The sequence below is a fragment of the Thunnus thynnus genome, chromosome 15 (assembly GCF_963924715.1).
Source record: "Thunnus thynnus chromosome 15, fThuThy2.1, whole genome shotgun sequence".
In the NCBI taxonomy this organism is placed as follows: Eukaryota; Metazoa; Chordata; class Actinopteri; order Scombriformes; family Scombridae; genus Thunnus; species Thunnus thynnus.
Genome location: NC_089531.1, coordinates 16468516 through 16612694, shown reverse-complemented (window position 1 = coordinate 16612694; position 144179 = coordinate 16468516). Strand labels below are relative to the sequence as shown.

Here is a 144179-nt window from a genome sequence, read left to right as displayed (position 1 = left end):
CGAACCGTGCTCGTCCACAACCTCTTCACACATATAAAACTGACCACAGTAACTTATTTAAAGCCACCAGAGACCAGAACAGCCAGACCCTCTAAATGTTTGGGAGAACAGAGTGATTGCATTCAGACACATGGGGGAATTTCTCAAGCGAGGAAATTCAGAGAAGGATGCTGAAGGAAAAGAAGCAGCTCTGGGAGCGAGGGACAGTCACACTTTGAAATGACACAAAACAGAGAAAAAGAGATAAAAAGAGAGGAGGGAGGTGAGGAGAGGAAAAGAAAAGAAGAGTTTGTGGAGGTCTCAGATGTCAGTTATCCAAACCCATCATTTTCTGCCTCTGAGGATAAGTGTGAACGTGGTCATGGTGAGAAGAGAGATACGATAGAGTGCACAGGAAACCGTTCTGGGATCCTGTTAAACTAAACTCACGCACAGCTACTACAGTATTATTGATCAAGACGAGTAAAATGCTGCAACAAAGCTGCTTTTGATAAATGTTGACATACTTAGTCATGATTTTGTCAGAAGTATACATAATGTAGACTTACATCCTGGACATTTGAAGGCATTCATGGTGTTGCACTCAGTTGTACATGTGAATATGCAAATATTTTCCAGTGTATGTGCGCTGGAGGTTTCAAATGTACACAGGTTGGACAAGTTGGACAACAATTGGCTCCAAATTAGTTGTGATGTCACAAATTATGCTTGTAGGTGCAAGCCTTGAAGTCCGATTTTCGGAGAACACAGAGATACTTTCTGTTTTCAGTAGATGAATATGAAAACAGCCTCCTAGTGTCAAACTCTGCACATACATTGTTCTGCACAGTTAAGCTCAAACATTCAGGTGAAGTAACAAGAAGAAAATCACATATTTGAGTGGAGGTGGGACTTAAAAATCTTGCCTACTTTCCCACCAGCTGCATTAAGTCGGTATCAGATTGTCAGTTTCAAAAAGTTAAGTATGTTCCAAATAAAGTGCTTGTTGGGAGGTCAAACAGCATCTGAAACAACATTTCTTTACATCCAACAACTTCTGTAACTTTCTCAAATGTTGAATGAAATAAGAACTAGTTGGTTTCAAGTATACAACAGCCTTTACAAAAAGGAAATGTGTGTGTGAGGAGGGGATTTCAGATGCTATAACACCATCTGACAAGCACTTTGTCTCAAGCATACTGACAAGCAATGGAGCCTTTGCAGTTAACATATTTTTCTATTACCAAGACTTCCGAGGCCGCAAAGTGAATCACGTAGAATACAGAAATGTCCGTTTGGATTTGAACATGTGCCAGAACTCAAACTGGATTTGCTGTTTATCAGCTGATCAACATGATGATGAAGAATGATAATCAACGTTTGTTTCTCCTCACTGGATGGCTGGCAGAAGCTGGCAGCATTTTTTCTGACTTGCAGCTTAAGTGTGAACTCAGACAGGAAGAAATAGACTGTGTTTCATTACCTGTCCTTTAAATACAAGATGAACACAGACATTACCTTCAAGGGAGACCCATGTATGACACACACACACACACACACACACACACACACACACACACACACACAAACCGTACATGAAATCTTGTTGGGCACTTGTACACTGGTGAGTCATCATCACAAATGAACCGAGCACACCAGGGGCATGCCTGGATTCTGAGTGCAGACCCAGACTCATCAAGTACTGCATGCACTCACACACACACACACACACACGCCTAAGGTTTAATCATCAAGCGTCCACTCTTCGAGAGAGAGCCACTGGGTGAGGGTTCATTATCAGTGCATTTATTAAACATGCTCACCACATTACGGTTGTATTCTAATTGCATGCAACTTGTGGATAAATCTTACTATGTCTTATTTGAACTAAAGACCAAGTAGGAGTAAGCACAATCTACTCCTTAATGGCATCCATAACTTGCTTTGATTCTGTTTATACAATCAGAGGTATGACTTACCCTATTAAAAGAATCAGTGGGGCTAACAATAAATAGCTTTCAACTAACGACACAGCAGGTGAAACAACTTATGTTAAACCTGCATCCATTGATTTGAGTTGTGAACACACAATCTGACATATTAGCAAATATACTGAACATGTCAACAAGCAGTTGCCTGTTTAGGCCTGTCTGATGTTTGCTGCTTTGCATGTAGCGTACAGTGTTTTTACACAGTAGAAACAAAGCTGATGAGAGCAGTGTGAGTGAAGCAATACAGTTCAGTTATGTGGCATTAAAACAAAACAAATCAGCTGAAAGATGCTGAAGCGCTCTGTAGAAATGACAGAGACTGAGTTTGTGTTAATCTGTTGATTCATCACATTTAATATCACCTTTCGCATTACACGTAATCATTTTATCCATTGCTAATACTGAATTATTCATTAGAGAAGCTTTAAATTCATTATCTGTTACTTTATGGTGCAATCAAGCTATTGTTTGTGCCTATCTACCACTGGCCTCAGTGTGATAACATACACTGCATTCAGTACCTAAAAAATAAAGAATATCTTTGTATTCAGTCGTGTTATGTTGGCCTCTGTGTTTTATTTGTCTTCTAACAATCCCTTTTATTTTGCTTCCTCCACTTTGCCTAGATTTCCCTATAGGAAGTGGATCTACATTATAAATAATGAGAGGTGGTCTTATCAAATGCAGGATGAGAATCTGTGTTATTGCACAGCACCTCGGATAAAAGCATCATTTAAGCCTACAGTGGGATGTAAATTGGTGTGTGTGGTTTGGACAATACTGTTATACTAGCTGTGAGTACTGTAATTATGGGTGCCATTGTATAATACATTTTGTTCATGTTTTAAAGTCTAATTGTTTGTGTGTGTGTGTGTGTGTGAAAAGGACCAGAGAGATTTGCTCTTACTTCTCTTGGCGAGTCTGCTCGGCCGTGGTTTCCATGGCGCACTCCAGCGAGCTTTGAAGGGAATGAAGCTGATTGGTTGTCTCCTTCAGCAGGAAACGGGTCACAAACTGCTCCAGGTGGGTGGACTCCTGATATTCCTGTCAATCAAGAGGAGGAGAAGGAGGAGGAGGAAGAGGAGGAGGAAGAGGAGGAGGAGGAGGAGGAGGAGGAGGTGGTGGTGGTGGTGGTGGAGGAGGAGGAGGAGGAGGAGGAGGAGGAGGAGGAGGAGGTGGTGGTGGTGTTAGAGTAGGAGGAAACAGAAAAGAACTCAGTGTCCAGACTTCCCCTGCTAATTAAAACATGCCTACAAGATCATTAATTTAAAAAAAATATTATATAAAAGAGCTGCAGAAGAGGAGAAGAAAGGAGAAAAGAACTTGTCAGAGCTTTGGTCTTAACACATTACATCTCTTATCTGCCAAAATCCGCCCTCTAAACTGTGTTAAATCAATCACAGTCTGCAATTTGCCAACTGACTTCCTTAAATGTACAACAGGAACACATCAGGACAATACAAGTTAGCTAGAGAAATTAATAAGAACTCTGAATGCTTGTTTTCTGCCAAACATATCAATACATGCTGCATAGAGAGCTTTAAAACACTAAATGAGTACAGTTTAATAACAGGGGCATTCATCCATTCCATTATACTAACTCAAAACTCACTCATTCATTAATATAAACAAATTAGACATGTATCTGTGTGTCAAACTTGCTGATATTTTCAAACAAGACTGGTTTGACACTTCTTATTGTGTTAGATTATGTTTAAACTGCACTGAATAGGCTAATTTGAGTGCTATTAACATAGTATCACACAGTAGAATTTGGAGTCTTAAAGCAGTAATAATTTATTCATTTTTGCCACTCGGGGTCAGTAGAACAAGCTTATCATCACCTTATAAAGTTGTTGTTGCCTATTTATTTATCCAGCCGATACGGCCCAACAGTATTATTCATTTGAAGTCCACCTGACCTGGAAGTCCAATATTCACTCTTTTTAGCTCTTTTTTTTAAACTCTAACTATTCACATTCTTTAACTCTAAATATCTGATTATTTAGCTGCTAATTGTCCCACTATGTTCACCAGCTAGTGGCTAATTTTGGCTGTTTAGTTAGGTGGAGTCGGTTTATCAGAGGTTTTTCACTGAAAACTGCCGCCTGGAAACGGGGTCGATGAGAGCTGAGAGAGTGAACTAAGCAGTAAAGTTGCAGGCTGTAAAAACAAAACAATAAACTGAAAGACGATAAAAAGGTCCGTAAACTTGAGAGAAACTGCAGAATCTTGTGATAATAATCTGTGGGTTTATTATTATGACCTACATATTTTATACTGCACATAGTCATTTTATCCATTGTTACTAAAAATATTGATTAGTGCAGCTTTAAAGAAATAATTCTGACATCATCATTCTGACGTCATTTTTGACTTTCTAGCTGTGAAAATATTAAATTATACCACTAAAGTTCTTGACTCTTGATGATGCATCTTGTTTCTGATTGGCCCAACAGGTGTCTGTATCATTTTGGGTTTACATGTTCTATGATGTTGAACAGCATTTTAAAAATAACATTAAAAATGTACAACAATCACCCCCACCTTTAATCAAAGTCAGCTCTTAGAAATACATTTCCTCCACACCAAGTATTCCAGCCTCAGCCTGGTAATATTTTTAATGGTCATTTTCTGAGTCAGGGGTACATTTATTTTTTCATAGACAGCTGAGGGGAAAAAAAACATCCAACTGAGTGACATTTTTGAGAGGCATCATTTGCTATGCCTGGACCAGAGCAGCACGGCTCAGTGTTGTTTTAGATCTAATCAAAGGGGAGTGAGTGATGCATGGCGAGTTCGCTGTTTGCACACCGCACCTGCTCCCACATTTCTGAGCTCTGCGACTGTTTGTACACTCGACTAACAATGAAGGGTTTGAAGGGAAATGCTAATGCAAGTTGGATTGGAGAATGACTAATGCATCAATAGAGATTTGTGTGCATGTGTGTTAGTGTGTTTGTGACAGAAAGATAAAGAGGGAGATAGACAGGAAACATGGATGTGGAAGTATTTTTTGGGGGAGGCTGGGGGGTGTAATGATAATTATCTTCAAAAGTACATTAAGGATGGTTTGATTTTAAAAAGCTGTGTCTTTATCGATGGCCTTTTGGAAGTGCTCACACACACACACAAACACACACAGACACTAATTACAGTATGCTGAGCAGGAGTCTCCCGTGAGAAAGCAGAGCTGTCACCAGCTTGTCTAGAATACAGAACAGGTCATTAGAGTCAAGCTTTTCTTCTCGGTCATATCTAACAATATACCTGATCACCAAACTGTCCTGAGATGTGGAAGTAAAAAACTTAAACTCATTTTTCCACAAGAACAAAATACACAAAATATCTTTCTGCAGTGCAGCAGGTCGTCTTTTAACAAGACTAAAAGCCTGCAGCCATGATGACAATGCAAACTTGCTAATCAGGTATAATGTTAATCATACCGTTGTAGCTTAGTGTGTTAGCATACTAACATTTACTACTTAAAATTAAACACAAAGTACAGCTGGAGCTGATGGGAATGTCATCACCTTTGGTTTTTGGTTTTTGGTCTTAAATCATAGACTGTATATTTATATACAGTCAATGGATGACGAACATCTTTACCAAATTAAGTGAGAACGTTGACCTGCTGGTGATTTCCTTGAGCCACGCTGCTAGTGTCGCTAAAACCCACAGTCGGTCATAGTTTTATCCCTTGATAAAGCACACACATACACATGCACATAGATGCACATTCACTCTGAGAGTGAGTCACAACAAAACTGCTAAAGGTCAGTCTCCTGTCTGCCATCTGAGCATAGATTACCTCCTGTGATGTGTGTGTGTGTGTGTGTGTGTGTGTGGCCATTTTAAACAACCGAAGGTCCGCCTGATTTTTTTTGTTTCGTTTGATCTCTCATTTTCAGTTGTACCAAAGGTTAAATGAGTGCTTTGTTGATGGCAGTGGCTCTTAGTTTCTACATTTTTCTACTTCAGACTTTAAACTGTAAAATCAGACTATTTTAGCTTTATAGTGACGCACCCCCCACCCATCTCCCGCAATCATACCTACCCTGCTTCTGCCAAATGTCTTTACCTCAGTATTTAAAAATCCTGATTGCAATGATTGAAATACTTTACAACTTTGATGTGATTTGCCAGAACTTGAGAAATGGGATTGGTTTGCACCAGATATTCCTTAAAATATTAGTGAGTAAAGTCCTTCCTAAATTCTTAGTAACTACTAACTAGTTTTAAAATAGTGATTTACTAAATTAGGTTATTGCATCATCAAAACTCAGGAATGTCTTTTAGCTAAGCGAGGACTAGAAAACACTGTCCAATCCAAAGCAATCAACTACATTAACAGAAGGTCACTGCAGCATCACAAGCTGTGACATTGGTGGGCAAAAATATTAAAATTAACTATTGATTCTTTGTAAATGTAAGTATCACTTATTTATGTGAGCATACATGGAGAAATTGGCAGTATTCAAAAAGTTTATTTGAGTGGGAAAGACTTGATTACCATATGCTTACTGGGTGTAAATATTCAGTAATCTAAGTAAGAACTGGTTTCTGTGGTGCAATGTAATGATGCCTAAATTTCCACTTAGTAAGATTAAGTAACACATAAGTTTTAATTAGGCTAAGTTTGAATTTATGAACAGCTGGTGCAGCTGGTTCTTGGTGCAGATTAAGATGAATTAAGATAAAGAGAACATACGTATCTTTTATTTGCTTTAGGTTTCCATGCCAAACACAGAGTTTTTTGTGATTATTTTACTTTATTTCCATGAATGAAAACCTCATTCTTGGTGCTCTTAATACTACAGCAGTGTTAAGTGTGAGAGCACAGCAGCTTCCACCAGCTGCAGATGAGAAACACCTGATGTCTGTCAGGGAAGCTTGGAAGTCAAATATGAAGGTGGTTGTGTATGGGAAGGCCGTAAATAGCGTTGGCAGGAATATCTGTGCACAATGAAACCCTGTGTGTCTCCAAACAGATTTGTATACATATCTGGCTCCGTTTTAGATGCACGATCTTGATCCAGCTCCTACGCACATCTGCATGGATGTTTGATGCGGGCACACAAAAGCAGACTGATACGCACACATACATGAGCGTGTGCATACATGAGCTCACATAAAAATACACACTAACAATTCCAATGCAAGACACCTCACAAATTAATACGCATGCAGTCTGCCCCCTCACACACATCCACGGCCAGACCACCCACTCAGATACACACGGTTCAACAGAGACGACCGAGCTTTAGTCTGTGACTAATGCAGCATCTGTTCTCCTCCTTGCTCAGCCAATACTTGCTCACAGACAGTGAAATACAGCACGTCATACTTTACTTTGGTCTCTTTCTTGTGCTGCTTTCTCATTGCAAGGTCACAGAAATCTTTAATGGTGTCACACACACTTTGTAGAGGAGAGAACTATGAATTAAGCTTCAAGTAGTAAACACTAACCGCTTCTGGTGTCTGGGGAGACATCAGCAGTGTGAAATCCTCTCTCTCTTTCATAATCCAGAAAATAAATTAAATTTTAAAGCTATTGCTTTGGTTATTAAATCATGACTTCTGTTCAATTGCTGCAGAGTAATGTGCTTTCATTTGATCTCAAATATTGATGGTGTGTGTTTGTGAGGGAACAACTGTGATGAATGTATGGAAATAAACTGATTTGTGAGATTAATTTAGGTGGTTTTCCTGAGAGCTGACTTAAGGCTCAGCAAGTACAGGTGAGTCATTCCTTTTCGCGTGGCATGACCTTGAAATGTGTCCATACTGCCTGCGCTGTCTCTCCTGCTGTCTCACTTCCTGCTTGCCTGAATGCAGACTGTTCTCTTTTGGTACAGAAAATGATTTGAGGTGCTATTTGATTTTCACACCTCATCACAACTTTGAAAGATTGCAAAGGGATTGCAAAAGTATCTGTATGTTTCATTTCCTTTGCAGAAATAAAGGCTGAATTTCAGACTCATATAAATCACTGCTGTGCTCCTTCAAGTCCTGACTTTTTGAAACCTTTTTCAGGAAAAATGTCATTTTCTTGGAGTGAAAAATGTCTTTCAAGGGTCTAAATTGGTTTTCTGCAACTTCATTTATTTACGCTCTAAGCTGTTTTATAATCTCCCCACATTGCTCTCTTTTTAGCCATGCAGCAGTGTGGCCCTAGGGATGGTGCACCACTTTGGTCCAGATCAAAATATCTCAACCACTGAATGGATTGTCATGAAATTTTGTACATTCATGAACCCAAAATGATGAAACGTACTGACTTTAACTCTACCAATACAGGCTGACTGACATTTATGGCTTTTATTGAAATATATTAATAATTATTAGATGGATTACTATGAAATTTGGTACAAATATTCATGGTGCCCAAAGGTTGACTTCTGATGACTTTGGTGATTCCCTGACTTTTCGTCTAGTGCCACCAGAAGGTCAACGTTTTCGCTCATCCTGTAACATCCACCAGATGGACTGGTACAGAACGTTGTATAAATATTCAGGGTTCCTTGATGATGTAGCCTAAAGACTTTGGTAATCCTCCTCTATAGCACTAGCATTAGGTTCAAATTTGTGGATTTGACTGAAATGTCCGAACAGCTTTTGGATGGATTTCAGTGATGGATTTTGGATTGATTTCTTTACTGTCCAATACTTTCATTCATGACTAAATATGTGCAAAACTAATGACATTCCTTTCAGCCTCAGCTGTTTGTGTTTAGTGCCAATTGGCAAATGTTATGCTAATAAGCTAAATTAAGATTGTGAGCATGTTAAACTTTACACAGTACCTGCTTAATATCAGCATGTTAGTATTGTCACTGCGAGCATGTTAGCATGCTGACATTAGCGATTAGCTCAATGCACTGTTATGTGTACAGCCTCGGGAGACCATCAACAGACAACTACGGCCTGCAGGGAGGGAATTGCGTGACTGACGGAGTTTAATAGGCTAGTTTTCTGTAGCTGTGCTTGCTTGTCTAGCTGTACTGTGACATGAGGTAAACAGTGAAGAAGAACAAAACACAACTATCTGTGGAAAATGAATAAAACTCTACAGCAAAGAGAAAAAGACCAACCTGTCATATTTCTTTATTCTTTCATGTCTATTTGGTTTGGATAAATGGTGATTGGAACAATGCAAAACTTTTACAAATGTTTAAATGATGAGAAACAAACTAAACACTTATGCCAGACATATTCATAGTGAATATTCATGCAAACATGACGTCAAATGAAATCAGATTTTAAAAATGACATTTACAGATCTATAGCAAAGGACGGCTCCCACACCAGGTCTCAAACCCCAGACCATGAACAACTGTGCTAACCACTAAGCAATAGGGTCAACTTGCTAGCTAAGAGCCAATGTGTTTCTCTCTTGAGGGCATGGGCCTGCACCGTGACAAGATCCCCTCAGTATTATTTTCCAACCTCATAGTTTTATCAACAGAAGTTGTAATTCTTTAATGTGTGGATCTGTCGTGCAGCAAAAGACTTCCATAAACTCTGATCAGAATGTCTGTTCAGAGAAATATCAGATATTAAAGAGGATGCAGTTATATGCCAGTGCAGAAGAAAACAACAAACCTCAGATTAGCTCGTTGGAAAAAATGTTTGCTCGGCTATCTGCGTTGGTCACATGATCATCTCCTTACAGGTCATAGTTGTCGAGAGTCTCCTGTACAGCCTCAGATCTGCTATCATGGCTGTAGACTATTGATGTCCAAACACTGGCTAAACCGTTATCTGCAGTTGCCATGTATCTTTCATTCATTATTTGTTCCTCTCATGGTAATGCACAGATCCAGAAAAGAAATAAAAAACAATTCACGATCAAAACACAACTCAATTTACATATTCTATGACCGAAAAACAGCAGGGAGAAGAAAATCTCATTTTGCCTGCCCCTTACTCAAGACATAAATAAACAATAGAAATAGATGGTCTGTCAATTATGTTTACTGAACAACCAATACATACAGTAACACAAGAAAAAAAGAATCAAAAGCCATACACAATAGTTCACCATCAACTAAGGAAACCCATTACCTGACAACTTTATATAGTCTAATTATTCTTTCTTTATACATGTTCTTGAACTGAAAGATATTTATACAATCCTTTAAATCATTCTGTAGAGAATACCACAGTTTGATGCCAACAACTGAAATACACATCTGCTTTAAAGTAGTCAGCACATACTGATGCTTAAAATTATATGTCCTTCTATGGTCCTCGTCCTCTGAACTAAAAACAAACAACTTCTGTAAATTTTCTGGGTATATTCTGCTTTTTGTCCTGAACATAACTAATAATGTCTGTAACTCAACTAAATCTTTAAGTTGTTGTTGTGTTTTTTTGAATCTACCTTATGAATCATTCTGCTCTTTTCTGTAATATAAACAAAGGCTTTATGTTGCTCACGTACGTGTTGCCCAACACGTCCACACAGTAACTAAAATATATATGTATCTTTGTCACTGTAGTTTAAAGGTGTTGAAGTTGGATGTCATTATGTGTTACCTCATCCTGTACTAATAAAAACTGCTGCTGACAAATGAACGGTTTGACTCCCACACTCTGCTTCTGAAGGAGTCACAAAGAGTCGTGTGTGCTTCAGTGCAGATCTGAGGGGCAATTTAAGCTTCACAACATGTGTCATACAGTATGTGCCAGATGAGATAGGACACAGACAAAAAAGAGAGAGTGGTGGAAAGAAAATGAGGCTCTTCCTGCAGATTTAATAAGCCACATCTAATCCTCACGTCCTCTTCCCATCTTTCTTCATTATTTGTCCTTTCTCTTTTCTTCTATCATCTCTGATTTACCTTCATCTGTCTGTTCAACTTGCCCTCCCTCACCATTCTCATCCTTCTATTTCTCCTCCCTCTGATAATGTGAAAGATACTTTGCCATAGCTGCAGCTCTACAGTAAGATCAAGAGGAAATAAAGCTTTTTTCAATGTATGATCAAAAGCAATATTTGTTTGTTAAAACAACCACAGCCCATTTAATTCCCCATCAATATTGGCTACAATTCCAAAAAGAATTCATAACATGTTTTGTTCTGGGGGATAATTAGTAGTATGAATAAGCCTGGTTCGTTCTTTTTGGCTCTGTAATGGAAATCTGACTAATGGGAGATCTGACGAAGCCGGCTGGACAGCAGAGGAGCATGCTGGGAGAGATTTGCAGCTAGAAGCTCAGGCCCTACTGTGAGTAAATCAAACATTTCCTATTATTACCGTTACATGTACGGCATGAGATGTCAGTTTGATGCATAGCGTGTGGAGGAGTAGGTGGGTGTGTGAGTGTGTCACAGGGATGTAAACAAATAAGAACACATCATTCAGGGAAAAACTGGATTTTTTATTTGAATCTTAAGTGATTCTTTTCTATGTATTTATTTTGTTTGGAGAACTTTGTTTTATATATTTCTGTGGTAGAGCTGACAGAATGGATTTTAGGTTATAACTGAGTGGAAAATCTTACCTTCCTTAACAGTATAATAGCTTTGCGTGAGTCAAGGTCATGGATCATGAGGACCTCTATGACTTTAAAGGACAATCATGGACATAAAAGACCTACAGGCTTTGATTCTGTAATGTATCACATTTTCTTTCCATTTCCTGTCTTTTACATGATGTTAAGCATTTTACTTTATCTATGATGACCATTTTCCTTTAGTTTCTTTGTTCTGTTTTTGTCAAAAATAATAGATACAAACAGCATTCAAATTTAAACTGATTTTTTTCACATCTCTTGATTTGGCACAATTTGCCACAAATGTTCTTTTCAGAGACATAACTCAAATCAAAACACACAGACATCATACATACAAGGCTAACTCCTTCTTCACATGGGTGTCAAGATCCCAAGAAAGATAAATGTTGAGAAATCTATTCAGAAATGTATATGATGACCTTTCTTCATCAGATTCAGACTTTTCCTTCAGTATCAAAGTAATCCAGGTGATATTTGTCTGTACAGTGCAAACAGGAACAGCTAGTAGCTAAAGCGGCATGACTTTCAATGATGCAGATTAACTAAAATGTAAACAAACAGGCTCTACAAACATGAAGGTGTAGATAGAGATTAGATATTCAGACACTTGGTGAGGTTCATTCTGAATAACTTTTCATCACAGGTGTTATTTTTAACTCATGAAGCCTGTAAACCTGTTTGACTTGACAGTAAAGGAAACTGACGAGCTGAAGTTAGGGAAAATGAAGCAGCCTTCATCTACAACCTTGAATATATAACTACAGATACTCGCTTTGTGCTGACCCCTTGTATGTCCTGTTGAGAAAAGCAGGTTTATCTTCCAAATGACGTTTTCATTTTTATCTTACCTTCTTTGTTTTGTCCATCGCCTTCAGTATGGACATATTCAGGTCTTCTAAGGCAGCCAGAACATTCTCATATTCACCGAGGTGCTGGGAGAAATACTCTTCACGGGAGAAAGACCAAAAAAGAAAGAAAGAAATGTTTGGTGAGTTAAGCAACTACGACAAGGCTGCAGGTGTTTGAAACAGCGTTAGTGTGACACTTCAGTGACATAGCCTCCAAGCGTTTGGGTCAGAGAGGATGTGACAACGTCTACATGGTTCTTTACTTGTGCTGGGAAATGTCAAATAGCATTTGAGTCTCTTGTTAAGCTAGTAGCATACCAGCACCAGCTTTACGTTACTCTCATAAATAACTTACCACAGAGTTCATCAGTGTCCACGTTGCTGCAAAACAAAAAAAGAGAGAGATATATTTAAAATAAATCAGAGCAGTACAATCAAGAATTCCTCAAAAACAGAAGTTTCCAAGGTTACAGCAGGTTTTATCCCTACAAAAACTCTCCCTTGACTCACTATAATTTGGTGAATCATTGTGTGATGACAAATAGGAACAAGCAAAGTATGTTATGAATAATTGAATAATTTAGTTGTTTTTTCCCCAAGGTGCTGCATGAGAGACCAGCAGGTTAGTGAGTGAATTCATCAACAGAAAGCCTGGAGGAAATTTGATGAATGTCCATATATGAATGTGTTTTAGGGAGGTCTGATTGTACGTGTGTGTGTGTGTGTGTGTGTGTGTGTGTGTGTGTGTAAAAGACACAAAAACAGAGAGAGACAGAAAAGAAGAATAAAAGATAAAAAGTAAAGGTTAAGAGGGGACACAAGTGGACACATTATATCCCCTGTACACCAAGCTTCAAGTCACACAAAGGAAACATTTTCATCCTTGTTATAGTGAAGGACGCTGGGGAATTACACTGGATTTTAACTCTATTCCACACAAATTGTAGCTGTCATTCACAAGGGAAAAGTGCCGCAGCAATCAATCAGTCCAAACAGGAGAAAACACTTAGAGCCACAGAGGACGATTGAGAGCAGAGGAGGTAAATCAGAGGTTAGACATTAAACTGGGTAACAAACTGAAAAGCTCTTACTTGTGTGGCTCAAAACTTGGCTGTTTTGACATTTTAAGGTACATTATGTACTAATGGACTACACACAAGTGAAGCACTGAATAATGTTGTAAACAGTATACAAAACATGATGGATGGTAATCAGGACAGAAAGCAGATGTTCTACATTAGCAGAATCTAAATGTATGCTATACTTTTACTGACCAAACAGAAATATGATTAATGCCACTAATTATGCACGTTTCTTGATTACTCACATGTAAGAAGTATCATATATTAACTGTCAGTGTTCGACATCAGACTGAGTGGTTCAGCCAGCCTGTCAGACACACCTTACAGCTTGATGACTCATTCTTTAATCAATACAGGATTCGATTTAAGACTTCCAAATTACTTCTTAACAACTTTACCATCTGCCTCCCTCTGTGGTCGTCTTATAGGGACCCAGAAGTGTGCTTCATGCTGGTTTATCATCCAGTGAAGCTCCATATACATTTGTTTTTGCATCTAATTTTGCTCTTGATATATATGAAATACATCATTATAAATGGCTGACATAATTAAATTATGATACATTCATGATGAGTATACTAATGGTATCATGGATAAACATGATAAACATTATGTTGTTCATAATCATCAGAGAGATTGTTTGAGTGTCTCATCTTCCTCCCTTTGAGCATTCAATCATCCCCGAAAATCTGTTTGAAGTGAAACACCATGACTCCTTCATCATATCAGAGAAAACATAAAAGAACCCACAATTGACCCTTGAGGCACACCGTAATATATTTCTTAAACCATAAAGAAAGGAGCCATTTTCATTTGAGGACATTGTCTTTTCAACAGTAGAGAATCTCCGCAAAAACTAGAGGAAGAGCAGCCTTTTCGTTCAGAAATGGTGTTTGTATTATTGTAGCAGAATTATTTGCAAATGTGTATGGAGATTTGTGAAACTGCGCATTGTGATTGTGTACAGGAATCTACAAATGTGTATTCAGATTTGCAAGTGTACTTAGATTTGTGAATGTGTAGTCAAATCTGTAAATGTGCATTGTGTAAATTTTGTAGTTTCAAAATGCATAAACAGCACCCGTTCTTTGGAAACAGTTCTTTCTCATAATATTTGTCTTAAAAGACTAAGACAGTTGAAAAAACTGTTATATAAAGAAATCGTTCTTAAATAGTCAATCATACAAGTAAAATTTGCTTTAATTGTTTGCTTGTTTTGTGACTCTGTCTCATCTGACCTGGAGATCATCTGTCATTTTGCTGCCTCATCCTTCAAAAGATCAAGGACCACAGTGAAAATTAGCTCATTTATTCATTGTTTTTTTTACCCATTTTAAATGTATTATTTTTCATTTTACTTGTGTATGAGGACTAGATGAATGCAGTCTAGCGCGTAACTTGTAATATTCTCAAATGAAAACAAAGTATAATCTGTGACATTTATCACAGCTAATGCTTAACCAAACTTTGACCTCACTAAATGTCACTGCTGTCCTGCTGTTTGTTGGGTAATGCTGCAGATTAACAGCTTTTGGAGTTTTCTTCACAATTAGGATACTGTAAGATCATACTAACATCATAATATCAAAGTTCCCAGTAGGGTTTGTTCAAAGGATACATGCAAATCACATTAAACTTTTAAAGGTGTTTTTTTTCTTTCTGTGATGTGAAAGTGCAGCAGTGTGGCTCATTGATGTGTTTTTAGTAGTTTTGGGCACAAAGGAATACGATATATCAGGCTTTGGATACACAAAATACTTTTTTGTTTACTTCTTTTGTTTGGCTCTGCACATGAGATTTGTTGACAGTAAGAACAATATTAAAAAATCACAAGTAATCTTGCTAACTTAAGCCTGACAGAGCAGCTTGCATGACTGTAGACTTTCCTCTGCTGTTATTCACTTGAAGTTTATTGAACTGTGACAACAGCTATCCATGAGGGTGCGGATAACCTTCTATTTACCTGCAAAATAATTCGCCAACAAGTCTTCCTCCAGGATATCAGGGTATTATTTTAGTTTCAATCATTTCAGCATCACCTCAGCTCATTTCTGCCAGCCTGTGATCCCTTTCCTGCCTCCTCCGTGGTTGTTAGGAGGATTCTGCTGCTGTACTGGGAACCACAAGTATCAAAGAGAGTCTTACAAATTGCCTACAAAGCTGAACAAGGGGTGCAGTCAATGCCGTTCAATAAGCACTCTTAAACTGCAGGAGTGCGGCTGGACCCAGTCGATCCTCTGATTTATAAAACCTTGTATTCAAGACATATTGAACAGAAGCATTGATACTGTGATTTTAGACCCTTTTTGAACCTGTGGATCAGAACAACGGGATATAACACCATGACAAATACCATAAATAAGTAGGACTTATATAACTGACTAATACATTCAATAAAATACCCAGTAAGTAACAAAAACATGCAAAAACAACATTTATATTTTCCATTGCCTTTGGCTGAACTGTAAGCACACATCATCATTCACCTTGCACTTACATCTTTGCCAATTTAGTATTAATTTCTTAATTTTATGTTTTTATTTTCTTTTAAGATTGTTTCTATCTTTTCAATCTACGTTTTTTGATATATGTTTGGGGTTATTTTAAGCCTTTACTAGACAGCAACAGTAGGAAACAAAGGGAAAGAGAGATGGGGAACGACATGAAACAAATGTCTGCTGCTTGAATTTATTGTTTTAATGCATTATATTGAGCACATTGAATTGTCTTTGTATATGAAATGCGTCATACATATAAGCTTTCCCTGTCTTGCCTCACTTTGCATGAAAAGAAAGGATTTCTGAGGTCCCTCCACTACGACAGCATTGGCAGTGATGAAGTATGTGTGCATGTATTTGTAATTATGAGATAAAACTTTAAATATGTTGTTTTTTAATGTGCTGGCATGCATACATTTCTGTGTGGTTGATATGCAGTTGTTAGAATCTTACTAAGTGGTTGTTGGTTGCTATAGTAGTATCAAGTGGTTGTCTGCTGGTTGCTATGGTGTTTTGCAGAGTTTCTATGTGTGTTGCTATGTAGTGGTTGCTAGGGGATGTCTCTTATGTTAATTCTTGGTAAGTTGCTATTGTAGTAGCTTATAGGGTAGCAAATCTGGTGATGTGTTTGAGGACCCAGAAGTAGCAATAGTGACAATAGTTAAGGAGTATTGTTGTACTGCAATAATACAATACTGTACACACGTCACACCTGTCTTTAATCTTCAGATGTAAGAAATAAGAATGTGAGACAGGCGAGCAGAGAGATTGGTTTGACATGAGTCTCCTGTGTCCTGCAGAGAGAGAGAACACACAAGCTCGCTGCCTGGAGTGCTTTTCTTCACATCTTGGTTTGCTTGTCACCACTTAAACAATACTGAGCTTATGAATACATAGAAGATTCTTACCAGGGTGGCCCAAATCCTATAAATATTTCATGCCGTATGACAAGAGACACTGTCTTTTGGATGTTTCATATTATATTCTGCACAATACAATAATAAACACACCCAACAGGATTTCTTATAAAGCTTTACGGTTGGCTGAATGTGTCCAGCTTTGTTTAAAAAACATGTCAGGATCCTGTTCATGGCACATACAGTAGCGCACAGAACACAGAATATAATAGCATACTGTTCAATTTAGTCCAAAACAGATTGAGTTTGTATCCAATTCATCATCTTCTATCTGTCAAACATATCTCAATTCTGTCCAGCATGTAATAAAACAATGTATAATAATAATAAAACTTACTCTGTGTTGTGGGTATCAATAGTGTGGAAAAGCTCCTTCAATTCCTCAGCTGTCAAGACTCCGTCAGAGAAGTAGGCTTTGAACTCATCAAAGGACAGCTTCCCATCATCTGGGGGACAGAGCACAAATGTAGCTTGTCAACGCTGTGTCAAGACAGCTCAGTCAGGATTGCAACATCCTATGTATAAATCAAGGACTTGTTTTGGTCAAACGAGCTTTATGATTCGAAATGACAAAAGAATACATCTGCAGGTAAGACGGGCATAAAAAACAAGGACTCAAATCAGCAAAAAAGAGGTATTAAGTGTGTAGATTTAGTTCCCTTCCATTTAGGAAACAAAACGTAACAAAAAAACTCCACATTGTAACATTTTTCCTTTTTTTATCAGTATAAACAACACTGTGAATGTACAGGATCATTACCATTTCTTCCATTAGACTTACTTGATTGCAGTTTCAAACAATCAGTCATTTGTATGCTCTAAGGCTCTGAAATTATGAACAGAATAAAAAGGCCCAAGCTCTATGAATTATTCATGAGGTGAAACTAAACAGATTTTAAAAACGAGGAGCCCCAAACTGGCTCAACTTCAGCAAAATGAAGAAAATCAACCACATGTTTTTTTTTTCCTCACAGCTCTGGCTGCAGTGGTTTCAATTTGTGTGACATGAGGCGGTTGATCTTTAAATATTCACTGCTGACCTGCTTGGATTTTGGCTGTCATGTCACTACAGATGCTGTGAGCCTGTTTTGCAGGATGTACAAAGGCAAACGCACATGCACATAAATCAAGCACACGGTGACTCACTGTTTGTTTCAGAAATAATCTTGGAACAGACTTTGACGTATAAGTGCTGCTGTTTGAACTAAAACACTAAAAAACAAACATGTGGGATGACTTCTTATCATGCTGTACGACAAGAAGTCAAATCATTCGCAGCGTGGGATGGACATTAAATAAATAATGAAGCATGTCATGCCATGGGAGTAATGAATTCTGATTAGCTATTTTTGGTCATTTATATTGAGCATGTTCAAAATATATTTTGCAAAAGGGCAGCTGTTTCTAGAGGAAGTCATTTTTAGTGTCAGGTCTGTTAAAACATCAGATGATGCCTGATTCCTGTGTGTTTCTTGTCTGAAAACACTTCATATCTGTCAGGTTTGAGCATTGCGTGTCACACCGGAAATGTATTTGGACTGTGTGTGTGTGTCTGTGTTATATTTCACACATTAGCTCGTCACAAAAAAGATGCTGTCAGTGTTGAGTCACACAAATGAGAGCCGGTCTCATCTCAAACCAAAATCAGCACATTTCTGATTAAAATGAAAAGAGGAAACCAATTCAAATTTGGAATTCCAGTTTTCTTCATATAAAATCTTCATCACAATGCATTTGATGTTTGTGTGAAAACAAATGTGCTTGAGCGGTGTGTGTTGTTTTTAAGTGATCCATAGAGGCGTCTTGTATCCTTCCTAATAATCCTATTTGCTCTGAGCCTCCGATCATACACCTCTAAAGCCGTTAAGTGTCGACTTGCATAATGAAAGTGTCTAACTGGTTTAAAATCTTTGATGTTTTTTCTTCATTAATGCTCTGACATCGACCTGCATGGTCAGTTTCCTGTTTCCATGGAAACTGAAAGAGTATCAGCACCGAGTCATGATCAGAATTTCATTGAGAAAGTACATCTGTTTTCACACACGAGGACAGAAGGGCTGAGCTGCCGCCAAAGACAGAAAAGTGTGTTTGTGTGTGAGTCTGAAAGATATTTACCGTTTTTATCAGCTCTCCGCAGAATCTGTAATAAAAAAAGGGAAAAGGAGGGATGTCATAAAAAAGGGTTTTACACCATCAAAGTTAAAACACGTGTGTGTGTGTGTGTGTGTGTGTGGATCATCGATCACACTCTCAAAAGCAGTGTGTCATTAAATTATTGATAGCGCCGTCCCAGAGTCCAGAGGAGATGAAAGGCATGTGGCAATGACCACGTCAGCTTTAAAAGGGTCGAACCACCAACCTCAAAATAGCATTGCCCACTTTCTCTTCTCTGTACATGTGAAGAAGAATCTGAACAGACTTTGAGTGTATTTACACATCATAACAAGGTGATATCTGAATGCACAACCCAACGTGTGCAGAATCTAAATTTTTGAAACCAAAACCAGGGGAACAAAATCCTTCCATCAGTCAACCAATCAGATTTTCCCTGCAAGGAGGACTTCAGCTCTTGGCTACAAAGGGGTAAAAATACAAATAGAAAAAAAATACGCCCACCTTCCTCCAGCTCTTGGCTCTATCCTGTGTTCTGCTTTGCATAATTCTTTCAAATTTTCCTCCTAATCTGTCTTTGTCTCTTATTTTGCTGCCCCATAACTGTATAACCATCCTGCTCCTGTCTGTCTGTTACTCATCTCTAATCTCTACAATCACTTCAATTCAATACACAACTCTATTTCTCTCTGCAAGGGATAACAGCTGGGCACCCAGGTCAACAAATAAATACACAATAAATAAATAAATATTAAGTTAAAACAATCAGTTGTCACTTTTCCTTCTGACACATCCTCATAATTAAACGACCACAGAGGTTGATTGTTTCCATCACATATTGAAGAAGCCCAGTTTTCTTTTATCTAGAGCTGCAGTGATTAATCGATTAATTTATGGAGAGGAAATTAGAAGGAAACTATTTTGAGATTCAATTAAGCAAAAAATGGTGAACATCTGATAGTGTCGGCTTCTCAAATGTGAGGATTTTTTATTGTCTTATATCTTTGGTCAGGACAAGACAATTTATGATGTCACCTTGAACTTTAAAGTAATGTGATGTGAACAGGATTTTTCACAGTTTTCTGATGTTTTATAACCTAAACAATTATTCAATCACTCAAAACAATAATCAGCAGATTAAATGATGATGAAAATAATTGTTAGTTTCCTCTAGGTCTACTTCTCTTTCTTATTAACCGATGTATGACATTCAGAGTAACCCCTGTGAAAATTATTATAGTATTGAAAATCACTTTAAATTGATAGGATTGGTCACTTCATCAGTGTTTTGTAACTGGACCAATGACTGAGTTTTATCTCATCTCATACCGCAGCTCATACTAATTGATATTTCAATGAATTAAACATACGAATGTCACCCAGAAAAGAAGTCTGATGGTCCTTTTGCCTGTAATATATGGTAATAAAGTTGGAGTGCAGCATCAGTAAAAGAAAGACAGCACATCTAACATGTTCCAGGAGGAAATGACTCTGTTTTAATGACACACAGACTGAGGCTGCAGCTAATAGAGGAGATGTCAAACAACAACAGAAGCAACACTCGCCTCTGCAGACAAGCAATAGTTGAATTCCCTGTCAGTCAGCGCCTGACGAGAGAGCACCTGTTCGACATCAATGAGACATTTGATGTGTAGGATCCAGCTCCGCCACCTTTAATAACTCTCCGCTCTCATGTGTGCACCCTGTCTCCCTCAGACACCGAAGGCAGCCAACAGGTTTATGGTTAAGATATCACAAGGGAGTAGAGCATAGGAATGTGGGGAATATAATTAGATGTTATAGTGAGGCAGGATGAAGCATCATGAAACAGGAGAGAGGAGCATTTGAGGAAGATCATTAGCTGTACTGATATGTATATAACATGTGATATTAATATTTAAATCCTCATCATCTGACGAAAAGCTGCAAGTTGTGGGAAACCTGGTCTCATTAGTGGCTATTTCAAGAAACATAGATAAACATGTTGCTACCTTTTTAGACTGAAAAGGTTATAAATATCATGTATGTTTGGTTGACTTTCATCAAACCAAGTAGACTTCTAACATCCATTAACTTGGTATTTGGTTTGAAGCACTGATATATATTTTAAATCTTTACACAAATATATACAGAGCAGATAAATTAAAGGTCAGTCCTGTCAAATGAACGCCTTCTGCAGGGAACCCTCTATGAATTCAGGTGATGTACAACCTCCAGCAGATAAAATCACTGAAACTTGACTGAACAGATTTTTTCTAATCTTTTTTCCTTGTTTTTATGGTTTCATGGGCTACAGGCTATGAATTATTAACATATACAATATGCCCTCAATCAAAAAGAGTGCGAATAACTCCATTATAGCATTAAAATAAGTAAAAAAAAAAAACAACAACATTTTTTTGTACTTACATCAATAAAAATGGACATTCCCTTCTTTAGCGTCATTTGAGCGCTGGGCTGCTCGGACACAGGCTGCATCTCCTCTGAACAATCCATCACCCAAAATGTGTCTTCAGTAGTGAACAGCAGAGGAATGTGTCCGCTTCAACCTTTTATCTGATCACAGTCACTGGTCAAGAAGAGCGACTCGCTGTCAAGTCAGCCGCAATAAAGCACACGACTTCCCAACTAAAAGTGCCACAATTTAAACCTTATTAGCGACGTCATTGCTTTATCGTTGCCATAGTAACATATCAAATATGAAAGAAATGATTTAACTATACTGCAGATCATTTTGATGCTATTCTTTGCTTTAGGTCTGCGCGCACCGGCATTTTTAATGATAAACACTGAAATATATATGCTTTGTTTTGTAAGAAAAATCAGCTGCACTTCCTGTCGCGCGCTGGCTGTCTGTGTGTGACTTGACGCACGCGCTCCTCTCAGCTGCTGATCAAAAAGCTGCAGCTTGTTGCAGCGCATCTCTGTTCATGCAAGCAAGTATCTCATCCTGCACTGTGATATCGTGGTGCATAATTAACTTTATTGTAAAATAAGTCACTCTGAAAGCATCACTGAAATAAGTTAACATGTCGACAATATAACATGCAGCCAAATGAGCAGCACTAATATGCCCAGACAGGAATGCTATATATAGCCCAAGTTTTTGTTAAAAGATACAAAGGGCAGATAAAAGGTCAATTCATCTTGAATTAAATGACTCGTTCATGATGTCCTTTCTGTGCCTAGACATCTTTCTCCCTATACAGTTTTTTAAAAAATGTGATTTTGATCATTTTTGATTTTCCTAGTATTGTTGGTATTGATTTATTTCAATAAGTTGTTACATCTACAACAGTATAACCTTTTAAATTGCCTTTTGCACGCCAGCATCAATGATTGAGCCCATTTTTAACTAAAATGTCAGTTTGTAAATTAAGCAATGAAGAAATCTGGTGAGAAAACATACAAGTCTTTATTTTGTTGGCAGTCAATAAACCTGGTGGTGATTTTGCTTTGATTTTGTCATGTGTTGGATGTCTCTACATAGCTAATACAAGACAAAGTAATGAACCCTGCAAGATATCTGGAGTGGTTGTAAAACTGTGTAACAGTTCCATCTAGTGGAGTGCAGCGATGGCACATAGTGTACTCCAACATGTAAACAAAGGGCATTTATAAGCACTAATAATTTCATGTAATCTATGTCCACATCTATGACTTTCAGTGAGAAAGCTTTTGAAAAAGACTCACAGCGGAGGCAACAAGATTTTTTTTTTTTTTTTGAGAACTACCTCCTAAAGGCTTTCTGCACCCACAGCTGGTGGAGCTAGGCGGAGAGCAGTGGTAGTTGCATGAATGCACATATTGTCTGCTTCACTCCACTCATTATGAATTTATGGTAAGCATGCCAAGCAGAGAGATCCCCTTCAGGCTACTATATTATACTGTATCCTTTCAACAATACAGATGCAGAGTATAACAGTACAAGCTTTGATGCAGACATCCTGTATAAGGTAACTGTTTGTAACAAAGTTTAGCTTAATTTAAATTTATGAATTACAATTTATAAGTGTAATGTAACTTGCATAAATGAGTCAGTGGTGGAGCATAACTAAGTACATTTACTCAAGCAAGTACTGTTCTTAAGTAGCGTACAATTTTGAAGTATTGAATTGCTACTTTATATTCCACTCCACTACAATTGAGACTGAATTTTTAAAATTTAAAATATTTATTTATTCATTTTTAAAATAAGATCCACTTTAATATGAAAATTCAGCTTACATGTTAATGTGTTAATAGTGATAATCCAGAAATATAAATTATATATAGGCTCGGTACTTTTTATACTTTAAATGCATTTTGCTGATAATACTTCTGTACTTTCACTTAGAAAGTAAAATTCTGAATGCAGGACTTTTACCTGTACTTTGTACATTGTGGTATTACTACTTGTACTTGATGGAAAAAAATGAGGACTCATTCCAAAGCGGATACTTTCAGCATAGTTTATGATTAATGATGTTATAATATTCATGATGATTTTCTTCCTAACAGAGGTGGAAAGTAACTACAGTAAATACATTTACTTAAGTAAGTACAATTTTGAGGCACTGCACATTAGTATTTCTATTTTGAATAAAATACAGCAACTTTACTTTTTACTAGTTACATTGCAAATTGATATTTTTCAAACAAAACATATGTTCAAGTTATAAAATATGATGCGTTGTTACTGTTAACAGTAAAAGAAATAACAGTAATTAAGCCATTACGATGAGTTGTGCCTATATTAAAATATTAAACTAACAAACAAACTATATTAAAATGCATATTAACGCATGTGCATATAATACTCTGGAAGAGGCCATTCCACATAATGAGTTGTTTTAAATTAGGTAATTTAAGCTTATTTTGCTGATAATACTTTTATAGTTTTACATAATTTTGAATGAGGGTACTTTAACTTTTAGTTACTACTAATAGTTATACTTTTACTTAAAGATCCCCCCCCAGACATGTTTTAAAGATGTGTAAACTACTACTTTGAATCTTTGAATATAATTTGTGTCTGATATAGTTTTTTCCACAAATAAAGTTCAAATATGTTGTTAAAACCGTTAAAATGATATATACTCCTTTTCCCTCATTAAAAATTCCAGAGTTTATAAATATGCAAATATATTTCATTTCAGAAACTTAACTGCTGGACACAAAATGTCTCCTTCTTCACTGTAAAGTCCATTCTCAGTGTTTGTGCACTGCAGGCTTCAAGTTTCCACACATTTCACACTTGTGTAAATTGTAGGCCCATTCCTTAAAATTAGATTTTCAATGAGCACAGAGAAACTTTCCACATTCAGCAGATGAATGTAAAAACAGCCTCCCAGTGTGAAACTCTAAACATCCAACATTCTGCACAGTGAAACTCAAACATTCAACTATAGGAACAAAAAGAAAAACACATTTTTGAGTGAAGGAGGACTTTAAGTAAAATATGCATCTTCCACTACTGCTTTCTAACTGATAAACTGCCTCTAATCCTCATCTGTGGAGCTGGATACAAATGTACGGTTAGGTTTGGGTTAAATATTAATTTTTTTACATAATTCAAGATTAATAGTTAATCTGGAGGGGAAATAATTAACACATGATAGCTTGGTTGTGGTAGCTCATCCTGCTTATGTGGCAGCACAGTGGCTGCAGTTACTCCATGGATAATTGCTCCAAAACAAACAGAATCTGTTGTGAAATCTCGCGATAACAATTGGACGCCTCTGATTGGAGGAGAGTCTCCAAACGGTTGGTCATGTGGGTGAGGGTTACTTGGCATTCTGGGACACAAACAGTGGTCGGTATGAAAAGCTTGAACAGCGAGAAGAGAAGCAGCAGCAGCAGCAGCAGCAGCAGCAGCATCCACCGTGGAGGGAAACAACAACACCCAGCTGACAGAGAAAGAGCTAAACTGGCTCCTCACGTCGGATTTTTGCATCCTGTCTGTCGCCCTGTTATCCGCGAGGAGCTGCGCACGAGGCAGGTTGCGGCGGTTTAATCCCTGAAATGCAACGGTTGACTTTATCCACGCAGCGAGCTAGTTAGCCACCGTCGGGAGTAAGTTAGCCCTACTGTGATTTAATGCTAGTGGGTTAGCGTTAGCTGTATGGGAAATGCTGGTGGAGCCTTAAAAGTTCCTGTTTTGGTATTCTCGGTCTGAAGACGTGTTGGATAGTTTAGTCACCGTCCTCACAGCTCCCTCCATCCTCTGACTCTGACTCTGACTCTGACCTGACCTGAGCTGAGTGATGACAACTCTGAACATGGCGAGTGTTTCAAACAGAGACTACAAAACTGGCGCTTTTAAGTCATTGGACTGGCACGTTGACCAGCTAGTGTATCCAAGATAAACCTTTCTAAATCGGACAATTAATGTAATGGCCAAGGAGAGTGACAGATATTATCTTTATGTCTCATAGTTGAGTTGCAGAGCAATGGGTTACCACTGCTGAAGCCATCCAATTAAAAGTTCATTAATACTCGCCTCTGTTGAAGCTCAGCACATTCACATTGCAAGACATGGACATGTGCTGGATGTGAAGACTGTCTGGAAACCTCCAACGTCACCTCTGTCTTCAGGTTGGACAGTTCATCTGAGCCCTGCTGCTGGGCCCCAGAGCACGTTCGAGGGGGCCAACATGTCAATGTCAGGGTCCACGACCGTGCAGCTGTTCACCAAGCTTCTAAAGCATGCGGTTGGCAAGGCGCAGATCCAGCTGAACCGCTGGCTGCAGAGGACTGCCACAGAGGAGTGTGACAAAATTGACATCCTGATATGCAGCGCCTTCGACGAGAGAGGGGTCGGCATTGGGAAGTCTGATGGAGAGCCCGAGGTTACCAGTGACACAGTTGGGACGACCTTCAGCAGCAGTGGAGAGTTCAGGCACCCTTGCTGTATCACCACCTTTTGCTTCAAGAGTGCCCTGCTAGCATGCATCCTGACTGCAGTGTGCTTCTCCTCGGTTGCCCTGGTGCGGCAGTACCTCAAGGACCTCCTGCTCTGGGTGGAGAGCTTGGACAGCTTCGTCGGGGCCTTGCTGTTTATAGTGGGTTTGATTATTGTGTCGTTCCCATGTGGATGGGGATATATTGTTCTTAATGTGGCAGCTGGCTACCTCTATGGCTTTGTGCTGGGCATGGGACTTGTCATGGTGGGAGTTTTAATAGGGACCTTTGTGGCACACCTGGTGTGCAAACGACTATTGACTGACTGGGTGCTGAACAAAGTTGGGAACAGTGAACAGCTCAGTGCTGTCATACGAGTGGTGGAAGGAGGGAGTGGACTCAAAGTTGTGGCCTTAGCGAGACTCACCCCCATACCTTTTGGGCTCCAAAATGCAGTTTTCTCGGTGAGTATGAAAACACTATCACCAGCTTTCCCTTTTCACTCTAGCAGGACATTAGACAGACATGTAACATTCATTATAAACTCATATTGCTTTTAGCAGAAAGGTCACAGCAGTGGACCAGCCAGGAGCAGGGCTCATTAACCTACTGAGGGGCGCTTCAACTTGGAAAAAACCGATGATAATCAAACCTGTGACCTTTTTGATTTTTAGAAATGAAGCTCCTTCTCATTGCTGGGCCAACTGCCACACAGGGGAAATCTAATCAGAAACCAATCTTAAGGAGCAATTTTACTGTCTCGTTGTCTTCAGACCAAGTGAGACACAGTTGCAGGTGTAGATGTTGATTAAATTAGTTGAATTTAAGACATTGCATACAGGAGTTGACCTGGTATTTCACCCAGTATCTGCTTGAAATAGATTCCTACACTTCTCAAGGCAGACCACAGTCAAATAGCATAAATTAAAATACACGTCCATTCCCAAGAGAAAAGAAACCAATTTTTTTGTAGATTGAGGATGTGTCTCTTTGAGGTGGACCCCATTTTTTGTAGCCTAAGGACATCAATTATTATATCAGTTTTATGAACTATCAATATTACATTTCAAAGTCAGGTTTTTATATTTTGGGCAATGTTTTTCTGATGTATCTGGCAATGTTAACGTAACACAGACAAAATCATGGACACCTTTTTTCGTCAAGCTAAATCTGAAATCATTGGTTAAGGCAATGCCATGTGACCTACATTATAAACCTAAGTAGTATCAGGATATTGCTTTCAGCTGCACTTCTACACTTAACCTGAGGCACTTGACCTTCATACATGGCATGAATAATGTATAGTCACTGCTTACCCCTCTCGGTCAACTCATTGATACCTCCCAAATGGTAAAAGCCTTGAGGGATATGTTACTATATTGTAGAAAATCAGCTGGGAGGTCATGTGACATGAAAAATCTGATGCCAGTTGTTATTGAATGTTAAGTGAAGAATGCCGACCTAGGGGTGAACTTGATGTTATGTAGCCACTCAGGCTCGGATCTCCAGTGTAGGACAAGCCATGCTGCTGCAAAATGATCTCATCACTGTCTCCAGTTTCACCAGATTATACAATATCTGACACATGGAGCTTCAATTAGCTCACCAGTAACTCATTTCAGATTTGAACTTGCTTATACCCATTATATAGTTGTTTTACATTAGTGTTTTTCTGTTTCTTTTTTCCCTAAAAATATTCACACAGTTGTTCAAACCAAATATTGAACAAAGAGAGGAAGCAAGATTGGAGAAAAAAACAGATTAAATAGTTGGCACTGGTGTATCACTTAACGCAAAACAGAATCCAGTTTTACACAATAGAAAACTGTTTCTCAAATCTGTAAAGTTACAGTTCATTATTTGGCATGGCATGTCTACATATATGTATGTACAAACATTTTGACTTGAGCCTTTTTTTAGTAGTCTTTTTTTTTATCAACATCTATATGCAAAGATACATTTTCTGAATTAAAATGTGAGGCTGCTCAGTTATAAAATACATCAATTTAAAAAGACTAAAATATAACTGGTATAAACGCAAAGTCAGCACAAAGGACAAAGTTCAGTTTATTCTAGTTAAGTTGGCATTTAGCCTACTTAAACAACATATTTCAAAAAGCTGAATGTACCCTCTAAAACTGTTGTCAGTGCCAAAAACAGTACAGCAGAAAGCAGCTGGATTAAAGTGCAGTCAAAGCCATCGCCATATGCACAGTTTCATAGATTCTGTTTAAATCAATAGTGCCATTTCCATCCTTTCACCTTAAACTTGAGCTGCTGTGAATATTACTCTGTGCATTTCTAAAAATATCCGGCAAGAAGAGAATCAAAAGTGTTGAAGGCAGAAACCAACAGCGGCACAAACATCCAGAAGAGGATGCAAAGTGGGGAGCTTGAAAGGCATTTATAGCTTGAAGCATGAAGGAGTGTACGCACAGGCCTGAGGCAGGAAAAGGAGAAGTAAGATGATGTAAGTGTGTTTCACAAGCACAGTAATTGCATGCTGCAAAAATCAGTATGGCCTCTGCAGTGACTGATTTTATTTGGACATTTCTCAGCTGTACTGATATTAGTTATTTGGCTTTGGATTTTGTCAGATGTACAAGCACACCGATAACAGCCCTACCATAAACACTCACTGTGCACAAATCATTAAAATCCTCTTGAGATTGTGTCAGAGCTGTATTGACCCAACTCTGGTAAATTTTCAGGCCACATTGGATTCCATTATATTGGTTTACAGCCTTAAACATACATGGGGGGAGAAAAATATTAGAAACTCTTTTTAAAATAATGTAACCTAATACAACAATACCACTAAAACTTCTTCAAAAACCACCTTAGAGTTGAGTCACATACAGATTAGAAATAAAATGTTGGAGTATTTTTATTTGAGGGATGTTAGATTGGATTGCAAAGGCTCATTTAGTGTAGATCAGGCGCCTTTGATGCCTCACTAAAAATAGTGTGTTAATCATTAGCATGATGTGCTGCCTTCTCCAAAATCCTCACGTTATTATGAAGATAATAATGTGTTGAACTTGCATTATTATTATTAATTTGTTCAATGCAGTTCAGGCTAAGTTATTGTATTTTAATTCAGCATCATTACATGTTTCAATTGAGTGATAACAAGTCTTTACTTTTGCATTATTCATAATGGAATTGGATATCAGTTTTGCAGAAATGCATCTGTGCTATCACTGCTTAAAATTATACCAGCAAGCAGCTAAAGGATCCCTCTTCATGTCAGGAAATATACAAAAAATATAGAAGACACCTTTATCCAGAACAAGTTACACTGCCGCTCAGTATTCATGAGTAAGACACATTTTCAGATAAGTGAAATAGGCATTTGGCAGCAGTCAGGTGAGCTCATCCCAGGCAACAGCTGACTGTGGGTACAAGTGGCAGCGCGCCCAGTACACGTTTGTGACTGATAGGTTGGTATTTGAGAAGCATCTCAAATTCAAATGCTTAGGTTGTGACATTAGAGTTGAGCGGGAAGCTGACAGAGAGAAGGATGTTTTGGCATGAACTAGAGAAATGAGGTGGGGAGAGTCAAACCTGTTTAGGCGCTCTGTTTGAAAGTTAATTTGAATGGAAGATGAGACTATAGCGTGCATACCTCCATTGTTCAGTTGATGGTACCACAACGCTAAATATGTTTTTAATTGAAGGTTAAAGAATCTTGTTTTTCCACATTATTCTCTCAGGCTGTTATGATTGTCACACTGGAAACACTGCTGTGAATTAAATTTAGGATTAAATTTCATTTGAGTTTGTGATGCTAAAAACCGACATGATTCCTGTATTAGACTCACACTGTGGTCAGCAGTTTGCTTGTAAAACGACTATGTTGAGCAGGACATACAGTCCAAAGCTAGCAGATGGTTTTCTTTTGCCTGAATGACTTCACAGGCTCCTGTTTGTCGTCAGTTCATACTTCAGGCTCCATGGTTGGGATGTTGTATCTCTGTGTCCAAAGGTTGAAATCTCCCACAACCAGGGTAATGGATGAAGCTTTAACACTAGTCACAACATTGAACTTACTGTTCCACTCTGTAGAGGTGAAAATGAGGTGTCAAAGTCAAAGGGACAGCGTTTTAACACTGTGTTGCCCAGCTGCTGCTACTGTCACTAGCATTGTTGGCCAAGGTGATGGCCTTGTAAAACACGTCGTTTGAGCCTCCTCTGAGTCATTATCTACAAAGGAAACGAAACAAACACTTCATGATTAAAGGATGTCAACGTTGAGATAAAAAAACCACCACTGCTACAAAAGTATGTCATAAATGGCTGCAATCCAGTTGGCATTTTATACTTCTATATAGTCTGTATTTGACTTACAGATTTACAGGTTTTTTGACTAAGGCACATGCAGTTTGGGCACAAGTTTGATCTCTTTTGTGCTGGTTTAGTCACGTCATGTTGCTTTGAAATCTCACATATAATGTGCCATTTGCCAGACCTGTTTTATAGCTGACATGAGGTGTTCACATAATTTTGCTACGCCCTGTATCTAGGTTAAAGTTGATTTAACTAGAATCTAGCTAGATAGCAAAAATGGACTAGATACTGTATGTACCCATAAGATGCAATCCATTAAGTCATTGAAAGACCCTTTTCCTGTATTCATTTGCCCATGTCAACCCACCTCGTTCGCCTTTTAAATATCAGTAAAAAGGAAAGTTGAAAAATAACAACTAAACCATAATTCAAGGTTAATTCCAGGTTTAGTTAAGCTCTCGACTTCTCACACACAAACCTCACTGTGAAACTCTTTTGTTCCAGTTGGAGAAGTGAATGTCAGAGTGGAGCCTTCACCCATATTACAGTTCATACTGCTGGCAGGGCCAGTTGCCAGAAGCAGGCTAATGAGCTGAATCCCCCAATCGGCCTGCCTCCTCTGCTATGTTTTCACTTTCCAGCCCAGAGGGGTTTCAAATCCAGTTCAGCCTCTCATGTACACCTTGTAATTCATCTTACCTGGAGGCTCATCACTAAGTCTGGCTGATATTGTATCTTTATGATCTTATTCTCAACAATAAAAGGTGAGACTATCTGTGGGTGGGTACTTCTACACCTGCACTGGTTCACAGTGGAGTTATGTGTTGTCTGCTCTGCCCTTGATAAGCCCTTTCTGTGGGTGAGGCTACATTTCACCGTGCCCCCCGCTTCTTTCTGTTGAAGTAGATGATGCTACATTATAGCAGGTAACCTAAAACGGCACAAAGACTGCAGCAGTTAGCAAAACAATGGGACAGCTCAGGAAAAATTGTTGTGAATCCATTGAGGGCGAAGTGGACATATTCAGGTCCCCACATGTGTTTTATTACAACATTATAACCTTTAACACTGTTAGCTGGCCTGGCTCCATCCCTCTGCTCTCATAATGAGCTGATAAAGCAATCGGGGAATTCCTCATGTGATTTATTGAACCCTAACAACAGGCAAATATGTCCGTGCAGCTTTTAATTACGCCTTGTGCTTCACCCTTCATTACAAACCCTGTGTGTGTCCAGATAAAAAGGAAAACAGCATCACGCAGTAAAAATTCTGAAATTTACTACGCAGTCAAGATACCCTCCTACGAACACAAACTCAGACCTGCATTGCTGCTGCTCTGAATGAATCAGGTCAAGCCTAGGAAGGGCTGTTTTTTCACTTGAATTTGCAGATTATCTTGATACACAGACTCGCAGAAGCGAGGAGTAGGTTCAGTGGGAATTCTCTGTGCAGTTATAAAAATACCAGTGACTAGCCCTTCCCTGGTTGTATTTAAGACAGCTGCATACGCTAGATGCCTGGGAAGGGAGAGACTTCAGAAGACATGTGCTTCACAACTCCCGGATGATGGCTGAGAGAAAACAAGTGCATTCCTTTTCTCCTTCTGCAGCTCTCACATGCCATGTCTCAGCGATCAGCTGAAGGCGTTTTGAGTGTGTTGACACATGGTCTGGACACATCAGTGCTTTTCTTTCAAGGAGAAAGGCCTGTTACATGATTGTACTGCGGAAAATGCGCAACAAAAAATACAGATGAAGAACAGCTCGACAACATTAGCTTGATTAACCAGGTTTTGATGACATCAATGTCCTATGAAGTTTAACCCAGGCTTGGCTCTTATCATTGTGTAGTGTGATAACAGGAGAGGGTTTGGGATTTATCACTGTGTGGAGACACTTGGGCTGGCTCTAGTATAAATGTTTTCAAGGCCTGATAACATTTTGGCACAGGCAGCATGTTGCAGCAACACACCACGGCCCCTGACACACTGCTATCAGCCACAGTGTAGTCACAGTCAGGTGCCAAGGTCACATCCTTACACACCCGGCACAGACACACATCAGCTTATGTCATCATATAATCAGGGGATCAAGGGTGACAGCAACGCACAATCTTTTTTATATTTAGGTGGTTGTACTGAGATATGAAATAAGACACTGAGTTGGACGTGTGATGGCATGTCATAGTTTAAGGTAATTACACCAGATGGTACTTAAACCCTACTAATCAGTCCCATTGCAGTCTTTTTAGTGGTTATTGTGACCCAAAATCAATGAATTTGTTGCAGCTTTTATAAAAAAAAAAATTCATTCCAGCTTGTGATCTTTTTTTGTGTCAATTTTTCAAAACAAGACCAAGCCATGCTAGCAGCTCTGTAAGACTCTGCTTTGGCACAGCAATTCTTGGAGCTAAATGCTAATGCCTGCATGCTAACATGCTGGGGTATAACATTTACCATGTTCACCATCTAGTTAGCATGCTAAAATTGGCTAAATAGCAGTAAATACAAAGTACAGCTGAGGCTGATGGGAATGTCATTAGTTTTGCTGGTATTTGGTCATAAGTACTGGACAAACTACAATATTGACCAAACAATGACAGTTATTACAATTCATGCTGAGGGGAACATTAATGTTTGCACCAAATTTCATGACAACAGTTGTGGAGACATTTAATTCAAAACCATAGATGTAACCCTCATGGTGGGGATAGAAGAAAAGTCAGGGGGATCATCAAACTCTTTAGGATTCATCGCCTGGTCTGTACAAAATTTTGTGGCAATTCCTCCAATTTTTGTTGAAATATTTCATTCTGGACCAAAGTGGTGGACTAACTGACCGACAGATCGACATTGTCACTGGCGCTAAAAACAACCAAACTTGGGTTGTAAGCCTCACGTCAAGACAAGAATCATTTGGGGTCATTGAATGTATTTACAGGGAAACTGGCTTGACGACACATGAATTCATTTGATTCAACAGTTGCTCTTGATGGTTGGATGGTTATATAACAAATGGTAAACACTCTCAGTACTGGTTCACAGGTTCACTTTCTGAGTTCTGAAAAAAGCAGAAAATAAATAGATAAAATATGTTTTTGTTGGGCGTTAAATCTTCTTGAACCTTCAAGTTTTTACCCTAATCCTAAATATTAGTATTATTATTATTATTAATAGAAGAATGATGACTGAAATATTTAGTTCATTTCAACTTAAAAAACTCAAAGTGTATTTTTTCAGTGTGCTTAGATTATTTTATTTAATCAACATGTCAATTTTGTTTCTTATCATTACCTCCATTTTAAGATCACAGACGTGTCCTTGCCAAACTACCTGGTGGCCTCTTCTGTGGGTCTGTTGCCCACCCAGCTGCTGAACTCCTACCTGGGCACCACTCTTCGCACCATGGAGGACGTCATCGCTGAGCAGAGTGTCAGCGGCTACTTTGTGTTTAGCCTGCAGGTGAGGTGATAGTGGTTGTACTGCTTTGTTGTGGTTTATCGTGAAACATTTGACTATAACTTTACCTGCAGTACTGTTGTTTGGGTTAACGTAATTCTACAATGTTAGTTTAATGTGGTGTCATATAAAGTGGGGTCCAAAAGTCTGAGACCACTAGTCAAGATACTTTTATTTTGCGTTTGTTTTGAACATAATACAAATTTGTAAATTACGAATTATAATATCAGCTTAACCACTTGAGTGAAAAGTTGAATCTTTGAAAAATGTATATGAATTTCAGAATATCTTAGTATTTGGTATGTCCCCCTTTTGCTTTAATGACAGCATGCACTCGAGCTGGTATGGACTCCACAAGTTTGTGCAAAACCTAATGACCCATGTTATTCCAGCATCTCTCTATCTCTCTATATAAAGCAAGGAGTCTGTCTGTATGTATGTATGTCCCTCGCAAATCTCTTGAACTGTTCATTTGATCGGTTCCACACTTGGTGGGTGTATGGTTGGGGACCCAAGAGAGTTCAGTATCGAAATTGGTTCACTTTGGACACAGGACACAATTAATTTTAATAAACTTTCATAAACAAGCGAACAGAGAGCCACTCTGTGTACACCATCACATCATATAGGGGTGGGGCTTCTGACAGCGCTGTCAGCTGAAGAGTGGATCACACTGGACGGTAGAGGAGGAGACGGTAGAGACGCTGGTAAACGTCTGTTTAAACAGGAGTTTGTCCGACTTTGCTGCATTTAACACCAGAGCTGAGAGCACCAGAGTCAGAAACAGAGTTGCTCTGCGTCACATTGCACCCTCGGTTTTCTGCCTCTCTGTTTTATCCTTCTCAGTTTCCACCACAGTCATTTAGAGACAAGACTGTAAAAGTATATATATATATATATATATATATATATATATATATATATATATATATATATATATATATATATATATATATATATATATATATATATATATATATATAGCAGCTTTCTCTGTTCTCGAGAATAAGCAATCGGCCTGTTCCAAACAGGCACGTTTTGAATGGGTTCTGCACTTGTGATTTGACAATGTTCCAAAGAGCTTGTGATTTCACAGAATGATTGGCTTTCTCAGTCTTCCAAGTGCCCCCATAAATATTCAATGAGGTTGAGGTCAGGTGACAGTCGGGACTCCTCGGTCTTCCTTGGTCTTAAAGTAGTTCTTGCAAAGCTTTGAGGTGTGTTTGGGGTCATTATCCTGCTGCAGTATGAATCCTTCTCCACAAAGATGCAAACCAGAGAGTACAGCATGTCTCCTGAAGAATGGAGTGAATGGAGTCCCTGTTTGTTTGATACACTGCAGTATTATTCTCTCTCTTGTTCGTCTCTTTACATACATCCTTCTGTTGCTGCCATAGATCTCAAACTTCATCAGTGAATAGAATTGTTTCCAGTCATCCACTGTGAAATGCTGGTATTTCGTAGCCCACCCCGAGCGTTTGGCCTTGTTTCCCCCTCCTGAGAAGTGGTTTAGAAACTGCTATTCGTCCTGTGAGACCACTACAAGTACAAGACAGCCTTCTTTTAACACTACTTTTGCTGATTGGAGTCTTGTGTTCCTTATTTAATTAATTCTGTGATGAAGTTGCTTTTCTATCTGTCAGGGAACTAGTCCGATGTACTGCCCTTTATTCTAGCCATGATTTGATGCTGAGAAAGCCCCTCTTTGCTTAGAATAACAATTTGACTTCTGACACTTTTACTTAGTTCTGATGCCATGTTTCCCACTATCACTATGCTACTTTAGTAAGCAATGATCTTCTGGAAACTTGAGGCGCACTGAACACCGGCTGCAAGTTGAGTTACTTCAACAAGCCTCTGATGAGTAGATAAAATCCACCTCAGTGTCACCTGAACGCTTCAGTGGAAGAAATACAACTCAAGGAAATCTGACCTTTTGTACAAACAAGTTAAGTTGGTCAATGCCACAAATTTGCTTAAATTTAATTGCTGAACTAGAAATAGTGCAGAATCTTAAATATTTCTTCTTCATTTTACATGTCGTAACATCTTGTTTTCAAATGTTTCTGAATCCTCACACTTTGTGTTTATTTCCAGGTTTACGTGAAAATATTAGAGATTTTCACTTTGGTCTCAGACTTTTGAACCGTGCTGTATATATTCTACTTTCTAAAAACACATTTCAACCTTGTGGTGCACAGTAGTGCTGGCTGTATCACTTTACACGGAAGTGTTCATCTTTTTGTGAATCCTTGTTTAGTGATGTGAAATGGCAACAGGAAAAACTTGCTTTTCATCAGCACAGTCTGAACTGCTTCTCACACACAGAGACAAAAGACTCTCACTCACGGTCTGGTGGGCATTGAGCAATATGAAAATTTCATGTCACAATTATCCTGGCCAAAATAATTCACAATGTTATCCCAATAATCACCAAGATGTGCTTAAAATGGTACTAAAACATACTGGAATCATTTTACCTTACATTTTATTAAGAAACAAATATTTTTATGCATCACAGACAAGACACACATCTTTTTAGTGAAAATCAAACAATCTTGAATAAGGTAATCATAAATCATAAAGATCCCTTTGCATAAATAAATGATACATAAATAAATAGAAACATTGTATGACTTTGTTCTTCCTTATGTGATAATTCCTATCATTTGGAATACATAGTATTTCCGCACATCTGATTTAACTTTTTTTGGTCGGGTATACAACGGCCAAGCCGAGCCTTCAGCCATGGTGACAGGCTTAGGATTTTGAAATAACTGGAAAGATGCGGGCTCCCCCTTGTGGCAATTCAAGATAAATCAATTGATCAATATAAGACTGTAAGTCACTCACGAGAGGATATTCATAATTATCCCGATAACGGAAATTCACCATGATCAACTTATCGTGAGTGGTTTTTATCGTGATCCGTGATAAAATCGTATACCCATCGCTACTGTCCTTGTTCTGAGAAATGCAGGATGAACACATTGTTCAGGAGTTCCAGTAATCTTTGTTAAACGCTGAGCTGTAATGGTGGCAGTGATCTTACATCAAGTGCATACAGACTGCAGATGACAACACCTGCTCCTCTCTTCTGAGAAGAACATTAATAAAACAGCATTAGTGAAGCAGCAGTATAGTAATATACAGCTCTGACTTCACCTTCAGTAGTAAACTCAATGACTTGTTAATGGATCACTGCTTTTGTTTTCTTCCTTATATTAAGAACTTGTAGGTATTATATTCTAAATGCCAAGCCTATGAAACCTTATCCCTGTGAAAAAGCTATGACGTCTGCCCCTCTCTTCAGTATGGAGTTACATAATCGTCTACAGTATGAATGCTAAGCGTTATGTAGAAGCGCAGAATATTCCCACAATTCTGTTCAGCTGACCCATGGTTCATGTGAAGCTGTCGCCACAACTCAAACACCTGTTCAGCTTCATGTAATCCTCACAAGGGGTCAAGGGGTTGTTTCTGCGTGAAACATTTGTCAAGTTCACAGGGGTGAGAGGTCAAGGGTCAAGATTAAGTGGGCATCGGCATTTCATGCAGAACTGAAAGCTCTTTTTCCAAATTGACAACAGCCATAAATCACACAGAGGCCTTTTTATACACTTGTGGTGGGAAACTCCGTCTGTAAGAAAGCTGATGAAGCCCAGTTACATTATACTGTTGTTCATCAGCCAGGATACATATCATACTACATTTATCATTTCAATGACGCTCACTGGAGAAAAAATCATATTAGAGACAAACAAATATCAAGAATATTGAGGAATATCAATCAATCAATCAATTTTTATTTATATAGCGCCATATCACAACAGAAGTCATCTCAAGGCACTTTAAATAAAGAATATGGATTCTTATTGTTTTATTTGTTGCCCATTATCGTCAGCTACCAGTAGATGTGCACCAGTCTGATTTGACTGATCGGTATCGGAGCGATACTGATCCTTATTAATCGGATCAGGTATCAGCCAGACGCAACCAATCCATATTAAATGAAAACAAAATTGTCAGTGCCATTATAAAATCAGTATTATGCTATCAGTTATGTTCATTTAGTCACGTTACCTTACATAAGAATCATGCAGTGTCGCATCAAACTCAGATTTTAATTTTTTTGGAAAAACAGAGCACTGGTACAGGATCTGGTATCGGTAGATATCCTGAGTTAAGGTGATGAAGTCAGATCGGTGCATCCTTACCTACTAACATCTGTCCTGGATGACTAGTTAGCAACTTACTAAGTAGCACCACTGTTTGGTCTCTATGAAGGTGTCACCAAAGAGTGTCAGAAGTGTTGGCTGTCTTCACCTTTATGCTAATTTTTGAGACAAAGTTTGTGGTTTTGTTATGAAACTAAAATATTCTGAGAGTAGGTGTAACTGTTTTTATCCCTGTCTCCCTGTATATTAATTATTAATACAAAAATATTATATATACACTTCAAAATGCAGTGTAGTCCAGTAACCACCACTACACGACCTAAAACCTCATCACCACAAAGGTGAAAAAAAAGAGAAAGCTATTTTAATCACAGCATCGTGACTTCTTCTGTCTCCCGCAGATCGTCATCAGCATCGGCCTGATGTTCTACGTTGTGCACCGGGCTCAGGTGGAGCTCAACGCAGCCATCGCCGCCTGCCAGATGGAGCTGAAGTCGTCGCACATGAACGGCTCCTCCACCAATCACAGCGGCTTCACCTACTGCAGCAAGAGGGCGACAGCCGGCGGCGGGAACTGCATCAACGTGGTGTGATGGCACAAATCGCCTCATGTGGCGGCAGCAGCTCTTGTGACTGGGTCACCAAATCATAAGACTGCATAGCTTAAAGGAAGCGGCTCAGTTTAGACGGTGTCTGTAACACGTCGGTGTTCGCTTTTTCAGCATCATGTTCTGACCACCCATGGGAGAAAAAACCCTGAAGGCTTATGTCTTTAGGCAGTGTTACGCTCTGCCGTTTTTTGTCGGTAGGATGTTTTAGAAGTGTGGGACCACGCACCTTCGAAGAAATGGTGCTGAAAGAAATCGTTAAGCGGTACGTCATCTTGGGATTTTTTTTTTTTAATTTTATTTTAATTAAGGTACTTCTTAACTCTGTTACGGGAGATGTCAATGAAATGATGATGTTAGAGATATCAGATAATGAGCGAGTGAGTAAGTCATTAAAAAACTTGCTAGGCACGAACTGCCTGCTAACACGATGAATGTGCAACATGGAGCTTTCTAGAGAACCAAGGAATTGTTTTTTCCATTTCAGTGTCAAACGAATGCCAACCTATGCACCTTTCTTTCATACTACATCTGTTTTTGTTTAATTTCAGGCAGATTTGTTTGTCTTCATCCAGTGCTAATTCACTATATAAATAATAAGGGCATTATTGATATTTTTGACAGTTTTGGCTTTTTAGTCCAGTTCATTTTTTTAAGTGTCTTATTTTTGGACTATGGAGAGGAGTGGAAAAGCTCTCGCTGAGCACTACCGGCCTCTCCGACTTTGTGATTTCTGCTGGCTTACGACCACGTCAGCTTGAATAGGCCTCGTCTGCCCCGGAGATCATTTTAGCGCTTCTGCAGTTTTGATAAGAACAGCTGGAGGAGGAGAGCAGATTTCACAGCAGGAAACTCAGGAATGTTCTGCCAGGAAAAGTTGAAGTGCGATCAGCTCCACGGTAGCACAACCACACAGAAATAACAGAAATAATCCCACAACTGACCTGAAACCGAGACGTCGAGCTTTGCTGTAAATGTTTATAATCTCACTTTGATTTGATTTTTTTTTTTTTACATTTGTTTTTATTTTACATGTTTTATTTGGCTGTGAGATTATCCTTTTTTGGATTAGGATTTAGTTCTTGCTTCAGATGATAGTTTTGACGATTCTGTGCAATACATCGAAGGATGGTGACGAAATAGCATGAATGTCATATTTCACTGCTGAAACCAAACTAATCAAATGCTCATGCATATAAAAATAACACAAACCTAAGTCTGTTTTTTTTTTTTTATTTAATTTTTTTAGGTTTTACTTAAATTACAGAAGCGTAAACTAGATGAGCTATAGAAGCTATTATTTTTTATGTGCCATAATTTGATAAAGCTTATCTGACGCCATGACACTGGCCTCAGCTGAGGGTACATGTGACTTACTTTATTTTATTACTTAATAATGTTGGTAATGATATAAATGACCTGTGAGTGATTTTTTTTTTTTTTTTAGCTCTTAACAACATCGACGCTCTCGTGCTGGAGGTTTTTTTTGCACAGTCCACTACGACAGACAGATGTTATTTTCATACAGAAAGCAGGAAGGGGTTTTGGTTGGTCAAAAGTTGAAACTGATGTGTCTCAGAAGCCGACAATCAAACACAACACGGACACTAAGTGATGAATGTGATAATACTTTTAATTTTTTATGACATGAATTATTGTGATGCTGCTCCTCAGACAAAGTCTGATAGAGGAATAATAAGGGCTCCTACATGAAATATACACCTTTATTTCAAAAGCCTGTTTTGTATCTTTTCTTTTTCATTTTCATTTTTGTACTTTTTTTTTTTTTTTCCCAGAGCCAGATTTAATATTTGCCCAAACACATTCCACGCTGTCAGTCATCTGAAAAGCTGTAGATTTATTTTCATATTTAATGTTTTCATTATGGTTGAAAGGGCCCCTTCCTGTCTGAATTCAGCAATAATGTTTGAAAATCAAAAGCAAAAAAGAAATAAAAATGACAGAAGTCCTACCGATTAAGATCTTTAGCCTAAATTAAAGATCTATTTGTAGACATTTTTTTTCTTTCACAAGTGGACAAAAACAGAGTTGTTAATTGATCCATATTCCACTGAAAGGTTGAGTGTCAACATTCCCAGGTTTATGTTAAACAGTGTTCAACCTGCCTTTTACCTCCCGCTGCCTCTGACGGACATTTCTGCGCTGCCTGTGATGTGGAGGAGACGTCACGAGACGCACTGACATCTGTGATCAGCACAGCTTGTTCTGCTTTTGTAGCAACTTCTTCAGAAAGTCCCAAACCTATTGATTGCTTATCAATGTTTTAGCGATCAAAGTATCACTCCTGTCATGTGAAAATCTTCAAAATCAGACCTAAACACTACAAACTTTTCTGGTTTCGTACTTGAATTGAAAGTTTATGTCGAGAGAGAGGAGTTTGTTTTATGAAATCAACTCACTACAGTCACTTATTCACTTTGTACGACTTTTTTTTCTCAGCTCCTGATGAGAAAATGTGGTAAATACACAAGACTTTCACCTGACAGCGACGTTACTACACAAGTGTAATTTGTGAAGCTGTTCTGCTCAGAAGTGGGAAAGAAATGGACGTCATGCCATGTTTAATGCAAAAATTAAACACTTCATAATATTTTAGCCTCCCAACTGGAATTTTGAAAACTTGAGATTGTGGGAAAAACGGGCAGTTTTACAGTCAAGGCTTTGGTTCTTCCTAGGTGGGCTCTACTTAACTTAGATATAGTTATGCAACAACTGATCCCTAAGGGAAGTATATTTCATAGACACCCACACAAGACCTAAATCTGGGATGTAACTGCACATTTGAACTGTTGGTACTTATAGAGGAGTACAGTGTGAAAGAGTTAAAGGGTCACGTTTGGTGCTATGAAATGCAATACTTCCCCATCTGTATCAAGTGCATTACACATATACTGTATTTTGTAATACAGAGAATTTTACAGTGTATAAATATTGATATTTATCGCTGTACGATGCTTGTTCAGTGTTATTTATGAGAGAGAAAATAAAACCTGTCAGACTTTGTTACAAAATTTTTTGTCCATTTTTTTTTACTCACACTCTTTTCATCACATATACAAACAGGGCTGCAACTAAAGATTATTGTCATTATTGACTAATCTGGTGACAGAAAACTGAAAAATATCCATCACAGTATCCTAGAGCACAAACTGATGTCTTTAAATGTCCTTTTTTTTGTTTTACCACTAAAATATTCAATTGACTATAATGGAATTAGCACAAAAACCAGCAAATTTTGACATCTGAGCACCTGGAGACATCAAATGTTTGGTGTTGTTGCTTGAAAAAAAGGACTTAAACAATGAATCAATTATCAAAATAGTTTCCAATTAATTTTAAACGACTAATCTTGACAGCTCTACATACAAATTTATAACTATAAATATAGCTTTTATCAACCTATTTTTAAGTATTTACTCCCAGCAGATACTAATAGATATTCGTCCAAAATGATCTAGTCCACTCTTCCCTTTGTTTAATAATTTACAGCTCAGGAGACATTATGTAATACTGAGTGTGTCTGTGTCCTTGTTTGCCTTCAATAAACTTTTTCTCAACCTTGTTATTTCAACATAGAAAGTCTAAACTTAACTGCTATCAGAGGGGAAACTCTCACGTCTCGACAGATGTGTCCAGAGAAATGGGTTGAAAAGCTCCAACTGCAACTCTCTGTCTAGTAATCTTTGTTGAGCTGCCACACATGCCATCAAATCCCTTTTCCCCCCTACATCATAACCTCACCCTCAATCCCAGCATAAGTCTTTAAATGTCACCTGTCTTTATCCCTAACCCAAGACAAAATGTTCTGGCTCTGAAGGTTTCCCTTGCAAACCTCTAAATAAATGGCAGTCCTCAAATATGCAGCAGCAGCAGCACTGTATGGCCAGAAATAATGCTGGCTTCTGGGGCACTTTGTCACAGCAATTTTGAAGTGAAGCAGTGATGGATGTGGCAGCGGTGATATAGAGTGGAGCAGTGCTGCCACCACTTACGCTTGCCCTTGCCTTGCCTGTGACAAGCTATTTGTACAGAGAGGGGGGTGAAGTGGGTGTTTGTGTGGACGGTGTCTGTCAGACATGGCTCAGATAGATTTCCCGTCTTGTGAGCAGTGCTATGCCCTCACCACACACCACATAAACACACACACACACACACACACAAGTGGAAAAGCTGCACACATCCCGAATAGAAAAAAAGAAAACAAACAAAAGGGGCTATAAATCTATCAATCAAAACACAAACAGAGCAGACTTCTCCTGCATTTTATTTCTTCGTCTGTTACCAGGAGCCGCAGCACAAATTTGTCTGCTGCTCTTCACACAGCCTGCCGATCTCTTCCGGGCTCGGGTCAGATCTGTGTCCGATCCATCATCATCCAACCCTGCCTCAAAGGACAAAACCTCATCCCGGAGCCTCCCTCCCCCCGCCCCCCGCCAGGCACACAGATACGTCCACGCAAAACCAAGAATATTCATTTTGACGGGCCTCAAATGAAAAGCTCTGCTTCTCACTGAGGGCTACTCCAAAAATACATCTGTGAGGCTGTCGGTTGCTTGAAAAAACACATCTCAAGAGGGAAATTGTAAAAGAAAAAAAGAAACAAAAACTGTATGAGTGAGATGATGTTGGAATATGTCCATGCAGCCCTCCGGAGGGAAACTTGTGGTGCGGATGTTTATGGATTTGTGAAGGAGGGAGACGCTGATCGGTCTCTGGCTGAGGTACCCTGCTCAGGCCACTCAGATACATCACGTGACCACTTTCTTCGCCCAGACAGCTGTTGCCTCCATCTGTACCATCTATAGTACATGACCTGCTGCTGCTCTCCTCCTCCATACTGTAGTGTGTAAGTGCTGAGAACACAAATAGGAAAAAGAAGTATTTCTCTGGAGGACTTCAGGGGAAGCAACTTCAGATTTCAGATTTTTATCTTTGTCTCCCTTACACTTACTTGCATGTGATATCCATTCTGCTCTGTTTTGATGCTGAGATTAATTTGTATCCTCTGATCCCTCAGTCACAAGGATGCTGACCTTAATCTGTTTTTATGTCTTTATGTAGTTAATTGCATCACAATATCTATCAACACTAAATGTCTACCACTTAAACTGAACTGAAAAACTAGAGCTGAAACAAAGAAAGAAAAACATTCTGCAACCACTTTGATGACCCTGATTAATTTGTCATTTTTCATGTAAAAATACCAAAAATTTTCCTGGTTCCAGCTTGTCAAATGTTAGTATTTGCTGCTTTTCTTTGTTGAATGTGATAGTAAACTTAATATCTTTAGGTTTTAAACTTTTAGTTGGACAAAATACATTTGTTGTAACATTAATGGGCATTTTCACCTTTTCTAACATTTAATAGACCCAAACCCATGAAATATTAAAGGCTCAGTCCAAAACAACAGAATAATCAGAAATTCAGAGATTTGTGGCACCATACTGTAGCTTAAATTTGGATGTGGCATGAATCAGAAAAAGAGAAAGCTCATTCTCAGACTCAGTTCATGTGCCCTTGCTGATCAGGAAGCAGGGAGCGAGGGGGGACAAACAAAGCAGGGAGGCCTGTTCTGATGACGCCTGCTCCCAGGGAAAAGTCACATCTGTGTCCTCTCCTAAGGTCAGCTCTTCCTCAGACTGTGCTGTAAAAAAATAAAAAAAACGGCACTGAGTAAACATGAAAACACACTCAGTTTTGAAGGGTGCCTTACTGAGCGAGGCGAGGGAGACGTCTTGACAGTGCGTTGGCGGGGGAGTGTGAGGAGGAGGAGGTTACATCTGGTTCGGGGTGGAACTGAGGCCTACAGCGACACAGTCATAAGGAAGAATGTTTAAGATTATAAATCTTTACATGCAGCATCGTGCTAATAGGCCTTTTTCACAGCAGAACTGTGAACATGTCATAGCAGGAAAACCACAAGTGTAACTGATTATATTAATAAAGGCTTAACAGTACTAATTACACCTGTGCTTTCCTGCTATGACAGGTCAATATGTCAGCTGTGAAAAAGGCCAATTAGTGTAGTTATAGTAATGTCATTAAAAATCAAGGATAGCTGGAAGATTAAAAAACAACAAAAATGAATGATTAGTTGAACTGTGTGAAGGGTTATAAATGTGTCAGTGGATTACATCAACCCAATTTCAACTTGCTTTTGGTTGTTTTTCTTTCCTCTGAGACTTTATGTCATTTACTTTATGGACTAATAGATTAAATAATAGTGAGCTGCCAGTGTTTTTATTCATTCATCCACAATAGCTTGAATTTGGAGTCATCATTCAGACTCTGGTTTCTTTGCATATTCAATATTATCTTAGATTTTCTATCTTATCAACACTCATTCTTTATCTGTTAATCTTTTACATTTTCTTTCATTAAAGTATTGCCTATGTAGATACTGTAAATGTTCCTTTTTTTTTTAACATTGCAAGTTTGTTTCTCTAGTGCTCTCTTGTGGCCACATGGCGACACTACATCCACTTCACCAGCACAGTCGTCTGTATATGTTTTAGTACAGTAAAGCTGCAATAATTGCAAAAAACAAACACATTCATTCCTTTAATATAACAGCTGTATTTATTTTGAAGTTTTTGAAGTTTGAAGTTTTTTTCTGCAAACAAAAACATTCTAAAATCAATTTCAGAACATTGCCAACTTCAGTATCTTGACATTTATAGGTGGTTTTATTTATTTCTCTTTTCTTATGTGCAGAAAAAAAAGCTTGAGCAGAGACTCCATCCAGAACACACTGGAGAATAAAACTAATCAAATCAAGATGATAAATTTACAGGCAACCAACCTTTAGATGAGGTCAGAACATTATCTTTCACAGAGAAAGCATTATTGAGGTCTGGAACCAACACTGGTGTTTCTACAGGCACTGTAAAACACACAAAGCAAACTAGACCAGCTTATCTAAACAAAAGTTTTGTATTTCAGCTTGTTTTGTGCCTCTCTACCCGGCAGAGAAGCTACAGTAGATCCCCCAGTGATCACTAGTGTAGCGGCCACAGTCCAGCTTCTCCAGCCCCACCAAGGCCATGTGATCAGGGGCCTGACGCGGGACTCCATCCTTGGTTGCCGGGCGGAGGTAGATGCGGTCGAAGCGGCAGCGGCTGACGTAGGGAACAGTCTTGTTGCTGTTGGCTTTGGTGTCCCATGTGTAGCGGCAGTGCTCCTGCTTGCCCAGCCGCTCCCAGACATCACAGACACTGGAGGGAAGGCCCACCTTTGCCACCTGAAAACAGAGCCGGGCCATGTGTTAGTAAAGAGGTACATTTGCGATTACATGTATGGACAACACTGCGTGAGAAAGACCGATGACTGACCTCTGTGTCCCTCAGGTTTGTGTCCCCTCCGAACAGGACGGTGACATCGTCAGGTGCGTCCTTCATCCTCTGCATCACCACTCGCAGCTGCTTCATCCGCTCTTCTGCGTGGCCCCTACAACTTTCGAGGTGGGACGTCATCAGACACAGCTTCTGGCCTTTGAAATTCACCTGATTTGCAAAGAAGCAACATCACAACGAGTTATGAATTCAAGTACAATGATTTAGGTTATTTGAACAATTGTCTGTGTGTGCACCAACCTGAGCTACAAGCAGATTCCTCATCATTTGAGTGGTGGGGTAAGTGACTATCTCGCTCTCCACCAGTTTGACTCGTGACTTCTTCAGCATCATCCCAGTGAAGTAACCGTCTTCACCACCTGGTCAGTCCAAGTAAAGAGAGACTGTAGTTTAAACTGCTAAACTCCTGTATAATACAGGTGTGAGGCGAAACTATGTACCAACAAAGACCATTGGATGATAACTATGGAGTTTAGAAGGACAAATGCAGACAAATTTGCAGTGAAAATACACACATCTCTGAACTTTACCTTCAATGATCAGGTAACTGACAGCCCGTTTCTTCAAGTACTGGACATAAGGTGGAATGAGCTCCTGCAGGAACACCACATCAGGAGTGTATCTACATGTAAAGAAGAGTCACTGTCTTTCTGATCCATCTGATAACTTGGGGGGGATGAAACCTAAAAGGCTTAAACCACCCTTAAGCTACACACAGCATCTCTAGCTGAGTCACACACTCTGAGCTCTGTCAGCAGAGTTTCACCAAGAAGACCTGATTGCTAAATACAATATCAAATGATGCCTACAAAGTGTTACGATGTATAAACACAGGCTTACAAGACTAAGAAGGAACAAAGGCCTCTGGCACGTTCTGCAAGGTTGTCTGTATCGAGTCCATCCACATTCCAGGAGATCAGTGACAGTTTGTCGTCATCTTCCTCTGAGGGTTTGCGTGTGGATGCGGGACTGTCTTCAGTCAAATCTATGCTGCAACATTTTCAGAAACTGTTAATTCAGAATTATAGTTAGCTGGCTATATTCACACACTAATCTTCTCAAGACTTGACTACTGTATCTCCCTCCTTTCTGGCATAAACCAAAAGTCACTCTCTTGCCTCCAACTAGTTCAGAATGCAGCATCTCTGCTTGTTACTGGTTTTAACAGACGACATCACGTCACTCCGATCCTGTTCGATTTAGAATTAATTTTAAGATTTTACTGATCACTTTTAGAGCATGATTGTGTCTGGCTCCAAGCTACGTAACAAATATGTCGACCCCATATGAACCAGCCTTGCATCCTCAGATGTGCCCCCCGAGGCTTAAATCTAAAGTGAACGTGCTCTTACCATCAGGGCCCCTTGGATTTAAAACCTGCCTGAGGGGATGAAGCTTGCAGAATCAGTGATTTCTTTTAAATCACTTCTTAATACTCAATTTTATAGACTTGCTTTTATGTGATGTTGTCTTTTTACCGTCTTTTTTTATCTTTTTCTTATTTCTAATGTATCTTCTTGTCTTAACTTTGTCTTGTTTTTGTTTTGTTTTGGCCTTACTGTTTGGCCTTCTGTTGTTTTATTGCTTTTTATTGAGCATCCTGCTCTTGTTCTGTCTGTCAAAGCACTTTGCAAACTCTGTTTTTAAAGGTGCTATATAAATAAAGTTATTATTATTATTATTATTATTATTATTATTATTATTATTATTATGTCATTGCACAATAACGTAGACAGCAAAATGGAAGACAGCACACCTACCAATCTCGAGGTTTTTCTTCAACCTTCTGTTTCTTGGTTGGGGGTCCGGTCTCTCTCTCTGGAGAATCTTCTACTTCAAATACTTTCTCCATATCTGCCTCGAAGAATGAGTTCAAAGCTCTCTGAAAGTGGTGGGAATAATTATTATATTTGCTTACCACACTGTTAAATAAATGAGGGTCTATTTAACCATAGTTGGCCAACTGCATGAAGATATTTACTTCATCCATAGGCCATAGTAGTTTTTTTAAAATTTTTTTAGCACTTTTGTTAGCCAGAGAGGCTGACACCCAATCAGCAAAATCACCTGCAGCAGCATTAAAATATTGCACATATTGGCCACCACCTGTAATGTTTAATCTCCAGCTAATGTCACATTTCAGAGGTGTTTTATGGTGTAGATACTGTACCTCCATCTCCCAGTCATTTTCTGCCAGGTAGCACTGAGCCACAGCGCTATCAGTTCCCGCTACAGCAGCAAACTCATCGCAGAGACGAGTTCTGTTTTCTTCCACATTAGAAACTGACGGTTTGTCCGAGTCGGATGTGTCAGCCATTTTATTTATCCACTTGTTCAATTCCTAGAACCACACTTAAAAAAGTGGACATTAAATGCAAACATGCGTCATGTTTTTTTTCTTCATACATCCATGGTTTTCGCTCTTTGCAAGTTATCTGAGGTGTACCAGTGAAAGGCTTCCGGGTGAACTTTATAAAATCCAACAGAACAGCTAACTGCGCATTATTAAAACTCAACATATCTACAATTATACACAATATATAAGTATTAATGAATATCACCATATGTCGCCATTATCGCGGAGCTGTTTGCTTTCTAATGAACAAATCTGGTTGATACGCAGCTCAGCTATTTCGGCTAGTTGCACCCGGACGATTTTTTCAAACGCAACTATTTCCGGTGAGAAGTAAACATACTTTTGACATTGGCCGCCGTGCTTATAAGAGTTAAATATGGTTTCGTTGTCTTTAAACTCGATAAAACAAGTAATGAGAGCAATGGTAGATAGCCCAGGCTTCGACAGAGTCCTGAACAAGGTAAAAAAACAAAACATACTCCGTCACATTTCAAGATTTTTTTTTCTCTGTGAATGGGTAACACTCCGTAACTCTGTTGTTTTTCAACAAATGCAGCGCATATCTGCTTTGCATAAACATATCTTCGCACTGTGACAGATAATTACGTGTTTTCTCAGGTGGACATTTTGTCTGCCAGCCCGGGGAAGGTGGTGTGTGAGATGAAGGTGGAAGAGGAGCACACTAACCGGTTTGGGACGCTGCACGGCGGGCTGACAGCCACCCTGGTCGACGTCATCTCCACCGTGGCTATCATGTACAGTGACAGGGGAGCACCGGGGGTCAGTGTGGACATGAACATAACGTGAGTCCATGAACCCTTTAAAACCTTTTTTAAAACCCTCAGATTTATTCCGCTCTGGTCCCCGAAAACCCTGCATCAGCTGTAGATTAACATATGTAATAATAATGGACATTTGAGCTCTTAAATGTAGAAATGTACATCACAAATTGCAATGGTTGTAACGTGAAATGTGGGAAATTAACCACAGATGGTTGCTGGGTTCCTACGGGTCCATGAAATCCTTGAAAGTTTGTGAATTTTTGAGAAAAAAAATCTAGGCCTTGAAAGTTTTTGAAAGCACACATAAATAGACTTGGGTCATTGAAAGAGCTTGAATGTATATATTTTGTGCAAAAATAGAATATTCTTTAGCTGTGCTGTGTTTGAAGGCCAGAGACCACATAGTCTGTGAGCTTCTGTAAAGCCTGCTAGTTCTCATTGTAAAAAGTCTGTTGTAACAGTCATTAACCTTGGTCCGTGTATCACACTATGCAGTGTTGTGTCCTTGAATTTGAGGAAATTGGGCCTGGAAAGTCCTTGAATTTAATGTTTAAGAAGGTGTGGGAACCTTGTGGTTGAGACATTGATCTGAGATTCACAGCAAGCACTTAGACTAACCACACTCATTTTATGAATTATTTCAACCCAAATTATTCCTGTAATTTTACTTTCAAGTTATATAAAGGTGTCATTAAATCACTAAAATTTCTAAAGGTTGAATATTTTTCAACTTTCTAACATATTTCAGACAGGGCTGTAGCTCGGATTTTAGAAATAGAGAGGTCAGCTGAAAGAGAGTCTAAGTTGTTTTTATCTGGAATTTATGTTGGGGGTTTTTTTCAATTTATTGTTATTTTTTCTGAACATTTTACTTCCTAACATGAATGTTTATATGCTATTTCCAAGTTTTCCCACACCGCCGGGAATATAATTATGTTGAAGAAAAAGAACAGAAGAAAAAATGAATACATCTTTAAAAAAATTGATTATTGGCCTAAAAGTGGCCAAATGTAAATATGTGCAAGATTTTCATTGTGTATTTTTAATTTAAATTGTTTACCTGTGTTCAGAAATTCTCCCAAATGCCCAGACTTAAGAAAACAAAACTTGATGTTCATTATCATTATATGTTCAGGTTTTCATGACCAGAAACAGGAACCTTGAGAATGTGTCATATCTTGCTTTAAAATTAAGATTAATTTATCTCCACACTATTATCTTAACCCAAAACATGTGACTATCTTACAGATACATGAATGCTGCCAAGATTGGAGAGGATGTACTCATCACCGCTCAGGTTCTGAAGCAAGGACGGTCGTTGGCGTTTGCCACCGTGGACCTCACCAACAAGGCCACAGGGAAGCTCTTAGCACAAGGAAGACACACCAAACACCTCGGTAGCAGCTAAACTGTCTCCACTCTGTGCCTGTCTGTAGATCACATGATCATGTCACTGTACTGTAACAATGGACACTTAAGATGTATATTAACCTGTGCCTGTAAATAGTTTGACTGTGTGTAAAATGTCGTTTACAGTGCTACAAATCCTGCGCATAGCTGGTTACTTAGTGACGTTTGTTACCGCGGTCACATATGACAGTTATAGAGAAACTAATCGCTGTATAGCCAGAGTCAACCTTGACCTCATCATATCAATGATTCATGCACATGCAATAAAACAAATGGACAAGAGTTCTGCTTTCAGAATTTGCACTGTATTGGGATATGCTCAGCAGTATTGATTTGAGAATCATCAACAGAAAAAACCCAGAAGTTACACGCCTTATACCCTTTCAACTGAACACACTGAATCAACAAATTATCTGTACTATGTACTTCATATTCTTTGACAAGCAAGCCTGCAAAACCCAATTTTAATTTGATGAGCATGGCAGCAAATTATCTTAATTTTAGTAGGTCAAATTAAACAAAAACAAAAAATAAAAATCAGTTAGCTTCAGCAACTTGTGTTAGGTACGTTAAGTTTAAACAAAAGTCTGTCACCATTTCAGTTTCTCACCAACCCACATCCCAAATAAAACAAAAACATAAAACATCAGATTTCAGTAGCTTAAATGAATAGTGCATGAACGGCTTGAACGGTGACAATGACCTTCAACATCTAACCAACATGTCTCAACTTTGTGTACAATGCCTTTCAAGTCACTCAAGGTTTTAGCAAAGGCCTGCCTAGCATTTTTCAGAGGAAAGCAAATGACACCAAAACATTTCTTTAAAAGTCCAGCAAAAAACTAAGGCGGTTTATAAGAAGCAATACCTACACCATATGATTTGACAAACATTGTTCATCTTGTTATCTTTGCTTACACGGGTGTTTTAACACCTATTCACACCTGTCCTTGGTCAAAAGATTGCGTCAAGTTGTTCTAGAAACCCCATTGACATTACAAGCTTTAACAATCCTTTCTTATGACAACAAGGATATAAAACACGTCCATCTGAGAACCACCGTGAAGACCTGTGTATTGTTTGTTCCTGTTTTTGATGCAACATAAAGAGTTCCTTCAATGACCGGTGCTGTTGACAGTGCGGCTCCAAGAGAACAACCAACCACTCAAAATCAATGTTCGTGCAGGTTCAAATAAACAAAACTGGATGAGTGAGTAGAAGGGAATGAAGAGGGAGTGAAATTTAAAAAAAAACAAAAAACAAAAAAAAAAACAACAACTGGGGAACCAATCCAAAAATGGCAGAGAGAAGAGGAGGAACATTGGGAGCGTGAGGGAAAACAAGGATGGGAACTGAATCAGCTTCAGGTCAGGGAGGGGAGAACGAGTAGTTAACAAAAAAGGAGAGATCCAAGCACAAGTTCAAATCTTTTTTTTTTTTTTTAAAAGGAAACTGGTGGAGATGAGTACATCAATTTGCTTCTGAAGGCTTAGGCAGGAGGGTGGGGAAGGGCTTTTCCCTATGTGGCTGGATGGAGCAGGAGGCCTTAATCAGGCATGTATGGTCGGAGGTGATCCTCGATGTCTCCCACACCCCAGCAGGTCAGCTGGTCCTGGGGCAAGTACAGGCAGAGGCTGCACAACTTGAAAACTGTGGCCTTGGTTTTAGGAGTCTGTAAAAGATTAAGACGGAGAACATTCGTAGAAAGTGTGTTTGGAGGCTGTATAAAGCAGCTGCTGGTGGTGCCATCTTTGAAAGCTTTTCTCAACTGTAATGCTGTATTTTCTCTGCTATACTGACTCACCTGTAAGTGCTGTCTATCCATGAAGAGAAATACAGACTGAGTTGGGTTGTTCATGACCATTCCAGCCTTGTCTTTACGACCCAAAGCATGCAAGCACTGCTTCTCGTAGTCTCCATGATGAAATTCAAACTTGGCCTGTGAATCAGATGATAGACTTATGAGCTAAGAAGTCCATTTTGGTACATCCAGTTATAAAAAAAGACAGAGCATTCAGTTACAATAACAGCCTTCAAACATTTACAGCTTGAGGGATCTGAGAAGGTGTCAAGCTCTGACCTGAACAGGCCTAAAGGGTTCGTCATCGGCCCCCTTCCATCTGGAGAACAGCAGACAGACAATCTTCTCAATATCGTTGCGTGGCCAAAGGATGAAGTCCATCTCCTGTGTGCAGCCTATCACATCCTGCGGGAAAAGAACAATGTATTAACACATGTTAACAAGATGTTGTCTTCTTCAAACCATCCCCGCTCCTTAGATGGTTCGCTAACTTACCCTTCGCATCGACTGGTATCGGGGGGCGTGTAGTTGCACAACGTCTTTTTGCAGGAGTTCTATTGAACTCTCTAAAGAGTAGCTGGAATCCCGCACACCTCGTAGGATGTTTTCTTCATAGTTGTTGGTCATCACTGGCACCACTTCAGCTACCTCAAAAAGTGCAGACTTCTTCTTCTGTAAAGACAAAAAAAAAACAGGCAAAGACAAATATTTAATCATTTTGATTTGGTTATGTAATGAGGAGCACGTTTTTCTAGGACACTGGCTGCCATGGGACTGATGCATTTTAAGATCATGTAAGGAATTTCTAAATTCTTCGTTATGCTGACAAACCTTTTCTTTGAAAACGAAGGCTATATAAATCTTGAAGTCAAACTGATCAGCCAAAGATTCCCTTTTCTTCCGCAGTTGAGCTCGAAGTCGATTTCTTGTTTGATTTCTTCGTGAAGTTGGGTCCCCCATGGTTAGATTTTGATGGTAGCGTCTTCTCTTGTGCAGAATATTTTGTCTACACTCTACTTTTGTATTTATACGTTGGATAAAGGATGGAGCTAGCTACCCTTTGCAGAAACAACGCATCAAACAACTATAGATCTGTGAAATACCCACTAACTACCAACTGAAAAGGTCAGCAAATCAAAAAGAAAACTAAGTCATTTTATTTTTTTTTGTAAAAAGGGCAGTGTTGAGGAGGGGAATGATCAACAAGCTAAGACTACATCTCCTTATTACTTGTTCAAAAATCCATGTTTTAAGACATGACTTTAAAGCCGAATGAGCTTGTTTTTCAACCTGCCATCGACACGGGATTACAACGGAGATTTAAATGAAAGAGCAACTCAAATTTGACTGACTTTTCTTCTGTAAATGTTACTGAAATTAACAGAAGCGGCTGCTACCATAAAAAACCCATATCGGCGATATATATTTTTGCTAGTGAAATTGAGGACTACAGAGACTAGCAAGCAGACAAATATTCTATTAATTGGGTCATTTCAAAGTCCCTCATCCATGGCTGTCGTTTTGTGTTTGTTTTCTCGGTCGAGACTGCGTTATGTGCGTGTTACAGACAGATTGGGGATACAGACGAACATGGCAGATAAATACAGATGCCAGGAGATATTGGCACCGGGTAACATCGAAGACTACTGCGAAAGTAACTTGACATTTCCTTGACTTTTACTGCCACTCATTTGGCCCACGGCCTGCGGTGCTGCCACTGCTGATAGTCATGATGCGGGCGTATTTTTAGCACACTAGCTAAGGTGAGCTAGCTAGCAAGCTAATCTAGGCATTCACTTCCCGACACTAACTAGTAGTGAACCGACGATATAGCTACATCTTATCTTCTGACTGATTGGCTTAATTGAGGCCTGTGTGTGGTTGGCTAGCTAGCGTACAGTCATCTTTCCACGCGTTTACATTTTCTCGCCTGGCTCAATATGACTGCCAGTGCTGTAAGAGTCAAGAGACCTGCAGGGGTTGACTGACTTAACTGGTTTTGCTTGTGCTCAGCATTTTTAGCTTGGTTATTATTTGCTCCAGTCGTGTCTTGTCAACAACTTCATCGACAAAAATCAGCCAGGGAATCAACAGCACAACCAACGGCCAAAAGAAACGTTAGCTTAACAAAATCTGCCCCCTTTTTTTCTGCACGTCTGAAGTTTCGAGGTGTTTTGCTGCGCTTGTTTTCTTTCTCTCTTCTTTTCTTCAGTCGTCACAACCTCCGGCTCGCCCTGCTGCATGCCATGTCAAGATAAATCGACAATCCAGCTGAAATCCTCCGTTCTTTCAGTCGACGTGTGGCGTGTCGTGTCTCCCGGCGGGCCCATATTTAACGGCGAGTCGTCCAACGTTTTTTCCGTTTGGTTTCTTTGTGTGTGTGTTTTTTTCAGCTAATAACGGCACACAAACACAAGCTCGTCGATCCACAAGCCTCCCCAAAATGGCTGCGCAGACAACTACAAAGATGTGACGTATGTTGTCACGTGACCGCAGCGAGGAAGAAAAACAACAGCAAATGGTAACTGGCATGGTGTTTAAAGTCCTCCTCCACTCAAATAAATGTGTTTTTATTCTTGTTCCGACAGTTGGATGTTTGAGCTTCACTGTACAGACTTTGACACTATATATTATATATTTATCTGCTAAAAGGGGAATGTTTCTCTGAGCTCATTGAAAATATAATTTTAAGTGGTGGGCCTGCGATTTACATAAGTGTGTTGTGGAAACTTGAATCCTCCAGCGCTCAAACACTGAACAATGGACTTTACAGTGAAGTAGGAGACATTTTGTGTCCAGCAGTTAAACTTTTGAAATGAAAAAATAGTCACATATTTATAGATTACGGAATTTTTAGTGAGGGAGAAGGCAGAGATGTAATTTTAAGGATTTCAACAAGCTAATTTAACTATTTTTTTGTGAGAAAACCATATCAGACGCAAATTATTCAAAGGTAGTATTTTTTATTTATTTATTTTATATACATCTTAAAGGTCCAGTGTGTAGGATTTAGTGGCATCTATTGGAACGGACCTGGCAGAAATAGAACATAATATTTAGAAGTATGTTTTAATTAGTGTATAATCACCTGAAAATAAGAATCGCTGTGTTTTCGTTACCTTAGAATGAGCCCTGTATATCTACAGCTCAGGACGGACAAACCAAACACTGGCTTTAGAGAGGGCCTTTCGCAAGTTTTTGCAAGTTTCGCGGGCCACCGCAGGTTCTCCTACACGCTAGATGCCACTAAATCCTACACACTGGTCCTTTAAAACATGTGTGGAGGGGATCTTTAATTTATAAGTATAAACTCACTCCTCAGGGTTTTTTTTTTTAATTATCTGGAGCAATAGATATCTTTTGTAAAAAAAAAAAAAATCTATTTTCTTTCAACAGTGGTTTAGTAATAATATTTTATTGTAAAGTCACTTATTCAACCAACATGGTCAACTCTATAATTGTGTTGAATTCCTGTTTCACCAAAGGATTTCTCAGTTGTCTTTGTTGTTACCCTCAGGTTTTATTTCACTTTTTAAAGGTTTTAAGGGAAACAGCAATCAGCCCATACTGTTAGATGCAACTGAAACAACTGTTGGGAAAACTTGTTTCTCGTGGCAAACTTAGACTAAAAGTAAAGCAATCTGGCAACTTTTTCAACAAGACATCATAAGTACTCTCATAATGATCGCCATAGGAACCCTCTGCCTTATCATACTGGTCCACATTTATTGGAGATATTTGTTGGGAAAGAGTTTATGGATTGCTGCTTAATTTTTTTTGACTAACAAAGTCAAAGAGATATCCTTTAAAATACTTCACAGGGTTTATCCAACTAATTATTATCTCAAGAAAGACATTGATGTAAGTTGTACCTTTTGTGGGGAACTTAGAGAAATGCTGGCACATTTATTTTGGCCTTGCCCACGTACAAAAAAAGTCACAATTTATTGCTGATCATATATGTTTGGATTCATTGAATATAACAGGAATCTCTGTTTGCAGGTCTATTTGATTAATTTGCTTAGTATTCTGACCAAATGTTATATTCACAAATCCAAATTCTCAAGCAAAAAGCCAAACTTCTCAGAGCTGACTGTCCATATCAAACAATACATCTCTTCAGTATCTGAATGTACTAATAAAAAGCTGTTAAATATATAACTACTGTAAGCTTTATAAGATATTTATTTAACTATTTATTTCTTTTTTTCATTACAACCTTTATTCCTCTCTGTTTGAACTCTCTAAAATCTCTTCAAAACAAAAAGAGTATATGTATAATCAATTATTATAATTACATTTTTGGAATCATATAGAGTTGCCTTTATTTTATTTTAATAAATCTATTTACTGCACTTTTAATGTTATTATTATTATATTGTCATTGTCTGTCTATTTTGTATTTCCTATTACAAGACTTGATTATAATTTCAATTGAATGGACTGTGATGAAATGGAATATTATGATCAATAAAGTTTCAATTGAAAAAACAAACAAAAATAACAACAGCACTAAAATCTCAACTGTCTCAAATCTCAACAACTGTTAATTTTTTGATGAACTCACTGAAACAACAGAACATTCATCTTATGAATATAAATTAGCCAAGGCATTTTGGGAAGATTTTCACCACTGGTTATTACCTAAAGTTGACAATTTCTCTGAATTAACAAAAGAAAATTTGATTTTTTTTTTGGTATGTTTATGAAAGATGGAACACATGACTTAGCAACTAACATAATTATTATTCTTGGAAAATTATTTTTACATAAGAATAGATTCCCGAAACACAACTGAATTTCTACATATTTCACAAGGAGCTGTGCCATTATTTTTTATCACTGAAATGAATGTAGAAGAAGAATGTTTTGAATCTTAAACTTGCAGAGAAGCTCCAGGACTCCTCTTTTTTTTTTTTTTTTACTTAGTTTTATTTTATTTTATTTACTTTTATTACCCTTTGTTTTATATGTGATTGTTATATGATGCTTGTGTATTGTCTGAAAAGAAGTGTTTAATATTGTACTGTGCATTTATGTTTATAAAGAATTGTTGTCACGTTTCAATAAAGGTTCTAAAAAAAAACGTCTTTACCACGTGACTGAATGGGCGTATTTAAGCCCCTGGCGCGAGATCTACAGAAGAAAGAAAGGCTTCCGCCACAACAACGAGGTTACTTCTCATCAATAGTAAGTTGATTTAACGTTTATCTACTTTAAAAATGTCTCACTTTAATTCTCACTACATCTGCTGCTCTTTAACTATTTATAACAACAGCTAACTGTCTATTAGCATTAGCAGAGCTTGTTTTAGCTGCGTCAGTTGGCCGTTTTTCTACAGACGAGGCCGCCCTGTAAACTTGTATTTTAACAAGCTAATGAGTTCGTATTTTATGTTTATACGGTAAACAATCAATAGCAGACTTTCACAAATGTGTCACAGCAAAAGATCCTGTTTACTTTTTAAAAAATGTGTGCTAACTTTAAGTTAATAATTTCCTTATCAGGTCTGTGGAAGAAAATGAGTGGAAAGCTAAGCCACAACCAGCAGAGGTCTAATGAGAATATAAAGGTGAGTAACGTTGATAGATTCTCTCTTAGAAATCTGTTTTTCTTGAAATTAATGTCACCAAATGTATTGTAACAGTTAAAGTTCAGGGCTCACGGTAATACACAAGTAGAATATTAACACGATATATAACTGCTGATGGATGTATCATCACACAGGCCCTTCTGACGTGTTATTAACAGCTGGATCTCAGTGTCTGTAGGTGAGATTGGGGAGATTTTTGACTCTTCTGTGTCTGTCAGGAGTCCATTATTCACTGTAAAAACGTTTTTGTTTCGGTTTTATTTGTCTTGTAAATAACTCGCAATATAGATGGCAGAAATGCACAGTCAATGAAGTGACTGTGCATAGACTGGATATTTTATTCCAGGAACTGGAAGACACTGTATTGTCCACACTGAAAAATTATCCTTTGGTTTCACGACATGGCGTTTAAAAAAACACAAAGGACAATGGGAAGGGGAATTACAGGGACACCACATCAACAAACATAACTTGAAATGCATAAGTGCAGTAGAAGATATGGTACAATAAAATGAGAGAAAAGCAAAATGCACGTGCATTAATTCAAATTCCAAACATTAATTGGTAGTTTGAACTGGAATAGGCCTTTTTCACAGATGACATTTTGGCATGTCACAGAAGGAAGAGTACAGATGTAAATGATTGAAATAAATCATGTGCATGCTGTCTTACTGGGACACCTGAATATAATAAGCCATCATTAATATTAGTAACACCTGTGCTCTTCCTACTAAGTCAAAATGTGTCTGAAAAATCTTATTGGAGTAGATTGGTGTTAAATGACTACAGCAATGAAAGGATCATTCTCCCAGTATTGTACTGAGTGGCAGGAGACTGTATAACTGTCTCTGTATTGACTGACTGTTCCTCGGAGAAGTGAAGTTTGAATCTATTGTGAGCGATGGTTCTGAGAAAACGCTAAATTTGTCTGAGTAATGTTGTGTTCATTAGGTATGACATGCTGCTCAGCTGGCTCCTGGTTAGACAAAGAACTAAGTGTTTTGATTTCTACATGTCTGTACTTCAGTGTCAGACATTGTCTCCCTAACAACTTCAAATTGCCTTTTTCTGTAGGCATGAAATGCACAGTCAGTGTTGTGAGGCTGTAGCCAAACTTTAACAAACTGCTCCATAATGAACCTTGAAGAAAAAACACTTTCCCACGGCTGTTGAATGTGGGACCTGCCCCTATTCCCACACCTGTAGGCCTGTTGCGTATGGCAGTGTTGTTAAGCCACTTCACTTATGCCCTCTCCCATGGTGACAGTGTAACTAAAGTAAAGTGTGAAAAGTGATGCTAAGCCTCAGTGAATAGAGACTTTGAAAATGATTTGAAAAGATTCACTTGGGAAAGGGTGTATGCCACTGTTCTGGCAGGACTTTGCTTTCTGGTTTTTGTTTACCATCCTGATGTTTTTAGATTTCCAAACTACATATGGTCACATTTTAACTTTGGGGTTTTTGATGTCTTCCAGAGCTTTTTCAGCCCATCTCAAAAGGCAATGGGCCCCCCCAGGCAAACACTGCAGGTCCTCCAACTCTCAGCTGTCAACAAAGAAATGGGAAGGTCTGCTAAGGTATGCACTGGCTTTTTGCTGGGAGTCATTTTGATTTGGTTAATGACAGAACAAGATCTCTGTAGTTGTCATATGTAAAACTGACTTCTAAGCTGGTGTTCTCTCTTTAGGCAGGAAAGGTCATTCCCAAACGGAAACAATGGAGCGCAGAACAAACCAGAGGTCCAAAGAGGGTGAAGGCAGAAGTCAAATCAACCCAAACAGAAGAAAGTCAGTGTTTGACAGATGGCATGTCCAATGAAGCATATGAACTCATGGTCAAAGGTAGGGATTCACAATAAAAGCACTAACTAGCCCCAGATTGAGGTGTGTGTGTGTATACCCCAAAAACATCTTGATTTTTACCTTGACCTTAAATTCCCGCTATTCTAGAAACACCACCTTCCACTTACTGGAAAGAGGTAGCTGAGGAGCGAAGGAAGGCCTTGTACAATGTTCTACAGGAGAACGAGAAGGTGAGTTAATCGCTAAGAGACTGCTAATGTTTAGCTGTCAACTGAGCTGTTCCCACGCTCCCACCGGCTGAGTCAACCTTAATTGGCTTCAGTCCAGCTGGCACTCGATTTTTGAATTAACTCTGCACCTGAATACACTCATTGAAATCAGTTTATTTAACTTTGAAGTAATAACGCTGAAGGTGCCAAGCCTGTAATAAAATCTGATTGTGGATTACTTGCCAGATCCAAAAATCGGGCCTAATCCACTGTTCCCAACAGCTTTCATTTTATTTCCTGAATGCTTCAGTGGGTGATTGTGGTGTATTTAAGATGCATTGCTTTGAAGCTGTTTACTTTCATTTAATCTCAGCTGAGTTTGCCCATTGTACCACAGCTTTGCTTTTATACGTTTGGCCTTTTTGATCTTGGTCTCTGTCGTGCTTAATGTGTTTTGTGTTTTTTACCAGTTACACAAAGACATCGAGGCCAAAGAGGAACAGATAACAAAGCTTAAGGGTGACAATGAAGAGCTGCAAGAGCTGGCACAACACGTACAGTACATGGCTGATATGATTGAGGTACGCACACCAGCATTGCTCGTCTGTTATGTCACACTAAAGAGACAATGTTTGGTTGGTGTGACATTTTGTTTACACAATAACTTATCATTTTAATCACAGGCATTTCCTGTTATGGTAGAGAACCTGGTTTTGAATTAAAGCTTATCTGCATAAACTTTCATTTTAAACATTTTTCTTGAGCTAACTCCTTTAATTCTTTATTCCAGAGTTCATTTTAATGTCACATACAGGGTGTTGATGCTGTCATGAAAACCAGTGCAATCTGGAACAACTTGTTAAACTTTAACCAACTATTTAAACTTATTTATTTAGAGGCTGACTGGGAAGAGCCCAGACAATCTGGAGGAATTGAGGGAGATGGCCCTTGATGTGGAGGAGGATGAGCATGAAGAGGAGGACGAGTTGGAAGAAAATGACGGTGAAGTGGCCCATCAGAGTGAGGAAGAAGACTCTGATTACAGTCAGAGTGATGCAGAAGAAGAACAGACCTCAGACCATGAACAAGCGGGACCCTCAGAGCAGGATTAACTGACAACTCTTGGCACATCATGGGACATTGACCTGCTTAATCAGGTCAGCAGATTGTAGCCAGTGTGCTTTGGCAGCAACAAGTAGACGTCATTTGAGTAACTAGCTTATAATTTTCTTTTTAAAATGTACTTCAAACTGCATTTTAAGCCTAACAGATGGGGATGTCTGTCTTTTTACAATATTTTTAGCTTTTGCTATCAACGCCTGTGCTGTCCCTACTGTGAAGTCAAAATGTTTTGTGGAAGTCTATTGAGGCATTTTTGTTCCAAGGATGGCGTTATGTTCAGTCCTCAAGTGTTTACACTGTGAAATTGTGCAATGTTATGCCACAGCTGTGTACATATGGTTAATGTAAAATAAACACTTTTTAAAAAAAAAAAAATCTTGACATATGTTTAGGTTTCATATATAAATTAGATTTAGGTATATGAATCTTGAATGGGAGTCTGTTTGTTTGGTAAACTGGCTTTGTCTGGCATGCAGACTTGATTCTGAAAATGGCTTCCAGGTGCTGGTGATTATGGAAAAGACTGCATAAGCAGCAACTCTAAGTCTGCTTTTAGTAAACAAACCTGGCTAGAGATGCAACAACTAGTTGATTAGTCAATAAACAACCACCAGTTATTTTATCTCAAATGTAAAAATTCTGATTTCCAGCTGCTCAATGTGAATATTTTCTGGTTTCTTTAGTCTTTTCTGATTACTGATTATCTCTGGGCTGTCAAGAAAATAATTGACAGTTTAATTGAAAATAACCACTAGTTGCAACCTTAAACCTGGCAGGTGTAACCTGCTATTAAGCCACAGAAAAGACGCAAGCATTGAGGTGTTTTCATACAGCTTTTAATGCTTGAAATACTATCATTGCCATGTCAGAATATCTTGCTGACATGGCCAGGAGCCCTGAAACAAAATGTGGTAAAAGGTTACTAGAAAAGTAAAATATCAAGTTACATATTTTAAACCACCATTACAATTATCCAAATACTTTTTGGTTAACCTCAGTCAGTTGGCTTTATAAGTTAGGATTTTTCTGTTTTCATTTACCAGCCAACAGTTTTTAATTTATCTTTCTATTGTTAAAAATGGGGTATTGTGCAGCCTTGGTGGATGAAAGCCACCAATGGTTTTATTCAGTGAAATTGTTTCTTTTGTTTAACCTTTCAGCTTCATGTAAACCAGTTATTTGGAAATATACCAACTTGACACAAAATTTAAGTCCAATATGTGATTCTTGAAGTCGTAACACACTTGGAAATGTACCACAAAGTCTGTGAGAACACTGATGCAGTTTAAACTTTAATCACTGGAGGGTGGTAAAGAGTCATCGTCAGTGTCCAGAACATCAAAGAAGGTAAATATATGAAACTTTTTCATTGTGTATTTAAAAGTGAGAAACGGGCAGATAAGTTTTTAATTCATAATGTGATCAATTAACCTGCATGTTAACAAGGATGTTACTCTTGTCTGTACTGTTAATGTACTATGTGTGACAATCTTTTGTCCCTTGAATATTCAAATGTAAATCAAATCCACAAAGTCACTGCTCACAAATGACAACCACTGGTCTTGACGCTGACTGAAGACTGTAAAAAAAGAACAGCCTCACAACTTTGTATTTTTAATTATGCAAAAATAAACTTTATTGCAACGTTTGATGAGCAGAGGAAATACTGCTAACCACAATGGAGAAGAGTAGTATGCAACTTAAATGGATCAGTACTGAAGCTCTCGACCACAGATATGAATAAAGTTCAATTTCAGCAAATTGTACCAAGTTATTCTTAAAACCAGTCTCTAAATAATTAAAGATGTGCACATTTTGACAACTTGTGCTTTTTGTGGTGATTAGGAATTGAACAGCCAACGAATCAACTTATAACACTGGTCAACTGCAAGTTTGTAAAAAGAAAGTAGCTCACTCAAAAGTAATGAACAGACACTGAATGATAAATTGGATACTCTACCAAAAATACTGTAATGCTATTCACATCATGGAAGAAATAAAAGTAACTGTTACTTAAAATATGGACCATGTTTTGCAAAAAGCTGTATAGAAAAAAAAACACCATCTTTAGCTTTTAGTAACAACTTCACACATTTACAGATTATAATACAAAAGAAAAAAATACATTTCATAAAAATATTACCACTTGTTTTTAATTAATATGGCTTTATTTTGACTGTGCGGTTAGAACCAAATGTAACAAGATTCATATATTATGGATTTGTCTTATTTTTAAGTTGTGCTTCTAAAGGTAAGTCTGGCCAAAATGCAAATGTTGTATTGAAAATACATTCTCCTTGATGAATTATGAGCTCTTATTAAAAGACAATTTTAAGAATTAATTCTTCCTTTGGTTACAATAAGTCTCAAGTAATAAAGTAACATTTCTAATATATAATGTCCCATTATGTTTGGGACCTTTTTAGGGAAAAGAAATCTATAATACTATTAGACTATCAGCAAATCTTAATCTTCTCCAAAATTATAATTAATCTACTTTAATTCATCCAAAATAAACTCCAATTAAAGTTAAGCATGGCAATAACATAGAGGCCTTTTTAAACGATAAACAATATTTCAAATACTAGACCTGATCAAAAATAGAACATAAATATACAATTCATTTACATAACAATGTCATCTGCACTATTACAGTTTAACTCCAGAGAATATTAGAATTACAAGGAGTGAATAATAAATAAGGTGTGTGAACAAATGTGAGTTTTGTTGTCGTGCACTAGCACCGGACTCAGTAGTACAGTTACGATGAGACAGGTTGGAATTAGACGCTTAACCTCGGGTCAGTTTTCCCCAAACAGAGGAGACCCGAAGAAAACAGAACACTTCACTCTGCCGCTTCTCACGATAAACGCTTCAATTCTAGTTCTGCTATGAGCTCACTATGAATGTGCAGGCTACACCTCTCCTCAGCCTAAAGGAACCTCCTCTCTGTACAGATATATTGAGAAAGTGCATTCTCACACGATTCTAAACCGAATTTATTGCCCTCGACTGGCTCCGTACCTGGTAGGAAAAAAAAATACATTTACAAAAGAGTGTATCGACCCGCCTGCTCGACCATATCAAGGCTCAAATGGTCAAATCTGTCATGTCGGATAGAAAAGAGCAAAAGAGTCACATATTTACAGAAAAAATTGCACTTTGTTAAACTGCAAGTATAAGAAAACTGCTAAGTGAGTCTCGTTTGTTCTTTTCCTCCACTGATAACTGAGGTCTAAATCTGTTGAGAACTGTAAACTGCTGTTAAACTCGGGCTCTTTAACCATTTAACCTCACTTTCTCTCAGAGGCCATTCTCAACGTCCTGCCGCAACACACACACACACACCTTTCAACCATACAAGAATCCCTGAAACCCAAAAAATGGAAAGTACTAGAAAACAGAACTTAAATATACATTTCGAATACAACCACATACGTTACACCGGCCGTGTAAAATATGCCATATTTACATGCCTTACAACAGTGCAAATTCTCCAAAAAAGCGCCAGAAAACATCTTCTATGCACCTTAATGCAAAAACCACAAACTAAAACATGAGATAAACAGTGATTATACAAATATTATAATTAGAATATTGCGTGAAACGACTGACTCTGTCACAATCAAGATGATAATTGATCAGTGAATAAGTGGTACAAGTATTTTGTGCTTGTGTGAAGTGGTGAAGATGCATTGCTCAAATTTTACTTTCTGCAAGTCTTTGGAGCAGCTTTCAGCGACGTCATGTCCACTCAAAATTCTCCAGTTAAACCCAACATGACCAGTCTGTCTGGCTCAGAAAGCAGGGGGAGGAAAGGGCGAGGTGTGTGTGTGTGTTTATGTGTGTGTATATGTGTGTGTGTGTGCAGGAGGGGTATAGGTTGTGTGTCTTTATGTTTAAGACAGTTTGTTTGGTGTTAGTTCCTTTTAGGAGGCAGTGTCAGTAAGAACAGTGATCAAAAGTGGTGACGGTGATCTTTAAGTTTGTGCCAACATCCTTTAAACAATAAGCAGATCCATAAACTGATCAAGTCATTAGCAGCCCTGTGAGGTGTGCAGGGTAGGGTTAAGATGAGGGACAGTGCTGGGCTGGGATGGTCGTCTGGGATGTTTTTCAGTGGCACGATGGCTCAGAAGGCAGTGGTGACAGCGTTGCCTCGCCGCGTGCCCAAACGGATCATTTCTCCCGGCACGGTGTCCAGCTGCTCGTACGCCAGCCGCCCCTCCTCACCTGCAACACACACACACACACACACACAAGTGTTACCTTGAAGTGCAGCACCTCCAAGCAGCTTTCAGTGATGACAAATAACTCACTATTTCTCAGATTGAAAAGGTGTCTATGCAGTCTTTATATTTTTTGCTTTAAACCACGATGAAGGTGAGTGAAGAGGGGTAAAAAAATCATCATTCAAAGAAGGAACGGAGAGTATCTGCACACTGGATTTAAAGCTTGTCATGTTGGTCGTTTACCTGATGAAGGTCAACACATTGATTTTTTTCAATCAAGTTAAATTTTGGCAGCTTTAATCCAGTGTGCGCATACACTTTCTACAATTCATCATTTACTAACTTTATATTTTATGGTGCAAAGTAAATTGAGGAATGTGTCTGAAATGCAAATCAGAAATAAAGATGATTTGCAGACGAGCATCAAAGCTGAGCGACGTTTGATTTCCATAAATCTGCTACTCACCAAATGTGAGCAGGGTTTCTATGGCGACGTGGCGTAGCTCCTCATCAGCTGAATCACACAGCGCTACCACCGCTCTGATACTCTCTACGGCCTGCAGGCACACAGACAGACAGAAAACATCTCTGTAGAGGGTACTTGTGAACAAGCCAGTGGTTTAGTTTCCACTTTTTTCAATGTCATATATATAATGATGATGGTGAAAATAAACATTATAAACCAAACTGATAGAAAAAACATTAGACACAGTTTATATTTGTATCAGCCTGACGAGTAGCTCGACTCTCACATGACTTCATGCTGAATCAGTGTTTCTTTCAGTCTCATAACATGGCAATAACATGTTAAACAGTTTAGCTAAATTTATAAAATTATTCATGCTCCACTCACTACTTCCCAGTAATTTCTGATCACTGTAATCACTCCTCCTATCCACACCGACTGTGAAGCTTCCTAAAGCGACTACACTGAGGGACAAAATCCAAAGTCCCTCATTCTGTTCTGAAAAAACACATTTTAAAGTTCAGCTATGGCTAATATGAAGCTCCAGTGGTCCCATTAGCCAAATCGAGTTGGTATTTTTGTGCTGGCAGTGTGAGTTTATTGCTGATGTTGTGTCCTGGGAACAAACCTAATCTACATGCAGCTATGAGGAAGTATCCCTCAGCTGCAGCTTGGCAGGGAAACACTGTCAAGGGAAACAGGCTGGATTTGTGTATCTTAGACTGTTGAACGCCCACATTAGCTTCGGGTGAACTTTAGAATGCATTTATGCATTGAAATAGGGCTGCGGCTTTGTCCTGCATATTTTACAATAAAGCTAGTGGGTATTTCGTTAAGACAGACTTGGAAAAATTACAAACCACTTCTTTAAACAGTATTGCTTAGAAAGACATTTAGCCTGAAAAAACACAAACAGAGACTTAAAATCAGTACCACATTCTTAGTGTCACATGGTGCAAAAGGCCACTGACCTGCAGACAGCTGAGAGCTGAACACGCTGCCCTTTGGCTCTGAACTCCGGCCTCTGACAGCGCCTGGGTGTAGCACTCCACTGCCTGTACACACACAAACATTCAAATGTGGCTTGTGGCATCTGTCAGGAGTATCTGAGGTGGTGTTTCTCTACCTCTTTTCTCCTTTTCTCTTAACTCTCCTTTCTTTGACACTACTCACCCTGGTCTTGAAGTGGCTGTGTGATGCTGCAGAGGAGAGGTAGTCAGCTGCTGCCTTGTTGACCTGAGGATCCTCTGCAGTGAGTAGGGAGGCCAGGGCCCTCAGGGTACTGTTTTTAGGCCACAGGGATGACAGGGGCACCTCCTCCAGCTCTGCTAGACACCGAGAATAATCCCCACTGCACAAGCCCTCTGCAAACACCTCTGAAGATGAGACACAAACACACATGTCCAAGTTTAAACCATGCAGAGGAGTCTTTTCTGCTACCTACCTATCTATCTCTCTAATCATAGAAGGATTTTCTGAGCTGTCAACAACGCAAGGTGACCTTGTTCACAGTGACTGACTGGTGATTAGAGACTTCTTGGAGCTGAAAATCTCTGAGTGCATGGGGACATGAATTTGTGGTGGAAATTGATTTTTTGCTCTTTTGTGTAAAAAATAATCAGTAAAAAACAAAATGATTAGCCTCAACTATTGTATATTGTATAACTTCCTCTCCAATCCATGATTATTATTATTCTTTATTAAACACGTTGTAATGCAACTATAAGCAATGTGGACCATATTCCCACACTCACTTTCATTCAAACACATGTTCTCTGTTATCACCATCAAAATGTTTGTTAGCTTGCGCAATTGCTCATGTTTGTATACAGTATAACATGTAGGAGAGTTTACACCAACACAGTTCCAGCTGCTCATATTATCTGCAAACAGTCCTGCTGATCAGTCAGAACTTATGTACAGTACAGTACATATAACTATCAAATCCAGCTTGATCTTTGTTGTGCATGAAAAAAATATATCCTCACTTAAACATTGAGGTATTAAGTTATTAAAGGGTGAATCCTGCTCACCCTCCCTGTCCAGGTGCAGCAGGTGTGTCTCCATGTCTTGTACTTCATGTTGTAAGATGTAGCCGTAGAACTGAAACACGGTCAGGACGTCCTGGGAGAGCGCAGAGGCCAGAGGATTGTGTGAAGCTACCAGGTCGCTCCTGTCCACCATCTCGCCCACGACTGTACTGATCACTAGAGAGGGACAAAGAAAAAAGTGTAAACAAGCACCCGTAGACTAATACTGAATGTGTAGAAGTGTAACCTTTGGCTTGTTTGCAGGAACAAAATAAATGTGAGCCAACCTGTGTCAGCACTGTGTGGGTTTCTCTCCTGCAGCACTGCCGTGTAGCGCTGGTTCATGTGTTTAAACACTCTGTCCAGTGTGGTGTGGAAAAGCCCTGCAGACCCACTGCACTCTGACCACAGAGTCATCAACTCAGGGCGCTCTGCGAGTCCCGGGAGAACTGAAAAAAAACAACAACCACAAAACAGAAGGTCAGACGCTAAAAAAACTCAAACCAGAAAGTCCTTTGTGTATGCAGATAAATTGTTGTTTGGTAAAACACATAAGACACCAATGAAACAAAGGTTTTCACTTGTTGGTACGCACCATCAGCAGCAGATGTAATCGCTCCCAGTCTGTCAACGCTGATCTCTGCTAGCTCTTCTAACAGCTGAGTCTGACCTGACAGTTTGAGGAGCAGACTGCGACGCTGCCACACACCCACCCCGCTCAACAACTGCCATTACACAAAGAAACAAAAGCAAATTAGATGTTTGATACACAAAAGTCAAATTTGTGTGTGGGGGTGGGGTTTGTGGCTGACATAAATCATTTTGTAACAGTTATCAGAAGGAGCTCTACCTGTATGAGGTGATTACAGTACTGCAGGTGGATGACGATAGCCACGTCCAGGTTCTCGTTTCCGGTGGTGAGCGGCAGGGGGCTTCCCGCCACGCTGTTGCCCACCCCGGTGTCCTCTGTTAGGGCTTCGCTCAGGTGTCCTCTGGCCTCTGGATGCTGGCCACTGAGAGGCACATAACCAGAGTCACCACCGAGTGGCAGCAGAAACACAGAATGACAAACTACTCTGCTGCCCTGATGCAAGATGATGCAGATTTTCTGTCCAAACCTTCAAGTAGCTGATTTTACATTTAGCACAAGAAAGCAAAACTATACTGCTGTTGTGTCTTACTGTGCTTCATATGTGATACCTTAACAACAAACTTTAATTTTCATACTTAAACTGTACCATGCATACATTTATAAATTAGAAGGTCATGATACAACGGCAAATGTACTCTGCGTCATTGTCCTCCTCCCTCTGTCCTCCACTTACCCGATCCTCTCTCCATCTGCATCAAAAAGCGGAGACCTCTGTGGGGGAATGCTGAGGACAGTGTTATCGTCTCCTGTATCCTCATCGTCAAAGTCAGAGGTGTTGAGGAAGTCAAAGCTCTCCAGGGCGCTCTCCACTGTCAGACTGAGGCTGGATGACCGGCTCCTGTGACCCGGGAGACGACACTACAGACAAGAGGAGGTAAAAGTGTGTTAACTCTTAAAAATTCTACAACATGATCAAAGTAAACCTGCCACAGTTCTTGCCATGATATCTAATCCATGTCTCATTCTTTCTTTATCTTTTGACATCTGAATCAGGTTTAAACTCTTGGTGAGTATTTCTATGTTATCATCTACCTTCTGTATTACTTTATCAGAGTACAGTAAAATAAAAAATATAGGTACATAGTATGTGGCAAGGAGGAGGATTTAATGAGTATGTACTGTAACTAGTTAACAATTTGGATGAGGAACACAGTAAAAGGTCGAGTTTATTTAAAAAGTGTCACTCCCTGAAACTACTCAATATAAAATACTTCTTTGTTCATTCAGTGCAGTAAGTAGGTCACCTTCAGTAGGTCCTCCAGGCGCATCACTTCCTGCTCCAGGTCCTGCAGCTCTCTGCAGCGGTGAGTCAGTGACTCCAGCCTCATCAGCAGACTGTGGATGGCCTCCTCCAGGCTGCTCTCCAAGAAGGCCCTGCTTCCCTCTCCTGCCCAGCTCAGGCTTCCTCCACCCTCCATGGAGCTTCCACTCAGTGGCACAATGTCTGAAGAAGTCAGCCTCTTCACAAGCTGCCTCGTCAGGCTGCCTCCCTCCTCTGTGTCCAGCTCCACAGGTTTCAGTTCGTCGGTGTGGTCCAAGAAAACATCCTCTGGGGCCACTGTAGACAAGTGGCCGTCAGAACACAACGACGGAGCAGCCGAACCACAGTTGGAACCTGAGTTTCGCTGGGACTCTGTGCGCTCCCACTCTGAATCCTCTGCCACCTCCGCTTCGTCACTGGCAAGGCTGGCGCTGGTCCCGCTAGCCCTGCTCCCTCTACTACCCGTCTCCCCATCTTCTTCATACTCCTCCTCCTCTTCCTCCTCTAAATGCTCCTCTGCGATGGAGTCACCTCTTGTTGGGAGGATTTGTGAAGGTGACGGGTCTATTTCTGGCGGAGTGACGGTGATCTCAGGGTTGGACTGGCCTGTGGAGTGGGAGCTTGGTGCAGGGCTGGGGCTGGGCGTGGAGCCAGAGGTGTCGGAGAAGGTGAAAGAGAGACGCTTGCACTCAGCCACACCGCAGCCGCCATTTTCAAAGACATCATCTGGTAAAGTGGACTGAAAGGGAAGACAAGGGAGTAAACATGTGTGGCAGAAAAGTGTGGGAGATTAATCTGGAGATGTAGTTTGAAATGAGTGCATGTAAGACAAAGAGAAAGCTCTCTCAAGTGAAGAAAGTAATGGCAACTTATTTAAAAGATCTACTCCAACTCCACTGTTTTCTCTAAATTATTATGACCAGTTCTTCTCAACCAAGACAGTAAATTAAATCTGAACAGAAACAGATAACAACAACACAGACATCTTAAAGCATGTCATGCAAATAAACATGCACATAGCCACACATGGCATTTTGCAGCCAACAGAAAGGGACTGAACAAGCCCAAATGTGTCCACAGCAGCAGGAGAGTAAAATCCCCACCATGTCAGTGAGGAAGGGGGCACACAAGAGTCCGGTTAGGAGGGCTGAGGGGCCACAACACACTCACATAGACCTCCAGACTGGATTTGGGCCTTGGCCGGAGTGAGGCCAGGTCGCCAAACGAGCGACTGCGCCTTAGCTTCTCTAGCAGGGTGTCTCGGAGCATGTGCAGGAAGGACAGGCGCTGGCGCTCCACAGGATATGGCCGCCACTTCTTTACACAAATGCACGCAGGCAAATAGGACAAGGTGTTGGGTAATTCGAGTGAAGGCAGGTGAGTGAGATACAAGAAGGAGGGATAAACGTGTAAAGTGGGACAGAGTGTGGGTAAGGGGTTTTAATGCAGAAATGCAAAGGGGAGGATAGCGGGGAAATGGGTGAGGGTTAGTTTATTAGCACTAGCGTTACTCACATACATTACATGCATTAACTAAGAAAACTGCAAGATTTGGGGCCATAATTAAAATGTCCATATAGCAGGGTGCAGGCAAAAGTCAAATTAGTGTGCAGAGACTATGGAGTCAGCTCAATTCTCTCAGTTACAAGCCTGTAAAATATACAGTTCAGTTTCCTCTACTGTAGCTAAGATGTCTATTTACATTGATTTGGGGAAGAAAAAGCAGCAGAATGAGATAAAAGCTGCTGTCTCCCACCACATCTAACAAGTGAAAGGAGGCTTGTGTGTTGGACTCACAAAGAAGGAGGTGTCCTGGAAGGTAGGGGTCTCCGGCGTGCCCTGGCTGTAGACTGATACTCGTCTCTGGAGTGCTGTGGCTTTGCTCACATTGCCAGATGACAGAGTCAGGTCCTCGACATCGAAGGGGCTAGAGGAGACAGCAGATCAATCATCTCTGCTTATTTGCTGTGTAAGGGATTTCTTTAATTCGGGGTCATTGCAGGACAGAACTGAGTTGCTTGACATAACTTGTAATGACCATGTTTCCCCACCAGATGGCAGGAAACCATAAGTCATGTAACAGCTATTGAAGGCATTCATTGGCAACAAAACATACAACCAGTGATGGAGATATTTACTGTGCAGGGATCAAAATAGTTATAGACTGTTCCTCACAACCCTGCGACCCAGCAGTGACACCATCAAAGCATTGAAAGTCTTTTAAATATATCAGACTGGAACATGAAGTAACATTTGTCCCTTTTATAAAACCTCACTGAAATGTTATTGAAACTTTACTGGCGTGAGCATGATGTGCAATTGAATGAATCTACAGTATCTGTATCAGTAAAACAATCTACCATACAAATTATGCAATAATAAAACAGCTTTTTACTGCTTGAATATTTTGGTTGGCTTTATTGTTATTATTCTGCTGAAGACAGTACAGTTTCCTACATAAAAATCTACAGTCTAACCAAAAAAAATGCTTGAACAACATAAAAAAAATGGTGCTTGTTGTATGTATTAAAGGATACTTACTACCACGTGACCTCCAGGTTGAGTTTAATAGTTCCCAGGTCATTGACGTCCACAGCCACCACCTGAGGCATGGCAGTGAACAGCTCCTTGGTCTCGCAGATCACGCTGCCCACCAGCATGTGAGTGGCCAAGCCCTTCAGCTCTGTCACCTGATTGGGCCAAAAACAGGATTTATTTATTTACTACTTGTGTCTGGGAAATGATAGTCAAGTTCTTCACAAGTCAGATGATTGTTGATAAAGTGTTTAGTTGCACCAGCCGTGATTTTGTGTAAACTATCACATTCGACTGCAGATAAGAAGTCAAACAGAGACTTGTGCAGAATCCACTCATCGGTTGGACCTGATAAGCCTATCAGTCCTGGATAACGTGCATGGAAAAACAAACCTGCATATTGTGTTGTACGTCTGCTTTTCAACTTTCACTTTGTTTATTTACTGCTATCTCAGGCACTAAGTTAACTAGTTATCAGTACCTTGATGTTGATAAGGTCAGTGATGAGAGGCATGAAGACCATCTCGTCTCCATCCCAAGTCTGTCTGGAGTTCACTTCAATCCTCCCCTTTAACTTCCACCTCTGGCGACCATACCGCATGAAGATCTAAAGGCAACAAATGAGAAGGCAGCAGACAGAAAAGAAAGAAATGAGTCATAATCCAGAAAAAGAACAAAGCTTTGATAGCTGCGAGTTAGTACAATAGCAAATTTTTTCAATAATGGAGATGGAAACCTTAAAGTGACAAATGTAATTGTCTGAAATGTTGAACATCTGTATACACGTTCTTTGGTCGTGTCCCAAACTGATGAACTTTTGGAACAAAGTTTTTAATTTCTATAAATAACATTCTGGAGGTATCAGATGAATCCTAAAAAACCAGTACTGGGAGTAATCCCCCGAGATCATGGACATATTCATAAATATAAATATACTCATACTTAAATATTCTTTTGGTTAAAGCAACAGACATGTATAAGTGGACATTGCCTCAGCAAGGATGCACGTTCCACAAGAGAATGGATGAGCAGATTAAAAGGAAAATGGTAAAAGAATTACCTACAAACTAATGCTGCAGACAAAAACATAAAACAAGGACACCCACTGATCAGAAATAATATCTTATGCCCATGAAATGAACATAAATGTTGTGTTATAATGCAGCTTTCTTATTGATCCATCCTCTCTTATTACTTACTACTTACTCACTTTTTACTTGTTTGTTTTTCCCTTTCTTATTTTTTTCCATCGTTTTTTTTTTTGGCCCAATTTTTTCTTTTCTGGGGAATTTTCCGTTTGTTTGTTTGTTTGTTTGTTTGCTGTCTCATTTCTGCAATTTGCATTTGTAAGATCATTTTCGGAAACTTCTGTGAGCAAATGGAAAGAAATTAACAAGTCGCTTGCAAAATGTTTACATCTAAACAAAACTCTGTTGAGAAACCTCTCACATGATGATGAGATGTCAGTGTGAGTGTTAAAGGTAGGACAATGAACTTGCCTCATATTGGTCTCCAGGACAGAGCCTGGCAAAGCCGGCCAAACCTGTCAAAGAGAAGAAATGGATCTTTGGAACTTTTTTTATTTTATTCACACAGAACAGGCAGAAGAAACAGGAAACTGACATGATGTGGATAACCACAAGTTCTGCAACCTTAGCTGACTTTCTAATCCAGGGTGACAACACAGTGGTTCAGTTTTCCGCTACAGTAATCATGACTTTTGGCTTTTGATTGACATATTACTTGTAATAGGACAGTGTGGACATGCTCTGAATAATAAGCTGTCAACACATCAACAAAACATTCAAAACAATAAAAGAAGTAACGCCTTCCATTTCAGAGGAATGTATCAATATGTGGATGGGTTTTCTTAGAAGAATTCTTATCTCACCTTTCATTTTGATATGAAACTCCCCGAGCAGGTTCTCCAGTTCGCTCTCAAACGTGCTCATGTTCTGTGAAAGACAAAAGGAAGAAGATAAGACAGATTGCATAAAAGCCCTTTGTCACACAAGACAAGAACAACAATAGCAATCATGTTATCTCTGGAGATTTTGACAATGCCAGTCAACACTAAACAGCAGAGGAGGCAGGATGGCTGGTCTAAGCCCTGAGGACAGATGAGGACAGATGATGACAGGTGTGTGTGTGTGTGTGTGTGTTACTGGGATTTAAAGGTCATTATGTAAGTATTTGGCTTTACGTGTTCATGTTTACAGTTGAGTATATTGTGGGTGTTGTCAGGTGGGATCAACTCTTTATGGCATATTGTTTACATGTGTTTACATCTGCAAATGTGTCATTTAACATCTTGAAATGTTTTTGTTCCAATTGTATTTCAGGTGCTTCATGTTTTCACAATAATATCTATTAACTACACTAAAGCCAGCGTCTTCACTATATCATTACCCATACAGACCATATTAGTCAACAACCATTACTTTACATACTTACAAATAAATGTAGTGCAGTTAAAAAGTACATTATTTTCCTCTGAAATGTAGTGGAATGGAAGTATAAAGTAGTATGAAGTACACTACTTGAGTAAATGTACTTTATGTTGTTGTTGATGCTCTATGTCAGTACCTCAGTGTATTCTTTGTACCGGCGGTTGACCTCTGCGATGCTCTCCTTGGTGCCTTTAGTGGAGGGAGATGAGGAGAAAGCCTGCTTCATCCGGCTGGCACCTTCCCTCAGACGGCTCTGGATGCAGAACGCCTCATAGAGCTCGTCCACCTGAACACACACAAACACAGAGAGGCCCCCCCATCTTTAGTAAGTGCACCAGAAGGACAAGCATGCATTCACACACATGCAAAGTTTCACATTAATTAATGCACAAACACACACACACACACGAGGGGAAACTTCTGCACTAATCAAATGAAGCGAGTCTTTGAAGTTTGAAACCCTCCATACATTACATCAAAACATCCCTGGGCAGGACGCAAACTCCCCCAAAAACTTCAAACTGACATCTAAATTATTCTAGATGTGTTCACATCTCACTGGGATTCATTCAAGGGTGCCTGACATGGCTTTAGGTTTGAACAGTAACTTAGCACTGATGTTGGGTTTTGAACAACAGCTAAAAATAGGTTTTGTTGACAATGAAACACTGACAAAATATATAAAAAGAAGGTTAAAATGTGACTGAGAATACATTTTTAGATTCCAGAGAGGAGAAAAGAGGAAGAGGCTGACAAGGTAAAAACAACAAAAGAGGTGATAGGAAAAGAAATTAGAGTAGTATCAAAGCAAAAATTATTCATAGACAGAGAGAAAGACATCAAAAGAGACAAGATAGAGATGAACAGATAAGTAGCAGAGACTCCTAAACTGCCAGAGTGAACAGATACAGCTGGTATGTGTCAGTATGACTGTAGCCTCCAGTGGCAGACGCTACGCCGTCCCAGTCTGAGACCCCAGTGGGACACTCCCAAAGCGGGGGAACAACAGACGGCGTTTAGAGCTCATTTGGAGACGTCTGCCCCGACTTCAGATTGCAGCGCCAGCCTGATCTCATCCAAACCCACAGGGGGAGAGGGAACGACTCCATCGATATCCTGCTTTTCTTACTGTGAGCTGGAATGTGATGTGAAATGATCAGAATAAGACGTGTTGGATGTGTCAGGCACCTGTTTCAAGGATTTTAAGGCTTCCAGATTGTGTTCAAAGCTTTCATAGAGTGTTATTTTCTCCAACTTCAGTGCGTCCTTGATCCAATCTCCAAATGTAGGGGATGAAACATGCTTCCATTTCAGAACAATAAGGTAACTGGGCAACATGGTAGTTAAAGTCAAAACCTTTTGCAATGACCCACACAGATTATTGTCATGGGAACGCCAAAAATCGGGAAGTAATGGTTACATCACAAGCATTTTGCAGCGTTTTTAATACAATACTCAAATAGTCGGGGTGAAGACTATTACATATGTGTTCATTTTCCAATCATCAACACTGGAAAACTCTTTATTTTATCATTTCACTCTGTTATTTTATTGTAAAACACTTTGGAACTATGTTCAGAAAAGTGCAATAAAAAATATATAGCCATGTTTATATGAAAATGAATAAAAAGGTAACTCCATGGCAGAAGACTTCTGTTTAAAGAGCATCAGAGTTAAAAAGGTGTTAAAATCTGACACTTTCTTTTGTTAGTGTGTTCGTGTTTGTTTTTAATCATCTTTTCATCTAACAAAGCGTACTATAGCTTTTTTTTAAAAAGCGTGAGGATGAATCACTATGTTCATGTCAGAAGTGTCAAAATCGGCAGGATCAAACAAAACAGAGTTAAAATTATACTCTACGGAATCAAAGTAAGTGTCCTTGAGAAACAGAGACAAAAATGCACTTCTGCTGAGTCATTTCTCTCACAAAACCCAATCAACTAACAATCCAGATTTTCAGCGTCCTGTCCGTCTAATTTTCTGTCTTCCTGAGTTCACATATGATCGGAGTGACATCCGGGCAAAACAAAACACCTCTGGTGAGACTCATCAAAGGGAAATATTGCAGCTTGCCTGACAAGAGCGCTGAAATATTGATGCTTCGCTTTTTATGGCACTCATTAGGCAGAAGTGGGAGAAAATGGGCCATTCTGGCTCGTGCTGTCCTAGCAGCTTCTCTGAGTGTTTGTTTGTGTGTCTTTATGTCTGAAGCGCACACCGCCGGCATGCTTGTGACTGCAGATGTATAATGGAGAGAGTGTAATGTTTTTGCTGTGGTGGATGGGCACACTCACATGAAGGTTTAATGTATGATAAAAAGTGAAACGCTGCTGTGGTTTGCAGTGGGGTTTTTCTGTTCAGGATGGGTAATGTCTGTAAAGTTATAATGACTTATCTTGGCTTACATACATACAAAAAGACAACCAGCCCACTTCAGCACTCCCCAACCCCCGACTGGGACCCAGCCCCATCTGTCTGTCTGTGGTATGTGGTGTATATGGTGCGGCTGCAGCAGCTGAACTGAGCCAGCTATATAACACCCTCCAACCACGACTGTTATTCTCAGCTCTCTGCCTGCTATGGAGCTGGTCCGGAGCCAACAATCGACAGCTTTAAAACAAGTTTGTTTACAACGTAACCAAGGAAAACATGAGCTATGGATATTTTTGAATTTTCACTGGTAAAGAAGAGGAACTTAAACTGTGTCGAAAGAAGTGAACTTTTGCACTGAGTAAGTCGAGAAATACAATGTTATTGTACTCCTGAATGAGTAGGTGACTACAATGAGTTCAATTCATTTGGAGAAAATTGTGCTTTTCGGTAACAAAAACAGGCCTTCACAAACTGGGGCTGATGAATAGCCATCATTCTGCTCAAGCCATCACTAATCATATCATTATCAATTAATTAAGCTAATTTTTCGCCCCCAATTACAATAGCCCCTTGCTGCCTTCAAGGAAATGTCCTTCTGAAGGTCAGCCAAGCTCCGCTCCAGAGGACAGCCATCAGCATATTGTGGTGCCTCGGGCTCATTTCACCCCCAGTAAAAGAAGAAACAGGAAAACACAAACAAAGAAAATAGAGAAACTGCAACACAGGCATATACATAAAATGTGTATTAAAATACACACATACACACATATTGAGCAGCTAATATGCTTCTTTGCACACACACTTTATGTCAGGGGGCGAGTGATTATAAAACAAGTAAACCAATGTGTGAAGTCCCCTTTTAAAAGCCACTGAGGACATAAAATGTGACACCAGTGTGCTCATTTAAAGGGCTATTTCAACACAAAAATCAATCCTTGTTTAAAATTCATCCCATAACAAAAAAACACCTGAACCTTTTTTAATTAACTCTTACCAGATGTTAAAGAGATATTAAATGTAAATGTATTCTAAATTACATCCTCTATTGGACTCAGAGTCCCTGTATTAATTACAGCTCAGTGGGATGACAAAACCTGCTCGGCTCAGAGCCCTAGTGAGGGATTATGGGAAAATCTTTATTGGGGAATCAATTATGCCCCGGGTGAGGATAATACAGTGTTCACATTTATGAGGATGAAATATCTCTTTTACATTCGCTGTTGCTGTTTTTTGTATTTTCAAGTCCAGCTGAAGATAATCCTTTAAAAAAAATATGAACTAATGATGTTTGTTTGGTGCAGTCAGAGGTAAATGTGGTGTTTTTTTTGATTATCTGGGAGTTTTAAAGGATTGTCTCTCCTGTATATCTGAGTTTAATAGCGGGGAATGTTGAATACAACCGGAGAATCTTTAGGATATGGCAGGAATCCTCTTAAGATATGGCCATCGGAGGATAATGGTGCACACACACACACATCCACACACACACTTTCTGCCCGGGGGCAAGTGATTATAAGGAGATTAAAACAGGCGGGCCACATCAAACAGCATCAAACACACACGACCCTCTCTGGGGAACTTAGAGTGTCTGTGTATGTGTGTGTGTTAGTGTTAAAATTCAAGGGAGGAGTGGAAAGCAAGAAAAAAATAATCACATGCAAAGTACTTACATTCATTTTGTATTGAATTTAGTACACGGTTAACACACACAGACACACACACACTCCCTCTCTCTCAGGGGAAGAGGAGGCGCCTGGCAGCCGCACATCTCACCTTCAATCTCTGTCACTCATCTCTTTAATGATGCCCTGCTGATACTAGAGGCCAACACACACACACACACACACATATATATGTATATATATATATATACAGCCACTTACACACACCATGGACCCTATCCCATGCAGGACATCATAGGGGTTGTATTGTGCCACCTGCTTCCTCCATGTGTGCCAATTACTGCTCAGACATCTGCAGGCAGCCAGCAGCACGAACAGGAACAAAAGACCCGGCTGATGTGAGTCACAAACACACACACTCGCTCACTAACAACTCGCTGATAGACAATTGTTAAGTCGTCCCTCACGGCAGCTGTCCTGCACAAAGAGCCACGCCTGCGCCTGAGCACAAGCGCCGACAAACAAGTGCACACTTACTGTAGCTCGCAGCTGCTGAAACACTAAACGTCCTCTCAGAGTTACCGATTAATTAACTGTGAGGTGTTTTTATTGTCCTGCTTTCTTTTCAGTTTTATTCATACTGTATGTTTTTGTTCACATATATGAGGTATGCATGTGTATGATGCTGACATACTCAACTGAATGACAAAATACTCATCTAACATTCATTTTCATATCAGGTACTCTGGGTGTCCTGTGTTATTTTGTCAGAAAAAGTTGGCAAATAAAATCTACTTTTCCTTTTACAATCCATTCATAGGTCAGACTTCAGCCTATTTCCTGTATCCCTCCACTGACGCAGCAACTTTTGTGTCTGAAAAAGCACAGACACAAACACATACACACACACACTCTCCAGCTGTTAGTACCAATAGCAAAAATATAAAAGGTGATGATGACTCCTTTGTCATCTTTCTCCTCCTCTCCACAGGTCTATAAGCAACACCTGCCTATTAAATGTTTTATCCTTCCCTACCTAAACACACACACCTCTCAAATACAACTGTCTTTTCTAATTCATAGATAAACCTTTTTAATAGGTTACTTCTTATTGTTTACAAATCATGAAAGTTTTGGTTCAGGTGTGGTTTAACAAAACCCAGCTGACACTGAAACTTAACTTCACACGATGTATTTCATTGTGATCACTGACTAAATAAGAGGAAATTCAGACTGACAGTTCAGAAACACTCAGATAGTGTCCTCACAGATTTCATGTGCTGCTGAAAGCTGAAAGTGGCTGATGACAGACTGGTTACCTCACATATTGATGACCTCTAATTAAAAAAAAAAAAAAATCTGTATATTGTTGTCGGGGCTGTGAAGAGAGATGAGGGGAAAATGTTGCACAGATTGCCCCAAATTTAAGGTAATTATCACAAAAACAGCCTATGATAGAATGTAAAATTATGTAATAATTATTCAGATTTTTTTGGCTGATAATATAGTTTCCTCACAACCCAAAGCCAAATGTTCCAAGGCTTGGTACCAGTCTGCAGCCCAGATGTTGGGAACCTCACCTCTAGTCTGTCTGAAGGTAATTGATAGACCTGACAGCTGTGTGGGAATTGATAATTGGATAAACACACAAAACTCTGTCAGAGTCTCATTAACGGACAGATCATCACAGCAGCACCAGTTCAGGCATCAGTTATACTGTAACTTCACCACTCTCTATATCTTTATATGAGGATGAGGCCAGTTCTTTGTGTGCGTGTGTTTTAATTCCCTGACCTCAATGCTTTTGTGGTTGGCTGATTCTCTTAGCTGAACACTCAATTGATCTCACTCGATAGCTATCTGCTGATGCTGAGGTTTGGAAATGGACCTGTCTCGTGTGGCTGTGTGTATGTGTGTGTGTACATGTGTGTGTAAAGTCAATAGTTTACGAGGCAGGCAGAGGGCTTCCAGGGCTGATAGTTAACTTGGCATTGATGGCACTGACATGAGTTTTATTCATGACTGCAATTTGCCTAAAATTCAAATCATAAATTACAAGAGTTATTCCAAACTTTCACAGTTCCTATAAAATCTGCACAATGATAATTCTTTGTTGTAATGTTGCATGCAACATTTTCAGAGAACATTTTCATTTTCCTCTGTAGAAAATAGCCAGAACATTTACTACACTACATGCCTACTTCCTGCAGTCAAATAATACTGTTTGATGCAGAAACTCCGATGGAAAAACTAGTTTATAAAACCAACAGATTCAAATAATGACAAAGAATTACTGAGTAAAGTTTTTAACACAAAGCCTTTAGAATTTATTGAAACTATTTGATCTCCAGCCAACAGACTACACAAAGTCAATTCAATGAAAAGAGGAGGATTTATTAAAAAGGGCACTGGTCTATATTTGTAACGAAAGACCACAGAGAGAGAGAGAGCTAGATTTAACTTTCTCTTTGCTTTTACTTTTGTGGCTTTTTTTTTACCTGCCTGACTAGATAAATCAGTCACTCCCTCACTGTTTCAAATATTTACAAGTGTGTGTTCAAATCTATTTTTATACAGAGCTGGGAAGAACAGAGGACAAGAGGCTTGTCTGCTTCAGAATGATGGTAGATGTTAAGGAGAAAGGCTTTGAGTGTGTGTTTGTTTTAAACTCAGAGGACAGAATCTGCCTGTGTTTTTTGGGGGTTTTTTTTGTTATTAAAGTCAAAGTGGAGCACGAATGCAGATACATTCCCTGAGTTCCTCAAAAAACCAAATGTCTCTCATCAGACATTTTTTTCTCCATTTCTTCTCATCTTCTTGTGTTTAAGGACTATGTCAATGGCTCCCCACTATGGCCTGACCTAGATTCACTGTCGTCTTCAACCCTTCAGAAACACTTCTGAGGCGCAAATCTGTCTGCTTGTCTTCTGTCGTATTGTTACGTACATGTGTTAACGTCTGAAGGTGAGATTTTATTGTCCGTCTGGGTGTATAGGAACATAAAGGGTTAACGTCACCCAGTAGATGGCTCCTCTGAGCTCCTCAGGACTTCAAAGGCTCCGTCTCCGGGTAACCATGGTTACCTTTGGAACGGCGCTGTTGTTTGGGCGTGTGTGTTCTGATTGCCTGCTGTCACGTCTGATTTGATGCACAGCGAGGGAGACCATTACAGGACTACAAAAGGGGACGTGGAAGAGAAGTCACAGAACCTCGCAACCATGCAGGGGGGATTAATGTCCCCACCTGGCCACCTGGGAGGAGACTACAAAGGAGGATGGAGGGGGAAAAAAAAGTTACCCTACCTGGCAACCTTGGTAGGGAAGTTTTTGCCTAAATCATCAAACAGTTGGAACCGTTCCTAATATGTCAACACATGAACCAGAAACGAGCTGGAAAAAATCTGGCTGCAAAAATCCTGTCAAACCAACTTAAAACAAGTCAGTGGAGCGTAGCGTAAAACTGCAACCTTACTGAATAACTCAACATGAAACCAGAAACTTCTAAAGACCCGAAAAGGCAAATTATCACCCCTATTTTGTCAGAATGATCAAATTTCCAGGTCTATATTTATATTCTGGGGCTCTATTGGTATATATTTACATGATTTACAGTTTTAAAAAACCCTTATTTATCTTATACTGTCTCTTTATGCAGTCCCTCAGTTCAGCCTCTATCTCAAACAGGCTGTTGTAGCTCCTGTCTCCTTAAGACCCCTCCTGATGAGCACACTATGTTCTGATTGGCCAGCTTCAGGAAGCTGCCAAACGGCAGCCCTCTGGCAGCTCGGGACACTACATAAACAAACAGTAGCAGGATTTCACTTCTCTTTCTTGTTCTTTACTCGAAATGGAAACAGGAAATATTGCAAAATATGCTTAGCAACAAAGATCACAGAACGGACATTTGTGTGCAAACAATCTGATGTCATCATGAGGAGGAAGTAGAGGTAACATTGCAAACTGAAACCTGGGCTTTTGATTTTCAGGGAGCATTTTTACATAAACTTGTTATGACATCATAACTATAAAAATAACAAAAATCACAAGAGGCATGATATGTCCCCTTTAAATGAATAGTTTCACATTTTGGGAAACCTCTTTTTTTTTTTTTCTTTGGATTTTGTATAGATGAAACAAACAAGATATCAACTGTTAATTAGTGAGCTTTAGTGGTGCTGGTAGGTGGATTTTGTTAGCTTTGGACAGAGCCAGGCTCACTGTTAGCCTCTGTTCCAGTCTTTGTGCTAAGCTAGGCTAAGCTAACTGTCTGCTGGTTAGGCATGAAAGTGGGAGCAATTTTCTCAGCTAACTCTCAGCAAGAAAACAAATAAGTGTATTTCCCGAAATGAAAGAGGGAGGAATATGTGGCAGCATTGTGGCTTCTGAGTGACTGTGTGGATGTCAGAGATGTAAAGAAGCTAAAGGGAAAGAAGAATTATTGAGAAGTATTGAAAGCTTCAACAGCAATTAGTGACTGCTTTTTCAAGGTGCAGTACAAACATGCAGAAAAGATGATGAGATGATGAAGACTCAGAACAAAACGCTCACACAATTTATCCAGTATTGACATTGACAAAAAAAAGTTCTTACCTTGCTCATGTGAAACTCCAGACGTCTCATGTATCTCTCAATGGTTTTGATTTGCTGCAGACAGACAGGCACAACAATTCACCGGAGCTCATGAGAACATGGTTACACATAGTCGATAGCTATAAATATAATCAATAATCAATAATTATGTCCATACTACAGGATATAATGAGGTACAGTTTGCAAGATGGAGCTTACATGACAAAAAAGTGACATTTGGGATTGTTAAATGTATGTCATTAGATTGGCAGAATGTCCAATTATATCATATGTGTTTCTTATATGCAAATATGCTTTTCATGATATGGACATGTTTTATTCCCTCTTTGCAGCCTCTCACAGTTAGTCCCTCTCAAGCTGCCTCTCTTTCTCTCGATTCACCCACTGTCTCCCTCTTTCATCATTTCTCTACCTGCATTATTCTTCAAATCCTGTATTTTTTTTTTTCCTTCCTCCCCTTCAACTCTTTCCTACATCAAAAGATTCCCGTAAACGCGCACCAAACTTGGAGCGGTTGTTACAGTGGACCCTCCCCTCCATCAACTCACCTTGTCAAGATCGTACAGAACTCCCTGGAGAGAAAAACACACACACACACACACACACACACACACACACACACATTCATACAGTTACTACAGGAGTACAGCATAGTTGGGTGTGTTTAGTCAAAGCAGACTGCAGTTGTCTGGCATCAAAAAAAAAAAAAATCCCATGAGTGTACAGTATGTGTGTGAGACTGAAATATTATTGTTGTACGTGATATAATCATGATGTAATCTAAATGACAATAAAACAGAGCCGAGATCTGAAAAGTGATACTGGCTGCCAAAACTTTTGCTCTTACTGCTTCCATACACAGATATTCATGAGAAATAAACTATATACATGATGGGATGAATTATTATGTTATGAATTGTTTGCATTTGTACATTCACTCTTTGAGCTCTTGGAGACAAAAGCAAGCTAACACTTTCTGTGGCTCTTGAGATGAGAGCGTCATATCGGACATTAATTAGTTTCTGACTTCTAAACAGCATTCAAGTCAACATCCAAGTTGTAATTATGACTGGGAAATAGGATTTTCCTTAAAGCTCCAATATAGATCCGACTTAGGCGTTTAATAATAATGAAGTACCTAAAAACCAAACCAAACCTCAGCAGAAATCCATCATTCAAGGTAATTAAACCCAATTTAGTGGATATATTTTTATATTGACAATGCACAGTATTTTTTAAACCCTCACATGGAAATCGTTTCTACCATCCTATCTGTCGGACTTGAATGCAGCATAAACTGTAGCTGGAATGTAAATAGTAGTTTCTCACCAGGCGAGAGTTCCTCTTCATGTCCTTCATCAGAGACATGAGTTTGTCCAGTTCTGTTTGATGAACTTCTAGATACTCACTACAGGACAAAAAAAAAACAAAAAAAACATGTGGATAAGACGCAACTTTAATGACCGATGTGAGAGAAATTAGAACATTGCTGTGGCAAAAGCAATAGCAGGCAGGAATGCAAACATACTCTGGATTATGTATATTGTAAATAATATGTATGTATATACTGTATATCAGTATTTGACAGCAATATAAACACATTAGCATATAAATATTTGTGGATTCATATAAATATATGAGTCCACAACCCCAAACAGGGTGGAAATGTACAAATTAAAGATAAGAACAAGTCACTAACATTTATGTACTGAAACTGTACACACACGTCTCACTCACTTAAAAAGAAAAGAAGTTACTCTGCAACGTTCAGCGAGTTTATATATCGCAGAGGAAAATATTTTTATACTTGACGGAGTGAAGTGTGTGTACACAGTGTAGGTGTACATCAGTGTAAGTGTTACTCACTCCAGGCCTTGTTTGAGTGCAGTGTAAACCTCCTCCAATCTTTTAGGCTGCGGCTCTCTGGAGCTGCTGCCTCCCTTGTGACCCGACAGGTGGGGCTTCTTGGGCTTGGACTGAGGCTTCTTCTGCACCGCCGTGTTCCCCATGAAAGAGTTACACCTACACACACACACACACACACACACACACACACATATTGGTGAGTCCATCTAGAGCTTGCTTTTTCTCCAGAGTGCAGGAATTTTCTTTCTGTCTGCTGTGTAATGACTTTAAAATGGACTTTATACAACAAAAGCAGGAAAAAGGACCATTTTCACTTAAACGTCTACTGAGGACCAAAAGGTGCTCACAGTTCAGAGTTACTCACACAGACACAATATTACATCTTATATTGCATATTTATCACAGGATTTCCAGTGTTTCAGAGAATCAGGCCTGCAGGCTGCTTATAATAACAAAGCGTTACATTAGATTTCTGTATTATTTCAAAGCATCCTGAACAGGCCCTTGGGCCAGCCTGAGCATGAATTCATCTCATTTGTCAGATGGAGACGGCTCGTCGAGTCTGTTCACACCAAAATAACTCAGCCATACAGGACTGACTCTTTTGGCCTACATATTATTCAAATACCATTAGTCAAAAATGCAGGACTGTCAGTCACACAAACTGACAGTAGAGAACCTCTTCATCAATCACAGAGGTGTGCTGAATCACAAGTTTACACACATATGTGTGAACACATGCAAACATGTGCTTCCTACCCCCAACTTTCTGTGTTTGACCTGTGTGTGGCTGCCATTTATCTTATGCTGGAGTGAACTTACACACACACGCACACACACACACACGCACACACATTGAGGCCATCAAACTCTCGGCAATCCATGACATTCATGTGTTCTTCACCCTCTTCCCTACAGTCCTCCAGCAGTTGACCAACATTGTGACTGATTCAAGGGAGGGAAGCCAACACATGAAAAGTCAAAGAGAGTTCATTAGTTGATGGATTTGAATAGACAGCAGAGAAAGGAGCTCCTTTATTTTGTATCATAAATGTATTAATGATTATTTTCACTGTCCTTTAATCTTCTGATCATTTTTTAGGATCAACTGTTTGGATTATAAAACATCAGAGAACTGTGAAAAATGAGCCCCAGGGTTGTCTTGTTTTATCGGGCCAACACTTCAATACTCAAACATATTAAATTTACTATAATGTAAGGAAAAGGAAAAGCAGCAAATTCTCACTTTTGAGAACCAGGAACCATCAATGTTTGTTATCTTTGCTTGAAAAATGACCTTAATGATGAATCAGTTATCAAAATAGATGTCAATTAACTAATTGATTAATTGTTGCAGCTCTACAAATGTGCAAACAAATGCAGAGGGAAAGCCTGATGTACCTACACACTGATTATTTATCATTATGGGATGCAACTAGAGGTTATTTCCTTCACTGATTAATCTGTTTTTTTCTAAATTAGATTAATTTATTGGTCTAAAAGTCAGAAAATAGGGAAAAAAATTCTCTGAGCCTAAGGTGAAATCTTTTTGTTGCTTTTTTTTGACTAACCAACAATTCAAAACACAGTAATTCAATTTACAATAATAAAAAATAAGAAAAATACACAAAAGTGGTTCATTTTTAAGAAGCTAAAATCAGAAATATTTGGCATTTCTGCTTAATAAATGACTTCAATAATTAATTCTTTGTCAAAATTGTTGTCAATTAATTGTTTCAGTGCTATTTCTAAGCCTTAGTTTCTGTGTTCAAACAAGGAAAAAAGCTCATTTTTCTATACAGCAGAGCCACATCAAGACTTCCTCCAGTCACATCATTCCATTTTAGGTCACACTCATCTAACCCGCTCATGCACATTTCAGCTTTTAAAACCATTACAGATTTAGCTGACAAATGACATTCCCCTAGACTTAATGAAACGATCCCAGAGTCATCTCAGGGATAACGGCGACAACCAATTCCAGCGCCCGACAAGTTGGAACACACCACGTCTTGCTGCGTGCCAGCGAACGCAGCACAACTCCGGCTAAGCTGCCACAAATGTAGGGCACCGCTGAATGAGAGCGCTACGTAGCCTTGGGGTCATGCAAGCTGTAGTGCAGGAAGGTCTCTTGGCAGGGAGACACATATATATGCATACTAACACAATTCCATACTCACTTCTGATTTAGCACACATGCAAAAAAACTCTGCTTTTGTGTGAGTGTCTGCAAAGCCTCCAATATGCATGCATGCATAAATGCACACGGAAACACACACACAATCATTCTAACACACTCCAGTGGCCTCAGAAGCCATCTCTCTGTAGCTTTCCACCTCGCTCATTATCAGAATAGTAACTTATCATTCGCTGTCACTCGCCCACACACCCGAGTCATTCCAGCCAATTACCCAATCCGCTGTCTGAACAGAGAGAGAAGAGGGGAACAGTCTCTTCAAAATCAGTTCTCTCAGCAGGACCTGCTCTGCTGAAATACACCCAGACACAGGCGCCCGACAACCAAGAATCTAAGATCGTGAGAGATATCTCTGGGATGTGAATGTGAGAGGGCTTTGTCTTCTGATGATGGAGTAAGCGGCTTCTGAGAGGGAGGATGAAACAGTCATCACTCAGAAACTTTATTGATTGCTAATTCTTCCAGACCAACTTCTAGATATGAATGACACAATTACCAGGAAACTGAGTAATCCGGTAATGTCATTAAGTGATGATCACTCCTTAAGGATTCCTGTACAGGACTCGCTGATGATTTTTTTAACATTATGACGACTGGCTCCAAATGATTGAGTCCTGAATTCCTTCTTTTTTGTGTGACTGAAGTTTGAATCTAAGCAGTGATGGGTGAGGTTTCTTAAAGGGACATTTTTATCAAAGCATTGCACAGCTAAACATGCATGTATGTATGTATGTATGCATGCAAGTATTAAGAATATTAAGAATAATTTCCTTGAAGAGAGTTGCTGCAGCTTGTTTTAAAATCCTTAATTGTTGCAGATCAATTTTTGTTCTATATTCTCTTTTCCATCGACACTATGTTACTTTTGTCTAAAGCGGCGTATATTTTTCCCACATATGCACACACATTGGGAGCAATTTGGAGCTCAGTTTCTTGCTTAAGGACACCTCCCTGTGTGGACAGTAGGAGCCAGGAATCAAACCCCCAACCCTTTTATTAACAGCTCTACCACCTGTGTTACAACTGCCAAACCACATCCATCCTAACCAATTTTACATTTACTCACCGGGATGTATTTCACAGACGACTTCAGGCAGTAAATTAGACTTCTGAATGCCAGTAAAATTACTGCTTTTAAATCAGAGGATCACACATCACCCGATGGCACAACCCCGACTTCATTCATTTTACCAGAACAAGTCACCACTTACGTAAAACTTAGAGTTAGAGACCTACTCAAAGAAAGAAGACTTTGTCTTACTTTTCTTACCCTTACAGGTCAGCGGATTACATGAAAAGAGCATCTGATCTTCAGATTCAACACATAATAGGCAAAACAGCAGAAAAAAATCTAACTCCTGAATCAAACTGCTTGACAACTGTATCACTAAACAACAACAACAACAACAACAACAACAACAACAACAACAACAGGAGCGAGCTGGCAGTGTCTAAAATATACTCTGAGGAAGAAAACCAAAATTATTCTAAATGCATCAAGAATGAGTCATTTTTAACACATTGAAGTTAATAAACTGAAGCGATCCACAATGAAGACAAGCTATCTGCTGTCTTGATAACACTTTACTTTAAGTCCCACTATTTATTTGCTCACATCTGCTTACAACTGTGCTTTAAATTATGTATTAAATCTTTATATACTGCTTATTAATGCTAAAAAGGGGACTTTAAGTACATTTAAGTCTAAATTAAATTCTTTAAGTGTTTGATTAACTATTCCTCTGACGACCTTCATTAACTGACAACATTTTAGTAAAGTATTAGTAGTGATCATTAACATGTTGTGAATAGACATTCATCTCCACATCAATACCATTTCTAAGGGTATGATAAACTCCTTCATCTACCCCCTGACCTCAATTGTAATCTCCGAGATAAGTAACATCAGTTGATCATCGATTAACAGAACCGAAGACCTCTGCTTACCGTGAGCGTCTTTCCTGTAGCGTGCTGAAGCCGGCGAAGGACTGACTCCGGATTATGCCGTTGGGCCCCCCAGGGGAGTGGGTACCTGCCGCCATGATCTCTGGGACGCGTGACGACACTCCTGCAGGAGACACAGACATACAAATGCATTATAGGACATGTTTCAAAGCTGACAACCAGTGAAGGATTGGTAATGCATCATGGATACAACAAAAAGCATCTTATGAACAGTTTGCCGGCTAACCGAACCACCCACATAATTATCTGCACACGGAGGTTTGTTTACATGTATGAGGCTGACTTTCACCGCGGTTGGACTGTAAGGAAACTAAAAATACTAAGTGCAATGACGGATTATTCCGTGGACTATTATGAAGACAATTCTGAGTCAATTCACTTTGACTGTCCAACCGTATTTATTTGAGCCAGTGAGAAGATAAACCAACTGAAAGAAGAAAAACGAAGAACGGAGGCAGAAAGGCAACAGGACCGTCAAGAAAGTCAACGTACAGTAACAGTTACCTCGGAGAAACTGCTGCTGTTCCTGCAGTCACCGTTCCCCTGAAGAGTAAAGAGAAAACCTTTTTCTGTAGATGGACCTGTTGCTGCCAGACTAGAAAATCTAGAAGCGTCCATGGATGAGAGTAACCCCAGCTGTGTAACTACAACACATGTATTTACAGTGTTTACAGTGTTTATATATTGTTGTCCTGGAGACTAGTTTATCTCCACAGCATCAACTGCATAAAAAGAGCGAGGCCAGCTGGAAAAATTTGATTACAACACTTAACTGTGTGAGAAATTACAGTATGCAAGTCTCCATCGTCCAGCGGTAGTCCATTAAAACTGTGTGGATCTTGTCATTTTATCCTTGCAATTTGTAAACTTGCAGGCATGAACCATTTTATTGAATCTACTAAGTTGCTACTTCTCTGGCATGAACAGATGCTGAGCTATCCACAGCCTCAGACATAAACAAACTGACATGCAAACTGCCCCAGATGTAGTTCCTTACGCAGTTAGCCATAACTGCATAATGCTGCTACAGGTGGTTAGTTCCTGTGTTTACTTTAGTTCAGACTCCCAAACAAACTTTTGAACTGTAAAAAATCACGTTTATTTCTAAAGCAGTAGGAGGCTGACGGAGATTGCCCCAATAACTGTCATTACATGTGAGGCCTTGTTCGCCCAACTCAATCTGAATCCCAATAAACGGAGCTGCAGAGAGCAAAATCAGCAGGAGACATAGAGTCACAATTGCCACATACATCGGGTTCAAATAAATGGTCCTTTAACCCCAAAACATGTTGATAGAAAGGTTAACTGGAGTGCAGTGAAAATTGTGCAATGCTGCACACAGCGGTGATGCTTGCCGTGTGTGATGTGGATGAGCAGCATTCAGATCCTGTGCTAACATGTCTTGATTCCTCTAACCTATCCATCACCGCTCAACTGCAAACAGACCTCAATAGTTACTGTTTCATGTTTTCCCTCTTCGATCAGGTGTCAGACAACATGACTCGTCACTTTCTGTCATGTGCGATGTGTACTTTGTGCATATTTTCTACCTGAACTAAGACTTTTCTAAAAATGCAATTGATCAGACTGCAGATGTTTTGAAGCAGTTAATGTGGTGCAAGCAGGGGTTGATTACAGATCTGATTTAGCTTTAAAAGCCCTGTTTGCCATTTAGAAATCAAGTTGTACAAGTAAGAAATTCCAGGAAGCAAATTCAGACCATCCTGTGGCAGAGTTATCTAATCAGCCTCTTCTACAGTTAAGACATCTTTTATCACCACGTCTATATTTAGCAGCAGCAGCCTGTCAAATTTCAACCTTTTTTAAGCTGGAGATGTGGAATGCAACATGACTCACATGGGTACTTTGGGAACACGCTGAAAATAGACAGTGAAACCTCCACGTATAGCTGTAAGATAATGATGTTGCAGGGATCGAGTGCCCAGAGGCAAGGATCCGCTGAGGTCACTGAATCACAGTTTCAACTAGCATAATAAGATTTTGTCCAGATCATGGTGCTAGTGGCAGCAGGTTGGCATTTAAACTAAAAGGGCAATTCAGTGCATGTTTAAAATCACTCATTCTGTCAAGTTTTGTTTTTCAATCACAAAGTAACAGAAAAACAAATTGTAACAATGTAAAATAAGATACAAATCAAATCCTTATTTTGTCAACAAATCCCTTCATATAGAGGATCTAGAGGTCAGCTATAGAACAGCTAGAGAAAGTTCAGATTTGCTTGAGGGTGGACTAAGGCTGCAGCTAAGATTATTTCGATTATTGAAAAATCTGCCAATTGTCTTTCAAATAAAGTGATTGTTTGGTCTAAAAATGTAAAAAAATATTGAAATATGTCCAACCCAATTTCCATGTGCCCAAGACGATATCTTTGAGTGTCTTGTTTTGTCTGACCAGCAGTCCAAAACCCTTGCTTGAATAGTTGCCAATCAGTTTTGTCTTAACTAATTGATCAATTGGCTAATCGGTTTCAGATGTAGGGTGGACAAATGCCAACATTCCTAACTGTGTTCAGACAGAATGGAAAGTGAATTTAGAGGCAGTGCAATTGCATATAACGTCAATGAAGAGGTGCAAGTAGATGCCAATTTGCTCGATGCAGCGCAAATTGATGCTACAGCTAATGAACAGTTGGTATTTTGGCTGTTTGGGGTGATAAAACACAAACAGTCCAGAAGTCAAACTCTCACAAATGATGTGAGGTGAAAATTCACTTTGTGTTCTGTCTAAACACGCCATAAAACTTCTTCTTAGGCTGCGTTCAGCCCCCTCATTCATTTCAATGAGACCACTGCTTTGGCAGCAGAAAATGCAGGTTTGTCCAAAAATGTTGATTGTTGTTCCTTACTAGTGAACGCAGTATTTCTACTGTTTACCTGCCAATTGTCAACATGAAGGATACAATTATTGTTGTAAAATCATCTCATAGTATTATTAACCACTATGCAGCGTTTTGGAGTCTGACAAGTCTTCAAACTTGTGGATCTTTTTCTCACATCCTGAATTACACATCCAACATGTTAAGAGTGTGATGACTGTAAACATTGTAGTGAGCAAGTAGAAGTGTCGTGTCATTTCTGTCTTGTTAATCTGTATCGCTTCACAACTGAGCTGAGGAAAAGTTTGCTGAACACAGAAATGCCTACAGGAGAGAGACAGAGGGAGGCAGTTTTGTCAAATCAAATTAAACTCAACTAGCAAACAGAGGAATCAGCATCTAAAGCCTCAGTATTCTGCTTCTCTTTCTCACTCAAACGAGATAAACCATCCCACGGCGTTACCAGTTAAACAACTTTGCCAAATGAAGCAACAAGCAAAACTGCATTTTTTTTGGTCTGTTACTTTGTTTGTGGGGCCCTGTGTTTGTATGTGTATGTATGTTCAACTGATCCATCCATCTTTCTGTCTCTAGAAGATAGACTACCTATGTGTGGGGTCAGGGCCGGGCTCATGTCGTCATACAAATGCAAGAACACACACACACACACACAATAGGTACAAGCTATTGAGCCAGCAACCTGATATCCTCTCCTTTGGTCTGACAGACAGAGAGCCACATAAAGACCCAGCACGAGGCCCGAGGAAAGACTAGAGCCTTGTTTTGCAGTGGGGGGCACAATAAGCCAATGAGACTGATACTATTCAGGCTATTAATAGCAGCTCACTTTAACACCGAGGACCCTGATGGCTGTGACTCAGTAAATGAATCATCAGGATCAATGGTTTGTCTAGATGCTTTGGCCTGGAAAAGGGCTGGTTTGAATGGTCAGATGTAGCCAAAAATATACCTTGTTTTGTTCAACAGGCTGGTGGTTTATCTATGAAATAATATACAAGATTCTTTAGAGTGAGTGAACTGCATTAATTCATATTTTTATATACACAATTGATCAAATTACATCTTGTATTGTGAATGCTGTTGGTTTTAGTGATGAACAATCACAGAATGAACACCTAACTCTGTTGTATCCCTCAGTTCTACAGAGCTTTTTAGCATCTTTCAGCTCATTCTTTATTTTTTTTTTAGAGCCCACAAAATTCCACTCTCATCCTTGTTTTTAGCTACACAAGCATTAGTTATCAGCAAAAAGGCTCTTATAAGCCCACTGTACACTACCTTCCCAGAACCAAACAGCAGACACGCAAAGTTATCAACTAGCTGGTGAAGCTGCGAAGCATTTAGCAGCTAAAGCGACAGCTATTTCCCACAGGAGCTGGTGGAGAACAAAAACAGAGCTAAAAGAAGAGTGAATATTAGCATTAAACGTATCAGATGACCAGAAACATTACTCCAAATGGATGCTAATGTTGCTCTGTGCCTGCTGGATGAGTAAATTTGCATTCATTTGCTAAGAGTGTTCCCTATGTGATTTCATGAGGCAATATCAGATATCAAAATTGATTAATGCAGCTTTAAGAATATTAAATCAATAGTTTGTGAAATTGCATACAGCATAATCAACCTGATGTTAAGCAATCAACTGTGTTGTACTGTGTACTGTACGTGAGCCCACACTCTTATACAGGCTAATTTTGTTAGTTGTTAGTTGCTAGTTGCATTTTGCTCATTTGGACAACAGAAATGTGTCTGATAACATTATATAATCATATCATCATGAGAACATTCTACTGAAGGACAATGATTAATTATAGCGATTGATCATCTTTCCCTCACCACAGCTGGCAGCAGGCAAAATACCTATCAAGAGAGCAGCAATTTGTAATGTCCTGAAGCACTTTGGTACATTTTGGTGTCTGGATGTTCAGTAGCTCAGTTTTCTGCCTTGCCCTGTTTGTCTCTCTGACTTTCTGACTCATTCGCCTAAAAGAAGAGCAGTGGGTGGCATATGATGGTACATGTTGTTACCTAATGCTCTCTGGGTAATCACAGAACAGGCTGGACAAAGTTTCCTGCACTTCAACCATTTACTAAAGACACAGAATGAAGATGGACGAGAAGAAGTCAAGAACTGAACTCGGTACACAATGATACCAGACTCTATTAGCTGGATAGTCAATATACTGATGTTCCCGAAATGGTACAAGAGTGTAGTTCTGCCCGTGACGAGGACTCAAGTGAATAACGCTGAGTACAACTGTCATCAGAGGTAAAAATATATATATTTTACAGGAACAGCACTCAAACAGGGGAAATAACTCTATATTTACTACAGTGCGTAAACTAAAATCTGATGCTGGGTTCAAGGCGGAGAACGTGTATGAAATATACTCAGTGTTTGCCCTACATTCATTTATCACTGCTCGATAAATGTGGCACTTTATAAAAAGATAATCATCTTCTCTTCCCTCAGATGCTAATACCTGTGTTTCAGATATAAAAACATATGCTTTCTTGGCACAACATCTGCAGCATCTGTATCCAAGCTGTGGACGTTTATCCAGCTGCTACAAATATATTAGATGAACATCAGCTGTTTGTGTCTGGCAAATCTGATTAAATATATTACATGAGTGATTTTTCATGTTTCTGTTTTCTATTAATAGGAAGAATTGGCCAACAACTCGAGAGTAAAAATAGGTTCCCTTCTATTTTTCTTTCTTTTTTTATTTGTTCTTGAAGAAGATATTTTGGCAAAATGTCCCAAAAACCTTTCCCAGCCTCAGCAAGCCAGTTTCAAAACAAACTACACATTGAAATCAGTGTTCCCAATGCACACACACATACTGAGTTCAGCCACTGAATCATAAAAACCTTTCCTCCGCACCTCTTAGTGTCACCGCTCATCTCGTCTAAAGAGCCTTTCAGAGCGAGAACAACAATGCCAACTCGTTTCGTGTTCTGGTTTGGTGCCAGCCGTTACCCGTGTTGAATACCGCTGCCAGTCAGTCCATTCACTGGCCTTTCTTCTCTGGCGTTCACACACAAATAGCCTGAAATGCCCTGGACGAGGTGCGTGAGTGTTGTTCTGTGGAATATGTGAGCATTGGATTGATCAGTATTCTTAGCTGTGGCTTGACGCAAGAGTGGACAAATGATACATTCAAGAAGAAGCACACACACACAGGTTAGCGAGGGGCGACTGGCATGAGAGAGCAGGACATCTGATATCTATTTGCTGGTTTCTTTTCACACAGACAAAAATCCAAAGCCACATGAGGATGTTGACGCCAATCAATGGTTAGTTGTGTCTGTAGCAGGAGCGAACACATGAACACGGGAAGAAGGTCCTGTCTGCCCTGATATCAAAAATGCAACATACCTCTTTGCACTAGTTCAGGTTGCATCTTGATTCATTCTCCGGCTAGCTGTTAGCTGATTTTGCTCGTCCACATCCCAGTATGCAAAGCGTACCTGGCTGCAAGAGCAGTTTAGCTCAAACTTTCAGAGTACACATAGTAGTTGGGTCGGATTGAGGTTGAATCATGTTCCCACCACAAACTAACAGCTCAAGAATTCATTTGGAACCGAACCGTCAAAGGGTCTTACTGCAGTTATTTAGGTCGCAATATGGATGCAATATTCAAGAACTATATTCAGTTTATGTAAACAAACACTGCTGCACAGCTCTTTCAATTCTTCACGCTAATAATCACATCAATCAGTCTGAGTTCCTTGTCTGCTGTTAAGCGTCTCGCCCAAACTCACAATCAGCTGCACGCACATAAACACACACTTGACTAATCCTCTGAGAGTGTGTGTGTGTGTGTGTGCGTGCACGTTTCTGAGTGTGTATTTATGTGTAAAACCAGTGTCAGCCTGCAGTGCATGTTAACAACAGGAGCCTAATTCTTAATGCCTGTATAAATTAGCCTCGCCATGGCAACAGCAGACAAAATGGGATGAAGTGTCTTACGTAAAACAACGGCTATGAGCCAACTGCCAAGAAGTAGGACACACACCCTCGTGTTACAGGGCCGAGGCTTTTAAAGCACCAATCCTTCATCTGGAAAAAGCTGTTTTCATTTTCAGATCAGTTACAGATGTTCTAAAATGTGCAAGTGGCAAGAACTTGATCAAAAGCATCCTTAAGCCTCTTTTCATTCTTTCTAATTTTATTCCTTTCTTATGTGACAGAATGTGAAGACAAAAATAGGAAGAAATTAGAGAATAAGGCAGGCAGGAGATGATGAGAGCTATTATGCAAAACAGAATAGAAGTGTATAAAAAGATGCAGAAGGCTTGTTAGAAAATACAAACAATCACACTTCTGTTGAAACAGAGCAAATCCAACCGATTAGAGTGATGATATACTGTATATATATGACTGGAAATGGAGTAACATGTTCCAACACACCCTGCAGGTCGTAAGCACGCGCCTGAATGCTGCTCAGTTATCCCACACAGAGTCCATGTTTGTGTGAACTGGTTCAGTGAGGAGGGTAACTGCTGGTGCCGCTCCAAACTGGGCTAAAACTGGCTGCTGGCTGCTATATCTGAGCCAAAACGTACAATATTGTTTCTTTCTCTTTTCCTGTAATTCTGTGTGAAATTGAAAACAAGAGTATGAGACACCTGCCAAAGCTTCATTTGAAGTTTTGTTTTAAACAGATTGCTATTATCCTCTCAAATGTCTTGACTAGGGCTACAACTAACAATAATTTTCCAGTATTTCCTTAATTAAATGATTAATCTTGGTCTATCAAACATAAGAAAGCTGTGAAATTTGACCACACAATTTCCTAGAGGAAACATATTCTAATTGCATTTTGTGTCTAACCATCAGTCCAAAACCCAAAGATATTTAGTTTACAATAATTTAAGTTTTAATCGTATAATTGTCTCAACTCAAGTCTTGACCACAGCCAAAGAAGTGGCTTCATTTTGGTCTACTTGGTACACTTTTATTTCTACAAATCAACTAAATGAACAAGTGAAGATTTAAGACTTGCAGTAAGCCATCTTGAAATTTCAACTACAGCTCCTGCAGATTGTCTACATAATCCCTTGCATGCATAAAACCATTAGTTTTGAGATTAAAGGCAGCATGTCTAATCCCACTCACTTTACGTGTCCCATTAACCTGGTGACCATCTTGGAAAGAACAAGTTTTAAATCCCAAATTCCCTGCAGGTAAAGCGTGTGACACCAACAAATCTGCCTGCAGAACACACACAGTCACAAGCACAATCATGTTTACGAAAGGTGACACCAGAACACCGCACAGGCAAATGTGATTCTACAGTACTGTACAGCAGAAAACTCACGATATTGCTTTTTAACTGAATTCAGGATTTGGCCATTTATAGCTGGTTTTACCGAGCAAAATGGCTTCAGGAACAGAAAGCGTCATTATCCTCAGTGTGAGCCCTGAGCGGAGGAAAAGTACAAGTTCCTCTTGAGGAAGGAGTGCTTATTCATCTTCACTAAAAGACTACACAAAGGGACTAAGAGGCAGGAAAGGAGCTGTTTTAGGATGATAGTGCCTTGTGAGGTGGCGATGAAACACCTTTAATGGTAAGGATGGTTTACAGAATAGTCAGCTCAGTTTTCTCTGTGTTTGACTGAAAAGGGGTAAAATGTGACACTGATTTAGCAGTGAATGCATGCTATAAACACATCATCACCTTTCAAGCTGAAAGGGTGAGCTTCTTAGCAAACAGTTGCATGTACACATCCAGCAGACACAAAACAACATTAACATTACTCTGGAGTCGTGTTTCTGATCACCTGATGAACGTTAGTCCAATATTCACTCTCCTTTTAGCTCTGTTTTTGGTCTCCACCAATTCCTAAAAGAAATATCTGTCACTTTAGCAGCTAAATGCTCCACTATGTTCACCAGCTACAAGCTTTGGTACTAGACATGTAACGTATAGTGAGTTTTAAGAGCTTTTTTGCAGGAAATACAAGAACAACGCTGGTTAGAGTGAACAAAACAGTAAAGATGTGGGTCAGAAAACCAAAACAAAGAGCTAAAAGAAGCTAAAAAGCTCCATAGAGCCAATGGGAACCTCAGGTGTATTAATCTCTGTGGGTTAATCACTACAGCCCAATTCACATACAAGTAATCATGTGATCCATTGTTAATATAAAAATATTCATTATAGCAGCTTTAAGAGTTTTATGTCAATTCATACTTAAAAACTCAAAGATAAACATTATGAATGTAAATCACTGCAAAAGTGTAAACTAATCTCACTCTGGCTACGCACATGAAAAACATATCCACATATCCACATGTCCACGCACACACACACACACACACACACACACACACACACACACACACACACACACACACACACACACGCACGCACACACACACACACACAGAGGGAGATGTTGTAAACAACATGACCCGGTGACAGTAAGGAATTCACCAAACGCTTTGAACCTGAGAATAGAGAGCCTGTTATGGCTGCACACCTCCAGTCAGTCATCTGAAGGATGATTAATAACATTTTTAAACTGCCTAAAGACTTAGTTTCATCTGCTTGTGGTTGCATGAATCCCATCACACACACAGAACACACAAAAATAAACAATGGGCATTAGAAAAACTTCAACATGTCCTGTGTGATGCTGGTATGCAGCGAGGAGGATACCTCAGGTGCAAAAAGAATCAATAGCTTGGTCAATAGTCAGCTCTACAGATGTGAACAATGCCTCTTTATAACCGTCCTGCTGAGTGGACACAATGGTGAAAAAAAATCCTGAAGGAACACAAATGAGTCAGCCTGTGTGACCCCAAACAGTGAAAAACAAGAAAGACTTTGTGAATTTGGCCAGAGATTTGATTTAAACAGAAAAAAGTTACTTTGTTTAAAGTAATAGTTCAACATTTTGGGAAATTCTCTTGTTTGCTTTCTTGCTGAGAGTTAGATGAGAAGAATGATACAAACAGAAAATGTTTGTTTATTACAACTTAAAATAATAATTTCTTGCTCTCTTCAGCTTGACCGAGTTCCCTGCACATCAGGACATTTCTCTGACCAAAAATAATCAAGTTGCCGGACATCCTGACCCAAATAATCTGACTCTCCTGATCTCTGACATCCTCCCATGGCACAAGATTTATCAAAAAAACAACCAATGCTTTATCAGGTCAACATTAAACTGGTCTAGACTCTATAAATAATATCAACAGCAATCAGCTGACAGACAGCTTAGTCATCTGATGCAGTTAAACAGTTTTACCAACTGATTGGGAGCTTGATGTGTATTAAAGAGGGGATGTGACTGTTGTATGAGTGCCAAAGTGTGTTTGTGTGTGCGTGAAAGAGGGTCAGTGTAAATCACATCACAAGAAAGTCGAGACAGGTCAAAAATGTCACCAACAAGCAGAAATGCACAAAACATACACAGACAAAACGTACACACACAAACATTAATCTGGATTCAGAATTTCTGATATGAGTTTTCAAGGCTCTAAATATTTTAGGTCATTCTTGTCACTTTCATCAGATAAGTGTTCTTGATATTCTTCTTTTGATCCATCTTACTTAGCAAGAACCAAGGCTCGTTTCTCTCCACCTCAGTGACATTTTCAATTCCTTATCTTTGCACCCCAGTGTGTGTGTGTGTGTGTGTGTGTGTGTGTGTGTGCGCGTGCGTGTGTGTGTGTGTGTGAGAGAGAGAGATTTCCCCACATAATGTTGAATTACGATAGTCACTCTATTCTAATTATAGGTCATCAGTGTCCTCGTGGGGCAGTGCACGCAGGAGAAATTAAGGCCAGGATATGGAGTGGCATTTAAATGTACAGATGACCAGATTAACTGAGGCATGTCTGGGCTAAAGTTACATTCAGGCAGCTGCCACTGACATTTCAGCAGTGGAGAGCAGCGTGTAATCACTTGTGAGAACTGTAAGCCACACCAGTAAATGTACAATCCAGATTAATGGTCTCAAAGATTATTTTTATGACATTTATACATTATTAGACAGTACAGTAGAAAGCATCACCAGCACCAGCAGCTGTGAGACAGCGGCTTAAACCGCAAGCACATAGTGTATCTTTTTAACCAACTTGAGCATCAACACACTGACAACACTGTAATTAAATGCTGAAATAAACACTTTTCATGCAAAGTGCCAACGTTGGACAGCAAGATGCTCGGACACTATTTACATCTATGTACTTAATTTCACCAAGATGATCAACTCAGTATCAAACAACGGGGATTATAAATAAACCATATCACAATAAAAACATCAAGTGGTAGTATAAAGCACAGCCTATCGAATATAAATGTCCAGATTTCAGTTTGGCTGCAAGGATTTTCTGGACACGAGGATCCCTTTTCTAGAAAACCTTTGAATGACATTACCAGTCAATATTGCAATTTTGCAGAATTACAATGTGCTAAAAGGCCAAGGTGATGTCTAGAAATGTTGTTTGTCCAACCAAGTTGACCAACAGTCCAAAACCCAAAGTTATTCATATTACATGGATATAAAATGAGGAAAGAGTCGAAATCAACATTTGAAACAGAGGAAATCAAGAGAATTTTCAGCATTTTAGCTTAAACAATGACATAAATGATCAATCAGTAATAAAAATAATGATTAATCTGTGATGGTCAGTTAAGGAGTGAGTTGAGGAGTTATTCTGTGATGAAGCGCTACAATGTATGTTTTTACTTAACCCACTTCCCATCAAGCTGTCTTGCCAACCTCTGCTTGAAGAGTTCATACCGCCTGAAAATGTGTTTCATGTTTTTGCCGAACTTCAGTGCTTCAACTGTAGAAGTGAACTCCAGGGTGTGTCAAGTACACCGTGACATCACTGTTGACCTAACTAATCAGTGATGCTGGGTGTAGCTTTAAATGAACAATTTCCTACATTCCCCAAGAGAACAAGTGTACATTTTTTCATTCATGTGTCTTTTTTACATGCAGGTACCAGCAGGGTAACTTTTCCCCTAATCAAACATCTTATTGCTGCACTGAAAATATTTTGTGGTGTCACATTGTCTATATTTTGCTATAGAAGCGACAAAATTACACCAACTAGAAACAGCATGGGCCTGGAAACGCATCACACATCACCAACAGTGCTAAAGTATTTCCGGCTGTATTTCTATTCACAGACTGAAATAACGTCCTCTTATCTCCACCCCCACTATTTTTCTATCTCTTCTCTTCACAATGTGTCATGCATATTGCTCTAATAAATGTCTGATTGACATATTAACGCCCCCAGCATTTGGGTCAGCATGAAAACCAGTTTCTCCACTCGCACTACTTCTTCTTCTGATTTGTCCATTATGTGTGACTCTGATTGAAAATGACCACCTATGCTGCAGCGCTGGAATGCAGTTACCATATAAACAGGATTACTTTGGTTATTTCAGCTCCATTTGTTATTTTTAGTAAGAAAAGACCACATTCTTTTCACTGATAGCAGCTACTGTGATGATAGAAGGTCAGAGTATTGTAGCGGCTCTGTGTGAAAACAGCCGGTTAGATACAGAGTTTGTCTTAGTTCATAACTATACTGTATCAGCTGGCGAGGCGGCAGGATTTGAGGTGTGTTAATGGATGACTAGCAGCTAGGAAATAACTAATTTCTAAACCATGAGCTAGATTTTCTTAAATGAAGAATTTTTAGTGGAGGATTCAAATGATTTAAAGGGCATTAGATGTAAGAAACACATTCTGCACTGTCTTTTTAATTAAGTTTAGGAAATACAGCAATTTACACTACATTTGGATTTGATTTTTCCATGACAGAATTCAAATAAACAACCTATGGCCTACATTCACTGTCTTTTGTTTCTAATGCTTTCTGCTTATATTCGTTTCATAGGACAGACATAAATGTAGAGTCTCTCTCTTGCCAGAAAAACATCAAACACTGTGGGTGTGATTTACAAAACAGAAGTCACGGTGGATTTTCTGTCCCACACATTTCTCTCGCAGCCTTAACTAAATCATTACCATAATGTTAACAACAGAATAACAAATTACAGAGTGGCTGAACGAAGAGGAAAAACAAACTGCAGGAGAAAAAAAAAAGGCTGAACCAAGAGAGGAAAATGACAAGTGAAAGACGCTTCCACGTGTTCCTGAAATGAGCTCTTGCTGGCAGAGGAATACTCTTGAGGGGACAATTGTGCCTTTTTCCCTAAACTGTGGTTTCACAGTTAAATATTTCAACTAACTGTGGAGATTAGCATGCTGTCTGGAGTAAAGACTCAGCAGGGGGGTGCAGCCCTGAGTAGATATGAAGTGCATTTTGAAAATCTGCTCCCACGACCACTTGTGAACCATTAGACTGAGACTTAAACACTCTACACAGCCAAGTTGTAAAAAAACACACAAGCACATAGACTAATTAAAAGTCCCAGCGATCGGTGTTAGTTACATGATGATTTTTGGTTGGAGCTGCAGAGTTCAGTAGAGAATGAAACAGCAAAAACAAAGAATAGCAGCGACATTCACACACACAGAAACTGTGACAGAAACAAGGATGATTCAGAGACTGACGGAGAAAACAAGCAAGTCAGTACATCTGTGCATGATGCTACAGATAAGACACTGACGCACTGTCATCCAATGTGCCATTTAAAATCCTATCATCATGTGAACTCATTCACCTGCTTGCTCACCAGCCCAACCTCTCCCCACAGCTGTCCACATACACTTGTACCGCACATCTGGTCCCAGTGTGTTCTCCTGTATGGATTACTGCCATTTTCTTGCTATTTTTCATGGCTTGTCAGCTTTTATCTGCGGTATAAAATCAAGACAGGCAGGGAAGATGGAAGGGGAGAGAAAGGGGAGCACATGCAAAAAAAAAAGGGTCAAGTGCCACTCAAACACACAGCGTGCTTTAGCCTTGTGCTTCAAACTGAGGGCACCTCCATATGTTGAATGTTATTTCTTGAAATATCTTCCTATTTTCCTGCCATTAAGGGTAAGTGCTTGCAAAGGACGTGCAGCTGAATCACTTAAAGTGTGTTTTCTCGTTTCTGGTTCATCATAATAATCACAGAAAAGGATATACAGGATGAATCTTGTGCAACATAATCATAACCAACATAATCCAAGTGTTTAGCTGCCAAACAAGTAATTTCTGGGTCCAAAACTCTAATATCTAGAGTACTAACTCCTGTGTTTTCCTCAGTCCTGACCTCATTAATTTTCCAGAAGGAAACGGAGATCTTTGCAGGCAACACTCTGCTTTACAAACTTTATGACCAAACAACTAAAACAAAGACATGTTAAACATCTCTTCACAAATTTCTTCCAGTCTGGTTTGACTTTTAGTGACTCCAGTGCATCCTGCTGTATCACATCTAGGTTGGCTTGATTCATTTTTCAATTAATCTATTAATTGTCTTGTCTATCAAACATCAGAAAATAAGAACAAATGCAGATCGCCGAGACCCAAAGTGTTGCCATCCGATCTCTTATTTTGTCTGAACAAATGTGAAAGTGCTGCAATTTCTCACAAATTTCATTTAAATTTGATAAATTACTTCAACATGATTAATAGATCAATATAGAAATGTTGACGCTTTAGCACTAACATGTATCCACTGCATTTCCAGCTAATTCATATGCAAAACTAACAGCTGACATTTTGGTTATGATTTCACCCAAAAAATGATCATCAAACCGGGCGGCTGCAACCTTTAATGACATATTTTGTTGCAGGAGGAGTAGTGCAGTTCAAAGGGTGAACAGTCATCCTGGCAACGATTCGCCTCAGGATGAAGGAGCTGCCCCCCCCCCCCCTCCTCCTCAATTCATCTGTCATCACACAACTGTGTGTCATGGCCACCCCGAGGCAGCTGGGTAATAAGAACACCCACTTCTCGGTTCCTCAAAAAAAGTCTTGACTTTGTGATAGAAGACACCCATCACACAGGTGCAAATAGTCTCCTCTCAAAAAGTGACAGAAGGACCAAGTGTGATCAGCGCTCTGTATTCTGAGAAAGAGTCAATAACAGAATCTGAAAAAACAGAGAGGGAACAGAGAAAAACAAGCAGCGATAAAGAAGACAGGAGGCTTAAAAACAGAAAAGTACAGCACTGATATTTGCTGAGAGACCCATCACAGCAGCCCAGAAATCTCAACACCACATATACAACTTATTACTAATAACCGAAGAAAACTGTCAGGACTGCTGGCACTGGATGTGTCACACTCCAAAATTGTTATCTGCGTGTTGTCCTCATGCAGGCAAACAAAGAAACAGACATAAAACCGTCATGACCTGAATCCTTCAAGCACTATGTGGCACTTTTTATTTGCACCTTTTATTCATTTATTTATGTATAAGTCTCTTTGCTTTTAAGTAATTTTGGTTTTTAACCCTATGCATGCTGCATTACCTTCCTTTATTGTGTATTGTCTATAATCTACAGTTATATGTTAATACAGATTATGTGAGCTGCTGGTCACCTGAATTTCCCCAAGGGGATGAATAAAGTATCTATTTGTCTGTCCAATGGTGTCTCTTCCAGCTGCTGGACACTGCAGAGGGAACACACCAAATACCAAAACAGACAGATTATAAGATTAGGACCCTAAAACGCTTATGGCAATCATAATGCTGCTACAGCTCCCAGCTGCTCCGGCCAGAGGTGTGTGTGTGTGTGTGTGTGCGTGCGTGCCAGTGTGTTAAATATCATGTGTCGCACATGACGTCTAGTGTAGAGCATGTGGTGCATGCCTGTTCAGTGTCCCCTCGCACTGTAGCATGGTCACACAGTTGGAGGAGAGGATTAATGGGGAACACCTCCGTCTCACACACGCACACACACACACACACACCCCAAGAATGCTATGCTGATCTGTTCAGAGACAACAGGAGGAGGGGTGAGGATGGGTTCAAAGCCCCCCTCCATAAATTCTCCGTCTGTATCTAGGAGGAGAGTGGAGAAGGGAGGGGGGGGGGGGAAACAGATGGGAAGGGACTGGAGAAAGAACCAGAGGAGGATGAAGGGAAAGTAGGGAAGTGATAGAAAAAATAATTATAATAAAAGATGGAAAACCCAAGGGTAGACCAGCAACCACTCACTCTAGATCCTACACACACACACAGCTGGGCACTCATTAGTCCATTAGCAGCACATAATTGTTCTGGTTATCATTTTTCATACATCACTGCCTCTTACTCATGCGGTCAGGAGAGACACATACACACACTCAAACTCACATTTTGTACGAGCACATATTTGTCTCTGTACGCTGACTTTTATGTGACATAACCGGCGGTGGGCAATGGTGTGAGTGCGGTTAAGCAGCAGAGCTTTCATCATCGACCCAAAAGGCTCTGGTGTCTCCCAGGATGGCTCAGCGCCCAGAAAATATTCTATAGGCTAATGCTACTGAAGGTATCGTCATTGATATAGAGCTGAGAGTACATGGTTTCAGTCTCTGTCCTCAGAGGCTGAAAGGGAGACGCAGAGGAAAGATTGAGAGAAAATAAGAAGCAGGGGACCTGTGAGGACAACTGAGCAGAAACAAGAATGACTTTTCAATTCTTTCATTTCATCTTTTTAACTTGTGGCCTCGTCTCACACCTAAAAAAACAAGACAAAGTGTCTCCAGCCAAGCTAGCATCTCTGTGAGACTATACATAGGGACAGTGGTGCTTTGAGCTAAATGCTAACATGCTGATGTTTAGCATGTTCCCCATCGTAGTTTTTAGTTTAGTTTGAACTTTAGTTTAACTTCAGTGCTAACATGCTGACATGTATTGATTGGCACTAAACACAAAGTACAACTTAGCCTGATAGGAAGTTGTTAGTTTTGCAGGTATCTGCTCATCAACCAAAGTATAAGACAAAATGAAATTTTGACCTGATGATATTGCTTTAGATGAAAAGTCAGGGGATCACCAAGGTCATTATGAAACATCCTAACAGGGACATGAATGCATGTGCCCAATTTCATGACAATCTGTCCAATAGTATTTGAGATATTTCACTAAAAACAAAAAAGATCGACCTCATGGTAGCGCTAGAGGAAAAGTCACCTATTTATCCAACAGTTGAGACATTTCAGTCTGGACCAAAGCGCACTTAGAAGTTCTTGTCTGTTGGTCGAATAGCTACGGAAACCCGCTCCCCACACACCTTTCCAACATCGGATCGGAGGGGGGTCATTGTAGGGCCATTTAAGTAACTTTCAAAAACCGACAATCCAACATTCACACTCACTTCACACCGTGATCGACCAGCTGTTCAGTGGTGAGAAAGGAGCCAGGCTTTAAACTTTTCTCTCTAGCTCACTTTTTAGTCACTTTTAATGTGAGCGATCAAGTGCAACATTACGAAATGCCCTCCAGGAGAGATCTTCTGAAAATATGTGCCATTCCAACCTTTTTATGACGACCGGCTCTCTTCCCCACCTTTGAGTGTAGCTGTTTGGAACAACTATAAATACCTTTGATTTCGTTTTCGTACAGCACATCATACAAACTAGTTCATAAACCGACTCTCACGATCTGTAGAGCCACACGGCTAGCATGGGTAAAAAATCCTTTTCCCTTTCCACTGTCCCCCACCCACCCCCCGAGATATCACCCCCCGACCACTCCTCATTCCTTTCAGCTGGCCGTCTCCACTGTCCCAGTCAACCCTCCACTCCCTGCCTCTGCCCCTCCCTCCACATACCACTTAACCCCAGTGTAACACCCTACAACCCACCTTCTTGACACCAGAAATTCCCCAACACACACAAAATACCTCCCACCCCCCTCTGAGGAAGCAGTGATTGTAATGTAGGACATGTTGGGACAGGGCAGCAAGGCCACACAGTCATCTTGAGAGTAGATAACCTCTGAGTCAGAGCAGACGGGACTGTGTTGTCACTGAACCACAATCTAAATGATAGTTTGTTGCTGCATGTGATGAATCACAAAAAGACTTGTTAAAACAGTAGAAAGGTGTGAAAGGTTTGCAAATATTCTGTTTCTACAATAACGCTGGTTTGTATCCACCGTGACAGATGTATCAAAACCACTGTCTTCTATATCGGTGAACAGAATGACCCAATTTCCCCGCAGGGAACATTAAAGTTTCATCAAAGAGCCAGAACAAAATCAACCTCTCGCTTGCCGGCTGCCAGTTATGAGTTATATCAAAGCAGCTTCCCAGACGCAGACTGAGGGTCGAGTTAAATTTGGAGCCTGGATCATGGAAACTCAGCTGGAGATTTGACTTTCTTATTTAAGTCATCTTTATCATTAAACTCTCACAGTGCATCCAGAGCAGTTAAAGCCTCCTCCAAGGCTTCAGACAAGAGTGAAATCATTTCTTTCACTACATCCCGGCGGAGCCCTCTAAGTTTCTGCAGCCTACACGCCTTATGAAATAACTATCAGCTGTGAAAACTTTAAGGAGACACTCCTCCTGTAAGAATGCAAGGCCTACGTTTTTGCCCCACCGAAAAAACAACATAAATATTCTCACAGATGGAAAGACATATGTATGTGGATACACACACCCACCCACACACACACACACACACACACACATACATACTGACGTAAGCAATATTCCCGAGAACAGTGGGTGTTCCTGAGGGAAGCAAAAGGTCAAGTACTCCACGTGTGAGACATCAATGGACAATAAAGCACTAAAACACTTATGATGGCTACTAGCACAATGCTCCTCCAGCTTTAGGTTTGTCGTTTACATAACCTTTAAGGATAGGTTCACAGTTTTTCCAAGTCTGTCCTAAAACAATAGTCAGGTCCCCATATGAACACTGACACACGTTCTTCTTGCTGAAATCATTCCTCCTGTTCTTACTTCACAATGCACTTACGATGTAAGTGATGGGTGCCAAAATCCAAAGTCCTCCTCCTGCGCAAAAATGTGTTCAAAGGTTTATTCAAAAGATAATATGACGCTACTATCCTGTCCGTCGAGACAAAAAGAGGGATTTTTTTTACTAAAAAGGCTGAAACTGTGGAAGATATCCACTTTATCTGACTTACTCAGACAGCTGAAGCCTCATATTATCTTCAGATAAACTTTTTAATGCACTTTTGCTCGTGGATCATGGATTTTGTCCCTCATCGCTTACGTTGTAAGCGCATTTGGAGTGAATCTGAACAGGAGGAATGATTACAGCAAGAAAACCTGCTTAAATGTTCATTTGGGAACCTCACTATCTTTTTAAGACAGGCAGAAATACAGAAAGAAAGATAGAAAACTGTGAACCTATCCTTTAATCCTCTAGTCTGCTGTCATTGAATTAGATGGGTGAGACGGCCAATGAGGTCACTCTAGAGCTGGAACTATCAATTAACCGATAAAATCATTTCTCATGCGCAAATGCCGCATTTTCTCTGGTTCAGGCTTCTCATACGTGAAGATTTGCTGCTTTTGTTTGTCTTATATGATGATAAAATAAATATTTTTAGGTTTTGGACTGTTGGTCAGACAAAACAAGACATTTGAAGACTTCACTTTGGACTCTGGGAAACTGTGATAGGCATTTTTTAGTATAAATTTTATGATAACTCGAGAAAATACTCAGCAGATTAAATCAATAATGAAAATATTTGTTTGTTGCAGCACAAGGTTACTCTACTCACAAGTGTTCAGGTGATGCTGGGATCCTTTAAAACCACATTCAGTTCACGTCATACTTGCAGTATTGTATTTAAGTAGTTTGGGGAAAAAACCCAACAAAACAACAAAAGCGTCTGAATTTCCTCCAAACCGCACAGTCATAATTTCTTTAATGAGGCTTTGGAGAGAAAGAGGAGGAAATGAGTGTGTGTGTGTGTGTGCACACTTGTCCCTGCATGTGTGAGACAGAGAAAGTGAAAGACAGAGAGAGAGAGAGAGAGAGAGAGAGACAGAGAGAAGAAAGAAGCGGGGTGAGACTGAGGGAGCAGATGCAGGGAATGAAAAGCCGGCTGGGGTTGAGTAGAGAGAAGGTGAGGGAGAGCTTGTGTGAGAGTCTGGGAACAGACGCTGGTCTAGCATCCCTGCAGCCCGTCTCGGCTTGGCACGAGCACACTACCCCCTCGTCTCCAGCCCCCTTCAAACAGCTTAACCATGGCCCAAACAGGCTGGCAGGGAAGCAAAGCACTTCCACTTAACCATATCAAAGTCAGCCTGGCGCTGCACAGAAAGAGCATTTAGCCCTGAAAACGCCTTTTTTTTTTTTTTTGAGCAGGCGGGGGAAAAGCCTCACTGCAAGTTGCTCAGTTGTGCGGGTGCAAGATTTGTTTTGTTTTTATTTCCAAATGTATTAGATCTGGCCGACCTTGACAAATTACTGTCTTTGATCGGCTTGGAAGACACACAGCTGAAAAGATAACATCCGCTCAGTTGGAGGAGATTTTAAAAGGCATTCACACTCTTCTCTGAGCAGGTAGGGGTGTTTTTAAAGTGATTTGCAGACCATCTGGCAGGTGGAAAGCTGCTAACCACTGTAAATATCTCCTAACAGAGCAGCAGAGCCTGCTCACTGCACAGACAGGCTGCTGTGTTTATCTGCTCTAGTTCAGCTGGCAGATCCACTGTGGGTGGTATCAGCGTACAATACATCACAAAAGACCAATGCCCTTTGACCCTCCCCAACAAACCTGAAGGGGCATTTTTAAAATCACTGGCCTACTTTTCTCATGTTTCACAGAGAGAGAGTGTGTGTGTGTGTGTATCTCTTGCTGTCTGTGTCATGAGGAAAAGTACACACCCACGGATACACACATAAACACAGTGACGGAAGCTTCACATGACGTTTCCCCAAATCAAACTTATTTCACATGTGTGCAGGAAACAAAAACCACCTCAAGGCCAAACATTACTCACAGCACATGATCTGTCACAGCCAGAAAACAGGAAAAAATAGACCAATCATGCAAAAGCATAAAGGGATTGAAAGCATAAGAAAATTCGGTACAATTATATACAGCAAATAGCAGCATTACTAACAAAAATGATGTATGTTTTAACAAAAGCATGACCTCATGTAACTTATTATATTACTGAGTGACCCCGAGCAAAACGCAAAGTCAAAACGCAAGAGGGCAAACTCTACTCAGCAATAAAAAAAAATCTAATATTTGTGGTTCATGTGAGTTTATTCTCCTCGGAGTTGCATCCTCAGTTCACGCTATGATCCACTAACCTACTGCCCCGGAGAACAAGCCTTTCCCCAGTGTTTTTTTTTCTGAATGAGCGCACCATATATAGACTTCTCACCACACAAGCCTGTTTTATTGTCCGCAAAGATGCACCGCATGATGCTTTCACTCACCTCTGCAAAACTTCACACAAGTGTCTCCTCAGCGGCGTCTCTGCTGCCCGTCTACCTGCGCCTCTCCATCCTTGCGTGTGAAGAGTGGGGGGGCAACAACAACAATAAAAAAAAGTGCGTTTTCGCTTTTTTTTAACGAACGGATCTCACTGCTGTTCACGATGCAAATCAGAAGAAAGAAATCTCTCAGTCCCCAGTCCAGAGCGATAAATCAGTCGCCCCGATGAGTAATGGATGTTCGACGTTTGTTTCCCTCCCAAGATAAGAGGAGCAGCAGCCGCTGTGCAGAGCAAACACTGAACCCCCTTCACACACATTCCTGTTTGTGTTTGCAGCGCCCCTCCTGAACAACGGAGAGCCAATGAGAGGCTGAGGATGTCACAAAGAGGGCGGGGTCAGTCTGTTTTAGTACCCCCCTACTTTCCCTCTGTGTGTGTGTGTGTGTGCGTGTGTGTGTGTGTGTGTGTGTGTGTGTGTGTGTGTGAGAGTGAGAGAGAGAGAGAGAGAGAGAGAGATTGTGTGCGTGCGTGTGTGCGTGTGTGTGTGTGTGTGTATATGAAGCATGAATCAAGCTTGGAGTGTGTCCGATCTCTTTCTCTTTGTCTGTCTGTCTCTGAAAATCACATCAAATGAGCTCTATTGAAGTGACTTTATTGCCAAAGCTAAATTGGATTTTATTATCATTATTACTTTTTTCATGCAAATGAACAAATCAATTCACTAAAATGTAATTATTTACATAATGGGGACCAAGGGCACCGGAAGCTCCTGCAGACCCCGCTCTGCCATGGTCCTGCTTGACGCCCACACCTGCTATTATTGTTATTATTAGTCATATTTCTATTATTATTATTATTATGATTGCTGTTATTATTGTGCTTCTCTGTGTCTCTCCTGTGTCTCCCCCCCTCTCCCTCCCCCTCCCTCTTTCTCTCTCTACAGAGGCTGGACGGTACTTCAACGACGAATTTTATCCCCTGACTCACCTAATCGTGATTTTGAAATAATCTTGTTTTATCTTGGCCTAAAACTGGTCAAATGTATCATATATCTATTTCAATTTGTTTTATTTATTGTACATTCACATGTTAATCAGTTATATAATATATAATGTGAGTTCTAAGAAAAAAACCTTAAATTAAAGACTTGTGAGGACATTTAAAATGTTAAATGTGCTGATTGTAGAATGTAAAAACTACTTCAAATGACTCAAACCCCCTGGAGCCAAAACTATTGGGGACATGACGTCTGTTTCCTCTATGCCCCTGCACACCCTCACACACACACACACACACACACACACACACATATATATATATATAGTATATATATTGTATTGCCACAGGCATTAGCTGGTCCTTCCCTGCTACACTGCAAACCAGACTGGCCTCCGGGGTGAATCCACGTCTGAGCACCAGATTGTACCAGCTGTCACCTTATGAACTGTCTCTAACATTTCTCTTCGCTTGCTGTTTTCTGGACAGCAGCTGATGCTTTTGCAGCCTTGTAAGGTTTAAATGTAGACTTTCCATGTTCACTTTGACAATAAACCCAACTTTTGCTGGGGAACAGTACAACCAGCGTCACTCCGCAAGCGTTCTACCAGAGCACAAAAAAAGTTTCACCTGTCCTTGTAAATGCATTGACAGGTTGGGAAAATGATGGTGTGATTATCTGTGATTACAGAGCTTAACAACAGGGACTTTTTCAAAATTACCTCTCCAATCCGTTTGCCTCAACTGGGTTTCCCGCGATTGCTTTTCCCTGGACAGCAAGCGACAAACAGATTGAATTACACAGAAGGGAACCATGAAAAAGACAAACACCTCCATCTTTAGGAACAACAAACAGCATGAAACACACAGGTGCTGCTATTTGAGGGCGGCGGGAAAATCCATTTCTGCAGGATGACTTGGTATTATGAAGAGTGACTCGTCTTGAAGTTCTCCTGCCAGCGTAATTGCCCTCCATAAGTGGATATGCTGTTCCGCTGAGTCCATACAAATCCAATTCAACTCGCCCTTCCAAGAAGCAAAGGGAGCAGAAAATGGCTTGTCCCTTTTAATCCATCAGTTTGATATTAGTAGAGGAAAGGATTTCATAATGACTCGTTGATATGATTAATTTTAAAGGGAAGGTTCGGGGATTTTTCATGCAGTCACCTCTGATCCTGCTTCCGGGATTGACTATTGGCAAGTAAACTGACTTTGTAACTAGAACTGCAACAATTAGTTGAATAATCGAGTCAATCAACAGATAATTAATCAGCAACTATTTTGATAATCAAATACTTGTTTTAGTTGTTTTTAAAGAAAAATGCCAACTATTGTGCTGTTTTCTGCTTCTCTAATATGAGGATTTGAAGCTTTTGTGTGTCATACATGACAGTAAACTGAATATCTCTGGAGACATTAATATATAATGTGCATTTTTAAATGTCTTCTGACATTTTATTGACAAAATGACAGTTGCAGCACTATTTAGGGCGGCTGTGGCTCAGGATGTAGAGCCGGACGTCTACTGATCAGACAATCGGCAGTTCGATCCACCAGCTCCTCCAGTCTGCATGTCAAAGTGTTCTTGGGCAATATATTGAACCCCAAACTGCTCCCAATGGCTGCATGGAGTGACTGTGTGTGAATGTGCATTAGATTAGATCCTGATGAGCAGGTTGGCACCTTGCATGGCAGCCTCTGCCATCAGTGTATCAACATGTGTGTTAGTGGGTGAATGTTGACATGTACTGTAAGGCACTTTGACTGGTTGGAAGAAAATAGAAAGGTGTTATTAAATGCAGTCCATTTACCATTTGTAGCGTCTTCCACACAAGAATAATTATGTGCTTTGACAAAATGCTATGAGGAGGATATTCATACCTCCCAAAAACAATAAAGCTGTCTTCAGAAGATTGTTGGTTAGGCATCGATGATAGAGGCCGACAAAGAAAAATGAGCAGTGGTGGCTTCAGTGTAAGAAATTAAGCTGTTGTTGATACAAATAGTGGAAGGATGGATGGTGGACGAAGCTCCGTACTTAGGTTACACAATGTGAACTAAGCAAACTCTATCCATCGAGGTAGACCATGAGAAAAAGCCAGTAAGTGGACCTTATGTCACATAAGATTATTTTAAACTTTTAAGAGTGAACTGCCACACTCAGTTAAAAAGAAACAACTGTGACAGTGAGAAAGCTGTCTTCAGAGGGTTGTTGCCAGAGAAAGGCTGTTAAAGAACATACAGTAAATGCTGAATTGGCAGCGATTGACTTGATGATGGCAAAGTGGCGAAAAGGATGGAAAGAGTCAAGAGGAAGTTAATGATGGAAAGAGAAGAAAGTCAAGAAAGAGAGGAATAAAACCAGAAACAGAGCAAGAGAAAGGACCATTAAAGAAAGGCAGAGAGATTCTACTTTTGAAGGTGTCTTCCTTCTTCACAGCCCCTTAAAGTTCAAAGATTTAGTAGCTGCAGCTCTGCATGTTCTGCTGTCAGTGAGCTTTCCCACCTGAGGCTGCCAAATACACTCAATCACACAACTCACCCAAACCGACCCCATACTAGTCCTTTTCTATCCAAGTCTAGCTTGCGTACTGTGACTCTGTTACATGTTCTTTGGGAAATCAGACATCAGTTGTAATGTCAAACTTACATTTCAACAAAATGTGAAACTACACTTAGTCTGCCACTCACTTTCCTCTGTGCATTTTCTTGTAAAACCCTGGGTACAACACGTTCAGAGAACTCTGTAGGGTTTCTATAAGCCCCTCAGCTAGCACTGACACACACACACGCACGCACATGCACACACCTCTCTCTTCCTCCTAGACTCTCAGCTGCTGAACAGCTCAGCCTGTAATTATGGCTGTCATCAACAGCCCCTGACTAGCGGCTATATTTACTGGAGAACCAGCACACACATACATAGTCCCTGCACACACACACACTAGCAAAGAGAAAATCATACACACATAGACCTACAACCACACACACGCACACATACACACACACAAGCGCGCACGCAGATATATAACCAGCTATTTATAGAGGTTGTCAGTCAGAATCAAAGCAACAGGTAATTTAATGTTGGGTTAATCTGCATCGTCGGCTCTAATCTTTGAAAGAATTTTTCTCAGGAAGCATTCTGTAATATCACTTTGGCTCACATACAGTTTATTGTAATGTGCAAAGTAACACTGAAACACACATTAACCTTATGTTCAAATCATAACATAATTTAATGTCAGATCTGTATTGTGTGTCTTTCTTGTTGAAACATTTTGTTTTGCATTGTTGCATGTCCAAAGAAAAACCACAAAGATACACTTAAACTTGTCACCTTTTTTAGTGAATACTGATAATGTAATATTCAGTTATATAACAGCAATATATGTTGGAAAATTCACTTTCTTATTGTGACTAAAAATATAAATTAGAAATTAAGAAAAGTACTAACTAACTAATTAATAACAGTATGTAACCTTAATCCAAGAACAAAGAGTCACAGATTATTTATCAAACCCCTCCCCCACTAACTCTAAAATGACTATGATAACATCGTACAGTGATGTAATTTCCACTCCAGAAATCCGGCTATTGATTTAAAAAAAGTGATCATTTCTGAGAGGATGGCTTCACCCTGGTTATAAGTGTCCCTGCTTTCTTTTACAGCCCCTCCTTAATTTATACTTAATTAAATGTAAAACTTAATTGAAATGTTCAAGCTGAGAGGATTAGTTGATTAACTGATTAGTTGATAAACAGAAACTATTCAGTAATTTTTCAAGCACAAATGCCAAACATGAGCTGGTTTCAGCTTCTTAAACGTGACGATTTGATGCTTTTCTTTGACATTAATGTTTGAATTGAATATCTTTGGGTTTTATATTGATATATTTTTAGCAGATAAATCTGTAATAAAATGCTCGTTAGTTGTAGTCCTACAAATGTCATTGAGTTTATATATACAGTGTCTATGCAGGTATATGCCTGCAAGAGTGCACATGCATGAATGGACAGACATGTGAATACAGAAAGTATGAATGGAACAACTCCCACTGACCTCCCAGGAGTGCAGTCCCTTTCCTTCCATACCAGCCACGACCGCTGTTTGTCACTGAAATCAATCTCCTCCTCCACATGTAGCGTGGCATTGAGACAACTTCTGTCACACTATTTACCCCCAATACTCCTTTGTTTTATTCAGTTAAGCATTTATCCATACTGCTTCTCCTTTTCTTCATCTCCATCTCCAACAACTTCTAACGTCTGACCGTTAAAACCGGGATCAGAGATAGTCAGAGTGGCCACATAACTGAGAGGGCAGGAAGGTCAAGGCTAAGGGATGTACAGGCACAGCTGACGGTGTGTGTGTGTGTGTGTGTTTGTGTGTCAGAGTGAGAGTGTGTGGCACTAAAATATCAGGAAACACTGAGTGCCGCCTTTCCTCAGGTTACTAGTCCTATTAAGGATGACTCATTGTTGGACTTTCCCAGTTGTAAATGACGAACTTGAATCCGAGTGAAATTCTGACATTGTCAAACTTTCTGTTTACAGCACATTCACTCAGAGAAACAACCATATATACATATTTTAACCGTACAGTATGTGCAGCTCCGAATGCAGAGGTGGGTCTACCGTCTCGCAACATAACAAATACATTAAAAGCTTATATATCTGTTCACATTTGCATATTATTCTGTTCTCTGAGTCAGACACACAGGGGTGAGCCAATTATAGCCTGAACTGCCTTGTGGCAAGTCTCCATGCTGTGGCTGCTTTGGTCTGTAATGACAGGTTGCTTGTTGCAGGTAGAGTCTCTCCCCTGAGGGGCGTGGAGGCACAACACAGACCTGCAGACTGCAGGTGTGCGCCAACAATATCATCTCACCAGCCGCTACACACAATAACTCCACAAAGAAAAAATATATGATATGGGATGTGATATTTGTTCAATTCCTTCCTTATTTACTGCTTTTTAAAAATAATAATAAAATAATTTCTGGCCAGCTAAACAATTTAAAACTGCACTAGTGAATATTTTTTAAACCAACAATGGCTCAACACGGTGAAAGAGGTTTCCCATAGTGACAAACCATAGATGAGAACTGGATACAGCGTTGGAGGTGGGGCTCTGTTCATTCCTACGAAAGTTGCTCAGTGGCGCATGAAGCCAAAAAAGTTTGACTTCCGGGTATAAAATTACCTGCATCTTCCAGGATCGTGTAGCCCATAGAGCTGGTGTGCCAGATACTTCTACCAGCTGAGCCAGCTAACTTGAATGGGGTCAAAATAATTCAATTGTGCAGCTCTTCTAGACTTTCCAAATTTTATTGGACCGAACGGATCAAATTCTGATCGTGAAACAATTCATTTTGCAAGGGTTGTGATGCCCCCAAAAAATAATCTGCTGATTTATAGACATCTCTTTCACGTCTCTTGTAAGTCTTTGGGAAAAAGTCTTTTTGGGCCAGTGTGCATCACGGGACGGACGCAGAAGTTTAAATTCACATGGTTTGGCCACTATGTCAAATTTGTTTCAAAGCCCGATGCTGTTCCTGGGGGCTTGTGACAAACCCACAGATACTTATCAGACAGTCTCCCACTGCTCTACTAAGCTTTTTAGCCTCACTTAGCTGACTATTTTTGGTTCACAAACTTCTGCAATAGTTTTCAACAAAAAAGGTCTGACAAACCCACTGTAGGCTACCTGCCCAACAGCAGATAGAAAGTCGGCAGGTAGCTGATAAAGAAAGTCGAATATCTAGCAGCTGAAAAAGTTTTCTCAGGAGTTGAAGACCAAATCAGAGTTAAAAGGAGAGTGAATGTGACTACCATCGTCAGGTGGCTAGAGAGATGACTCTAAATGAATGTTAATGTTGTTCTGTATCTGCTGGATGTGTAAATAAGCAACAGTTTGCTAACAAGTATGATATAACAACTTTATAACATGATAATATGTTGTGTTTTCATCATCTTTTTCCTTTGCCCTCTATTGCCCAAAAATTAAAGAATGCAGGTTTAAATTCCAGGATAATTTTTTTAAAAAAAGTGGATGAATTTCAGCTATGATTTGGCAAAACTGTATCAAAATTGATTGCTGGACTCTTCTGAAGCATTTCACTGTCAAAAAGGCCATACTAGCACTAAGCACTATGTCAAAACATACAACCATTCTATAGCTGCAAAATATTTAGAAATACTTTATACTTTATCCCTCTATGAAGAGCCATGGGTGGTCTGTTACCTTTCATGTTTTAAACAGGGTTACCTCATTGTGAGAGAGGCTCCAAACCACTAAGTTTAAACCTCGCACGCCCAGTGTTGCCCACAGCACAGATTGTCATGGTAACCACATGGGAACTGTAAAAGAAAGGTTAGCAGTACAGTGAAACTGCCATCTAAGATATAAGCCACATGTAAACATCTGTAACCAAAAAACTGAGACAAGTTTAGACTTACAGCTGAGACATGTCTGCATAACAAAAAAGAAGAAAGATTTCTACTCTTGCATCATCTGTCTTACTGCATGTTGCACCATGAAAAAATTCACTTTTAGTCCCAAAATGCAAAGGGTGTTTTCCCCTCTTATAGTATTCCCTCTTATTCTTTCCCTCCTCTTTTGGTGAAAATTGCAGAAAATAATAATAGTTGAAGTGTTTTGATTAAAGTAGGTCAGTGGAGCCAACTGTCAAAAGCAGAAAGAGGGAGATGCGGAGCAATAATAAGCCAGCTACAGCAGGTCCCCTCAGGTCAGAGCGATTCCTGACACTGAGGGGCCACTGATGCACAAACTACAGTACTGTCATGTTAGTCTGTGTGCTGAATCGCCAGGGAAAGAGACGACATCTGTGGCCAGACAGTGGAGGTGTATGTGTGGGTGGGCTGTCAGTGTGTTAATGTTCAGGACCGCAGACAATGCTTATGTGTGTATGAGGTTGCAGGGGAGTGGGTCAGAGCACGTGTGTGTGTGTGTTTTATAGTGGGGCAACTAGATCAAGACCGTTTTAGATCATTCTCCAACCTCTAGAAGTGACCTCTTTGGCTTTCATCCCGTCTTTCCTGTCCTACATGTCCACTGCAGCTCTGACATCAGATACGCCCTTCCACCGAATCACAGCATCACCCACAAAATGACCTCAACACCGCCGACACCAACACCACCGGATAGTTACATTGGTGTCGCATGAAAGCTGAGCTCAAGTTGACAGACAGCAATAAACACTGACCGAATTATTTCCTGGCTAAACCACAACTCTCCGGAAACCACTGTTCAGCTGCAGTGAGACTTCATTAAGTTTGCTGTTATCACTGCATCAAATTGAATTGAAGCTGATAAAGAATACCAATGAAAAACATAAAGTCATTATCGGAAATACTGCTCCCTTTAAACTCTCTAAACTATGTGTTGGAGCTAGACAGTACCTAAAAAACAACAGTTTTTCCACATTAACCATTTTTTTCCCCCAGAAATATTCAAGTTTTCGTTCAATTGGGTTTTATAGTTGACAGTTATGCGTCAACAAGACAAGCCTTATAGGGTTTAGTAAAATGTCCCACTGGTTGTTGCCATGAAATGAAGATGAAATGTGTGAAGTCCTCCCTAAGTTCTTATCACTACTTGCCAGTTTCAAACCAGTAATTTACTAAGTCAGGTTGCACTACTTAATGTCTTAGCTTGTTCAGACCTCAGTCATGTTTACAAGAAAACATAACCTTGTACAATTAATAGCAATCAAATATGTAAAGTCACTGTAATGTAACTTGCAAAAATGGCAGTTTTGGGGAACTAAATTATATGTCAAATTTAAATATTGGTCGGTCATGGATAAATATGTGTATTTCAGAGTTCGCAGTGTTATGAATGAGGGAGAAATATCAGATTATAATAGCCTACATGTATTGTATTGTATCTCTATATTTTTTAAACTTGCTTTAAAATTATTTTATCATGTTGATCAATTGCTTTTATGCTGATGTTAAGCACCTTGAACTTCAATTGTGTATGAAAAGTGCTATACATATAAAATTGACTTGACTAAATAGTTGATCATTGAGATATTTATTTTTGTGAAATGCATTTTTAAAATCTTTAAACCATTATTAAACAGAATTTGGATGAAGTGTAAGGTTGGCATATTTCATTACTTCTTTTACATTCAAATCTAAAGAGGTTATTAGCAAGCTAACGTTAGCTTAGTTGGTTCAGCTACGAAACAGTTACATCTGGCAGTTACTGGGTGTAAATATCTAGTACAACTAATCTTTAAGAATTAATTTGAGGAGTGCAACCCATTTTAATTTTGTGATGCGTACGTCTCCACTTATTTAACACTCACATTATAACTAGGTTATGATTAAACTTAAGAACAGCTGGTGTAACCACAGCTTTGTGTTTTGACTTTAGTTGGAGGATCACATGCTAATGTTAACTCTATGGGAAATTCTGAATACATTAACAAAAGACTATCAGAAGACATTTTTTAAATATTTTATTGTACCTCTTTATATAAACATTAAGCTGTTGGTTCTCTGTACAGATAAATTATTTCCCTCCCAGGTTCCCACTCACTGTGATCCTGAGCCTTAGTGGGCACCACATTGGCTCAGAGGAGGAGACAGTTTCCTGGTGTTTGCCACACAAGGCAAGTACAGACAAGAGACTGAGAGAGAAATGGATTTGTGAAATCCGAGCTGTCTTCTAGTGTTGCAGCCTTCACTGTGAACCCTGTATATCATGCTGAATGTATATGTTTGTGAGTGTTTATGTGGTGAAACAGGGGACACCAACGCCCCACCCATTGCACTCGCTGGGCAAGAGTTGAAAGCTTGTACTGCAAAAGTGAGCTAGATTTCATGTCATCAGCATGGTAATATAATTAGATCTCCTCAGAGCTCATTGTCTAAGTTGTGATTTGATAATGTACTGGTGATTACATAGACAAAGACATATTGTGATTGTGTGGCTGTAATGTACAAACATCCGACTTTATTATATCACACAGAGTTCTGCACTCCTGTAAAATAAGGGACTCCAAACCTTTTGCCACAAAAAACTTCAATATTAGATTTGTGCAGAAAATACAATCTTTTATATTTGATGGGTTCTTTGACTTGCCGGCCACAGCACTATGGCAGTCTGCAGAAAACCTATCTGGCCAACCCTTATTTTTATTTGATAAAAAAAGTAGGAACGCCTGCACACTTATTCCAAGCCACAAAATGTAATTAAATAGAACAACGTTTCAATCCTACTCGGATCTTCGTCAGGTCAACCTGACCTGCAGGCGTTCCTACTTTTTTCATTGATGCTTTTTAATAGCCTTGCACATTTTTTATTTAGAGATTTCTCTTACACTTTAACTGTTTCTGTTTCTTTAGCATGAGCATTTGGACATATAATACATAGATGCATGAATCAAATTATGCTCCAACATGTCAGATGTCAGTTAAATGTCTGTTAACTATAACCAATTAGTTAGCTAACCATCAACTGAACCTTTCAAGCTTCCTGTAATGTCAAAGTATTTTAAATTATGTAGGCCACCAAGTAGTAAATGCTGGATAGGGTCATGTAATAACGGTTACCTTCTCTGCAGTTTTTATAAAAGTTATTTTATTTGAAGAAAGTAGCTTGGCTAACGTTATTGCTAGCCAACATCATCTGTCATTTTGCATGTTTAACATTATACAAAATGTGGTGTATTTGGGTGACGCTGCTTAAAAACCACTTACAAAAAGACAGGCTATTTAAGAGCTTGATAGCTATTAGCCAGAGGTTGACAAAACTAACTTTTCAGGTAATATGTGGCTTTTGTACATATTTGTATCTGTGTCCCCGTTTCTTAGATTACCAGAGGAATGCTGCTCTTCTGCTTCCACTCGTTGCGAGCTGAGGAGACACAAGTTCCTGTAGTAGAGACCTACATTTGGTGTTTATGACATGCCTGTCTCCCTTAAAATGCGCCTGCATGTTGTGTCATGCCTTTACATACTCTGGTTTATTTGTTCACCCCTTAAATCTCAGGTGTTGTTCATCTGAAAAGATTAAAGAAAAGCCCTTTGGCAAAGTCTGAGGCAAAGGCTTAAAGAGCACAGGTGACATCAAAGCTTTAACTCTATTCAGATCCCTTTATACCATTACATACACAAAGCCCTCCCCTCAGTATTTGTTTAACTGTAAATCTAAAAGTCATCTGGGTAATCTCAAAACTGATGTCCCGCCACATTTAATGGAAAACTCCTATAAAATCTGAGTGATTGATATGTCATTGTGCCAGAAGGAGCCATCAAGAACCCCACTAAAACAAACAAACAATAGCTGTTGAGCCCAGCAATTAGTGGTTTTGTTATGTAATTAGTAGTCAGGGGAGGAGTGGAACCGCATCCAATTGCACGAGGGACAACACAAAACATTCCCGCATCAGATCAGATAAACTTTTCCAGAACCAGCTAACTCTTTTACATGACAGATTCAGTTCAGTTTAACACGTGAAACTGCAAAGCACCAACATACAATGCACCTACAAGACTCTCAAGACTGACAAGTCAAAGGAAGAGTTACTTCCTTCGTGTTTCTTGAACTTTATGCATGATTCAGGGAGGTGTGGAGCCTCCTAATAGCCAAGTCCTATATGGTGTTTCTAATCAAAGCATTTCCAGGAGCTCCTTGACTGAAAGCATCTCTTCATGCTCTCTGACCTGACCCAGTTAGTCAAACACTGGTTTATTTAGACACCAAACACCGACCCTCCATTCCAATCGATCTCATACTCAACTATATTTTTACTGTCATTAAATCCCTACTACTGCGGTTTTCCTTTGGGACACACTACTCACTTGTACTTTACTTTTGCACACTGTTGGCTACTCCGCTGTGAGCCACATGAGTAGACCAGCAGAGCAAAATCAGACTCTTTGAATTACTCATGAGGAGGAAGCAGTAGTTAAAGAAGCCATTGTGTTTATTTTGGTCTCAATGAGGCTGCTGTGCACTTTTACTGATATCTTTTTCTTTCATTCGGTGTTGCCCTTTTTTCTCAGAGAAATGTTTCAAGAGAGGGGGCCAAGCATGAGTGTGGTAAACTGTGATAACAAGGGAAGAAAGCAGAGTCGTGTTTGTGTTGAGCTGTGTGTAAAACCACTTAAGAGCTCTGAGTGTAGTTTTCTGTGAGCTCTGAATTGAATCGTTCAGGTCAGGTGGGTGTACATGCTGAGAGCCTAATGGGTGATCGTGAGGTGAACTGAGACTTACTGTATTTGCAGCACCGTCCCATCATCATCAAGTTGCATGTGTGACAGTTACTTATAGCTGCTTTTTTAAATGGAACATCAGTGTTTCTACTAAATGATACACTGTGAATTTTACTTACCATTAAATGCAATCCAAATTACAAAAAGTATATATTGTCATTTACTTCTAGCCAAGGAGATAACTTTTGTTTAATGTGCTCAAGTTTTGAGATATTTGTCTCTGAGATTTCTGCATCCTCCACACTATGGTGGAGGTGGTGGTGAATGAAATTTCATTTGGGAAGTGACAGCATTGAATTTTGACACTTTTTTCTTGAATTAAAAAAAAAATAGCAGCATTTATTCTGGATCATCCTTAGACTTTACTGAGAGCAATTTTTATTGGAACTACTCTTTACCAAAGAAATGTGAAACCTGATGAATTTTCAAGTCTTCGTTTGTGGAAAGACATGTTATTGTTTCATTATTTAGATGTCAAATGAGATCCATTCGTCTCTATTCTGAAATCTACAAATGATATGTGGAAACCTGTGCAAATTAAGGTAGGGGAAGATAAGGGAGAAAATGTTTTTTCATAATTTGGGTGAAATGTCTCTTTAACCACCCGACCACCCTGGTATGTTCAGACCTTTGTGACAGTCAAATGTGTAAATACACACTATATGTGTGTGGGAACCAAATTCCTAAATACTGAGAGTGCAATTCGGTCAACGTCTTCCCCCAAATGTATTTATTTTAAAAAAGGCAACGTGCCCACTGTGAGTCCTTTTTCATGTTCCTGCAAAGCAACTTCTTTTTTCTTTGACCAAACAGAAGGAGTAATGAAGCGGCATTGAAGCTAAAACACATCGTTCCTACTGAGTACAACTCACCAAGGCTTTTTGTTAATTCATACAACCTCAACTGGAGTCACTGGTTGTGTTAGTGAGGCAAGGGAGGGAGAAAGTATGCCTGTCTCTGTGTATCTGTACTCTTGTTCAGGCACTCTGACGTCTCTGCTGCTAGGCTAAAAGTAGAGCTCCTTTAGTGATAATGCAAGAAGACGAAAAGAAGAAAGAATGACAAACTAGAATAACTATACCATATGCAAACTATTGTCTCTGGGAATGAAGAGCTGACTGTAAAGACATCTGATTTCCTCCATTTTGACACAGTAACTCTGAGGTCAGCGCTACATGTAGTATTTGTGCTAATACAAAGTGTGACATCTGTTACTGGCTTCATGACCTTGTGCCTTGATCTGTACACTTAATAGTTTATTTTATGCATTTTAGCTATTTTTACATTGTCTCACTACTACCAGACCAGTAGTTCCCAACATTTTTAGCCACACTAGCAGCATGTCTCTATAGGAATGGCCACTTATGTCCAGACTGAAATATCTCTGCAACACTGGATGGATTCCCACAAAATATTTTGTTGCACAGTTATTCTTGGTCCTGAGTGGTTGAAGCCCACTGACATTGGTGATCCCCTGATGTTTCCATTAGTTTCAGAACAACTAATGATGTTCCCACAGCTGTACTTTGTGTTTATTGCTAATTTATCAAATGTAAGTAATAGTAAACATAGCAAACATTATATTTATTAAGCAGTAGCGTGTTAGGATTGTCCTTGTGAGTCCACCTCAAAAAGCCACTAACATGGCCATAGACTGTTAATACAAAGCCATATCTACTTGTGACCTCTTGTCATAGGTCCATGAAATATAAAAGTGATTTCCTCCTCTCATGTGGTTTCATACAGATACATTTTAGAGGCCAGAACAGCTAGAAATTATACAAAAATCTACACAAAACCATTCATTTGTGCATTTCCAACCCCAGTAATCATCTGGTGACACCTTAGATTCAGCTTGTGACCCCTTGTGCAGTCCAGACTCCTGGTTGGGAAGCACCACATTACACAGTTGCACAGTCACACATCCCATACTTAACACTGAATCCATTCAACATTGAATTATAATTTTGTGGGTAAAGAAACTCAAAGATTTGCAAACCCAGTGCTAATGATGAAACTAATGATTAAGAAAGAAAATAGGCCAGTGGTGGCAAATTTGCATTCAGCACCAATATATTCAACACAAAACACACAATGTAATTTCCATCTCTAATCCAAAGAGCTAATTAGAACAGAAAATATAAGTGATCCATATTCTGCAACCTTCAACTGCATCTATGAATAAACACATTGATGCCTGCTGGCCAACCTCTACATGAATCTACTTGCTGTGATTGGCTCGTTTTGTTGCGGAGAGAGTCATCTGGCTGCTGTGTACCTCCTGGCTGTGTTGTTCAAAGAGAACGTCACATTACCAACGGTGTTTTGCAGTCAGAAGTGGGTCAGTGGAGGCATTAACATACATTACACACCAAATGATGCAATATCTGGGAATATCAACCTGTTCACTGTCCACTTGTCATCAGTAGATCTGCTGCAGAACGCTTAGAGCCTGCACGGAGCTTAAATATGTCTTCAGATATATAAAATACGTCGGTGCTAATGTGCACAATGCAAGCAGTTGATGTGCAGTTAACATTAAAACAGTATATTTAGTGATTCTTTGAGCAAACTCAGAGCTTTAAAGATGCTACATAGCAGAATGTCTGTGTGTGTTGAAGAGAGTGTTTGTGAATCTGAGAAGAACAATTCACACTCAGGAGAAACTGTGAAATTGGTTAAAAATGAGGGTAATCGACCATTTTTGCCACTTGTGTGCATGTCTCAGAGGGGGGGAGGGGAGGGATTTTATCAGAGTTAAGTCAAAGGAGCTTTAAACACAGCGTGCATCGCATGATACATACAGTGTGCACAGTGCGTCATGTTAAGCGCAGAGACAGTTTCTGAGGTACCATCATTTATAATGATTTGCTACAATCCTGTTCAGAGATTCATTTAAAAATGGCTGCACAAAATACACATTATTCTTTTATCAGGCAACCTGACAGCATTTTTCATCTTTTCTTCTAGTAATGAATAATCATCAGTCAGGTCCTGCGGTAATTCTGCTGTTCATCACTCTTCCAGGAACCAGCTGACCGTAGGTTATGATTACAGCTGCTTTTAGAATAACAAACACTCACACAAAGTACATGCTGGACAGATTTTCTTGTGGTGCATAATGCCTGGTTAAAAACATCTGCCTGTTATACAAGAACGCCCGCCCACACTGCAGAGGGCACGGCTCCTCTCAGCTCTCTAAAAAAGGGTAAAAGTTGAAAATCGATGAACCAACTCTGCACAGAGCTCCCTCAAAGGGGAACTGAAGACAAAAATGACATGAAGTTCTCATTATTGAGGGATTCATTACACTGACCAATTATTACAATTGCATGTAATAACTACTGCATGTGACTTCAACTACAGTAGTGGCAAACTGAATCTCTGCTGCAATTTTTGTGGTGATTTTTTAGCATTAGTGTCTGATATCAGAGACTACTCAGCCATGCCGCAAGAAACCTGACCTACACAGCTGAAAAAGTCCCTCTGGGCCACCCTGCAGGCATCACTTTTACCCTTTCTTTAACCCCGATCACAACCACAATTCACAAACCAACCAGTCTGACCTTGCTTTAATCGTCAAGCAGCCGGCGCGGCCCACCTGTTACCCACGCCTGTTTTCATACTTTACAACTGACCCTTGGCAAGCCTACCGTCCTCGTAGAAGACATCCTCCGCTTCTTCACGCATCATCTCATCCAGGTCATCCTCTGTAATGTCGGTCATAGCCATCACTATCCTCCGTCTTCTTCTCTCCCCCCTTCTCGTCTCCCTTGGCTGACTAATCGGAGCTTCAGAGAGGTTGACTGGGCTGTAAAATTGAATCAACTCCGGCTCGGCCTCTTCGCTTCAGGCGACAGTCCGATCACCGGCAGGCTCCTCGCTTGAGTAGGAGAGGACTGGGACTGAGCCGAGCTTCAGCTCCCTGCACGAGGATGTGTGTGTGAGTGTGTAAGTGCCAGGTGAGTGTGTGTGTGTGTGTGTGTGGGTGTGGGTGAGAGAGAGGACTCCCAGCGACCTTCACTAAGTTTCAGCAACAGTGCTGATTTCATAACATCCTGTGCAAAGCTGAAGTGAGAGTGTGCTGCTTGGAGAGCACTTGTATGAGTAAGTGTGCGCATGTGTGTGTGTGTACTGTACGGGGAGGGTCAGTGGTGTATGCATGTGTGTCTGCATGTGTGTGTGTGTGTCCATATGAACAGGATGGCTCTCTACAGTGAGTCAGCTCGAGTGGCTGGTGATTAACGGGAATATTTAGCTTTTGTATGTTGAGCCAGCAGGGACACGTAAAAAGGGTGTGAAAATGTGTGTGTATGTGTGTGTGTTTGTGTGTACGTGACATGGCATGTGAGATGTCAGGCTGGCTCTACTTGTCATTCCTTCACAGCTCGCTGGGAATCATGGGACCACACTGATTGCTCCCTCTATTTTTTCACTTGGCCCACATCAAGAGGGCTTCAGTGACGCTGATAACGTCTGGTGTCGTCTGTTGCTGCCGAAAGTCTCCATGGTGCTGCTCATGAATAAACACAGAATAAACACACTCACCTGCTCTGACAGAGTGAGAGATTCTGCAAGGTTCTGTTTGTACATCCCACGTAATCATCATTTTTACATTTGAGGATTTTGCATTGATTTCAATCTCAGAGCATATGTGTTTCTGAGAACGAGCCAAATGAACACAGGACATTTGAGACCACTTATCACCATGGAAGATGTTTTTCTTCTGTCTCTTCTATCCATTTGGAGTGGAAAAGATTCAGTCTGCTTGACAACAGAGAACATTTTTAACCAGTTCCCTAAGTTTTGCTCAACCCAACAAAAACGGTAGTGGATCCTCGTGTTCGTCTTGAATGACACATCACCAACATTAGTATATTTTTTTTGCATGTGAATTTAGCTGCATAAATAAATTTTCCATTAATTTATATATAACAATGGATTCATTTTGTGTGTCCCATGTCACATGCAGATGCCATTTTTTGTTTTGTTTAAGAAACAAGAGACAGAGTTGCTACCTGACAAACTAGTTAAAAAATACCTTTATGGTGCTCCAGAAAAAATATTTTCCATTCCACTATGTAGATAAAATTTGCATACATTTGCACATGCTAAACACAAAGTACAGCTGGGGCTGATTGGAGCAGTTTTGCAGGTACCAGACAAAGTCAAGTTTTGACCTGATCCAATATCATCCAATAGTTGTTGAGATATTTAAGTCTGGACCAGAATGGTGGACCCACCGTTGTAGCACTGTAGCTGTTGTAATGATGCTGCATATATCTAGGATGTAGAATGACCTCAGCTATGGCTCTTGCAGCTTGGTCATTAATGCATTTGGTACATCTGGACATCCAAAGCAAAATGGGTGCAACTTATGAACAAAACTTTAAACCCTTTTCATGTGTAATGACAAACTTTCCAGCCAGTCATGGGCAGGGTTTCTCCATTTATGACTTTGAAATAGTCTTCAACCAGATTTTTAAGTGTAAGACCTTTGCACCATCCCCAGGAGACCCCTTACCAGTGTCAGTCAAGCATTTCATGTCCAGTCCCAGATTACTGGTAACATGTAGTCTTGTCTCTTTTTGACCTCTTAGTTATTCTTAGAAAAAGTCAAAAAAGAAGCTAGACACTTTCTTCCTCTTTCTCACACCGTGCCTCCATCTGTCCTTCCTGTGCAGTTTCTCTGAGTCACACCCCATTTAGACAAACCAATTCCCAACCAAAATAGAAACTAGGCCTCAAGTCAATTCATTATCACTTTTCCTTCAGACTTCCTCTCCCCTGCTACCGCTTCCCTTTAAGGCCTAAACTCAAGGGAACGAACCCTGAGACAAACTCATTTTCACTGAGGCTAGTCCAGACAATTCAGGTACACATTATTCATCAGGATGTGGGATGCAGGTCCTGAATACATGTGGAGAAAATGTACAGTGGAACGAAAGTTGTTTTGTGTAATTTGTTGAGTTTACAGGGATGCATTTTTTCACAGCTATGAGAGGATTTGTTTTTATTTTTCTGGGGTGAGAAATAGGTGTTTGGTTGATGGAGAGAGAGTGTGTGTTTGCATGCATCTGATATCTGATATCTAAGCAGGAACCATACTGCATACTGTAACCATACAGGAACTGTAACAATAGCTAAAAGTGGAAATAAAACTACTTTAAAGAAGGGACTCTGAGCTGCTTTGGCCACCACAATCCAAAACACTGAGGCAAAAACACTCACTCTTTATAAACTGGCAAAAGGTTGAACTAAATGATTTTTACCTACCCATTTGAATATCTTTTACTGAAATAGTTAAATTCTGTCCAGAAGATAGTTGTTCTTGATGCATAAATTGCCCTGGAAGATCCTGAGCTCAGGCTGAGAATGCACCATTGTTGCTTGTACACATGGACAACATGTGTGTGTGCCTATGAATGTGCACAGATTAATGTATCTGTGCTTGTATGCATGTGTTTTATCCTACAAGAGGTTCAGGAGCCTCTTGGCATGACAGACTTAAGATGGAGAATCATGCAAACTAGAGCTGAAATGATAAGTTTATTATTTGATTGGTGGATAGACAGAAAAATAATCTAATAATTTGATAAGTGATTAATCCTTCAAGTCAGTAATTATGCAGAAATCCCCAAATTTTCTGGTTCCAGGTTCTCAAATGTGAGAATTTGAGACTGTTCTATGTTTCATATCATTGTAAACTGAACATCTTCAGGTTTTGGGCTGTTGAATGGACAAAACATGCTCTTTTTTTATATTTTCTGACATTAAAATTACTAAATGATTAATCGTCTCTTTGAAAAAAGTGATATGCAGATTAATAAACATTGAAAACATTGTTAGTAGCGGCCCTAAGGCAAACACACAAGCACAAGCACATACAGGGCTGGTTGTTTGGACTGTGTTTCACACAAAAAACAGGGTGGGACACTTCATTTTAGCCAAGTAAACACCCTGCTGACAGTATGGAAAGAAACAGTGTTCACAAATTGGACTAAACCAAAATGAGAATTGGTAGAAAACACCACTGTATACGCATCTCAAATTCAGTGAAAGAAGAACTTTGAGGCTACAGTACAAACTTCCTGATCAACCGACAGGAAATTAATGAATGTGGTGAAATACACTGTTTCACACAATAATCTCGAACCAAACAGATGCAGCATGATCCATCCAAGTGTTGTAAAAGAATTCACAGTTGCTCCTTTAATTGCTGACTATGATTTTTATTTAATCTGATGAGTCACAGACAGCAGTGACATTTCGACTTACCGCTCTGACCCAACAGACGAATGATGCAAGGGAGGAGATTCAGTGGTCATACAGGCAAGTAAACAGAAAACACACTAATATACACAACACTGACACATGCACAGCAAAGCCCACTATCTGATGCAGATACATCCCACTCCCATCTGTTTTCACTGCTAAAATCATCACATTCTGGTGACTGTGTCATGATTTATATGCAAAACATATCTGAGATCAAACCCAGAGTTGCATTATTTACAGCAAAAATGGTTCATGCAGTTATGAGAAGTTCCAAATCGAAGCATTCACTGATGTTTCAACAATTTTTTTTCCCCTTTCTGACCATGAGCTAGCTACTTAACTGGCAGAAGTGCCAGAAAATGGGGTCACGTTCGGGCTGCATTTGCCTTGCTGCATTTCAATGACTGAGTACATTGTTGTCACCAGCAGAGAAAACCCCCTGCTTCGGGAAATGCAAACGCATGCCGCTGGGATGGCTGCAAACACACTGGGCTACGCGCACACACACACACACACACACAAACAGACGCTCAAACGTTCATATAATAATACCAAACATTTACACACAATGGCAATGAAACGCAGCACAGACAAACAGACAGATTAGTACACATGCCACACATACACAGTTGTTACTTCGGCATAGCAAAGAGCAACACAATCAGACCCGCTGCGTACAATGGTGTTGTTTGAATGGGGTCAAACAATGGAGCTCTTTGGCATCTGAATCAGGCCAGATGATGAGTATCCCAGGAGGCTGAATAGGCGGCTTCAGCCTCCTACACACTCGCTCTTCTGGCCCTGACAATATGCATCAGTGCGCCGCCTGTTACTGTGGTCTTAAATATCAGTTATTAGCATGGAAGCAGCAACTTATTAGCATACAGGCTAATTCTATGGTTCTAGCTAATTTGCAAGTATTCTGCCTCTTGCACAGATGCTACATGGGCCATAAAATACTTGCATTGAGAGAAAGTAATTAGCATCAGTGAACAGTAGATTGAAACCTAATACATTTAAACCTAAAATGTATTGTTCTGGATTGGATGGAAGACAACACAGCGTACAGCAAAGTGCACAAAACATTCTATCAAATTCACTTCTTGCAGGATCATCGAAAAATGCGGCTCAGCCTGCAAATACTTATAAAGCACATTTTCAGGTCATCATTTTTTTTGTAAATCCTTCCCTGATTTAACATCAAAAGCAATTAAATATGAGTTCATATGAGATCACCTGGTTTAAAAAAAAGTGCTCACTCACTTGTGTCTCAACTGACATCATGCACTAAAATTATCAGTGTCCACAGCAAGATTTAGGACATTTATGTTATTTTCTACACTCCAGGGCTGCAGCCACCAGTGAGGTCACTGGGTTCATGCCCTCGTTTTTTTTTGAGTTTTTCAGCAACTTGGGCAGCATTTAAATTCTACAATTAAAAAAAAAACATTTTCTGGATACATAATAGACTGATATCAGTATTTTTTAACTCAGTATATTTGAATTTGATCAGTTTTAGGCCAAAAAATGTAATAAATAAATAACGGACTGAGCATTTTCCCACTATAATTTTATTTCTAGCAGTTTAGATGAAACATCTCCCAGTATTTCTTCTAGCTACTTGCATATATAATAACAAAAAATTAAACCTATATGTAAAGCTTTTCACTTTATAGAATGACAGAACTCGAATATATACAGAAACAATCAAACAAGCACTGAAACTATGAAAATTACAAGCTTGAATGGAGAGTGGAAAAAGCACACATCGCACAACAGGATACTGTTGCTACTCAGACAACCAATTCACAAAATATCCTGTGGAAACTGGATTTCCGAGTACAGGGAACTTGAGCAAGTGTGTGCTGCAACAGCATGTCACCCCAAGCCCAGACTGCTCAGAGATATCAAACACACAGAGAGTCGAGTAAGGGAGGAAGTTAAAGGAGGAGACGGATGGGAAAACTACTCTGAAAAGTTCTTGATGTCAGTGTGACTTCCTCTGCCCCAAAGCATGACAGACACGCATGATGGGTAAGAAGGGAGGACAGAAATATAATATTCTGTTTGGAGGACGGTACAAGAGTTCCTCGGGTCACTTCACCTTTGATTTTTTCCCACAGAAAAATATGTGAAACTATAGTCAAATTTATCAAGAGAGAAAGTGAGCGCCAGAGAGGATGATCACTACTGGCAATAAAGACCTCTTTGGACATCTTCTCTCTTGTATTATTCCCGCTCTGTTCCCTCCACCCAGGCCTCTGCCTCTTTTTTCTCTCTCTCTAAGAAGGATGACAAAATGGGATGACTGTGAAGGGGTGCCTGGTTACCCTGGTAACAATAATGAGGGCATTGCGTGGTAAATCCAATTTGCCATGGCACTCTCTGACTCATTCGAGGTGCACGTGTGTGAGTTAATGTGTGTCTGCGTGTGTGTGCACTATGCCTTCATGTGTCTGATGGAAGATGACCATAATGTAACATACTGCAGCCCAACTTGCACTTCCTCATGTATATAGACACGCAGACTCACTTTCTTGCAGTTTCTTAACAACCAAGAACTCTTCCTACTTGAAGAAACTGAACAGGGTGGATCTTGATGCTACTTTTCTAAAAGCCGGCACAGTACAGGACAGTCAGTCATGATCACACCAAAGGTACAAGCCATCTTGTTTGTCTAAATCTCAGACCTGAGAATGGGCGTGATAACTGAAACTGAGAGCTACTGCATAAAAACAGAGTGCAATCAGTGCAAACTACTGATTGAAATACCTCATGAATACAAACCTGGAGTCAGAGGTATTTAACCAGAAAATTGGTCTGCATGTGCAAACAAGAGCGCATCAGAATGTATGAACTTGCAAATGAGTCTTTCACTTCTAAGCAGCATCCACTCTCACATTATTCAGGCACACCATGTAAACCTGGACAAACATGCAGCCTGTGATTGTTTGCCTGGTTTAGTGTGCAGGAGGAAACATGGTGAGATGAAAGGAAACAGCCAAAATTATGTTATTAAAGAGAACAAAATAACACTGCAGGAGAACAACTGGTAGAAATACCTACTGTAAGAATATCGATATCTTTTCATCTTTATGTGGTTGTATGTCCTGACTCTGCGGTGCATTATGTTAAAGGATAATCCAAGCGGATGCCTCCTTGTCACTGTGAAGCCTACAGTGCAACTCCTTCTCAGCTGTCACCAATTCCTGTTTTTGAGCTTTCTCCCTGTCTCTCCCTGCCGCTATTGTATTTTGTCTTTCTCTGCTCCACAATTAGATCCTTTTCTCTCGCTCATTCACCCTTTGCCGTTCTGTCCCTGTCCCAGAATGCACCGAGGGCATCGGACAATGGCAGCAATACAGCCGCTGCACGCCAGCTGTGCAGACTGGCACCGCAGAGACGGCAGTGCCCATGTTGTGCCCTGCTGCTGCCGGGTACACCTGGAGGGAAGAGATAAGAGGCAGCTGAAGCGCTCAACCAAATGATTGAGAAGACCACAGCCTTATCTATTTGTCTCTGTGACCTTCAGTAACACATTTAAACTGATGTACTCAAGACAACATGGAGGATGAACTCATTAAAACAAGTGCTACTGCAATGTGCCTTTTGATTTTCATATCAGATATGAATAACTTACAACCATTAACAGGACAGCAGGCCTGTCGAGCTTTGGATTTCTTCACAAGGTGAAGCAGTGTAAATGGGGCTCTAATAAGAGTGATACTCTGCATTTTAAGAGTTTTTTTTTCCTAAAACCAAGAACAGAGGAGCAAAAGTAAAAGGAATGGATTGAACAATGTGTTTATTTCCTCGAACTTAAGAGGCAATTGTTAGGCTGAGGCCAAGAAGCACATTATTACCTAACTACATGAATTTATCAGGTTGCAGGTTACATAAATAAAAAGTGTAATCCTAAATCTAACCAACACGTCCACTGTGAAGTATTTCCCCATTGTGTGGAAGCTGGTACTGGATGCTATTGGAGTTAAGGGTAACGTTAGCAGCTCTGTCCTGCTCTTTATTGGAGTTAGGGAAGTTAACACTCCAGCAACGCCGGCCAACTATGATATTGTTATGCTTGCAAAACAAATCGGTTAGTCCTCATCCCACAGTAAAAACCTAACGTTGTAACGTTAAAAATGAAAAAATACTGTTTGAAAACAGGAAAAAGCACTTAAGCTAAATGTGTGTGTGGGGTAGAATGAAGCTTCCTGTGTGGTGAGGTGGGTTAGGGTGGGGCTGTGTATATGTTGATCAGAGGATAAAAGACGTCCTTCACCCCAGAGGTCCTGAGTTTCACACTTCTGTACCTCCTGCCAGAGGGCATAAGTTTGAAAAACCTGGTTGTTGGGGTTGGGTGGAGTCTTTCATGATGCTGCAGGCTCTTCTATGAACTCTCTGGTGGCAGCTGGTCAAGATGCTCTTTATGATGCAACTGTAGAAGTTGCTGAGAATCCTCAGTGACATGCCGAATTTCCTCAGTCTCCTTAGATATTGGAACTGCTGTTGTGCTTTCTTGACCAGCTGGGTGATGTTACATGTCCAGGTGAAGTCATCATGACGCCCAGAAATTTAGAGCTGCTGACCCTCTGCACCTCACCTGATTGTCAGCAGTTGATGAGGTCTTCTCCCCTTCCTCATGTCCACTATCATCTCCTTGGTCTCATCTGTGTTGAGAGAGGGATTGTTGTTGTCACACCATGTCACCAGACTTTACACCTCTCTCCTGTACGCTGTTTCATCATCCCCAGTGATCAGAGCAATGACTGTGGTGTCGTCAGCAAATTTCAGGATAGTGTTGCCCCTGTATGAGGCGACGCAGTCGTAGGTGAATAGAGCATGTGGTTGTCTACAGTGTGGGGCCGAGGACACATCCTTGTGGGGTGCCAGTGTTCATTATCACATTGTTTGAGGTTAGATTTCCAACTGTAACAGATCGCGGTCTGCCGGTGAGGAAATCTAACAGCCAGTCATGGAGCGTGGGGTTCGGGCCAAGGTTGCACAGTTTGTTTGAGAATTTGTGCGGAAAAAATATATTAAAGACTGAGCTGTAATCAATGAAGAGCATTCTGTAAGCATCTTTGTTTTCCAGGTGGGAGAGGGCTTTGCGCAGAGCTGCAGAGAGCAAGTGTCCTCAGTTGATCTGTTGGGGCGGCACACATACTGCAGGGGTCCAATGACTCAGATATATTACTCTGGATGTGGGCCAGTTTTAAAGCAGGTTGGGACTGTAGCTTGTGCAAAGGACAGGTTAAAGATGGAAGTGAAAACATTAGTCAGTTCTGTAGCACATGTCCTGAGGCCGCTCCCACTGATGTTATCTGGGCCTGTTGCCTTGTGGGGATTATTTCTCCTCAGGACTTTGTGTACGTGCATCAGCTGATGAGACAGTTAGTCGGGGTTCTTGCATGTTCTGAGTGTGGGAGAGTTTTCCCTGTGTTTCACTGTTGGAGGTCTTGAAGGGGTAATAGAATTTATTAAGCTGTTCAGGTAGAGAGATGGTGGTTTTGGTTATTTCTATGGTGGTGCCCTTATAGTCCGTGATCTGTTGTAGGCCTTGCCACATGCACCTGGCATTAGCAGTAGAGTAGAAGCCTTCCAGCCTCTGTTTGTTTTGCTGTTTTGCCTCTCTGATTGTTTCTGCAGTCTTTACTCTACCTCATTGCCTGATCTAAACACAAGAGAGCAAGCACACAGCATGTGTCGTACTTCACTGTTCATCCAGGACTTCTGGTTTGGATATTTTCTGACCTGTATGGTGGGACCTATAGTGTCATCACAGGTACTGATGTAACCAGTCACACATTCGGTGTAGTCTTCTATGTTCATAGAAGAATCCTCTTGGGTGGCTGAATCTTTAAACACATCCCAGTCTGTGTGTGCAAAACAGTCCTGCACAATGCCCTCAGTATCTGAGGACCAAAGTTTGACTTGTTTACTCAGGGGTGTAGTCTGCTTGAGTCTTTGTCTGTTGGCTGGGAACAGGAACAGAGAGATGTGGTCAAAGAGTCTAAAGTGGGGGCGGGGGACAGCTTTGTAGGCATCCCGGATGTCGCTGTATACATGATCCAGTGTACTCTGGTCCCTTGTGGGGAAATTCACATACTGGTAATATTTTGGTGGCACAGTCCGTAGATTGCAGTGCTTGAAGTCTCCTGCGATGATGAAAACAGCATCAGGGTGTGAGGTTTCCTGAGCACTGACAACTTCATGAAGTAAACTGAGTGCTGTTGATGAATTAGCGCGTGCTGGGATGTAAACAGCAGCTAAAAACACAGCTAGACCAAATGTTAGTCAAGTCAAGTCAATTTTATTTATATAGTAGCGCCAAATCACAACAACAAAGTTATCTCAGGGCACTTTTCACATAGAGCAAGTCTAGACCAAAGCTGTCTGATCTTATATTTTTCTTTATAATACTAGGACAAACTAGTTTTTGGTGGCAATACAAAAACAATGCTGATTTTTTTTTATTTCCATGACTTCTAGAAAGATCATCAACTGGTTATGATGCTGAGTTATTTTATTGCCAGGAACCTGTTAGCTTTAGCCTCAGTCTTTTAGTACAATACTACAATACAATACATCAAGCATATATTTAAAACACCTTTTATAAGATTCGCATTTTAGAATGAGTCAACTGGAAACAAAAAAGTCAACTAGAGAAAGTGTTTTCAACCAACACATGAAACCAACCTTAGCTCAATTAACTAGATAGCTACAACTGATACAATCTGCCAGCGATAGTAAGAACAGTAACTAAGTGGGGCGGGGCAAAGTTTCTGAAAGTACCCACATTTACATGCTACAGCCATCAAATTACCTTCTGAGCAGATATCTGACAATTGATATGTCAACACAGCTGCAGGCAGTTGATTAAATATTGCACAATCTGGGGCTATTTTTTGACAAGGAAATATTTTCCTGTTGGGGAGATCCAGAAGCCAGATGAGGAGGGTTGCAGCAGGGTGGGGTTCCACAGAGTGGCAAGAGCTCTGAAAACCACAGCTTCCTCTCCCACACCGCCCAGCATTGCCCTATCCTCCACTGTGCATTACAATCAGCACCTGTCAGCTACAGAATGAGGAAGTCAGCTTTCAAAACCAGAAAAACACAGGCAACTGATGCAATGGACTCTAGATTGGGAGTATATTACCCACAGTTATGACCTACACTGTTATTATTATAGCCATAGACATGTTGCACTATTCCCTGGGACAGCAGGGATGAACACACGCACAATAAAACATGTGGATTGAACAGATCGTGTGAGCAGACAGAGTTCGGATGCTGTTAACAGATTTAAACAAATTCTAATAAGTGCACAGGAAGGGAGGATATCACAACCAAGCTTCTGAGAAGTTGGGTGGGGACATGGAAGGAAGGTTGGCCAATAGTGTGTAAAAAAATATTAAGCGAATATTGCAGCTGTATTTTTCTGAGAGTGCAACACAGTTCACACGTGCCACAATAGCCACAAATGGTGTCACAGTCAGGAAAAGGGTGGAGGGTTACATCCGAGGATGACAGAACTGGTCACTGTAAGTGTTACACATGTAGCCTTTCTGCCCCAATGGTTGGGGGAAAAGGGAGAAGGGGAGTGGGGCTGGAAACTGTAGTGACAGCTCATCATCACGCATGAGGGCTTCTAAAAAAACTACCTCCCTCTTCTTCTCTCTCTGTATATGTGTGTGTGTGTGTGTGCGTTCAATCTGCCTGGCTTTGCATCAAGTCACACTCCAGAATAATGCCATCTGCCGTGACTACACATCTGTCCTCCTCCCTGGAGTATGAGAATGCACTAGTTACACCAACCGTATGTGACCTACATACATCCACATTTTTGTCAATTAGCAGTTTGTTCCTGCGAGGGGAATTTTTGTATTTCAAGCCTGTTGCAGCTATTTCAGATGTGATGGTTCTGCGGTGAATCCTCACACAAATTAATGTGGCATCACACTCGAACAAAAACAATTCAAACCCCACAATATGGTGCGCTGATATGATGATTGTTTCTCTCTAAGGCTGGCTATAATTTGATATGATACCTGAATTTTGGTGCCATTATCAAAATGATACTTTTTCGATATCTCACATTGAGGAATATAAATGTGCTTTTCTTTTCTGTAGTCTTTACCATTATTATATGACTGATAATTATTACACTATTATTGTCTGTGTGCATCTTCTTGTATATGTAATGTATGTATGTAATGGTATATACCATGGACCTCATATGTATATCATATTATTCTACTTTGATAAAGTCTCCCTCCACTCAAAAATGTGTTTTTCTTCTTGTTCCTTCAGTTGAATGTTTTAGCTTCAGAAGCTGCAGAGTGACATATGTGCAGAGTTTGACACTAGAGGACTGTTTTCACATTCATCTCAAGTCTCTCACCGAAAATCTGAGTTTAAGGTGATTTGTACAAGCATGATTTGTGACATCACAACTAGTTTGAAAGCCAATCATGGTCCAATATCCAACCGGGAGTGTAATGTGGAAATCTGAAGCATCCAGTGCACATACAGAATTACTTTTCAATGAAGTAGAAATGCTGAAAAAATATTAGATTATGGATTTCAATGAGGGAGGAGCAGTAGATGTCATTTTAATTGAAATTTAATTGAATTTTTAACTAGCTAACTGAACTTTTTTTTGTAGAAAAACCATATCAGACAATTAAAGCAGAGTTTTTTAATGTCCTAAAACATGTCTGAAAGGGATCTTTAAGTTAATGTCAGTATGAGTGTGTTTGTTGTGTGTTGTATTGTTATTGTTATAATGAACTGTGAGTTGTTTGTGGTGTTGATTGGTAATAAGGAAGAATAGCTGCTATGATATAGCAGTGAAAGAAGATCCAATTAAACAGACCCACAGTATATAAATTACTCTCTAACTTGCCAAAATTATGATTTAAATGAGGACGTATCTGATCAAAGAATAAGAAACAAGATTATCTGACCAAGCGTGCAATGCCAGCTTTTGGTATTTTAACGATTTTTGATGCTCAGTGATATCCACACATTTCTGTCAGTACTGAGAAAGGATTATGGTATGATGCCCAGCACAATTTGTCACAGCATATAGTTTGTTAAAAAATACATTTTAGCTGAGAGAGAGAAAGAGACAGAGATTCTCCCACAGCACTGAAGACTCGAATCAAGGCCTTCTTTCCGGTTCATCAGCATTTGAATGTTCCTTCTCATCAGTGAAGCCAGCATGGGTTTAACTAAGCATTTCGCTCTCTGGCACGCAAGAACACACACGCACACGAACGCACACATACACACACACACACACACAATTATGTTAGTCTGGCATCCTTCTTAGGGGAATGGACACTCAATAAAGCCACATCCTGGCCACCATGAAAACCCAGGAGTTCTACTGAGAAGAACAAAGAAAAAACTGGCAACCCCGTCCAAACCCAGTGACATGGGAACCATGAGCTCATGAGCGAGTGTTGCCATATACTCAGTGGATGCCAAATCTTCCAGTCCTGCCCTTGAGATGCTGAATCTGGGGTAAAGTTTGACAAGTCAGCCTTATGCTATTCAGCACAAACTTGTCATGTATGAAAAGGCTGAAATGATGAGATGCTGGGAGGTTTTTTTGTTGTCTATGCAATGTGGTTTCTGATGCCAACGTCTCTGAAAACCTGACAGTTACTCATCGATGATCTGGCGGCTAGACTACAAATCCTGGACCCATGTTGAGAAACAGAAAGTTTAGTGCTGATTAGCAAATCAGTCCAGGTATATTGTTCTGCCACAGTGAGATTAAAAAAAAACTAATGCTTTCAGGGAAAATGAAAAAAACAATCTGAATTGTGTTCATAATAGCACATTCTCAAGCACCTTCCTGTGTTTTTCAATCATGAAGTCAGTTGAGTTGTTCTTTCAGACATTGTGCCTTATGAGTCATCATGAAAGAGGCTTATGGAGCACAACAGCCAGAGGACAAGGTCAACCTGAACTTTGATTTCCTCTGGATTGTAACAACAACAACAACATCAACAACAAAAACAGCATGATACCTCATTGATTCTCTTCTCTATTTCCATGATATTAAGAGGTCAGAGGTCAGGCTCGGCTATGGTACAATGCTGTTAATACTTCAGCAGTGTGGCTTTTATGGCAGCTGAGCTCTCCCACCATAGTTAGATTGAAGTTGTTATGCTAACCTGACATCTAATTTTAAAGCTTCAGGGAAGCTGATCTTAAAAGCAGGTGTAGTCAATATTTTCATACTAACAGTGGTTCACTACTTGTATGTCCACAGAGAATTATCACCCAAGTCTGCATTTCCCCCTAACTCTGTGGTTTTTGTGTCTTTTAGCTCATTGTTTTGGTTTTCCGTCCCACAACCTCACTGTTCTGGTTCACTCGACCTGTTCTCATCAGCAGCGTTTTCAGCCACAGCAGGCTGTTGTTTTCAACAACCCTTTAAAACTCATTGTACACTACCTGCCCAGCACCAAACAGCACCTAACAGCAAGTTAGCATCCAGCTGGTGAGCAAAATGGAGCATTTAGCTGCTAAGAAGCCGGATATTTTTCTCAGTAGTAGGTGAAAAGCAAAACAGAGCCAAAAGAAGTGTGAATATTGGACTTACACTCATCAGCTGGACACAAACATGACTCCAAGTGAATGTTAATGTTGCTCTGTAACTCCGTAACCAAATAAACGCTAGTGTTCCTGCATGTCTGCTGGATATATATAAATAGGCAACTATTTGCTAAGTTCACCTAAAAGGTGATAAACTGTATGTAAGTTTTGGATTGATTCAAGCTGCCCTGAAATTGCCCAAAAAAAAGTCTATTATTGCAGGTTTAAAGAGTCAATTCACACAAATTACGAAAAAAAAATTTTTTGCAAATATCTGGTTAGCTGTATCTAGCTTCACTTTTATTAGGCCATCTGTATTATCTGTCTCAGAGATTTATGATTTTTTTTATTGCTGTGAGAACCACAAATTAAATTCCATTCACCCACATCGTGTTGGGATGGTGGCAGAAATCTCAGAGACAAAACTGAGACAAGACTGACTGCAGGGCTTAGTGACAGGAAAACATCATGTAACACTGATACTGGGCTTTGACAGGAATGCTCACACAAATTTTGGCATATTTCACTTTGTGTATCGGTAACTGACACAATATGTCAGTATGTAATAGTTTGACATGACACCGATAACTTTTTTTTATCAGTGGGCTACATAATTAAATTCTACAGTACATGCTTGTGTTTACGTGCATCATGAGTGATAGCCTATTTTCAGACCATGAAATACTTGCTGTCAAGCACAAAAACAAACCAAAAAACAGAGCTGCATCAGAAATAAACATGTGCCCTTCTTTTGGAAATGTAGGCAGCATTTTATTTGGTTCTCTCTTCCCTCTGTCTCTCACTCTCTCCTTGTCTTTCTCTCCATTAGTTGTTCTCTCTCTGTTCATAAGCAGCCCACGCAGCAGCCCCGCTTGTTGACTTTATTGTGTGAAATTACAGAGAAAAGGCCAACATGATTCTACACTCACATGTGCCCTATGAGCCTGAAAGCTTGTGAATTGAATTATTTTCAGGCTGATGGAGAGGGGATGGGGAAAGGTGAAGAAGAAGAAGGAGAGAGAAAAAAAAGAATATGCGAGATAAATAAAAGAAAGTAGAGGGGAAAATGGAAGAGAAAGTACAACCGAGCAGTTAAAGAGACATTTCCAGCTGCAGCTGACAACTGGAAAATGAGGCGAGGCAATATGTAATCTCCTCTGATGTAGTTTTACATCCCATCGCCGCCTCCTGCATCAGTGGCAGCAGAGGCTACAGTAGTGAAGAGGCGCGTTGCTATGGAGTGGGAAGATTTTCAGAGAATGAGCACCATTGCAAATCTGGTTGGAGAGAGGAAGAGGCAGGGAAGGGAGGGGTGGGGATAATGAAGATCTGGTAGGGAGGAGGAGGAGGGGGGAGGGAGCGAGGTCGCAGGGCATGAGGACGATAAGTGAGAAGAGAGGAGGGAGGCTGAAGGAGAGATGAGAGAGAAAGAAAGCAATAAAGCAAATGCAGGGAGGGCAAAGGTGAGGGACAGAGAGGTGCAGGAAAGAGGAAAGATGACAAGAACACAATAAAGGAAAAGAGAAATATGCACGAGTCCGGTAGGTCACAGAAACAGAATAACACAATCTGGTAAAGTGTTTTATTTTAATTGCCTCCATTATGGCCTGACCGGCTGCTCTGTTTTAAGTGCAGCCTGACAGATAATAAGTGAGGGACAGCTTTTTACTGTGCATGTAGTTTTGTGCATCTCATCAAAGGACACCGAGCAATTCTCTTCCTCAGTCTCTGTATTATTCATAAAATCAATTGGATGATCCTTTGAGAAGCCCTCAGCATGGTGCCAGAAACAGGAACCATAAACTGCAAATCTACAGAGGAGGAAAAGAGCTGTTTTCATCATATATACACTCACTACGACATTGTTGAAGGAGGAAACAAGTGCAATCTTGATGTTGCGTTACTTCCCTCAGAGGTCAGCAGAGAAACACACTGTATGTGTATGTGTGCTGTATGTGTGTTTGTGATGAGTTGAGATAAAGACAGTGAATCAGTCTGTCTTTATATTATCAAACTGTGGAGGCCCCCTACTGGTGACTACTGGGATTACAAAGGTTTAGTCAGGATGAAAATAGCCACAGCAATAATGATCATGTAGTTTTTACATAAAAATATATTGGACTGAATTATTATCATTTTAAAGACCTACATGGGCACCATTTAACATTTAAATATTTTTGGTAATGGTAAAAGCCCATTATCATGTGACTTGTAAGGCTTAGCAACTCATTGGACATCTTGCTATGCAGAAAAGCATGAATATACTGTCATAACTTTAAAACAAACATAATGAATTTGTCTATTTCATGCTGTATTTTCCTTCCAGTTCCAGACTTGGATTATAAGAGAGTAATAAGTCAATGTAACCATGCATCACTTTGAGAGGAGCTACCAGACAGCCCATCATATTCTCAGAGCCAGACATCTCTTCTCATCTTGTGGAAAACCTGCATTAACAGATTTTTTGGCTATTTGGGGGCAGTGAAAGCAAGTGGACAAAACAACCTTTTCAGCTGATATGACAAACTTGTTAGCAAACAGCTGCTTATTTAGACATCCAACAGTTACAGAGCAACATTATCATTCACTTGGAGCTGTGTTTCTGCCCACCTGGTGAATGTAAGTCCAATATTCTCTCTCTTTTTTAGCTCTGTTTTGGGTCTCAACCAACTCCTGAGGGAATGCTGCACTATGTTCACCAGCTAGTCGCTAATTGTGTCTGTTTGCTGTTTGATGCTGAGCAGGTAGTTTACACTGGGTGAAAACAACACTATGAGAGCCGTGAGAGTGAACCAAAACAGTAACAGCTAAACAATGAGCTGAAACTTGTTATGAAGCTCCGTAAAACTGATGGGAGCTGCAGAGCTGGGTGATAATTCTCTGTAGGATTATCACTATGACATTACACGTTCTCATTTGATAGACTGTTATTGAAAATATCAATTATAGACGCTTTAAGTCCAACCTGAGTTCATTCATGTCAGCAGAGCTCTCTTCCACTGCTTCACTATTCCAGTATAATGTTTCCAGAGCAGCTACTGCATATCAGACTAACCTTTAATATATACTGTGATGGACGAAAGCACAAATCAGCAGACATCACATTATTAAAACCTGAGAGACGGTTTAAGATGCTCATTTTATATCCTCAATATTATCTTCCTACTATTTCGCTCAACAAAACTGAGATGAGGTCTACATACTGAGTGACAGCGTGTTCCCACCACATAAATCTGCAGCCCTGTAGGCTATTACAAAGGTGTGAGAGTGAGTCACCTCTGAAAACTTACTTGTTGATATGAATAACTCGACACACTGAATTTATATTCCAAGGCTACTGTGACTTACATCATGCGTGAGATGAATGCAAAACATGGATTTTCACCCACAGCAACACAATAAATGTCCTGTGTGGTAAATAAACACAGACTCACTCAGGTGTAATCAACCTATAAGATACATTAGAGGCAATCAACTTTATTGATCCTGCAAGGAAGAAACTGGGACAGCCCATCATGAAAACAAAATATGGAACAATTAAAAACAGTCCTGACTAAACTGTTTGAAAACCTGCGTCAGCGTGTTACATCTTAAGTGTAACTGCAGTTTATCAGCTCAAGCACAACAACAACTTTATGAAGGGCTGTAAATATCATCCTCATGCTGTCCGCTGGGGCACAAAAGATGTTAAACCACCCGGAGGAATATTGTTGTTTCCTGTTGGTGCCGCTATGGTTATTAATGCTACAGTTAAAAGGATGACCTTGTAACTGAAATGCATGTGGCAACTTCCTGTTTTAGTCAAGTTACTGTTGTAGACTCGATTTGCAA

General features: G+C 39.8%; 7 protein-coding genes across 11 annotated transcripts in view; 3 read left to right on the top strand and 4 right to left on the bottom strand.

Moving 5' to 3' along the window:
- necab1 (N-terminal EF-hand calcium binding protein 1) overlaps nt 1–21594 on the bottom strand; it is a 35590-nt gene extending 13996 nt beyond the window's left edge. Inside the window, exons 1-6 of one of the 2 annotated variants that reach the window (XM_067613026.1) lie at nt 21359–21594; nt 18953–18977; nt 17175–17283; nt 12696–12721; nt 12341–12438; nt 2878–3005 (exon numbers count right to left, since the gene is read on the bottom strand). In XM_067613026.1, the coding sequence (XP_067469127.1) occupies nt 2878–3005; nt 12341–12438; nt 12696–12721; nt 17175–17283; nt 18953–18977; nt 21359–21445 (473 nt within the window). In that variant the 5' untranslated portion in view covers nt 21446–21594. Of the gene's footprint in view, nt 1–2877; nt 3015–12340; nt 12439–12695; nt 12722–17174; nt 17284–18952; nt 18978–21358 lie in introns of both variants that reach the window. The other variant, XM_067613024.1, reaches the window with a different exon arrangement.
- Nucleotides 21595–24708: 3114 nt separating this feature from the next.
- tmem64 (transmembrane protein 64) lies at nt 24709–41387 on the top strand. The gene is made up of 3 exons (XM_067613023.1): nt 24709–26295; nt 33426–33581; nt 38158–41387. The coding sequence occupies exons 1-3, from the start codon at nt 25585–25587 to the stop codon at nt 38347–38349; spliced, it is 1059 nt and encodes a 352-aa protein (XP_067469124.1). The 5' UTR covers nt 24709–25584; the 3' UTR covers nt 38350–41387.
- A 3558-nt stretch (nt 41388–44945) lies between these two features.
- On the bottom strand, nt 44946–48192 carry tdp2b (tyrosyl-DNA phosphodiesterase 2b). Its single transcript, XM_067613034.1, has 7 exons — nt 47908–48192; nt 47498–47619; nt 46578–46727; nt 46268–46359; nt 45978–46096; nt 45717–45887; nt 44946–45625 (listed from the first exon to the last, which is right to left on the bottom strand). The coding sequence occupies exons 1-7, from the start codon at nt 48052–48054 to the stop codon at nt 45344–45346; spliced, it is 1083 nt and encodes a 360-aa protein (XP_067469135.1). The 5' UTR covers nt 48055–48192; the 3' UTR covers nt 44946–45343.
- Nucleotides 48193–48393: 201 nt separating this feature from the next.
- acot13 (acyl-CoA thioesterase 13) lies at nt 48394–50567 on the top strand. Its single transcript, XM_067613038.1, has 3 exons — nt 48394–48553; nt 48712–48896; nt 50124–50567. The coding sequence occupies exons 1-3, from the start codon at nt 48470–48472 to the stop codon at nt 50281–50283; spliced, it is 429 nt and encodes a 142-aa protein (XP_067469139.1). The 5' UTR covers nt 48394–48469; the 3' UTR covers nt 50284–50567.
- Nucleotide 50568: 1 nt separating this feature from the next.
- On the bottom strand, nt 50569–54552 carry c15h6orf62 (chromosome 15 C6orf62 homolog). The gene is made up of 5 exons (XM_067613036.1): nt 52918–54552; nt 52582–52758; nt 52366–52491; nt 52090–52224; nt 50569–51957 (listed from the first exon to the last, which is right to left on the bottom strand). Exons 1-5 carry the CDS (start codon nt 53044–53046, stop codon nt 51832–51834), a joined length of 693 nt encoding a protein of 230 aa, XP_067469137.1. The 5' UTR covers nt 53047–54552; the 3' UTR covers nt 50569–51831.
- A 2596-nt stretch (nt 54553–57148) lies between these two features.
- Nucleotides 57149–61197, top strand: gmnn (geminin DNA replication inhibitor). The gene is made up of 7 exons (XM_067613035.1): nt 57149–57276; nt 57594–57658; nt 59155–59256; nt 59367–59520; nt 59629–59711; nt 60161–60271; nt 60587–61197. Exons 2-7 carry the CDS (start codon nt 57608–57610, stop codon nt 60800–60802), a joined length of 717 nt encoding a protein of 238 aa, XP_067469136.1. The 5' UTR covers nt 57149–57276; nt 57594–57607; the 3' UTR covers nt 60803–61197.
- Nucleotides 61198–64213: 3016 nt separating this feature from the next.
- On the bottom strand, nt 64214–126538 carry ripor2 (RHO family interacting cell polarization regulator 2). Of its 4 annotated transcripts, none has more exons than XM_067613030.1 (22): nt 126095–126538; nt 89033–89153; nt 84889–85044; nt 84352–84430; nt 83571–83594; nt 83023–83076; nt 74575–74724; nt 73880–73943; nt 73488–73531; nt 72470–72595; nt 71995–72143; nt 71251–71380; nt 69437–70192; nt 68866–69050; nt 68391–68553; nt 68136–68265; nt 67828–67989; nt 67544–67717; nt 66684–66886; nt 66482–66565; nt 65511–65601; nt 64214–65045 (listed from the first exon to the last, which is right to left on the bottom strand). In XM_067613030.1, exons 1-22 carry the CDS (start codon nt 126186–126188, stop codon nt 64945–64947), a joined length of 3240 nt encoding a protein of 1079 aa, XP_067469131.1. In that variant the 5' UTR covers nt 126189–126538; the 3' UTR covers nt 64214–64944. The 4 variants fall into 4 exon arrangements, with proteins under 4 accessions (XP_067469131.1, XP_067469133.1, XP_067469132.1 ...); XM_067613032.1 differs by having other exon boundaries at nt 126110–126537; XM_067613031.1 differs by lacking the exon at nt 126095–126538 and adding an exon at nt 115267–115494.
- Nucleotides 126539–144179: the final 17641 nt, after the last annotated feature.

What these genes read in the sequence shown, in the direction of transcription:
- acot13 (XM_067613038.1), top strand. Translation starts at nt 48,470, where the DNA reads ATGGTTTCGTTGTCTTTAAACTCGATAAAACAAGTAATGAGAGCAATG. An exon ending in TCGACAGAGTCCTGAACAAG is followed by an intron (nt 48,554 to 48,711) that starts GTAAAAAAACAA and finishes GTGTTTTCTCAG; the next exon opens with GTGGACATTTTGTCTGCCAG. An exon ending in AGTGTGGACATGAACATAAC is followed by an intron (nt 48,897 to 50,123) that starts GTGAGTCCATGA and finishes ACTATCTTACAG; the next exon opens with ATACATGAATGCTGCCAAGA.
- c15h6orf62 (XM_067613036.1), bottom strand. Translation starts at nt 53,046, where the DNA reads ATGGGGGACCCAACTTCACGAAGAAATCAAACAAGAAATCGACTTCGA. An exon ending in GATACCAGTCGATGCGAAGG is followed by an intron (nt 52,492 to 52,581) that starts GTAAGTTAGCGA and finishes CTTTTCCCGCAG; the next exon opens with GATGTGATAGGCTGCACACA. An exon ending in AACCCTTTAGGCCTGTTCAG is followed by an intron (nt 52,225 to 52,365) that starts GTCAGAGCTTGA and finishes TCTGATTCACAG; the next exon opens with GCCAAGTTTGAATTTCATCA.
- gmnn (XM_067613035.1), top strand. Translation starts at nt 57,608, where the DNA reads ATGAGTGGAAAGCTAAGCCACAACCAGCAGAGGTCTAATGAGAATATA. An exon ending in TTCTACAGGAGAACGAGAAG is followed by an intron (nt 59,712 to 60,160) that starts GTGAGTTAATCG and finishes GTTTTTTACCAG; the next exon opens with TTACACAAAGACATCGAGGC. An exon ending in ACATGGCTGATATGATTGAG is followed by an intron (nt 60,272 to 60,586) that starts GTACGCACACCA and finishes TTATTTATTTAG; the next exon opens with AGGCTGACTGGGAAGAGCCC.
- tdp2b (XM_067613034.1), bottom strand. Translation starts at nt 48,054, where the DNA reads ATGGCTGACACATCCGACTCGGACAAACCGTCAGTTTCTAATGTGGAA. An exon ending in GAAGAAAAACCTCGAGATTG is followed by an intron (nt 46,728 to 47,497) that starts GTAGGTGTGCTG and finishes AAAATGTTGCAG; the next exon opens with CATAGATTTGACTGAAGACA. An exon ending in CAGTTACCTGATCATTGAAG is followed by an intron (nt 46,097 to 46,267) that starts GTAAAGTTCAGA and finishes TGGACTGACCAG; the next exon opens with GTGGTGAAGACGGTTACTTC.
- ripor2 (XM_067613030.1), bottom strand. Translation starts at nt 126,188, where the DNA reads ATGGCTATGACCGACATTACAGAGGATGACCTGGATGAGATGATGCGT. An exon ending in GGACGGTAGGCTTGCCAAGG is followed by an intron (nt 89,154 to 126,094) that starts GTCAGTTGTAAA and finishes TGTCTCCTGCAG; the next exon opens with GAGTGTCGTCACGCGTCCCA. An exon ending in GTTTCATATCAAAATGAAAG is followed by an intron (nt 73,532 to 73,879) that starts GTGAGATAAGAA and finishes TCTCTTTGACAG; the next exon opens with GTTTGGCCGGCTTTGCCAGG.
- tmem64 (XM_067613023.1), top strand. Translation starts at nt 25,585, where the DNA reads ATGTCAATGTCAGGGTCCACGACCGTGCAGCTGTTCACCAAGCTTCTA. An exon ending in TCCAAAATGCAGTTTTCTCG is followed by an intron (nt 26,296 to 33,425) that starts GTGAGTATGAAA and finishes CTCCATTTTAAG; the next exon opens with ATCACAGACGTGTCCTTGCC. An exon ending in ACTTTGTGTTTAGCCTGCAG is followed by an intron (nt 33,582 to 38,157) that starts GTGAGGTGATAG and finishes TGTCTCCCGCAG; the next exon opens with ATCGTCATCAGCATCGGCCT.